Source organism: Corapipo altera, unplaced genomic scaffold (genome assembly GCF_003945725.1).
Source record: "Corapipo altera isolate COAL_440 unplaced genomic scaffold, ASM394572v1 22, whole genome shotgun sequence".
Classification (NCBI taxonomy): Eukaryota; Metazoa; Chordata; class Aves; order Passeriformes; family Pipridae; genus Corapipo; species Corapipo altera.
The window spans coordinates 14,843,659-14,982,068 of NW_020884886.1; the positions used below are offsets into that span (position 1 = coordinate 14,843,659).

At 42.0% G+C, this 138,410-nt stretch overlaps 2 protein-coding genes across 10 annotated transcripts; one reads left to right on the forward strand and one right to left on the reverse strand.

The window, feature by feature from the left end:
* Positions 1 to 8,966: 8,966 nt before the first annotated feature.
* On the forward strand, positions 8,967 to 14,869 carry CHRNA9 (cholinergic receptor nicotinic alpha 9 subunit). The gene is made up of 5 exons (XM_027642993.1): positions 8,967 to 9,036; positions 10,715 to 10,860; positions 11,623 to 11,777; positions 12,433 to 12,965; positions 14,322 to 14,869. The coding sequence occupies exons 1-5, from the start codon at positions 8,967 to 8,969 to the stop codon at positions 14,867 to 14,869; spliced, it is 1,452 nt and encodes a 483-aa protein (XP_027498794.1).
* Positions 14,870 to 40,372: 25,503 nt separating this feature from the next.
* RBM47 (RNA binding motif protein 47) lies at positions 40,373 to 121,598 on the reverse strand. Of its 9 annotated transcripts, none has more exons than XR_003527580.1 (6): positions 64,931 to 65,058; positions 50,098 to 51,257; positions 48,380 to 48,586; positions 44,640 to 44,842; positions 43,558 to 44,257; positions 40,373 to 40,384 (listed from the first exon to the last, which is right to left on the reverse strand). XR_003527580.1 is itself a non-coding variant. In XM_027642907.1 (6 exons), the coding sequence occupies exons 2-6, from the start codon at positions 121,187 to 121,189 to the stop codon at positions 44,006 to 44,008; spliced, it is 1,851 nt and encodes a 616-aa protein (XP_027498708.1). In that variant the 5' UTR covers positions 121,190 to 121,303; positions 121,497 to 121,598; the 3' UTR covers positions 41,424 to 44,005. The 9 variants fall into 9 exon arrangements, 8 of the variants coding, with proteins under 8 accessions (XP_027498708.1, XP_027498709.1, XP_027498711.1 ...); XM_027642907.1 differs by lacking the exons at positions 40,373 to 40,384; positions 64,931 to 65,058 and adding exons at positions 121,161 to 121,303; positions 121,497 to 121,598 and having other exon boundaries at positions 41,424 to 44,257; XM_027642908.1 differs by lacking the exons at positions 40,373 to 40,384; positions 64,931 to 65,058 and adding an exon at positions 120,228 to 120,382 and having other exon boundaries at positions 41,424 to 44,257.
* Between the last annotated feature and the right edge of the window lie 16,812 nt (positions 121,599 to 138,410).

The following is a 138,410-nucleotide window of genomic DNA, read 5'->3' on the forward strand; positions in this document are numbered from 1 at the left end:
CTGTTGTGCGTGAACTGCAGTTTTATCTTGTATAGTAGAGTTAATAAATATTGCCTTTTTAAAAACAGTTTCTGCCTACTGGTACTATTGTTCTTCTTTGCTCAGAAGTGGTAATCTTGGCTTTGATAGCAGTGAATGACGAACGGACTCTTAAGTTTTGAAGGAAAACTCCCGAGACTTTAAGGTAATAATTGTAAAGAGAAAGTAGTTAAATGGTTTGTGTATTGGCTGTATGTGGCATGAGTTTGGTAGTGGTGGGAGGGGGACTGCAGGGGTGGCCTCTGTAGAAAGAGATAAGGGGCTGCCTAGTTCGTATTTTTGTTTCCTAGTACCCATATCTTTTTAACAGTGAATGTGCCTGACCATTTTATTCCCTGCTAGGACTCTTCCATGTAATTAATTTCAGTAATAAATTGTGCTTCCAAAATGGGGATACAAGAAAGTTTTTTGCAAGTATTTGTGGAAATAGTTGTCCTAGTAGACAGGAATGGCTGTGTTAATACTAGCAGCTTTAATATATGTCCTATTTTGGAAGCTTTTATATAAGTCTGTCTTCTGGGAAACATGGTATTTGGCAGTAAAGCCTAGGAAATAGCTGGAGAAATGAGGAAAAATCAACTACAGTTACCAACTTCACTAAATTCTGACCCTGGCATGGGGAGGAAGAGATTTTTATTTTAAGGGATTCTCATCAAGGAGGTAATTAGCTTTATAAAAACCCTTGGTTTGATAGGCTGGCATATTTTCAGATAGCAGGATTATAAATGCAATGCATGATCTATAATTACTTGTTGGAGTTATAAGTCTTCTTTTACATAGCAACTAAAACCGAAACAGTTGGTAAGTAAATGAGACCTGGTTTCTCATGAACATTGGGATTTTCACATCTCAATCAACTCAGAATCCTAAAATCATTATCTTTACAACAAAATAATATTTGCAAGGTTTTTCCATTTAGCTGTTCTCAAGATCCTGAAAAGAAGCAGAAGGGGATATAAGAGGAGTATTACTTTAAGACATAAAAGGGGGAACTATTTCTATTCACAGTTCTTTCCTAAAATGTTAATTAATGGTTTCACACATTTTTGTCATGTTAAGGGTGAAAGGCTAAGCATACTGACTCCAGAAAGACCTAAAGTACTCTTGTACTACTGATGACTTTGATATGGGAATTCACTGCATTGTGTGCAGATGCTGGTGAATCATTATTCATGTGGAAGCTGGAACTCTCAAAATTTCTAGAATTTATAAGTGTTGAATTTAAGTAATTAAACTCTTCAAGAATAAAGGGGAAGTAATAGAAGCATAGAATCACAAAACTTTGTTTTGGAAGCAACCTTAAAGATTATCTAGTTCCAAACCCCTGCCGTGGGGGACCCCTTTCACTAGACCAGGTTGCTCAGAGCTCCATCCAGCCTGGCTTTGAACACCTCCAGGGATGGGGGAATCCACAGCTTCTCTGGGATTCACTGGCTTCCAGTGCCTCACTAGTCTCACAGTAAGGATTTTTTCCCTGATATCCAGTCTAAACCTATTATCTTTTAGTTTGAATCCATTCCCCCCCTGTCCTGTCACTACATGCTCTTGTAAAAAGTCCCTCTCCAGCTACCTTTTAGGCTCTCTTCTGTTTCTTGTTTGCAACCAACACCTGGATGAAATGTACCTAGAAAAAGAAAACCTTATAGATTGAGGGCTTCCACTGATTTCCTACTTTAAACATCCCCAAAGTGCCTTTTGTACACTTAGAAGTCTTTGTCACATTGACAAAGACTTTACTTGCTTTCAGATATGTATATCCAGCAGTTGTGATGATACTTGCACATTGAAGAGACTTGAGCATTCCTCTCCATAGCAAGGACACTGACAATCTGCAGGAGCTGTAATAGCAGCATGCTGGGCACAACGTGCTTTGCTTACTCTGTTCTTGCTTTCTGTTGAATTTGTTTCATTTCACATTCTTAAGTCATACCTCTTCAGGAGATTTGTAATTACTAATGTTGAAGACTTGGAACATGTATAGAATTGAAAGTATATTTATTTTAAGATATCTGAAGGAAAACAATGTTTTTCAGTCAGGATAGGTGAAGAAGGCTCTCTTACATGTTGTGATGCAGGCTTGGCTAGAAGCATTAGCATAGCACTGAATGCAACAATTGCTCATTGAATCATCTCTTCCAATGAGATGTCATAATGTGTTTCCATCTTGTTCTCTGAATTTGGCTGTGTATTCACTGAAATGTGTTGCTTAACCACACTAACTACTTATATTGCCTTGAAGTACTGGCAGAAGAAAAACAATTACAGAACAACGTGTACCACATATCCCATGGTTTTTTCCTTATGTATAGCTCCCCACCAAGAACAGAGTCCAGATCTGATTGTACCTCAGTCATTACTATTGGATTAGGACCAGCTGTCTCAAATGGCAATGTAATATGCTCCTTTTTTTACAACTCTGGAGTAAAGCCAATATGGAATTTCTTGCTAAAATTGTTCCATGTTCTAGGAATGTTCTTACACTAGCTCTTTTATATTAGTTTGAGGAACTGGCTCTTGCACTTTTATACACATTTCCCAAAAGCTATAACCACAGGATGATTGTAGGATAGTCTGACTTCTCATAGCTCTATTATAGCTATAAATCGTACTAATCCCTCTTGCATTTTGTCCATCATCTTGGTTCTGCTCCAGAATAAAATGACCTTCCTTAAGCTACAGGCAGCTGAGCAATTGGCAAAGATACTTCACAGCACCTTGCCAATTATTGGCAGGCAAGCAGCAAATGTCTTCCAAAGCACACAAACCAATCAGATATGATATGTTGTATTTTAATATTAAAGCACAATTTTTTTTTTTTGTTTTAACAGCTTTTATACCTGATATCACCTTTCCCAGCACTTGAAAAATAACAGCTATTTAAGCCTGTAAGATTTAGGTCAGTGTTGTAGGCTAACATTTCTAGATGGCAAATCCTATGTCATTATGGGCAAAATAGGTTTTTTCAGCCCACTAACACTTTAACTTCTTTTTTTTTTCCTTGGAAGTACTAAGTCTTCATTTCAATATATTTGTTATGGGTTGAAAAGAAGAAAACAATATAATGGCATTGGACAATTGCTTAGAATTTTGCAGATGAAAATGAACACTGTGAATACTGCCTTTCTTAAATGAGCCACTGCGCTCAGAGATGCTTAAGACAAGGGATGCTGTCTTCAGCTGAGATGGTGATACTTTATTCCCAAGATATAAATGATTCTGTTGTGTCAGAATGAGTGTAGTTGCAGAGTTTGAATAAAAGTTCAGGTTTTTTACTACCATATTTTGCTCAAGAAGAAATAATTTTGCTTAGACCATAGCATAATGTAGGTGTGGTCATGCTAGGACATTTTAAAGAATGACAATACCCATATACCATAAGATATTTAAGCAGTTTAACCCATGATTTGTCAAAAGTTCTTTTCCCTCAGAGATGAGTAGTTGCTGCTTCTTTATTCCACAGGGAGGTTTGTTTGGGTGTAAATGTATTGCGATAATTTAGAGTTGTGTTCTCCACCATGTAGCTGGTCTGATATTTTCAAAGTAGGCAGCTCTGCAATATTTGTAAACTTAGAAACTAGTTCATTTGGCTTAGAAAAAAACTTACTCTTGCAGTGGTTTGCCAAGGTGGGTATTTTGGACTCTCATGAAAGCAATATTTGTGTTTTCTTCCTCTAAATTCTGTGAACATGGAAAAATCATCTGGGCAGAATGATGTATGTGATTAGATGGAACAGAAACAATTAGATAATGCCAATTTTTGCAGTATAAATGCTTGTTTACTGTCTTTTTCAGAAAGATTTGTAAAATTATATATAACACTTGTGAAGTACCACATATGAATTCTGTTTTAGCAGCCATCTTGCAATGGGAGTTCTGTGAATTCCTTGCAAACACAAAGTTTAGGTTGATACATAATGGTCTGCTTTTTTCTTTTTTTATTTTTCTTGTCTTCATTATCTTTTGACATCCTGCCTTTTCAGCCAGTTGCACTGTATTAGTGCACAGCATTAGTTTCAATTCTTTGTAGGGAGCTCTTAAACTCTGAAGAACTCACCTAAGAACACAGATGTTTAGATGTACCATATTTTGTGTTGCAAGGTGGATGTGAGCTTACCAGGAAAGCATATGTTTTCAGGGGATGATCCTCTATGCAGATACTCTTGTGAACATGACATGTTTTGGTAGTGTTTTAAAGGGATGTTCCCACTCTCTTCTAAATTTTGGAGAGAGTGAAACTGGTTCTGAGTTAGTATCTAAACTGTTGCCTTTCAGTCTTACTTCTTCAGATAGTGGTTTAATCTCTGTTTTTTGTGATATAGATACAAGCTGAAGAAATTGCTTTCTGGGGAACCTGGAGCTGTCTTCAGCCTGCAGTGGTAGCTGGGAGGCTTCCCTTTACTTGCAAAATCTGAGGTAGTGTGCTGTCTTCCATGACTCAAGAGTAATCATTGAGAGGAAGATACTCGAGTCTGTCAGCACTCTTGTAACCAGGTAGAAATATTTCTCTGATTCAGTTTGTTTTGGAGCATCAGGCAGTCTATCAGAGCAAACTTGTGATCTGGAACAGTGCCTAGGCCCAGAGGTTGTCTTCGTGTAGAGCATAGATCTGCCATCAAAAGCATGTTACAAAGTTGAAAAAGATCTGTATATAAAATAGCTTTCTGATAGCTAAAATTACAAACTAGTTTTGTTCTTAATCCTGCCAGATACAGATAGACAAAATATTAGTCAGCTTGTAAGCAAGCTGATGAAAAAGGATTAACATGCTGCATTTTAGACCATATTAAATAATACCAGACTTCTAGGTGCAAAAGGTTTCTCTTCAGGTGCTGTGAGGTGGTCAGCAGAGCTGTCTGTGTAAGGTCACCCAAATAAAACTTATATTCAGAAAAAATCCACATGTAAATGTAGCATGTAAATGAGGATTTCTCATCCCTGGAAAATGTGGTTAATATTCTACATTATGTCATGACCTAGAATTATGAATGCTTCCTAAAATATATCCTATCTTCCATGTGTACAGGAGGGTGGAAGAAAATAAGAATGAGTATGTTGATTTCTGATGGAAGGGGATTTTTAGAGAGAAGGAAGGAGCAGTCAGTAGGTGGGTGAGAAAAAATGAGGTGGAGAGAAACACATTGCATCTAAATGAGGTGCTGTATTCTCCAGAGCAGGCACAGTGAGGCTGTTCTACTGGTAAGAAGAGCTGTTATTACCCGTGCTGTTAAAACCAGTTAGACTAAGGAGGGAAGTCTGACTCTGAACAGCTAGTGTGCTGCTTGACCCTATCACCCTATCACCCCATCACCCCTTTCTGTAGCAAATGCTGTGAAGAACGTGAATGCAACAGCTTCTGTGGAGAAAAATTGGCAGGAAGGCAAGAAAAAGCAGACTGTGAGACACTTCTTACAAACTGTGCTTAGAAACCAATCTGTTCTTCTTTATTGTTCTCTGATGAAGGAATGGATTATAAATGGTGTAGACGGCCTTGAGGTCTGCAATAGTACAGTATCTGTAGCTTTTCCAGCTGGAGGTTTAAAAACTCTTAATACACGTAATGCAAAAAAGGGAAAGAACCATTAAAAAAAAAATCTGAAAATGTAACGTCAAAACCACAGGCTCAGGAGCAAATTATTATTTTATGTAGGAGAAGAAAGATTGAAAAAACAAAATTTTAAATACAGTTTTTACATTTCTCTACTGCTTTGTTTATTGTTTGGCAAAGACAAAGATCTAAAGTTGGAAGTTTTAATATGAAAGAGATTTCTCCCTTGTCATCTCCACTTCAGTCTGTCCTTAGTATGCATGCAAAGTCAAACTTCCCTTACACTAAATTTAGATTTTTTGATGATGTCTTGATAATAGCATGTGTGTGTGTCTAGAACCATAAAAAGTTACATGTATTATGTGAGGGGTGTAATTGCTCAGTGCACCAATGAGTGGTACACTCTTGTCCCACTGAGTGTATGCATGGACACAATGCTCTGCTATGTTAATAGCCCATACTCATTTCCACAAAGTCAAATGCTTGAACAAGATATCTGGAAGGAGGCTTGGATATTGTGCCGTGGGCCTTAATCACTCTCTGCATCAGCAGAAGCAGCCTTTGGTCTAAGCATGGTTTTATATCATCGTGCCATTGTTGACAATGATATATATTAGCTCACTCTGAAACCCTTTTGTGACTGGTCTCATGTATGGCAGGCAGATGCAAGAAGGAAGTCAGGGAAGACCCCGGATTCACCCACAAAACGGTTTTGTTTCTTCTGCTTATCTTTCTGTATAAAAGAACATCTTGTCTCACCTTGTCTTACATCAAATGTAAGGCAAATAGTCTGCGAAATTAATCAAAGTAGACTAAAATGCGGTATGATTTTTTTTTTTTGTGATAGGCAAAAATTGCCTTGGCTCTCTGGGACTATCAGTAGACTGGGTGACAGGGCCATCTGCTGGCAGAGGGACTCTAACAACATCCCTGTGAATTCTGCTGGGAACGACTCAAGTTCTGGAAGGGATTAATGGCCTGATTCTAACTTCCAAACACCCGTGACTCTTCTTAGATTAGTTTCTTCATAATTTATATTAATTCTTAACTTGGTAGCAGAACTTCTTACTATAGAGAACTGTTTAACTATAAATTTAAATGGGATGTTTGATCTGGGAGTAGTATTGCCATAGATTACATCACAATTTAAAACTATGTTGCAAGGAAGCATGGGTTTGTAGATGAACCTCTCAGATCAATAAGAAACTATTAATTTTAATGCTTGCTTTTCACACCAAATGTCTACGTTAGGGACATTTTGATTCAAAATACAAATCAGGTTTCCTGTGAACAAATATAAGGAAGCCAAATGGTCTGGCATACTAAGATTGTTAAATTCATTGCGTCTTTAATAATAAAAAGCCTTTAAAATATATTTTAGTTTTACTTTTACAAGCACTGTGCAGCATCTCGAACATAACAAGCATGTTCTTGTGTATAAGTGCTCATGTTCACCTGTCTGTACGTCCAATGTGATGGAAATAAAGATTATAACTGAGAGATTATGATCTATCCCTTTGCAAGTTTATAATTAATAACATGAAATTATATATGCATATAAGAATAAATTGAGTAAACTACATGTAAACATGCTTCTTGATTTTGTCTTTCGAGAGCCTGAAGATTTTGTTACAATAAATGAGTAGGGTTCTTTAATATACATGATCTTATGCAAATTAAAGTACATGAGTCTGCACAGCTTGGCAAGTGTGTATTGCTGGTGCAACAGATCACAAGGTTGTCTCAAGCCTGTGGTAAAGCAAGGTTAGTCCTGGTTCCAGTAGTGTTTATATCAGCTCACTTAAAGCAGTACCATGATCACCCCTGTAATTACAGTAAGAGATGTGAAGCAGTAGCTACTTGCTGACAGAATGGCAATGTACTACAGGTACATACTACAGTGGACTATGGGTGTCCCCTGAGGATGCACTGATCTGACTGTATGCAAAAATCTTTTCTCTTTGTCTCTGATTTTTGTTGTCTCTAACAGCATATACCTTCATCCCACAGAGAGAGCAGTTTATTACTGCTCAGGGACTGTGGGACCTTTTTGACTTCTAAACTGTTTTCCACTTTTTTTTCATCTGACAATCCAGCAAATAAAGTGATGTGGATGGATTTCATTACAGGTACTTTGACCAAAAATATTTATTGTTCACCTAGTAAACCTGACCATAAATGTCACCGGCTTATAGATTCCACAAAAGCACAAACAAGCCAGTGACTGCCTGGAGTGCTACTATATAGAAGCTATGCATATGGAGGGATCACCTTTCTTCTAGCCAAAAAACTATGCCAAAAGACTATGCAAGAATAAAGAAATAGTATTCTGTGGATCAAGACTATTCTGAACCAATTGTTTTTTTCTGATAGTTCATTCTATATTTTCGCTTTCTTAGTGACTGTTTTCTGTTACCTGTTCTAAAAGGATGGCAAAATGGACAGGAAGGATGGATTGGAGTGTGAAAAGGAGGTTTGTGGTACTAGGAAACTAACTTGGCATCATGAATAATATAGACAGAGCTAATGAATTTCTGACCATCAGGGTAGATGGCAAGACAGGTGTGGTATTGTTTCATATTCATATTTCTCTCATATAACTCTTTTGGCCAAATGTAAGAGCTGTCCAGTAACTATGTAAAATTTTTTTTAATGACTCGTCAAGTTCACCTGGTAAAAATTGTACTGTATAGGGAAATAACATTTTACCTGCAGAGTCCAGTTTTGCTCTGATAAACTGTGCTGAGTACTGGTCTCAAAGTTGTCTACACCCATTGAAGCTCTTCTTTCCACAGTGATACTGGGCTACTGCAAATATTGCCTGTGTTGTCCGACTTTGGTGTAGCTGCATCTCTTCCATGTGGCATCACTTCTATAGGTGAAAACATTTTGTCAGCATAGGAGTTAGTAGGCTGTCGTTGGTTTTTTTTGGGGTTTTTTTCCATGTGATATTGGATGTGTGATGTACAGTGTAACTATACCAATTAAAGTACTGAGAACACTTTTTTGTGAGGGTTCACAAGTTCCAAAGAAATGGTTCTTAGCAGGTTATTACAGAACATAAGAGCATTAAAACATGCCCCACCAAAGAACTGTCAAAGGATTTTATTTGTTTTCTGACTCAGTATTAGCTTGAGAGCAGTCAGCGCTCAGGTTACCAAGAGAGGGGAGGGTTCATCAGAGCCCCAGGCGGTGGCAGAGACACAGTCGATGCTCTTGGACTCTGACAACTCCTGAGGGAGGACTGAGTTGCTTCTAGCAACGCATCAGTGCATCAGCATCTTTATGCAGCTGTGCAATTTGATTCACTTTTTTGGTTAGTTTTGGATGGCGAGAAACACTTTTGCGCCTTTGGGTGAACAGTTTTATTTAAGGTCCAGAAATGAAGAGAAAGAGCTTGTCCTCCTTTTACGTCTCTCTGGGGTTGCTGTTCACAGCAGTGATACTCAAAGGTGAGAATACTGCTAAATGTTGCATTGAGGTTTATTTTATTCAGATGGGATCTTGTGACCTGCTGTGCTTTACATCGTTAATCTCCCGGAGTATTTAGTCTGTTGTGTTTTACTTTATCTCACCAATGCATAGGCAAAATGATCATGCAGACCAGAATTGCAATGCTCCTTGTGAAGCTTTGCTTTGCTGGAATATCTTTTTATTCAGGAATATCTGCTTTCGACTCTAAATAGTGCAGGAAGTCAGTGTGAATCACCAGAGAGAGATGTAATCCAAGCAACCCTTGTTCCCTACATTGCTCACCTGGCATTTGCTTAAGTCTTGTGAATGTATGAGAGATTGAAATGTGAAAGGGCTAATGATACAAACAATAGGCCATTTGCAAAAACAGCAGGTGCTTTGATGAGGCCATGTTTACACCCTCCAACCGAAGGGGAGGAAGAAAGGTTTCGGATGGCTGGTGATCGGCATACTAACAGCCCCGCTGCAAAGGAGTTGAGAGCTCGCCACCGGAGGGTGACCATGACAAAACAACCTTTGTTTAGGAACAAACTGGGTTTTGAACCAGATAAAGGAGGAGACTGATAAGAAATAGACCTTGGAGGTGGGATAATGGTTTTTATCATATATGGTGATATCTTTCTTCTATATCTACTCTTATCCTTTCTCTTTCTTTCTTTTCCTTATATGTTTCCTTAAGTGATATCTCGATACTTTTATATTGTTTCATTTCTGTAGATAATAACCAAAACGGGTACATACCTCCTTTCCATTGCAACCAAATTTTCTAAAATAAACCTACCATGTGTACACACACACACACACACACACACACACACACAGGTCATTCAGTGTCATTTCACTCTAATCTGCCCCGAACCTCAGTTACCCCACCTTCAGTGGTGGTTTGTAACAGAGTGGTACTGTTCTTTGCTTGCAGAAATATGTGAATCTATATAAAGGTGATACAGAGGCTACCTGGAGAAACTGTGATCTACAAAACAGTATGGAACAGCCAAACAGTGTCATTTAAAACCTCAAGTTTCAGTGAATTATCCTTAGTGACTAAGTCTGGATAACAAGAAGCATCTCCAGATGCATGGTTTTGAAAAGATGTGCAAGGATGTGTTCATACATCAAGCAATTGACAATCTGTGAAGAAAAGCAGCTCAGACTTTTTACAGGTGATAGTTTAAAAATAAAAAGACTAAATTCTGAAAGTAGCATGAGTCTTACCAGTGCTGCTTTTGGGGGGACACCGAAAGTCAATAACCTGGGAGCAAGTTTGACTGCAGACTTTGCTGACTAAGTCAGCAATCTCTGCCTATGAAAGATATTGGTAAAATAAGAGTAATGATATTTATCTTCCAGAATTGTATGATTTGGTGTATACAGGTGTTTTTCAGTGGATGTGAAAAGCTTAAGTTAGCTTTTAATTTACTCCAGGTGGATGCTGTCCTTATTTGAATAGGTTCATCAGGTGTACTCTTGTATTAGAACTAATGATATTTGACAGTATATGAATGATAAATGTATCATCTTATATATATAATATAATATATAATAATGATACTATATAGTTATATCAAATACTACTTGAAGCAGTAGAAAGAGGATGTTTTCTTATACTGCTTAGTATACTTAGTCTGATTTACTGAACAAATCTATGTTATCTAGCTGTGGAATCAGCCAAAGGAAAATATGCTCACATGCTGTTTAACGAACTCTTTGAAGACTACTCCAATGCTCTAAGACCAGTGGAAGACACAGATAAAGTACTGAATGTCACCCTCCAGATCACATTGTCCCAAATTAAAGACATGGTGAGTAAAAGTATAGTTCCGTTTTTCTAAAAATATGCAGAAATGTATTAGGTGTAAGCCTTTTGTTAGGAGCAGGAAAAGTACCCTTCATTTTGTTATGACAAATTCAGTAATGCTTCCTCAGGAGGGTCCTGTTCTCCAGTTCTTTGTAGATTCTTATCCACTTGCAACATTGAATTTTTAAGACTTCTTTTGTAGTTAGGTGTTGGTATCAAACCCTCCAGGCAACTTCTGCTGAGTTTTAAATATAGCAAATGCTTTTTCTAAGATGCAATTATTTTCTACATAAAATACCTAAAATCAGCCTTCAGTAATTTTTTATAAATATGATTCTGCTAGATATACTTTTAAGGCAAAACAAAATGTGTCTGGAAGGAGAAGGGAAGATTATTTTTGTGACTTCTGAATTACAACTTCAAGGCCTCACCAAGGTTTCAAAGAATTTCTTAGCCTGAATCTGTTAGCTGTTTGGTATTTTAAAGCTCACAAAAGGAAATTCTTAAGATACTGGGAGCCTTAGACACTGTGATTAAAGCTAGGGAGGGCGCAGGGGGAAGAAGGTTTGGCCAAGAGAAAGTCCAAAAAAGTGATCTCCCTATACAATGTATAGGCATATATACCTGTCTGAGAATTACTCTTGTGGCCTTGTTAGTATTCTGGTCTGTTTTGAGCAGTACATCAAAGCTATACCACAAGTGCTGTCTGCATCTAAGACATGATTTTGTCACCTTCAGCTAGAAATATTTCTACGTTTTTATGCAGGATGAAAGGAACCAAATTTTGTCAGCTTACTTATGGATTCGACAAAGCTGGTATGATGCATACCTCAAATGGGACAAAGATAAATATGATGGGCTGGATTCTATCAGGATTCCAAGCAGTTTGGTTTGGAGACCAGATATTGTCCTATATAACAAGTGAGTGTGGCTGGAAAATATTAGCTTGCATATTTGAGGGAGGGAGAGGGTTGAAGGAGAAATTGACCCACAGAGTCTGAACTTTACCTTACCTTAGCAAGGGCTATATTTGTTGTCTTAACATTCGTTGTTGATCGTATAAATATTTTGCAATAAAGCTATAGCCAAGATTTGGAAATTGATTATGCTACACAACAAAGCTGTTCTGAATTTCTCTGCACTGGGAATTGAATACCCTGGCAGTCTGTAGTGCTTTCTGCTGAGGCTCCTTGAGAGCTCTGGAAGATTGTCCACAAAAAGATGGTACATGAAGGCTGCACTTCTTATCTGCCCTTCGAAGCCAGTAGTGACCAACACGTTGTTTTAATCTTTTAATGGACACTTATCCTACTGATTCCTGTTTAAGATCAAGTTTGAGGAAGCTATAGACAACAAATACAACATAGTTTAGCACCACTGGTGTTTGACATTAATGGGCAGTGGTACCTGTAAATATTACTTAATAGTAAGTTCCTACTAAAATTCAGCATTAATATGATTTCAGAGCATGCTTTTAATGGTGTGAAAGGAGGGTCTTCCCCTTGCCCCCTCTTCCCTGGTCCACACTCTTAAGTTGTTGCCTGTCAGTCCTGGCTGTCATTTTTCTATCTTTTAGGGCTGATGATGACTTTTCAGAACCAGTGAATACTAATGTTGTGCTGAGATATGATGGAAAAATCACTTGGGATGCACCTGCTATCACGAAGAGCTCATGTGTAGTGGATGTGTCTTATTTTCCTTTTGACAGCCAGCAGTGCAACCTTACCTTTGGTTCCTGGACCTATAATGGTAATCAGGTAGACATCATCAATTCTCTCGATAGTGGTGACCTCTCTGACTTTGTAGAAGATGTGGAATGGGAGATTCACGGTATGCCAGCAGTTAAGAATGTCATCACTTATGGCTGCTGCTCTGAGCCTTATCCAGATGTGACCTTCACACTGATTTTGAAAAGGAAGTCATCTTTCTACATATTTAATCTGTTGCTTCCTTGCATTTTGATCTCTTTCCTGGCTCCACTGGGATTCTATCTCCCTGCAGACTCTGGCGAAAAAGTGTCTCTGGGTGTTACCGTTCTTCTTGCTCTGACTGTGTTCCAGCTGATGGTTGCAGAGATCATGCCTCCATCTGAAAACGTACCTTTGATAGGTGAGCTTTACATGCTTTATCTTTAAGCATGACTTGTTAATAGCAGGGCTGTATGTCATGGAATCTATATGTAATTTGTGGCTTTTAGGAAGATGAATTTGCTACATTTTTAAAACATAGTGAAATACTTAAAATGTGTGTGGAAGTTGTACAGGTATGCTGCAGTTTTTTAAAGTTATTTTGTGTTTATTTTAAATTATGTATTAGCTACTTTATATTTATATAGTTAGATATTTAGAAATAAGGTATCATGCCTTGAAATAAAGCTAATAATGGAAAGCTATTTTAGAACCAACACATGAAAGCAAGAGCTATAAGCACAAGGTCAGACTGTTTCAAGATATGTTTCTGTCAGATGCAGATGGTTGGATGGCCTGGCTGACACACTCACAGTTGACTTAATATCTGACAATTTCTTCACTGAATTATAATTCCTGGAAATCCATTATGCTGAAATTTAATCTATGTCTGAAAGTTCAGAAGAACTCGTGTAACAAAAGGGACCTAGCTTCAGTCTGTTTTCTCTGTTCCCTCACTCTCTCTCGCTATTCTTTCCAATTCCTTTGAAAACTGGGATCACATCACATTTATCTGTGGTGTGTCCTGTGTCCTTGCTGCCAGCCCTTGCTTTTCCTGCAGAGGCTGCACAGAGGCAGAGCAGGGCTGGGAGCTGCCTCTTGGCACAGGCACAAGGCAGGGTAGGTTGGTTGGCTGGTCAGCTCTGTACTTCAGTTGTGAAAATCAAGGGCAGAGGAGCACAGCTTGTATTCGCTTCAGCTTGCCACCCTTCAGCTCTGTGCTGTGATATCTTAGCTGTCAGCACACTAGCTGTGGATACGAGAACAGTCTGGATATTCACTGGCCTGTGTGAGTGTGAAGGCATTGATCTGCTGGTGTGGGGTGCATCAATAGCTCCAACAAAGCATTATCATTGCTTTTGTTAATACATTGAGAAATGGGATTCCTTGTGTGCCAGGTGAAGCTGTTTACACTGGGATTTTGCAGACACTAGGAAAAGAGCAAGGCTCCTGACAAACATTTTTGAGCTGCTTTCTGAATGGGTGTGTTTCAAGAAGTCAGAGGTTTGGGCTTGTAGATATTTGCAATGCTGATACAATAGTCACTTACTCATCTGATAACAGGCATACCAGCAACGAAGACAAGATTTTATTTTAATGGCTTTAATCTTTGGTTTTAAGTGGCAAATTAAGTGTGATCTCAGTACAGAGAATTGGCATGATTAAAAATTTGTTTCACTTGCATTTATGCTTAACACTATTTTGTCACATTGTTTTTTCTCACTGATTTTTTTTTAGTAGGATAGCATCTCTAATGTGATTTTATTTTGTATTCCAGGAAAGTATTACATAGCAACAATGACGATGATCACAGCTTCCACTGCATTGACGATCATTATAATGAATCTCCATCATTGTGGCTCAGAAGCAAAGCCTGTTCCACAATGGGCCAGGGTGGTTATTTTGGACTACATGTCAAAAATCTTTTTTGTTTATGATGTGGGTGAAAATTGTACAAGCCCAAAAAGAGAGAAAGAAGAAGAACGTAGGTTTGAGGGGGATGATGGGTGTCAGAGGAGGCAGAAAGAGGTAAGGAGTTCTCTTTCCAATAGGAATGATGACTGTAATCTTGAGGAGAAGCTCAATGGAAATTTGCATGGAGTTCATGGTGAAAATGTTAGGGAGACTGTTAATTGCTGTTCCTGTTACAAAATGCTGATTAAAAATATCGAGTATATTGCTAATTGTATTCGAGACCATAAAGCAAACAGGGCCAAAGGAATTGAGTGGAAAAAAGTAGCAAAGGTGATGGACAGGTTTTTCATGTGGATTTTCTTTGTCATGGTGTTTTTTATGAGTGTGCTTATCATTGGGAAAGCAGCTTAACTGAAAACGAACACATTCCTTTTGTAAATCTGAATAACTGGGTTAGTTTGTTTTGTTGGACTTCTGGGAGAGGGGTGCTTTTGAGATCTTTGTTTTGCATTCTGTAACAATAAACAAATTGATTCTGTAGGCTGTGATAGTGTGCTGAGGACTTTGTTGGTGATTGTCTTTGATGTCTAGTATGGCAGCCGACTCCTGAGAGATGTTTTTTGGTTCTGGGCTTACCTAACCAAAAGAGTGTGTAACCGGCACCATGTTCTCTGAAGCTGCCTTCCTCCTGAAGCCTTCTCAAGGAAGGTAGCCTCAGAGAACATGGTGCCGGTTACACATCTCTCAGGAGTCGGCTTCATGATCAAAAACTCTATTCTTCCTAAACTCAAAAATCTACTGACAGGTCACTCTGACTGCATTATCTCCCTACGCCTTCCACTAAACAACAAGCAACATGTTGTTGTCTTTAGCATATATGCCCCAACCCTCCAAGCTGACCCTGCCGAAAAAGATAAATTTTACACTGACCTGCGTCACCTTACCCAAAAGGTGCCTGCAGATGATAAGATCATTCTCCTTGGTGATTTCAATGCCAGAGTAGGTAAGAATTTTGAAGCCTGGAAAGGAGTATTAGGCAAGCATGGTGTTGGAAACTGCAATGATAATGGTTGACTTCTGCTAGACTTCTGTGCGGAGCAACAGCTCACCATCACTAACACTATCTTTCAGCAGAAAAATAGTCTGAAGACAACCTGGATGCACCCCAGATCTAAGCATTGGCACCTCACTCATTATGTCTTGGTGCGACGGAGAGATGCCCGCGATGTACACCCTACCCGCGTGATGCCCAGTGCAGAATGCCAAACAAACCATCGACTTGTGCACTGTAAACTCAACTTCAATCTCAAATTCAAACCTAAAAGGGGCAGTATCCCAAGGAGAAGACTCCAAGTTAACAATCTCCAATCAGCCACAGTAAGAGACAGATTCCAGGCAAGCCTTCAAACTAGGCTTGAAAACCATTCCACAGATTCTGCAGATTCCTCTCCTGAAACAATTTGGCACCATATTAAAAACAGCATCCTGCAATCCTCTGAAGAATCCTTAGGGTTCTCCCTCAAGAAGAACAAGGACTGGTTTGATGAAAACAATCAAGAAATCCAGGATTTGTTGAGGAAGAAGAGAACTGCCCACCAAGCACACCTTGCACTGCCATCCTGTCACGCAAGAAAAACAACCTTTCATCTTGCATGCAGCAAGCTCCAACAGAAACTCTGTGACATCCAGAACAAGTGGTGGATCAATCTAGCTGAAAAAACTCAATTATGTGCAGATACGGGTGATCACAAAGGATTCTATGAGGCCCTGAAAACAGCATATGGGCCTACATACAAGGTCCAAAGCCCTCTACTTAGTGCTGATGGTCAAATGCTTCTAACAGATAAAGCATCCATTCTGAATCGATGGTCTGAACACCTTCAGACTCTTTTCAGTACCAACTGTATAGTCCAAGACTCAGCAATTCAGTCCATCACACAACAACCGGTGAAATACGAATTGGATACTGCCCTCACTTTAGGAGAAACCCTCAAGGCCGTACAGCAGGTGAAAATCGGCAAGGTAGCTGGGGTTGATGGAATTCCACCCGAAGTCTGGAAACATGGGGGCCTCGCACTCCATGCCAAATTTCACGAGTTTGTGGTGCGCTGTTGGGAACTAGGCAAACTCCCATCAGACCTTTGTGATGCAGTCATCACCACCTTATATAAGAAGAAAGGAGATAAATCAGACTGTTCAAATTACCGTGGTATTACTCTGCTCTCCATTGCTGGCAAAATCCTGGTAAGAATATTCTTGAACAGACTAATACCCACTATAGCAGAAGGAATTCTACCTGAAAGCCAATGTGGTTTCAGAGCCAACAGGAGTACCACAGACATGGTATTTGTCCTCAGACAACTGCAAGAGAAGTGTAGGGAACAGAACAAAGGTCTCTATGTAACCTTTGTTGACCTCACCAAGGCTTTCGATACTGTGAGCAGAAAAAGTCTATGGTAGATTTTGGAACGTTTAGGATGTCCCCCCAGGTTCCTTAAAATGATCATCTCACTCCATGAGGATCAGCGCGGCCAAGTTAGATATGGTAATGCACTTTCTGAGCCCTTTCTAATAACTAATGGTGTGAAACAAGGCTGTGTTCTCGCACCAATCCTATTCACAATCTTTTTCAGCATGATGCTCCAAAGGGCCATGAAAGACCTCAATGATCAGGACGGTATCTACATCCGATATCGTACTGATGGAAGCCCATTCAACCTAAGGCGACTGAAGGCCCACAGTAAGACCTTAAACCATCTTGTCCAGGAGCTACTCTATGCTGATGACGCTGCCCTTGTTGCCCACACAGAAGCAGCTCTGCAGCATTTAACATCCTGCTTTGCAGATGCTGCTGAGCTCTTTGGGCTGGAAGTCAGCTTAAAGAAGACAGAAGTTCTCTACCAACCTGCACCTCAGGAAGTCTTCCATCATCCCCATATTACCACTGGCGAATCAGAGCTCAAATCAGTTCAGCAATTTAATTACCTAGGTAGCCTCATCTCCTCGGATGGTAAGATTGACGGGGAGATAGACAACAGGTTAGCAAAGGCATATAGTGCTTTCGGAAAACTTCATAAAGAGTTTGGTGAAATAAACACCTGAAGAAAAGTACAAAGATCAGTGTTTACAGAGCCATAGTGCTGTCTACTCTCTTATACGGATTTGAATCATGGGTCATCTACTGCCACCACCTGCGTCTCCTAGAACGCTTCCATCAACGCTGTCTCTGCACAATCCTAAACATCCACTGCTCAGATTATGTGACCAATACTTCTGTTCTAGAACAAGCAGCAGTCACAAGCATTGAGGCCATGTTACTGAGAACACAGCTGCACGGGGTAGGGCATGCCCCCAGGATGAAGGACCACCTCCTTCCTAAGATCCTGCTTTATGGTGAACTTGCCACCGGCTACCGCAAGAGAGGAGCCCCAAAGAGAAGATACAAGGACTCCCTGAAACATCTCAGCCTTGACCATATCGATCATCATAACTGGTCTCCTCTGGCCTCCAATCGGGAGGTCTGGAGACACACCTTCTATAATGCTGCGGATGCTTTTGAGAAAGCACACAGGATCACCCTTGAGGAGAAAAGACAACACAGAAAGAATTGTACCTTGCAGAATATACCACCTAAGGAGTCTTTCTGCTGTACCTTTTGCAACCGGACACACCTATCTCGTATTGGCCTTTTTAGCCACCAACACGCTTGTGACAAACATGGGTAAAACCCTTCCCAAATCTTTGTTCGTGAAGCCCAGCCATGATGATGCTAGTATGGGAGTGCAGCCCTGATGAGGCTGCAGGGTAAGCACTCTGTGTTCCACCTTGATAAGTGGTGGCCATGACTTCAAGATGAATGGGCTGGAGCATTGCATCAGTGGAGCAGATAGCCTAGCAAGGAGCACTGTATTCACAAACCTGTATCTCTGCACCTTATAATTTGATCAACCCTTTCTCTCTCCCAGGAGAAAAAAAAAAAGTGTTTTTGTAACACAGTGGTATTTTCTGGAAATCATCCCTTCACGGTATTGCCCTTTTGCCCTTTTTTTTTTTAGCTTGTCTTCACTGATCACTGTTCCTATCATTTTATAGGCTCGGTATGTCTATTTGCAGTGCCTTTCCTTGTAATACAATTGAGCTTACTAAATATGATGGCTACCTCGATCTTCTTCTTTATCATTTCCTGATGCTGAATATTACTGTGTTGTCACCATGGCTCCAGTATGCCAGATCACCAGGGCTTCTTCCTCACCGATCAAAGGACCTCTCTTCAATTCTTTTTCTCGAGCCTAAAAATAGGAAGAATTTCTTCTGTCCCTCCTACATGTCTCATTGCCCTGGGCATTTGTGCAAGATGGGCCTTGAAACGCTATTTACCACTGCTAAAATAGGAGGCTGTGACTTTTGTCTCTGCTCATTTTATTTACCTTCACCAGTGTTCACCCCATGTGTCCTTTGTCCACTGTTACATGCTCTTTAATACTTAAATTTTAAACTGTTTACGGGAATGCCAAGGTTGCTCTGTGCATTACTTAGCAGAAAATCATGATCTTACAGGCTTATTAAAGTAGTGCCATTATCAACATTCCTTGCTCAGCACCTTAGTACTTACATGTATGTGAATGTGTTTGTTGCTGACAACACCAAAACCCACTCTTCTGTGTGTCAATTTTTCTTAACCCTCTCACATTGACAGAGCTCTGAAGGATTTCTCTTGTAGTAAAGTGAGAAACCAGTACCCTGGGCATGCCCATGGCAAATAAATTACTTTTACAAAGCACCCTGAACTTTGAAACCATGATATTCTAGATGCAGTGGGAGAGGCAGAATGACACTGTAATGGATACCAGTCAAAAGTTCATGTGATAAAACTAATTTTCATAATTATTGCAGTTAATAGGAGCACACCTGTGAATAAGTAACTTAAGAGCAAGGAGCCAAGTGGCAAAGTGGGGCAGTTGTTATGCCCAAATTTACTGGAAGAAAGGGAATCTTTATTTTTATTATGATGATATAAATGATGCATTGAATTGCTAATGGCAGGTTTTCTTTTGTGTGGAATAATTAATGCTGTAAACTTATCTGGATTCTCATGCATAATGCAACACTTTAAGTCCAGGTTTTAATGTAAAGCTAAACTGGGTGTCTAACCAAGAATAAACTCAGTATATGGAAAAAGTCTCAAGTGTGTTCTCTGCATATTATCAGTTCCCAGTCAACCAGGGTAACTTTGAATAGCTCCTTTAGAAGACAAGCTGTTCATTTTCACTCATGGTGCAGAAAAATGATTGCACCCATTTGCTATGCAATTCAGGGTTTGGCACTTACACTACCTGCTTGAGCAACCTGATTTGCACTTTGTTGTGAAAAAAAATATTGTTTATAAAGCTGAGAGAGCAAAGTATGTAAAGATAAGGGTAAAATATCCAGAACATGAGTCTTCATCATGGAAAACTCATGACCAAGGGTTTGTTCAAGGCTTATGGGTGGCATAAAGAGTTGTTGTTCACAGTCTCTTACAATATAGGAACTGGGTACATGAAATGGGTACAGTGTGGAGTAGTCTGTACAATATATAAGAAGGCTGAGGAACTCTACAACAGGACTGGTGAATGCTGAAAGACTACATGGATTTAAAGATGGGAGAAACATGGAAAAAATCCATTGGCATACTTCTAAATACAGTCACCAAGTGTTAAAAGGTGAAGCAATATTTTAGGGATTCATAACTACATGTTCTTCAGTGCTCTTCATCCCACTGGTGACACCCATTGGAGACAGCTTCCACGTTTAGGCAGACCTTTGGTCTGACTCAGAATATCTTTCCTAGGAATTCAGATTGTATCTGTGCCATTCCGTTCAAAACAAACTGCTGCAGTTGTGGGCTGTCCATGTGTAAGGGAAAGTTTGCAACCACAGGTGGATCGTGGGCCTCTATCATACTGGTACTTTTCATATGTTGCATGCTTGGATGTTGAAATAATACTTTGCACTTCCTTAGTATTTTTATGTGAAAATCTGATGGTACAAAAGAAGTATCTTACAAGAATGGGATTTGAAAAATTCTGCTGCTATTTGAACCTATTAACTATTAAATTTGCTTGTTAATTATTTTGTTATCCTTTTCTTTGGATCAGAAGACATTCTCAAGTGTTTCTTTCTTCTTTTATTTACATTTAGTGATTGTTTTTGCTCTTGTAAGAAAAACTTTTCTCTTGTAGTTCATAAGAGGATTGGATAAAGATTGTGAGCAGCAGATGAGGGGTGCCAGTGGAAGCTGGTCCCTGAACTTTTGTGCTAGGACCCTCAGAGTCACATCTTTGGACTTGATAATTTTCCAGGGTAAAAAACATAATGTGATGCCACATGGCCATGACTCTGTTGACAAGGCCCAAGCTACTGCTGCCATAAAAGGGCTACCTGGTTTAAAGCTAGCTCAGGATTTTCTAACTAAACTCTAGGGACAGTAGCTTAGGTGTCTCTCCAAGGTCTTAATGTTTGCAGAATCACAGAATCATTTAGGCTGGAAAGACCCCTGAGATCATCAAGTCCAGCCTTTAACTGATCACCAACCTTGTCAACTAGATCATAGCACTGTCATGTCCCATCATTTCTTGAACACCTCCAGGGATGGTGATTGCACCACTTCCCTTGGCAGTTCATTCCAATGACTTACAACCCTTTCCACAATGAAATTCCTCCTGATGTCCAGCCTAAACCTCTCCTGACACATCTTAAGGCTACATCCTCTAGCCCTGTCATTTGTGTATCTTTTATGCAGTTTGTATATCTCTGCATTTAGCTATTTCAGCAAGAAGAAACTTGGTCTAAATCAACCATGTATGTTAGTAGTCAGAACTGTACGTGACGACTCCAGTGCTGAGTGGAGACAGGACTGTTTAATGTAATTCTATCTGTTTTGCTCTCTTACTTTTTTCTTTGTGCACCTCGTGCTTAGATCCAGTAACCTTTCAGGAAGATTAAATGCAGAAATGATGAATGACTATGATTATAGTAATGGAAAAATAACTATTTATACACTTGTCTGAGTAACTCTGCAGGCTTAACATGAAGGCAGCAGGGTGACTTTTATTTACTAAAGAAGACAATGATGCCATAAAAATACGGCTGCAGAGACCTTTGAGGAATGAGCTGACAGATTCTTTTGTTGTACCATCTTTTTGCAGAGAGATCACCTCTCCTCTCTCGTGTTGAATCATTGCAGTATTAAAATGAGGAGAAAACTAAGCTATCTCCTATGATGCCTTCACTGCTTTCTTCACAAGCAGAATTACAGAGTTGAAGTGTGATGGGATGTTGGGGTATTGCATTTCCAGTGCTGCAGAAAGTTAGGGAGAATCCCTTTCCTAACCTAGAAAATCTGTTTCTGTTTGTGGACATTGCAGCCTAAGGATTCAAACTAAACCCAAGAGGATCATCCTGAACGTAAATGATATCATGAGATAGAGACGTGATTTTCAACATGCTTCAGGAATACAGACATCACACTGTAAGCATCTCTGTGTTTTGTCCACTGGTTAACAAAGCTTGGTTCTCTGACCTTGCCAGAATTACGGCAAGTGTCTCAGACATGTTTCTCAAGAAATGCAGAAGTGTAGCAAGAACTCCTGACTCTGCATCAGTTCCAATTTGAGAAGCAGAAGACCTTCAATGTGATTGTTTAGGAGATGGGAAAAGGAGACTAGGGGGTGAAAGGGAACTCCTTTCATTCTGTTTATAAAACTGGGAAGAATCCATCTTTTCTTACAAACTGCTATTACTCATTGAAAAAAAGAATATATTGACTCTTGCTTTCGTTCTTAAAATCTTTTCATCAGTGACAGGATATAGGACCAAAGGCGACCTCAGGAGTTTGTGTGCAACCACCTCCTTTATATTTGCAGGCAGAGTGAGTGACCTAGAGGTCAATTAAAGGAGGAGAGCAAGCTGAACATTTCTTTTCTCTATGTTCTCTGAAGTCTACTAAAAAGGAGAAATCTTTCTTCTTTGTTAGAGACAAGTCCAGCCGTGTGGAAGGGACAAGAGGTAGCAGAGGAGTTTATATCTAGTTTGTACTGTGCAAATTGAGCTTCATTTTCTCCAGACACCTTTTAAGAACTCCAATCTGCAAGACAGCAGTGAACAATATTGTTTTTACATTGCTTGCAGTAAGGAATAACTGAGATAGCAAGTACCTAGCTCAGGTTTGCCCTAATGTCTGTCTTTCTAAATACTTTTGATGATTTGCATTTGATTCTTAGTCTGTAGGCCACAGACCACTTAAGATCTGCAAGGCCACCAGGAATACACTATACCACAAGGGTAAGCGTTTCAGTGGTGCAACCTGCCTCCTGGTTACCTGGAATGCAGGGACTGACCTTGCAGCAAGCTAGTGGTGAACTAAGTCATGCCTAAGTCACACGGGGCCCTGAGTTACTTTGGCTGGACATGACAGCGCGGTATATTCTGTCAGGTGTAGTTCTAGCCATTGTGTTTGAGAAGGCAATTCAGGGATATCATTGCAACTGGATGAAATAGGAATATAACTGTTGAGGGAGGGATATCAGCTGAGGCGAAGCATGGCAGGGTAGAGAATATGGTCTGTGCAAAAACTGCACCTGGGACTGTAATGCCGTGGTCTCTTCTTGGGTAGTCCTGGTTCAGAGCATAAGTCCATCTAGTGAACAACTAGAAAATGCAAACTGAGATTAAAAAAGGGCAACTTCAATTTCAAATAGGGTTTTTAGCTCCACTTTCAAATATTTGGTTTTTATTCTAGCTTCTGAAAACATCTATTTAAAAAGTGATTCAGTACTACTTTATAAGTAACTCATCTAGAATTATGGATTTTTCTGGGGAGCAGGTATTGCTGTTTGTTTCCTCTGCCGTTACCATGTTTTGTGCCTTGACATTCATACAGCTACTCGCAATAAACTTTTGACTCTGTTTTGAAAGAACTTGGAACAGATTTTTATGTGTCATTATTTTTATTCATATCACTCTTCATTGAATAAGATTTTATCTATGGTGTTGGGAGTTGCTCGGGAGACAGCACACCACGAAGTCTTTCCTGCATTACACTTTGGTTTGAAGAATGCACTGGTTTTGATTAATCTAAATGCAATGGCAGAGCTGGCAAAGGAAGAACAGAACAAAAAATCACACGCTTTTTAAAAAATTGCTTAAACCTAACCCAGATTATTGTGTTTCAGTGAATAAAATGATTAAACTGGGATTCACTGGGTATTTGCTTGCTATGTGTCACCACTACCAGACAACTTTGATTAACAGTGGTCTTAAATACTGTATAATCACATCATTTTCTGGTTTTGTTTGCTTTTGAGTTATCCATTATAGGATAATGGATATCTTAGGAATATGTTAGCAGGAGATTTTTGAGACAGTATAGTGTGAGCAGCTAAAAAATGATACTGTGATTAACATACACATCTGTATGGTTCTGTTGTTATTGTGCCATAGGTAACTAATAGATCTGGCTCTTTTATTCATTCTGTTCTAGCTGAAAATACAGAATGAATAAACTACCAAGATATTCACTGTATTTCAGTGACAAGAGTGCCTTTTGCTAGTGTTTCACTGTAGCAAAAATGGACTCTAACAATAAAGTTAAATAGATGGTAAAGTAATCTGGAGTAGCCTCCAGAAGTTAGAAAAGACCTTCAGAGATAAAGCAGTTGGCTATAGTGTGGAGTCCATGTTCAGTGGGGATGGAAGTGATCATGTGACTTCCATAGGGCCACAGTTGGTTAGAGGATGACAGCAGACACATCTGTGTTGCTAAGTAATGCTACATAACGCTACATAATGTCTGTAAAATGAAGAAGAGGAAAGAGAGGGGAAAATCTAACTAAACAGGAGCTGAAAAATGTAAAATTACTGAGACTACTGTTCACTAGAGCACGTTCTAGCAGTGGAATAGCTACTTTCATTGTACATGTCATTCACTGGCCAGTCTATGTTCAGGGATGGACTGCCAGCAATTTTAACACAGTTCCTACCCTGGGGCTGTATTGCAGCAGCGAGTCTGTTCTGGGGTAGGAGTTTACTGTGTCAGTCAAGGACAAGGGTGCCAGCTTACCCTGAGTCATGCTGATGTGTCGAAGCCTTCACCAGCTTGATGGATAGGTGGGCCCCTGAGGATCTGCTGCCATCATCTACTGGTAAAGTAGTTTCACTTCATCTCAGTTCCCAAAGGTAAGTATCTGGTGGCCCTCAGTATAAAGATTGTCACTTATATGGTTTGGAAGGTTGGCTTCCTCTGTGCTACTTCATAGCCCTAATTTCCTTCTGAAAGCATGATTATTCAAATAATTTTTGATCCAGTTCACCCACTTTTTCACAGAAAGTTGGTAGCTTCCTCTACAGGAGACCTGACATCGTTCATAGCTGTTTTAAGCGTATTGTCCTGTCCTGCAGGTTGTGCCTATTTTTTGTTTAGCATTTTAATTTTCTAGTTGACTGCCAGCAAGATATATGAGGTGAATGAAACTCGTGTTGCTTTTATCTGGTATTTTTAACATAGCTGAAAACATAATGGTGGTCATGAGACAATCCCTTTCTTCATAGTTAAAGGATGAGAGTTTATGAAAAACTGTATGAAAAAGACTTGACACTAACATCCCAAACCCAAGGGTAAACTGGCTTCTCACCCTCTTGCACTGAAACAGTAGTGCAGTGCAAATGAGCTCAGGGGTATGTTACTCAGGGTTATGGGCAAAACTTAGTCATCTTCAGGTACACCTCCTCAGTTCTGCTTTTGAATGCTATGTTCGCTACCCTGCAGAGATTGTTTGAACTGTAACAGATAGCATTTCTCAACACCGTGGTTTAAAGTGGTTTGGGCTGGACAAGTGTCTATTTGGCACAGCACCCTCGAGCTGTATGAATTCTCAGCAGTGCTTCCAGCCAGCAAATTTTGAGTCTGTAGAAGCATTACACTGGAACCCTTGGTTCCCAAGGCATCAGCAGAAAACCAGTCTAGAGGTTCTGCCCCCGGGGGAGGGATGGAGAGGTGAAGGGTGATGTTAAGAATGAGTCCAGGGCCCAAGTGTCTCTGCTGTGAAAGCACCTTGCAAAAATTCCTCCTGTGGAGTTAGTTTCTCACCTAAACCCTGAGACCTCTAGGGGTCATACAAGTGCTGTTCTAGTTGCTGGGGGTGATTCAAGGCCATGCTTGTAGACAATTTTTAAAGATAAAAACCCAAAAGAACCCCTGCTCTTAACTCTAAATGTGCTGTTTTCTCCAAGATGCAAGAAGTGATTTAGTCTTGGTGCCCTGTTAGCTGAATTCTTCCTGATAATCTTGTATTAAGGACTAAAAAAAATGAAGAATTCTATCCTATGGGCTAGTGCAAAGACTGCTGTTCTGAAAGGCTGCTTCATTACTTCCTCAGAAGCCATGGTTTAATTTATACTGTGATCCAGGGGCTAGCAGTTTTAGGAACAGATCTGATTTGAGGTAGTCTGTTAGCCCTTGAAGTACTGCAAATTAAGGCTTCATGAGCTGTGGAGGTTGGCCCCTACACCTGGGCAGGATAGCCTAGTCTATTGCTGGAACCAAGAGAAAATGCCTGCTGGAGGCATTGGGTGCTATGGCAGGAGGAACTCGAGCCCTTGACCAGGTTGTGGAGTTAATTTTCCCCCTAGCAGCCCTCACAGTGCTGTCGTTTGTATTGGTAGCTAGAAAGGTGTCAGTAACACACACCGGTGCTTTGGCTGCTGCTGAGCAGCACTTCACTGCATCAAGGCTGTCTCTCCAACATTCCCCCTCACCAGTAGGCTGGGAATGGGCAAGATCTTGTGAAGGAACAAAGCTAGGACAGCTGATGCACTGACTAAAGGAATATTCCATAACATATGACATCTGTTCAGCTATAAAAGCTAGGAGGAAGGAGGAAGGGGAGGGTGTAGAGGGGGAATTTTTCTTCTGTAGCAACTGCCATGCATACTGAAGCCCTGCTTCTCAGGAAGTAGCTGGACACTACCTCCTGGTGGGAAGTAGAGAAGAAATCTTTTGTCTTCTTTTGCTTCTGCTCATAGCCTTTGCTTTTGCTTTATTAAACTGCCTTTATCTTGATCCATAAGGGTTTTTTTTTTTCCGTCTTATTTTCTCCCTCCATGTCCTGCTGAGGAGGGGAGTGATAGAGTGACGTAGTAAACCTGTCTGGTGTCCAGACAGGGTCAACGCACCATACCAACTTAAACTTTCACTATTGCATCAGATTACAATCCTCTGGAGGATTCCTGGAGTGTAGAGACTATGCAACTGCTCCTATGAGGAAACAGATGTAATAAGACTGTGTTGGAGGTAATTTGGTGTAGTTCAAGAGACCCACAGCACTTAAGCTGCAGCCTGGTCCTTGTCTATGCTCTAACCTTCCCCCATGACACTGTTTCCATTGTATCTCTTCCTGCTCTTTGCAGGTGGTCCTCCTGAGCCCAGCCAGGCAGGTGACTCCTTCACCTTCCCTCTCTACCCCAGGGGCACTCACACATGCATATTATGGCAGAGGGGAGGAGGCAATGCTACTGAGCAGGCAGAAGGGCAGCAGATATACTAACAGATTGTCATCAGTCTGGGTGTATTTTCTTGAATGGTCGTATGGCCAGCTTGGGAAGCAGGACTTCATCTTTGTGCAGCAGCAAAACGTCAGCCACTCTTCATTTCCGCTGTGCTGCAGCTGGGACTGTTACATTGCTGTTTTATAACTTGTATTTTCTTTAAAAAATCAACAAACAGAAAAAATAGCTGGAACAGGTAGGTAAATGTTAATCAGATCTGTATGAGTATTGGTTCAAATCTAATAAATACATGAAGACCTGCCTATAGCGAAGGACCATAGCACAATTGCTGATTTCAGAAATTCCTGTCCATAAAGGACATCTGAAAAGTTACAAGCAGTGAACTCGAAAGAAGGAATGGAGATGGATGCAGTGGGACCTAAAATTGACGGTTTTGCACATAGGTGATAGGGCTTTTTCACATACTGTAGAGAGCCAATGCAATTGTGTGGCATTACAACTAGTTTTGATGAGATGCTTTAGGATGTTAAAAATGAGGCACCGAAATATGATTATATCTCTGGGCCATGGTCTTGCTGCTGCTGGTCTTGCTTTGATTGAGGTCTACTCTTCCGGCCTGCCCAGCAGCAAGCACCCTATGGGGGTTTTTTGCAGGGTATGTGAATAACTTGCTCTAGATGGGGCTGAATACAAGACAAAACAGAGTGATACTGGGTTTTTTTCATTGCCTGCTATGTTTAGTGGGTATGCTAAGCTAGGACAGCATGTATCATTAGTGATTTCCCTATTCCTTTGACTTAACAACTGTAGCTTTTTTTTTTTTTCTTTCAAAATTAAGCATCTCTTTACAAGTTTAGAGATGGTACTTTTAAAATTAGAGCGTTGTGCTAGAATAGCTGCTTTGGTTAAGCTCTGGGTCCTTCTGAGGCTGCTAGCACCCATGAATGCTTCATGCCCTGGGAGCAAGACCACTGCTTTGGAGGTGTCCCAAAAGTATGCTGGGCTTACATACAGCTCTGCAGTTCTCATGTGTTGACCTTTCAGGTGCACCAGGTGTTATTGGTGAATAAACAAACACAAGCAATTTGTATTATAGATATAAAGATTTCTCTTAAAATGGATTAAATCTGCAGGGAAAGGAAATAGAGGGTTCATTTAATCCAGAAAGAGCTGCAGTGGGGAGGGTGTGCGGCTTTGTTAGAATTTTATTACTTTTTACCTGGTACATGAGCTTCCCCTCTTTTTACCACTCCTATGGATTATGCTGTCTCACTGTAAGTAGAATCTCTCCAAAGAGCAGTTTATCTATACCAAGTAACTCACCTAATTGCATGCTATTTAGAGAGAAGGGTTTTACTCTGGTACCGAGCTGGAAGTTCCAAGGTTTATTGCAAAACTAGGAGAAAAGTATCTTATCAAGGATCTAGACAATCACTTATAGTTTGCTTTTTTTCCTCTTAAATACTGTCCAACAACTCTGAATCCTGCATTAAATAAATGGGTTTACTTTTATGACCCTGGAATATATAACAACTGATGTTTTGCAAACCTGTTCTCCTGAGAAGATCAATGCTAATTCCTTTTGCTGCTGTTAGTGGGTGTAGCACAGCCCAGCTTATACCTTGGCTTTTTTGTTTCAACCTTGCTAAATTGAATGGCAGAAGTTTATTACATGCTTTCTATCTGGGTTAATTTTTTTGGCCTCTGAATCTACTAATTGCCGTTTGTAAACTTTCCTGGTGGTAAAGGTCATAAAGATAACTTGGCCCCTATAGCTTAACCTCTTCATACAGGTTATGAATGGCGGTGTTGAAGTCTGCTGATTAAATTAATTACTCTTCTGAGATTTCATCATAAAGAAATACTCTATTGCTTTTGTAGTTCACTTTCATCCATTTTTTCATCGCATCTCAGAGTTGGGTTAGGAACATCTAATTTTACTAGGGCACAATCCCATGGCACAAACAGCTTTGTCAAACATAAACCTGATCCTGAACTGGGTGTTGCATAGGTGCCATCCCCTGCTTCATGAAACTGGAAGGCGTACTGTTGCTAGCTACATCTCCAGGCTGATGACATTGGAGCAAAGCCCGAGAATAAATCGACAGTGTTTTGGTGCTAAAGTCACACAACCCAGCACTCAACATTCACTCTAGCCCCTGAAGACAGCTTAGTCATGGAAGTGTGTGTTTGTGAGGGTCAGATACATTTTCCAAAGCTACATCTAAGTGCAAATAGGGGATCCAGTGCCCTAAATTAATCCATTCCTCTTTGAGGGAACCAGGAGCACGTTAGTACCAGGGTGTCTTCATAGAAACCTGAGCTCTTCCTTCCATCTGGCACTCCTGGTTAGCCTTTGCTCCCTTGCACTGAAATGCATGGGGCCACCTCTGCTGCTATTCCTGACAGTCACACTGGCAGAGTCCAGCAGGGCAGGTAGAGCTGAGTTATTCTCAAATCATGCAGAATAGCCCTTTATGTGAGCTGTTGGGAACAGGTGGTGGTAAGGGAGGACGTGCAGAGGCGAACGCCCCTGTCCCTTCTGCATGCTGTCCCCTTCTGCTTATCTTTGCCAAGGCGGTCCTTACTGTGTTTTATTGCTGGGTACAGAGTAGAAGAGGTGGCATCACAGTTTTTCTGGAGGTGTTGCAGTATAGCTGGTCATGGTGACGTGCTGACACTTACTGAAGTTTAGAAAGTTCTCCAGCACAGCTGTAGAATAGAAGGCCACTATCTGCAGAGGTAATCAGCCCAGGGATGTCTCAGCTATCTCCTCTTTATGGTCTGGGGTCCCTATGGACCAGCATTGCAGCCTTGCCTTTCCTGCCAAGAGAATTTCCAAGGCAGTTGTGGCAAGGCCACTGTGGTACCTGTAAAATGTACCTTATGCATTTAAAACTAGTCACTAAGGTATACTTATGGCTATATGAATCACAAGGCAAGAGGTATCATTGCATTCATAGACTTACAGAATGGTTTGGGTTGGAAAGGACCTTAAAGATCATCTAGTTCCAATCCCCTGCCATGGGCAGAGACGAGTTTCACTAAACCAGGTTGCTCAAATCCCTATCCAACCTGGCCTTGAACACTACTAGGGATGGGTCATGGATAATTTCTCTGGGCAACCTGTTTCAGTGCCTCACCACTTGCATAGTAAAAAATTCCTTTCTATTATCTAATCTAAATCTCCCCTCTCTCAGTTCAAAGCCATTCCCTTTGTCCTACTACTATATGGCCTTTCGAAAAGTCCCTGTCCAGCTTTCTTGTAGGCCTCCTTTAGGTACTGGCAGGCTGCTATAAGGTATTCCTGGAAGCCTTCTCTTCTCCAGGTTGAATAACCCCAACTCTCTCAGTCTGTCTTCATAGGAGAGTTTCTCCAGTCTCATCACCTTTGTGGCCCTCCTCTGGACTTCTTCCAGCAGGTCTAAGTCGTTCTTATGTTGGGGGACCCAGAGCTGGATGGAAGAATCACGAAATGCTTATGAGAGTTCATGCAGAATAAGTAATGTGAATATTTTGACCTTCAAAGCATTTTGTAGGTACTTCTGTACTTGTGTACTTGCTTTAGTGACTCAGCTAGAGGTTCATCCATATTCCAGTGCTGTACCCCAGCTTAGGCAGTGGGGATGGGACCAGGGTGCTGCAGCTGCAGCCCAGGGCCTGACCACCCCCTGTTGCTCTTCTCCCTGGAAGTCCAAGCCTGTGGGGATTTTGCAGAGCACATGGAGGAGGAATGTACACTGTGACATCTGTGTCCTGCTGTTCTGGGGAAAAACTGATTTCAGCTGTTTCCAGTGCCTTTGCTGGATTACATTTTAGCACAGAACATGAATGCAATGATTAAATGTACTTTTGAAGCAGCTTTTCAGGCAGCATGGGGTGAAAGTTAAGGCAGTTTTAGGAAAAGGGTCTCCAAACAAGATCTAAAGGCAACATTCACAATCATTCTTAAAATGCTTTTGCCTTCCTTCTCTTTCCAGAACAACCAGTCCTTGTGTTTTCTCCTTTTTTTTACTTAGTCACTACATATCATTTTTCCAAAACCCAACTTCACAGCTCATCTGCTCCATCACTTCCCAACCTGTAAATCATTTGCAGCATGTCCTTGTACTTGATTTCGGACACATGAGATTCCCAACTTAAGCCAGGTTTTGTTGCCTCTTGTGCGCAGGACATACTGGATACGTGAGTGGTACTATGCCCAGTATGTCCATTACATCTGCTCCATCTCTGCCAGCTGTCAGGCTATATTCCTAACCAGTACAATGTTCAGGCATGATCTGAATAGCCTGAACATCTATGGCAACACCTGGCACTGAAGTTGCTATCTACTTGCCAATACAAATCACTTTCTGCAATATTGGTTATGTTGTAATCGTTAATTGTTCCTGTGGACAGAGAACTATTTCTCAATATGCTAATCTTGAACTGCCTTGTGCAAAGTAGCTCTTTGATCCACAACTCCTTCCTTAAAATCAATGACAGCAAATACAAACATTTTCAAAAGTGCTCAAGATGAGATTTTCAAGGACACATTGCTCTAAACTGAGTTTAGTGTCTCAAAAAACAAGACAGAATGAGGGCTAAATCTTCAGAATTGCAGAGGAGCTGCTGTTGGACAGGTCAGCTTGTCAGAATAACTACTACAGTCTCCAAAGGTGAGTGTTCCTTCCCACAATGAGACATTATTCTCCTTCTATATTTCAGGCCCAGCAATGTATAACTTAAATAGAAGCAACTGTATGACAGAAAGAAAGGGGAATGTATAAAGTACCTATGCAAAATAAAAAAGAAGAATGGCTGATTGAACTGCCTTCAGTTTCATTTGAGAGAGAGAGTACTTGTCTGTTGACAGTTACTAAATAAACAGAAAACCTGTTCACCTGCAGAAATCCCCTGAGATGGAAGAGTCTGGAGGCCAAAGGAGTGCTGGGGCACCATAGATAAACTTGCCCTGTTCTTTCTCTTCCCTGGCTACTGACTTCTTCCCTTGCTGGACACTAAATCTTGGGTTAATCCTGCATCAGAATCAGCACAGATGCCTGTAAATTCTAACACTGCATCTGCTAAAGAGAGCGAAAGATCTTCCCAGAGAATTAATGTATATCCTTTTAGGTTGCAAATGGTATAGAAACAAATTCATCACTCTGCTTCTTCTACACCATTCATCTTGGGCTACACTGAAATACCATATTCTCTCTTAGCATTCCTTGTAGTAGCAAGCAAGTTGGGTGAATTCAAACTGCTTTGCAGTGTGGACTAAGCAAGTGTAGAAACAAGAGTTTAAGGTAGTGACAGTTGTCTCTGTTCTAGCAAAAAAATGCCTGTACTATGTTGGACCAGAACAGTCATTGCATGAGGCTCCTTATAGTGGGAACGTCCAACCAAAAATCAAAATTTCACACGAGTAGTTGCTTTGGCAACAGCCTGCTAGCAAGCTGTCATCCAGCAAGCTGCCAGGGTAAGTCTTCCTACCAAGTGGGGAGGTGTTGGCAGCTCAAACCCACAAGAGCAGAAGTAATGGGCCAGGTCTGCAGTACAAGGCTGACACTACGGCTGCCCAATGCAGCACTGTGTGTGCAGGAATGTGTGTGTATCTGTCCTGTTTGGGATGCAGCTCAAGTGGATGCCTCTGAACAGCTTTTTGGCAGAAATCTTACAATGGTTTGCCCAGCTTTATCATTTGCTAGTTCCTGTATCAGTTCATCCTTGATACAGAGCCTTTTATGTCAATTCAATAAAGCTATTTCTAGCTTTCATCAGTTTGAGCCTTTTGTACCAGCTGCTAGTTGTCCAAAAGTTGCTTTCTTACTAGAAAATTGCAATTACTATATTTACCCTTCAATTTGAGATATTAGTTCATTTGGACCTGGCTTTTATTTTTGACCAATAGATCCTATAACAGTCATCAAAAGCTTTTGTTCCATCTGATCAAAGTGGAAAAATAAAATGCAGAGAATCACCTCCATTTTCCTTAGCATCCCTCTGCTTTTTGAGAAGAGCCCTATTCCTCTTCTGTTTTCTCTTCTCCGCCCTCTCAAGCCTCATCTACTATTAAATCATATCATTTGGGTTGCCATTATCTTCTTGGTATAAGCAAAGCCCTAATTACACTGCATTTCTGTATTAAAAGTACTGGGCAGCAGTGCCTTATCCAGCCCTGCCATTTCTGGAATAAAACAGCTGCTTGAATAAAGCTGCCCTTTGTTTTCCTTGTTGACCTCTTGCAGGTTTTTCCACTCTGTCTTCACTTTTTTCTTCCCCCTTCTGGTTTCATTAAAAGAGAAGCTTTCATCTTTTGTTTAGGGAGGTGTGTGTTCCCATGTGCACATGGCCATGCTGGTCCTTTTGTGCTGCTTTCATGTAAAACCCAACAAAAGTGGAAAACTTGCAGGGAACAAGACGTGAGATCTCTAAGCCCCGTCCAACCCCGCGACATTGTCCTGTCCATTACACCAGGGTTGTAATGTCAGACTGCAAGCAAAAACATTCTGGAAGTGCACATAGATACAACTTTGTCAGATAATGACCATACTTCCATCCCTTCTACTCATTTTGGGGCTTATCAATTAAGCAATTAATAAATAGCCAGGTAACAAGTAATTAAAAAAAAAAGAAAAAAGAAAAATTACTGTTCTAGTAAGACTGGAATCAACAATGGGAAAATACAGGGGGACTCTAGGAAAGCCTGTCAAGCTTAATTTATAAAAACGCTTTTAAGTTTATAATTGAACTATCAGAAGGCTGTTCTGAAATATCTTTCTGGCAGGCACGTTCTCTTTTTTTCCCCAACATAATGTGTTGTGCCAGGATGTTTTAGTAGCCTCTTCGTAAAGACTTGTCATGAAATATCATTGAGTTATGATTATTTAAGACTATTATACGGGATCGCTTATCTTATACAGTTTCACAGTGTTCCTAAGTTTTGTTAAAGTCAAATTCTGAAATGCTTCTTGGTAGGAATTTTCCGTGTTTGTGGTAAGATGAGAAGAAAATACTTCTGCACAGGTGCAGTCTGATACACCATTCAAACAAGACCCACAGAGGCGTGATGTCACAGGAAGCCTGTTTATCCTTTATTTTTCATTAATACTTTTGTCTGTTCCCTATTTAAAGGCAACACAGCCTCAGGGGATCACAACAGTCAGGTCAGCTCTCCCTGCAGCTTTCCCCATTTCCAGACATGAAAATCCATTGCTCAAGTGAACTGGAGGTAAACCTCTTAAAGATGAGGAGGTGATTGCAGTGTCTGGGAGCACTGCCATCAGTAGGATCCTGAGATCATGGCAGGAGAAAGCTGGGGAGAGCAGCAGCTGGGGCAAGGCTGATGTGTGGAAGGGCTGGCAGTGCTTGATCCTTCTCTCACTGATGGCACTTGCTGCTGGCCTGCAGCTCCTCCTAAGGATTGAGGAGATGTGTAACGCCATTGTGCAAGCAGCAGGAAAGACTAGGCAGAACAGATGAGAGAAGGATGGTGGAACAAACCCCAGGTAAACACAGCTGGCACGGAACGTGGGGCTGTTCTGAGCCCAAGAATTATCTTTTGAAAAACCCTACTCACAAGAATAAATGGGAGCAGGAGAGCTGCCAGTTAATAAAAAATGGCTCACAGAAGGAAATATTGGGGCTGAGTATCAGAAGCAACCTGATGGGAGGAGTCACAGTGCAATGTAGCATTGCCCAATTTCATATACAAGATGTTCTCTGTGCCAAAGGTGGGGCTTTCACATTGCTCTGCTGTGCCACGCTCACCTGCCCAGGGCAACACTAGGTGTGCTTCTGCCACTGTGCCCTCACCATCTCCCTGTGAACGGAGGCAAGATGAGAGGGGAGCAGAAGCCAGGCTGATCCTGCGGAGTTCCCTTGGGCTGTACAGCCTCTGCCTGTGCCAGTGCAATGGTTCCTGTGGTGACGTGGCAGACCGCATCAGGAAGCTGAGCCTGGTTAAACACAAGCCCTTGCTCCTCCCTTTCGGCCCGTCCTGGCCAGTGGGGGCTGGTGGAGCCAGACCGGGCTGGCAGCAGCGGTTCTCCCAGTAGGTGCAGGTTGCAGGTGCCTGTGGTGTGTGGCTCACCTGCCATTGCTCTGGGCTCATCAAAGCTGAGCCAGCTCCAGTTTGGAAACTTGGATGTCATACTCTCATAGCACCTGAGATGAAAAGCCCTGCTTACCCTGTACAGCTGGTGTGTTCCAAGGAATAGCAGCAGTGCCTTTACAAAGGTACTTTTCAACTTTAGCTGTTATCTTGCTTAGACCAATGTTTCTATGGATCGAGCAGACTGTAGCAAAAAGCTGTTTAAATAATCAGACTAATACTGCTCTAAAGAAGATATTGGTATGTGTTAGCATGTGGGAGTGAAGCCAAACAGAAAAAAAAAACCAGAAGAAAAAAGCCATAGTTCTCAGAAATCAGCAAGTAGGCCACCCTCAGTGCTGGAGAAGACAATCTCCAGTGCCTGGCAGTCTGACAACTGCTATCGCACCCGTCAGTCATTTGCGGGCAGTTCTCTGAGCAACCAGGAAAATCAGCGTGTCCCCTCCGGACACGCTGCAGAGTTTCTCGAATGTGTTCTGTCTCCATTAACATTTTGCCAGCCTGGGTCCTCATCTCAGCTGACAATGCTAATTACCCATTGCCTTGCCAAGGATGCCCCGTAGTCACGACCCAGCCTACAGTGTCTCAGGGGCAGGGACTGCTCTTGTGCATGATGGTCCCTGGAGGTGCTCCATAAGGAGGGACTTGCTGAGTACCCTGGCCTCTGCCCACATGCTCCTCTCCGGGATCATGTTCCCGATCCAGGGTGGAGGCAGACGTGTGCCTCTGGTTGGTCTGAACCGGCTTTCCCTATCACAGTGCAGCGAGTGTCCTGCTCACCAGGCACCCAGCTGTCATTTCAACAGCCAGTAAGATTCTGGAGATGAAGCAAAAGTTTTAAAGCTTGCTGCTTTCCGGAATGATACGGCGTTAAATAACTTTCTGTGAGGGTAATTGCTGCTGCTTTAGCTCAAAAAGCAATTGGCTTTTGGAAGGTTGTTATTCATACTCTGGTTACAAAAGCAAATAGTGGGCAATTCTCACCTGCAATGAGCTGACATGTCCCTAAGTGCCACAGGCGGGGAGAAACAATGAAGCTCACTAAGTTTTCAGGCTAAGGAAGGGTATTTGGTCACAAACAGCTGCCCTGTCCCAGCCTTCCCTATGTTAAACCACTCCGTTGCATTTTTTTTTTCTTACGGGCAAATCATTTACTGTAATTTAATGATCGCAACCACATGAAATTCACTTCCTTGTGGTAAAAAAAAAAAGGAAGAAAAAAAGAAAAAAGAAAAGTAGGATTAAATGTCTCAGTTTATCTTTCCACACAGATCACATGGCCAGAGCTGGTTGTAAAATGTTGAAAAACTAGTTTGAGGTGTAACCAGTGCCAAGTGCTGTACATTTCCGTATTCTCCCTCCCTTCCTATCGCTCACAAAGATGTCACAGAAAGACAAGGAAGTTTGTTTACTCAGGGAGTGGATTTTTTTTTATTTAAATTTAAAATACCATTTATTACTCTTAAATTTAATCCTTTTAGACCTTGGTGGTGTTCTGCTCCCAACTCCAAAAGGAGTAGACTGAGAAAAACTTATATGAAAGCCAAAATGTGTAACAGTCACTTAATCAGTGTCTCGAAACCTCACACATGCTGCAGGGGGGGGTGTCCAGGTCTCAGTCACCCTGGTGAAATTAAGAAATGCTAGGTGAGCTCAGCAGGAGATCCTCGAGCAGCACATAGGCTTTTTTGAAAATAGGAACAGAGCTCCCCGTGTTTTTGTGGTATCTGTTCACCCTTGGAGCCAGGCAGTGGGCTCAGGAAAAAGCAAGGTGGATGAACCTGGTAAAAACCTGCCTGCCAGAGATGCTGAGGAGTTGATGGTTTGAATAAGCATGTGTGAATTTGGGTCCTGAGTAAAGGTGATGGGCATAAAGGAGTTTGGGACTTGAGAGAATACAGTGCCAAACAGGAGCTGATTTTTCTTCCCAACTACAAATTAGAGCAGATTTCCATGATTTCTTTTTCCATGAGCAGTAGCTCATGTTGGCTGTGCTGGAAGCAGCTCCTGGGGTTTCACTGTTCCAGTGCTCTGCCAAGCTCTCAGCAGCTGTACAGTTGCTACTCGGGTGCCAGCATTTCGGCTGCTGACCAGGATTGTGACCCTCTGTGTCCTGCATGAAGATTGGTGAGCCAAGGGATCTGTCTGCCTGGAGTGAAGCCAAGCTTTAAGGGAATATTTAGCTTATCCATGTGGCCAGAAAGCCCTCTTGCATGGGACAGCAGCCTAAAAGTCAAAGACTCGAGAGACTCAAGATGTCCTGTGTACAGCCAGTGCATACATAATAAGTTTAATAAGTAACCCCTTGCTATTACATGCCCTATTGAGTGCCTCTAAGACACCCTGCTCCATATCCTACAGATTTGTTACAGGACTGAGAATTGCTTGTGGTAGTTATTGCTTCAAAGTTTTGGAACAAAGGACCTGCTCTAAGGGTAGGCTGTTTTGCCTCTGACCAATTTAAATGCATATTTCTCTCTGCTGCTTAGCTTGAGGTCACTCCTGTGGCTTGTGTAGGCTGTTTGCAGGGATTTATTTCAGCTTCATGAAGATATTCTGGCTTACCTGTGGCTTCCTGCTTCCCACCAGTGCATGGATTGCTGGCAGCAGCTGAGCTAAGGCTGAATTTCCGTGACATTGCAAAAACACACAAGGATGGGCTCAAAGTGCAACCTATCTAGAAAAAATTACACGAGTGTGTTTGGAAAGAGGAAAAAAAAAACCCGAACAAAAGCATATCTCACTTCAAAGTAAAAGTACAATGGTGTCAGCCAGAACATGAAAAGTGACCCAGCTTCCTTCAGTGTGGCAACCACCTGCATGCAGAACAGGAACAATCAGGATGGGCACCAGACCACAACCCAAGTTTGTGATTTTGTCTCTTCAATACCCTGGGGAAAGACAGCTGTGGGGAGTCCTGGGCAGACGGAGGTGAAGCCCTGGGGCCCAGCATGGGGCAGAACATAAACTGGTGCAGCCTATATAGATGAAGACGTCTGTCACTATGCTGGGAAGACACAACCATTTGGTACACATGGGACAAATGTGAGCACATCTGAACATTTTTCCCCTATGAAGTTTTCTAATACAGACACAGTCCTTGACTGCTCACCTCCCACATGTGTGATCTGCAGTTTTGTCTGAGTGAAAAATGTGAGACAGAGCTTCTGTCTTCTTTGATTAGGAAACAAGTGAACTCCAGTCCTGGTCTTCTGCCTGGAGAAAAAAAAAAATCTGATCTAATTCATCAGCTTGTCAGGAAATACTTCATGCGGAAATACTTCTACAGTACCAAATTTCTAAAACTTTCCATAGTCTCTTTCCTCTTTGGCAACTTGAACAATCACAATTGTATGGCACAGCCTGCCTTTGTGCCAAGAGGGAAGGACTTGGTGCCACAAAACTGCCTTTTTTTATTCCCTACCTTGCTGTTTCTCCCTGCAACACCCTTCCAACCGTTTTGGTGACAGGCAGGACTTGGCCCTAAAACTCAGTCAAGTATGATTCAGCATTTAATTGACACACTGTAGCATAAACCCTGACTTTTGCTAGCTTTTAGATGCACCGCAGAGGTATTTTCTCTTGTTATGAGGTAGGTCTGAAGTTTATTTATTTTACAGGTCAGTATGATGGTCCAGTTTTGTGGCTGATTGGCACACAGTAGGTATTCAGGACCCTTCCAGACCGGACATGTTAGGGGTGTAACACCAGCCACAGAGAAGGAGATGAGGTTCAGCATATACCTTTTTGGATGTATCAAAAATGCATTTTGCATATACTTTGAGTTCTAATGTTTATATCAATGAGATGTTCCTATTTCAGAGTGGTGCTAATGCACTTGAATTTCTGGTTAATCTGTTCATATAGCAGTTGCATCACAGTTGGTGTTAATGGGTGGTGTTTCCTGAATCAAGTCAAAGATGGTTTTTAGCAGTTTAGGACAATACCAGCCAGGGAAGTGCACGCCTGCTCTTCAAGATTGCCAAGAAAGACATTCAAAAAGGGAATGGGATCACCTTGGCAGCATTTTGAGTTGTCACAGGGCCTAAGGCCTCAGCAGAACTCTTGACATTCCCAAGGCAGCAAGGTCATCTTGAAAGAACAATTGCATTTCTCTGGTCTTGTGTTCGTTAATATCCTGAGAATGTCTTGTATATTTCAACCTTACAATGAGTTAATCATTAATGAAAATTTTACAAAACTGAAGTCAGAAATCAGCAGTCTAGGAAAATAAAGAAATTAACTTGTGAAGTGTATGTTTAAAAAAACCCGTGTAGATTAATTTTAATCTGGGGTAGCTTGGGTAAAGGGAAAAGGAAAGAGCCAGAAACACATTTCAGTGTGGCACAGTTCTTCATCTCACTTGGAAAACACTGCCTCATGTTTGAACACCTGTAAAGGACCATGGTTTGCTGGGGATTTCTTTCTCATCCAAATGAATAATAGAATCATTCAGGTTGGAAAAGATGTCCAAGATCATTGAATCCCACTGCTAACCTAGCACTGCTGCATTCACTGATAAACCATGTCCCAGCTGGCACATCCACATGCTTTTTTAACACTTCCAGGGAATGGTGATTCCACCACTTCCCTGGGCAGCCTGTGCCAATGCTTAACCACACTTTCAGTGAAGGAATTTTTCCTAATAACCAATTTAAATCTGCCCTGGCACAACTTGAGGCCATTTCTTTTTGTCCTATTGCTTGTTACCTGGGAGAAGAGACCGACCCCCACATCGCTACAACTTCCTTTCAGGTAATTGTAAAGAGCAATAAGGTCTCCCATGAGCTTCCTTTTCTCCAGGCTAAACAACCCAGCTCCCTCAGCTGCTCTTCATAAGATTTGTGCTCCAGACCCTTCACCAGCTCTGTTGCCCTTTTCTGGACTTGGTCCAGTGCCTCATTGCCTTTCCTGTAGTGAAGGGCCCAAAACTGAGCACAGGATTTGAGGTGTGGCCTCACCAGTGCTAAGTATAGGGGGAGGATGATCACTGCCCTGGTCCTGCTGGCCACACTGTTTCTGATACAGGCATTGGCCTTTTTGACCACCTGGGTACACTAGTGGCTCATGTTCAGCTGCTGTTGACCAGCGCCCCCAGGTCCTTTTCTGCTGGTCTGCATTCCGGCCACTCTGCCCCCAGACTGTAGCACTGCCTGGGGTTGTTGTGACCCAAGTTCAGGACTCAGTATTTCACCATGTTGAACCTCGTAATGTTGACCTTGGGCCATTGATCCAACCTGTCCATATCTCTCTGCAGAGTCTTCCTACTCTTCAGCAGATCCACACTCCTCCCTAACTTGGTGTCATCTGCAAACTGACTAAGGGTGAACTCAATCCCCTCATTCAGGTCATCAGCAAAGATATTAAACAGGACTCGACCCAACACGTAGCGTTGGGGAACACCACTTGTGACCAGCTGCCAGCAGGATGTAACTCTGTTCACCACCATTCTCTGTGCTTGACCATCCAGCCAGCTTTTTACACAGTGAAGAGTACGCCCCTTCATGTCATGGGAAGCTAGTTTCTCCAGAAGAATGTTGTGGAAGACAGTGTCAAAGGCTTTACTAAAATCAAGGCAGACAACATTCACAGCCTTTCCCTCATACACTAAGTGTATGTACACTAAGGTCACCCCTGTTAGTTTCCTGGTTTCTCCTTCTGCCCTGTCTTGTACATGGATGTCAGATTTGATACCTTCCTGGCAAGTGGGACCTCTCTGGTTAGCAGGGCTTCTGGAAAATGACATAAAGTCATTTCTCTGCTGCCTCACACTGCTCTTCTCTCCAGAATTGGTATTTGCAGCAAATTTTCTTGAGGTGGACTTACACCAAGGATACAGCTAAGGATTCTGGAGAGCTGCAAATACTGCCAAGAGGCACAGTTTAGCTTTCTGTGCATTTGAAGCAAGAAGCATGTTGAGATGAAAATGATGTGCCAGTCCACAGTGCTCCTGCCCTGCAGTGAGGACATGCAACAGAGCTACAGGTGTTTGTGCACTGGGTGGATGGAAAGCACAGAGGGATGCCAGCTTCAGCTCCATCCACATCCAGGCATTGACTCTAAACTGGATGCAAAAAGAGATTTAGGCTGTTCAGAAGCTGCTGGAAGAATGGGGAGATACCCAGTATGCATGCTGGGGAGGTCACTGTCCTCTGCAGGTGGTGGGGTGGCGGAGCCAATGGGACAGTTCATCTCTCCTCCCTGCAGGAGATCATGGGGATTCCGACTGCAGTGTCCTGCTCACCTCCTGCCCCAAACGCCCTTTTCCCAGCTCAGAGAAGAGCACAGCCTTGGCAGAATGGGATGTTGCAATGAAATAACAGTCTCTGTTTTTAAAGAATGCTTTATTCACTACATCCTAGAAATGTACCGTAAATGGAGCAAGAACTAAATAAACTCAGAGGCTTCTGACAATACAGAGAACAGAGATACAATAAAATATCTAAAATATCAGCTCTTTTGAGAATAAGGCACACTGGCTTTGTTTTATATATATTTTTTTTTTCCTTAGAATAGTTTGTTCTTAACCTAGAGATGTTCACATTTCAAGTTATGAGACTTACCTCAGTAGTAGTGTACATGAAATGGTTTAGAAGAAAGTGTAAAAGACAGGCATGGGCGGGAGGCTCAGCATGATCTGGCTGCCTGCATTCCCCAGGTCCTGCCTCCATCCCTGGGTACTCCCTGCTCCTGCCCTGACTAAGGCAGCACCCAGTGGTGGCCTGGGGCACATCAGGGTTTGCCCTTATTGGCTCCTTTCTCTTCCTGCCACCTCTGTGAGCGGCAGGACTCTTGTCGTGCTGGCAGAGAGGATTACTGGGAAGGAAGCCATCACCCTTCCTCCCTCCTCTGTGAGTCAGCCATGACATGGGGCTGTAAGGAGGCCAGCAGGGGCCCAAAGTACTAGACTGCCTTTTCTTGCCCCAGGGATGTTTGTACATGGCCTAAGGACCCATGGCTGAGCCGTGGAAAGCCTTACCTGGAGGACGGGAGGATACAGCGCTGGAGTCCCCCTGGGGGCTTTTCCCTCCTGCTCTCCAGGCTTTGCCCATATCTCCTCCTCTTCCTCTACACAGGGGCAGGGCCTGGAGGCTGAGGTCTGGATGTGCTTTCAGATGGGCAGGTACAGACAACAAAAAGTATCCCGGGAAGGGGCGTGGAGGGGCAGAGTCCGACCTAATGGTTAACCTCACAGTGCTTTTGGTAATGGGTCGACAGGGTCAAGGGGAGCTCAGCTTGTCTGAGCAAGAGCACCTAAAATACAACTGCTCAATTTTGGGGCAAGCAGAAGAAGTGTATTAAAAAGGTCACTTAACTGAGCTGGATGCAGTCTGAGAGCGATTCAGTTTTCAAAATATACTCAATACGAAACCCCTTTGGTAGGTACTTATACCACAAAAAGTAAAGGAACATTTTTTACTGACTCCCTGCTATGCACCTTGTGTCACCAGAGCTGTGTTTGCAGAGCTGATGCACTTCATACAAAGGGCAAGATATTTCTTTACCATTTTACTATGTTTTACATTCACTGCACTACTAAATAAAAGCCTTTAAACAGGCCACAAAACACTGCAATAATATATTTACTTCTTAATAAAACAAACTTTTTTATAATATCGCAATAAAAGGTTTTTGTTTTGTGGTAAACCACATACTATGTAAATTTGCAACATAAAATGACTTTAAAAATGTATATTAAAAGATATTTACAAGCTCTATGTCTTAAAATCATTGGGTCTAATCACTCCCGCCTCAATGTGCATGTACAACTCCAGTTGCGGAGAATGGAAATTAAAAGTGGAAGGGAGGCTGGGAGGGGGGCTAGCCCCTGTTTCACTAATTCGAGTATTACTACCACACCTAGTACCTTTGAAATTTCTCATGGAACATGATGGAGCAATAGGTAAGTAATGCTGCATATCGTCTCAGTGAGAGCATGGCTGCTCTTGACAGCATACATTCTTAGTCACTACAACATATACTTCAAAGAATAAAATAAAGAGCATTGAAAAAGAGCCTAGGCTTTATACTGGATGAAGATCTAAGTCAAGACACCTTGCATAAAATAGCAGCTACTCATTTCTGCACATGTTCCAACTACAAGTAGCTTCAATAAATAGAAAATCCAGTTGTTAAGGAAAACTTGGAGCCTTTCCTTTGCTTAAGACAAGCCTGCAAATCACACTGTGAAGAGGTATGTGTGAGAAGGCTTTTTTTTTCGTTTTCTCTTTCTCCCAAACAGTCAGTATTAGTTACTTGTGATTTCAAATAAGAAAAAGCAGACTGTATTAATGCCAGCACAAAACTGCAGAGGTCTTGCACATTTTTCAAATTGCACTTTCCAGTATAATTTTTAAATAAGATACATGTTGTTTTTTTCTTAAAAAACAAAACAAAACAAAACACTAAGGTATGTATTCCTTAAATATTGAATATATTCTTCAAAATATATTGTTAAAACTTTCCCTAGCTGCTCAGGTGTGCTTTTTAATATATAGCTGATATATTATTAAAGGCACTACAAAATAGACATCTCTGGAGTGCAGAAATTACTAAAAAATAACCTTCATACCACAAATATATTGAAAATATAACTGCTAAAAAAAAAAAGACCCTATGCAATCCCACTACAATGCGTATAAATGCATGTCAGCGGTGGGCTGGATGCATTGAGGTCCTTTGGAAATGTATGAATATAGGCCTGTTAAATTTTAAAAATAGCCTAAAAAAGTTAGTGAAACCTTCAAGCATAGAAAATATTTCGAACACATTTTTCTATGGCATTCTTCACTTTCTGCATCAGTTTACCAAGCCCAAATATTTACTCTTTCGCAGACGGTTCTTTCTTCATAAATAGTAAAGTGTTCCTTCAGTGTGTGTTTCTCTGCCATCCTCCTCTGCTGGCAGTCTCAATACGTCTGGTAGATGTCATGGATGGGCACCTGGATGGTGGCAGCTGGGAAAGCTGGGGGGATGTAGCCAGCATATCCTCCATAGGCGGCAGCAGCAGCGGCAGCAGCAGCGTTCTTCTGTAGCGTGGCTATTGTTGCTGTTGCCGCAGCAGGTGCCGCGAATGGCACATAACTTGTCCCATAAATCCCGGCTGTGGGGATCCGCTGCACATTGGGAGCCATGGTGTACACTGGTGTGATGGGGCGACCCTGAAAGGAAAGGGTAAAGACCTCAAAAGAAGTGCTTAATTTGTTGTTACATCTTGCTTCCACACTCTGAAATGCAAACCCCCTAGAAGGGAAGCAGACAATGGGGGGATAGGCAGTGCATACCCTCTTGATTGAGAGTTATGCCATCATGGGAGGCTGTTCCCTCCCTCACAGTTTGGGTTCCCCATAGTGGGGAAAGCAGTCGCCCAATGAGCAGATGTCTAAGACAGGTCAGATGAACTGCAGGGCTGTTGGGTACCGTAACATCCTCAACAGTATCTCCTGAACAGAAGCAGGGTAAGAGACTAGTCTTCCCCCCACACATAGCAGGATGTATGGGAAGTGGGATGTATGGGAAGCAGGACTTCCATGCTGAGCTCACCTGGAAGGGAGGAGGCGTTGAGACTGCTGGTATTACAGCTGCAGCTGCGGCTGCTGCGGCAGCTGCTGCACTGGCTGGGTCCTGCTGGACAGCTATAGGGTTGATGATGTGTTCAACAGTGTGGATTTTACCGTCTTCCATCATCTTGGCTGGTGGTGCAGCCTGAAACATGGAGTACTGGGCACCAATGGCAGGGATGGCCACTAGGAGAGACCAGACATATCAGATGCATTGGGAAAGAGTTTCCATGACCTCATCTCAAAGAGCTCTCCCTCCCAGATGTGCAAACTCTCCAGCAGTGATCGTGTGCTGCTCTTACAAGGGCAGCTAGCCTCATGTGCATGCAGGAGATCTGGGGCACCTCTGTCCTACCCATGGGTGGGAGCACCATGGCTGATGCATAGTAATGGACTTGCTGCTAATTGCTTGTCTGGAGTTTTTCCCCATGATCCTGGCATGGATGTTTTAGGGCCAGAGTCCTGCTGGGCACTGGAAGCTGTGACTTGGATTTACACAGCCCCTTCTGACAACCTCTTGTCCTCCCCTCGACCAAGACTGTGGCCTGAGCACAAGGATGGATAGGAGTGTGTAGTATCCCAGTGGGGTCCCCACTCCAGCTGTTGAGATCAATAGGAAGAGCAGCTTCAGGACAGAAAAATGTGGTTTGTACTCCAGAAGTTACAGGCAGCAACTGGTCTGGTTTACATACCCTCTTTTGGCCAACTCTGTGAAATATCAGGTGATTTACTATTATGCATTTCCCAGGACTAGCTTGGCTAAATATGTTTTATCCCATCTGTCTGCTACAAAATCAATCTATTTAATGAAAAAAAAAAAAAGAAATTGCTCTTTGGAAGTCTCCATCATGCCAAAATTGAACAACATGAAATAAATTGAGCCACAGTCTTTCAGACAAAGGGAAAACACTCTGGTCAGAATGATAGTGTTCAGAGATGGTGAGTTTGTATATGGTTCAAAACAGAGCTTCATGGCATTGTTTAGGGAAGAAAGGTGCTTTGCCAAGCATTTCCAATAATCACAATAATTGCACATGACCCAGCAACATATGCTTGTAGTTCAGAAAGCCAGCTATATCATGGGCTGCATCAAAAGCAGCATGGCCAGCAGTTCAAGGGAGGTGATTCTGCCCTTTTACTCAGCTCTGGTAACTGTCCATGTGGAGTACTGCGTCCAGCTCTGGGAATGTGAACCTGTTGGAGAACATTCCAGAGAATGTTCAGAGGGCTGGAGCACCTCTGCTGTGAAGTCAGATTGAGACAGTTGGGGTTGTTCAGCCTGGAGAAAAGAAGACTCCGGGAAGTCCTTATTGTAGTCTTTCAGTACTTAAAGGGGGCTTACATGAAAGACGTTTTAGTAAGGCCTGTAGTGATAGGACAAGGGGTGACAGCTCTAAACTGCAAGAGAGTAGATTTAGATTGGATGTAAGGAAGGCATACTCTATGATGAGTCTCTGGAACAGGTTGTCCAGAGAAGTTGTGGATGCCCAGTTATTGGAAGTGTTCAAGTTCAGGTTGGATGAGCCTTGGAGCAACCTGAACTAGTGAAATACATCCCTGCCCATGGCAGGGACATTGGGTTAGTGGTCCAAAGCTCTTCACTGGCACTTCACGCAGCATTCAGCTTGCAAGCCTTTTAACAAAGAAAACAAAGTAATCAATAAATAATAGGTGATGGACTAAGAGGTGATGTTGGCACCTATGGGAGGTGCAGCCAGTAAGTCAGAAATGAAGCCAAATATGCACATAGGTTTCTTTCAGTGCAATGAAACTTTGCAATGAGGAAGTGTGCAATTCTGTTTGCTGGAAGGACGTGCCCGAAAGCAGTACTCTTGTTTTGATCCTGGAGACTGCAACCAGATATCTTTCCAGCAGAGATGTTTCCTCCACGAGTGGAATACTATTATTTCCTCAAGCAGAGACCCCCACTCATGAGATTTTCCAGTTCTCCTTTTACACCGAGTCCACCTGCTCAGCTCAAACCAGTTTTATTTCTGGTTTAAATATCCTGGATAATTTCTCACCAGGCAAAGGCAAAGAGTTCACATGCTCCATTCTGCAGTAACCTCTGGCAGAAAAGCAGGAACAGTCAGCTAGGGTATTGGGGTGACCTCTCAGGAATTTTCTAACCATTTGCAAAGAAATGAGCTTTAAGATTGTTCTAGACAGTAGGTAGGAAACTTTGCAGAGTTGGTACATCTTTACTCCTCTGTTCTGGTAATGTGCTTTCAGAGTCATACCCTCTTCATAAGAGAGGTAAGTCTTGCATGTGGTACCTCTCACTGGATCAGCTGATCTGGTTGGAGAAAACAGAACTGGTACTTCTGTGTTCAAAGGCTGTGCTGGAACTATACGAGCAGGGAAGATCTGATAAAAAAAATCTGAATCTCAACATGCTTTAAGTGTAGAAACATTTAGACTTGAGGTTCAAGCTTTTGTTTGGCAGTCAAATGGAATACAGACACTGCTAATAGGCATTAATTTCAAAGATCACCTTTCAAGCATCCTTTAGTAATACCTGGAATTCCTGAAGTATCTCTGCAAACAGACAAAGCGGTAATATTTTCTGATTTTGAGTGGGTAGTTTTCTCATGAAATCTGATCTCTCTTTGGAAATAGCTCCAATCTTAACAGCCTTCCTTTGTCTCTAGACTTCTCACATTGACTCACCCAACTGTTATGAAGAAATCTTCACAGCCTTGGACTTGATGATCTCAGAGGTCTTTTCCAACCTGGTTGATTCTATGATTCTATGATTCATTAGATGCAAGCTGTAGTTTTCACTGACAGTATGGAGCATGTTTTGGGAAACTACTGTAGCTCTATTATTAAACACTGCTTAGACCCTGCAGTTACAGTTTACATGGAAAGGAATGAGGAGAAGACATGAGGACTTCTGCAAGGCGGTTTGTCCCCATCACCTGCAAGGACCTTCTTTCCAGGCTAATTTTCCAAATAAAAATCTTTCCAAACAGGATCCTGAGTACTTGCAGATCTCCAGTCTTCTTCACGTGGGAATGGCAAGGGCTGGATAGTCAGCTGAGAAAGTGGCAGAAGGGGCCAACTCCTGCCCCAGCCCTTGGGCTGGCTTGCCACAGCCCAGAAGAGATGAAGACTCTCCTGTATGTACTGTATTGCTGCAAGCTGGACCCTGAGGGGTCCTTGCATTGCTCCTTCTCCATGCTGTTGATGGTGATGGAGGAGCTTGCCTCAGTCAGGGACTTTCCTGCAATGGGAAAGCCCCAGGTCCTCTTCTCAGCCTCATAGCACTGGAGAAAAACAAATTTAAAGGGGAGAGTTCTGGCCTGGGTGGAAATTTAGGATAGGAATCTCCCAGGGTGAAATTAGCATTGAAGACATTGAAAGAGAGGAAGATTGCTCTTAGAAACCATGCTCTAGTGTACATGACTAGATGGAGAGGAAAGTCTGCTTCCTCCTGAGGAAGTGGAAATGGGGACGGGAGGGGTGGGCATTGCTTCAGCCCTTCTTTTCTTTGGCCTCAAGAGTTCCCAGATGATCCTGTCCCCTGTCCTGCCATGTGCCGCTTGTTTGAAGAAAGCCTGGCTAGAGCCAGGAGGTATCTAGCACAGGGGAGCACTGGGGCTGTCCTCACCGCTGCAGTCGTGGGTTGGCCCTGGAGGAGCCCTTGCATGCCTGACAGAGAGCTTGGAGTGGAGACTTGCCCGCCACCCCTACTTTCCTCCCCTCCTTGCACATACTAACCTGCACCAGGCTTAATGGCCACCGGATTGACGGCTGGTAACTCCAAGTTGGGAACCAGTTCATATCCTTTCTCTTGCTGTTTTCCTTTGCCTTCATGGTACCTGCTGTAGATTCCACGGCCGGCAGAGTATCCTCCCAGGTAGGAACCCCTAGGGCCAGGGGCTCTGTTGCCAGCTGCACCTCGCCCTCTGCCTCGTATGCTGCCTGCTTATGATAACAACATAGAAGAGGATGGTGAATAACAGAGAGCAACAGCCCCATGGGGAGCATGATTGACCCCAGGTTGAGATCCAGAGGCACGTGCTTAGAGATGTGGCTGTTGAAGTCAGTATGATCTGAGTCCTAGTGAACCTGCTTAGGAAAACAGCAGTGCCTTAGAAGCAGCCAGCAAGCCTATACTTGTTTTGCTTTTGATGTTTCTGAGCATTTATACTGGTGCTCATTTATACTGTGCAACTCTTGTGGCAAGTGTTAAGGGTTCAATGCACTCAGCAGAGAGGATCCTCAAAGTGATTTCTGTGCATTAGGAACAGCTTCTGCTTTCAGCTGTCTTCCAGAGGAGACCCAATCTTTCAACTGGCCACAACGGGACCCTGTGGAGATGGTACCTGGACCCTCTACCTGGCCTTTGACCAACTTTGTCCCACCACTGCATATATTTTTACTAGTGTTGTTTGTTTTCTCTCTATTTTATTAGAAATGTGAACATAGCCCATCTCCAAAAATACTGCTTTTATTTATCTTGTTAACTCTACAAGTGTTACGACAGTACTTTGAACACTGCAGTATTAATGCACTCAGTGATGTTCTAATTGAATATTTAGGCTATCAGTCAACTCCTTCATAGTCCATGGCACGTACAAATCTGGAAATTGAGGAGAAGCTGAAATTCTTGATAGACTAAGGTTAAAAATACTTGGTTTATATAAGTACTTAAGAATATATTCATGCTAAACTGCCTGTTATATGGAAATACACATCAAATTTCAGGAAACTCTAACTCCTGGAATTATAATTATAATTGTGTAATTATAATTGTAGCACCAGGGGTGCTGATAGGGTTCTTTATGAATAACAGATTTTTTGATTAATTTTTAATGACTGTAACTGATAACTAATGAAAATATACACAATAAAATAATTATTTTGCACTCACGTGACTCCTTTTGCTTGTAGTTCTTAAATTACTTTATAAAGGACACAGCACGGCTGTCATTTTAATGCAGTGGGTAAACGATATCTAGAGAGCTCCCAGCTAAGGCTTTCCCTGACATCTCTCCCTTTGGATGACCAGGTCATCATACCCACACTTCCAGAGCACTCTGTCATGATTGCTAAAACCTAAGATCCAGCTTCCTTCTTTGGAAGGAGACATCAGAAGCTGGAATCCTTAGACCTACTCAGAGTTAGTACAGCACTCATAGCACCCAGATCTCTCTCTTCCCCATCCCATACTTGGTCCATTATCTCATTCTTAACCATATTTTTGATGCCTCCCTTCTACTAGCCTGTACGTTACCAATTATTTATAGATAACTACAATTTGTATAGTCACAAATTACAGTGAGACCAAACAGAAATATGGCAAAACATACCTATAAAAGAGTATTTAAGAAAAAATTGCATAGCACCATCTGTCCTTTGGCTCAGGCAGACCTTGGGTTGCATCAGCCTGAGATCAAACCTGCCCATCATATCCCCTAATTGTGCTTACTAACCTTTCACAAAGTAATCTCTGTTGGGCCCAATCAAGGCATTGTATGGATATCCGTAATATGCTAGTGTGTATGGATCACAAGAGTAAACATAATTAGGTTGCTGAGTTACTTCGGACGTTGCTGCAGCCCCTCCTTTTGCTGCTTTCTGGTAGCGAGTGTATTGCTCCTTGTCTACCGGCTTGGCCAAGGTAACCTCCAGGCATGAGCCTTCCAGTTCAATACCGTTAAGGTTGTTCATGGCATGAATGGCATCTTCCCTGGTTGTGAAGTGCACAAAGGCGTAATCACGTATTTTTTTCACTCTCTCTACACAGCCAGGGTTAAACTGACCAAAGACCTTTTTAATGGTGTCCTCTGTGGTCTCAATCATTAAATTCCTTACATAGAGAATTTTAACAGTCTCCATGACATCTTCATCCACATCTATCTCTGGTTCTGCCCAGTCAACAGCAATCTGATGTCCCCATAGCTGGATCCTTCCCGGCATGAGTTTCCTCCTGGCCATTGCTGCTGCTCGATGGCTCTCATACTCCACAAAGGCAAAACCTCTGTTTTTCATCTTGTCTGCGGCGCTGGCGTACACAATGACATCCAGCACACCTTCTGTCACCTTGGCGATCTCTTCCAGGATCTCCTCTCTCTTCTTCATCTTGGGAATGCCTCCAATGAAGAGCCGGCAGTTATCCACGCTGCAGCACACACCCAGCAGCCTGCCAGGGCGGATTTCATAGTTATTCAGCTCCCTGACTGCACGCTTTGCCTCGTGCTTCTGTGTGTACATCACGAAGGCGTACCCACGGTTCTTCCCATCAAAGTCCATCATCAAGCGCATTTCGTAGATGCGGCCAACAGACTCAAACACAGGGACCAGCTCATCTTCATAGACATCACGGGGGATTTTGCCCACGAAGACTTCACAGCCGCGAGGAGGGTGCAGGCCGTCCCAGCCTGGAGGAGGGCCACCGTACTTGCGTTGCCCATTCTCCTGGATCATGCTATATCCAGTGCGGGCCATGAGAGCCAGCAGAGCTGCCTCATTGGGCGCACCAGCAACGCCTTCAGGGACTTTTGTGGTAGACACATTGGTGGAATCATTGCTCATCCTTGCAGTGGAGTCCTCAGCGGTCATGGTGTCAAACTCATTCACAGCCTGATAAAACCTGGGCAAAGAAAGAAGGACACTTGTTAAAATCTGTTAGCTACCACCAGAATTCCACCTCTCTGTTTTGTTTTCCTATAGTTCTACAAGTTTGTTTTTCAAACTGTGACTAAGGTTGCAGAAAAGAAGAGGAACTAGCCACAGCAGCCTGAGGAGTGATACTGCAGAAGGAGTGTATCCTGGACATAGGCACAGCCCCTCTTTGAGGAAGGTGGTTGAGGATCACCTGCCTGTACCTCCCTGGCATCAAGAGCTGCTGCCACAGGATGCCAAAGTCATTCCTCAGTTAATATGCCAGGTGGCATATTCCATGGTGAAAGATGGCAAATGCATGAGAAGCATGTTCCCATAGGATAACAGCTCCTCTAGACCTTCGCAGTAACTGTTGAGTACAGTTGAGTACATTTCACACATTACATTACATATTAGCCTCAGGGGAGGACAATTCTTGTTGTCTTGTGCAAAGGGTGATCTGATAAGCTTCTGACTTGCCTGCTGCTTGTGTTACAATGTCTGACATGTTTGTCTTCCATTATTACAATAGGACTTCACAAAAGCTGAAGAGAATCACTCCCTTAAGACAGGCAACAGAGACCTGCAAGCTAAGCCAGCAAGAGGAAGGCAAATCTCAGAAACCTGATTCTGAGCATTTTAACACAGGCAAAGAGCAAGAAATGCAGATATACAGGGGGAGATGATCTTGCTATTGACTTTAGCTGCAAGGCAGTGGGCTTCCTCTCTGAGCACAACTAAATAACACACTCTGGAACTCTGAGAGTTGTTAATTCATTGACGTTTAAAACTGGAAAAATCCACCAGACTATTTAATATGAGTGATTGTATATGACATGGACCATTACATTTTATTGTTATTTGCACACTGAGTCTTATAATATTTATCTGAGTAAATCATATCTTCCAAAGGGACCTTGGCTTTAAGGAATCAAAGAGTTGTAGATTCCTCTCCTCCTTATACGGCATGTTTGCTAATCTCGTCATCAGACAAGCAAGTATGCTGTATTTCTCATGGGAATTTGTCTGGCTTTGCTTCCAGATAGGATTACTTGTTAAGCCTTTCTCTGATAGACTAAAGAGTCTTCCAAGACTTCAGCTTTTGTCTTATAGTGATATTTAAGTTGTGCAATCAAGCCACAACTCTATGTTTTTAATAAAACTTGCAGACTGAACTCTTCACCATTAGTCTTTTTTCACCTAAAATTGCTTGTGGGTCTTTGGGCAATTCTCTAGGGTTTCAGCTTTTTTTACTTTTCCTATATACAGGGATGAAGAACATTGCTACTTCTTCTTCCCACATTTCGGTATTGCCAAGGCTTGTTTCTTCACACCTACTAACAAACCACATGGAGTTGTTTTTTTTTTCCCCTTCAATTTTAGCCTCAAATCCTTTATAGAAGCACCACTTGCTGGTGTTATGTCCCATGTAGCAGGCATGTCCTGTGTTTATTACTCTTAAATGCCACAGCCTTGCATTCAGCTCTATCCCTTTTGAGTAGATCCCACATACTGAGTGCTACATGATTGGCTCCTCCTAATTGTTTTTTACAACTCTATCAGCCTTTGCTTCATCCACTGATTTATTTGTCATATTTTACCTTCATGACAGATTTGTGGATGGAACGGTCAAAATACACTGATCCTTGTAGGAAACTGCAAACCACCATAATAAATGCTCCTAATCTGGGTTTGGTAGGTTTATTTTCCAAAAAAAAGGACAAAGCTTTGACCAGATTTATTTATTCTATGTAGTTCTGTTATTCAGTGGGACACAGGTTTCTCTCTGTCCCACAGGGACTCAGATATATATACCCTTCATTAGAATGATTTGGCCATTGCATTGGTTACCATGCAGGCAGGTCCTTCACTAGTACAGCAATCCCAAGTCCACAGAAATATGGCACAAGATTTAGGCACCTAGGTCTGATTTGTATGGTCAAAAAAATCCATTTAAATCCTAGTCAGCTCAGTACCTCAGATTTTTTTTCAGTAAAGCTCTTGAGCTGCCCAGAATTGTGCTGGTCTGTACCCAGAGATGCCTCTGCACCAGCCAGGGCAAGCACCACTGTGTTTAGTTTAGGTCCTAGATGCATTTGGGATTGGGAAACCAGACCTCTGAACCATGGTCTGTGGTAGGACCTTATTCTTCATGTGTTTTTGGACCATGAGTGTTACACACTGATGCTTCTCAGCCATTTTAATTTAAAAATATGGAGAGCAGAGGGAAAGATAAAGAAGATGGAGGGCAGTAATACTGATGCTGATACTCAGCAATACTTTAGAAAACATAATTCCTTTGAAGTAAGGTCTTTCATGGAATTGCCTCAGTTTTGATAGCTTCTTGCTTTAAAATGTTGTTGATTAACATGTTTCTCTCAGATTCAAATGTTCCCTTGTAACAGTCAGACATTTCAGTTTTATTCCTGGGAATTATTTGCCATAATTAAGAAAATTAAGGCAGAATAAAACAGTTTCATTTGCCATTTGACAATTTGTTACTAAAAAATGTAATTTCACATTTCCCAGAATGAAAGCAAAGCTTGTTATACAAACACTTTATGGGGAAATAATCATTACCTTTACACGGGCCACCTGTTGGCAAGTGAAGTACTTATCACCCCAACTTTGTCTAAGTTTAGAAATGAGTAATTGCCATCAGTTTTGGGTCAACTTACGAAATAAAAGTTTCTGTATTCTGTTGTCTGCAGGGCTTGGTTGCTGAGGCAGAAGCCTAGAAAGCTACAGGTGAGCAGTGGGATTGCGGAGTGAGGAGAGATCAAGCAAAGCCTCTCCTGACCACCAGAAACCAGCTGGTAATTCAGTGACCATGCAGGAACTGGCATGTTCTCCAGCACTTTGCATCGCACCAGCAGGATGATTTCTAGTACTGGAAGCTGTTCTCGAAGCTGCTCCTAAGTGCTGATGGCCACCTTTGCTGCAGACACTATCATACACTGTTTGTGATAGTGCATAACTAAAAATTCCTAGTGAACCTAAAATGCATTTATTCCTATCTAATTTACTAGGAATCAAGATTTATGACCAAATGTGGTTTGGATTTTTTTTCCTGTGCAGCTCCATAGAGCTGGGTTTTATGAGTAAGTACTGCCTAAGAAAGTCAGCCCATGTAGCCCCAATTGATTTAACTAAATACACACAACAACTTATTCATTGCCACATGTCACAATCAACACCTTCACAGAGTTCAGATTTCATATACCCTGAGATTAGCTCAGTTGGTTAAAACTTGGTGCTAATAATGCCAAGGTCAGTGGTATTAATGCTAATAATGCCAATGGGTACAGGTCATTGACTTAAGAGTTGGACTCGATGACCCTTGTGGGTCCCTTCCAACTCAGAATATTCTGTGATTCTACCTTGATGAGAAAAAGAACACAAGCTTGTCTGGTCTGAGAGTTCTCCTCTCCTGTTATTACTGCCTTATAAAATGGGCTACCAATACAACCTAACTTTTTCATGTTGAAAAGCAATCCCTCTCAAGAAAATGGTTTCCAAAAATACCATTTTCTGAAGTGTTCAACCCTACTTGTGCACTTTTTTTAGTCCACGGTAAACTGGTTGTGAAAACTTGCTATCATATTTTGTGGGTGTACACAAGACATGAGCTAATACTATGGGTCTAGTGGCCTCAGTAAAGCCAAACTGATTTCAGTACATCCACTATGTGCGATGAATGCTAATAGAGGCAAAAATTTAAGCTACATTAAAAGGTAGTGTCTTACTTGATTTTTAGTCTCTGAGAAAGAAGGTATACCTGATCTTGATGACATAGATTCATAAAAGAGAGACAGACAAAAATACTGCTAATGAGAAAGGTTGTGTTTTAGAGACAACTAACTAGACAATGACTCATTATCAGGACCTGAATTAAGACTGTCTTCTTTTCTTCTCAGAAACAGGTAAATCCTGCTTGATTGTTCAACACCGTGTTAGATGGATGTTAACAACTGCCAGCCTACCAGGAGCCAGGCTTACGAGCCCCTTGGTTCAGCATCTCTGCTCTGAGGACTCTTCCTTGCACAGGTGAACTATTATAGTGGTTTCACTGAAACCATTCAAATTTCATTTTCCCTTACTTACAAAACTCCTTCCCTGTTGCCAGTAGGACAGGTGTAAATAGTTCTTGCCCTAAACATTAATTACCTTCTTTTTAATCTATATTTTTCACATTACAGCTCAGAATATTAAATGGGAAACTTATCGTGTTGGCAGTGACTGACCTAAAGCATACCATGAGCAGGTTGATTAACTGAGGCAGATCTTTTATTAAACAGAAATACCACACCTTGATTAACAACAACAAAGGGCCCAATACTGATGTCCCTTTTGCCAGGGCAAAGGCAGCTTGGGGCCCCAGTGAGAAAGCAATGCCCTAACTCCATATATCAAATAATCCTTGGGCTAGTCCAGATCTGGGCAGCGCCCTGTGAAGTTAGGCAGCCACGTGCTCCTCTGTTGATCCCGGTGTGGTCAGATAGGCTTTTACAAACACAGGGACACAGCAGTGTCCTTGGGGCAGTAACTGTGTGTCCACTTCACTCACGTGCTCCTATAAAATGAGGCTCTTTATGTTTGGACTTAATTCATCCCTCCAGTTTTGTACTGCATAGTACATCATGTGTCCTTTTGTGGGTGACACAACCTTCAGCCTGGGGATGGGTGCCAGCACCATGGGAGGCAGCAGGAGAGACCAGGGAGACCTATGTTTCTGTGATAACTGTCAGGGGGAGGGGATGGGGGTTCCCATCCCCCACTTGCAGACCATGTACTGAACAAACTCTGGCTGAGCTGACAGGGTGTGTCTTCATGGACAGTGCACAGCCATCAGCCTCTTTCAAGAAACTGCCACAGTTTTGCATTTTAAACCACAGCTGCTGCAGAGGGAAGGTTGGTTGCCGAAATTTTAAATACACTTTGTTGGCAGAGGGAAATAACAGCTACTGGTTTAGATGTGACCTTCCAAGTTTTTTAGTTGAAATAATAAGGGAAAATGTTAATCCTGCTGCTGCCTATCGTCAGCAGCTCTGAAAGCATGGCTGTCATTAAAGTTCTTTATTTTCAAAATCTAACTCTATTCTCATGACAACTTTATATACATAAAATATATACAAAACCAACAACAGCTTACTAAGAACAACTGTGTAACTTTATCACAAACATCAGATATCCACAGAAATGCTCCTGCTGAAAACCCAGTTTGCTTGTTCAGAGATTATTGGCTGCACAGAATAACTCAGGGGCCTTGTCAATTCTAACTACAGTAGTGACTTGAGCATTGCATCAAGTGTAATGTGCCAGTCACCTTCCTATTTAAAGATAACTAAAATATCATTATACAACAGTTTTCTTTTTCTTGGCAAGACTGTCACTCTGTTCCTGCTTATTATTCGCATAAATGAGCTGAACAAAGCAGAAATCTTTGAGATTGTTGCCGAAGCTGAGCCATGGCATGCCCAACTGCAGAACCCAGGGCCAGCCCAGCGATCCTGCAGCTGCAGGCATGGCAGGAGCTGATGAGCAAGGTGCTCCTTCCTAAACTAAAGGTGAAATAGGATGTCTCACTTCTTTTACAAATGGGCCTAACATGGCCACTGGTCCTGCAAGCACTCATTGCCATCCCATGTGCTTTTCAGCAGAACACTTTGCCCTGTGTTTGCAATTAGTTTAGGAGACATCCTGCTGGAGGCAGCATCCTTGGCTCCTCTCCACGCACAGTGCAGAGGCCAAGCAGGCAACAGGTGCAGTTAAAAAAGGGTCTGATCTTTGGTGCAATATCCATGCAGAGACTTTGCCTGATTCCAAATTAATTTATATTTCAAGTGTAAAAGGCTAGTCCACAGAGTGGTTTTCAATAGGAATTGGACCACATCTCGTTTTCCCACCTGCTACTTCTAATGAAATACCAGTGTCTGAAGCTGAATCTTGCGGAAGGTCAGTGCAAGAGAGCGCAGCATTTCAGCACAGCTTTTTAGTCAAGGACATTTTCTGAAGGTCTTTCATACAGGAAAGGGAAGGTTACTTGGGATGGATAATGTCTTCACACTTTTACAAAAAGCAGTACCTGAGGCCAACAGCCCATGACAATGTCTGCAGTGTGTCAGACATATTGCTTTGCCTGCAGCTGAACTGGGTGAAGAAGTTGCCCCAGGCTAGACTAAACACTTTGAAAAGGTGGATTTTCTTAATCTGGATCATTTTGGCAAAACTCTGTGGAGTAAGTGGTGGACTGCATCAGCAGACCTGAAGGGGCAGGAACATTGGCTGGCAAGAGACTTGATGAGTAGCTTGCAATGAGCAGCTCGGAAGAGAGTAATCTCAAAGATCAAATCAGCACTAGTTGTTGACAATGACATGTCTGTCTGCTGTGCAAGTCATCCTGCTGCTAGCACCTCTAAAGCACTGCTTACTCTCAACATCATCCATGTGCCTGAATTAGGTCATCAAATTTGTCCCTCTCCAGCCAGGGTCACCTGGAAGGAATCTTTTGGCTCAGGTGCTGCATGGAACACAATGAGATGTGTATGCAGCAGCATTTGCTGCACTGAATCATTTCCCGTATATGTTCAGGAGAACATGTACAGCAGGAGCTGTACACTGCCCACTAGAAGTACTATACTTAAATATGTAGAGAGCAGAAGTGTAAAATACCTGAGGGATAGGATAAGACCAGCCCACTAAATCCTCAGACTAGCTGCTGAAATTAGGACAAGAGGAAACAGTCTTAAGTTGTGCCAGGGAAGGAAAAATTTCTTCATTGAAAGGGCTGTCAAGCACTGGAACAGACTGCCCAGGGAAGTGGTTGAGTCACAGTCTCTGTAGGTATTTAAAAGACATGTAGATGTGGCATTTAGGGACATGGTTTAGTGCTGGACTTGGCATTGTTAATGGTTGGACTCAATAATTTTAGAGGTCTTTTTCAACCTAAAAATTCTATGATTTTCTGAAATTCCCACTTCTGCTAATGGTGACACTTGGCATCTTAACCTAGGGCCTATCATCAAGGTTCTGACTACTGATTTAATTGCAAGAGCTCATATTTCATGCTTAAATTTCAATCTTATTTTAGTCAGTTAGTCGAGTTGCCCTTATAAGGGGCAAGTTAATGTTCTGGGCCTGAAATGCAGTTTTCAGGGTGGATCTACTGCAGAGAGGGTCTGTGCACAGTTTTCAGTTGCTTAAATTTGTCCTAAGTGGCTTAAGCATGTTAAAAATGGTTGGTTTAAAACTCACCAAAACCTATTGATTTTGTCTTTTTATAGTATTAGATTCAAAGAAAGAAACAGAAAATGAAGTGTGATATTTTCAACAGTACTCAGCAAATAGTACTCAGTAGATAGCGCTACTCCTCTGACATCAGTTACAGGACTCTAATGGCTGCTATAATATTATATTTAAGACAGTGACGAGCACTACTGAAAATCCTGCTTTAAAAGTCTTGAAGGGATGGGTTATGTTCTCCATGAACCAATCAAAAGCAATGTATTTGGCTTAAAAAACTAACAAAATTACTAGAAATCTCTACTTTTGCTTCTTGCTACTTTTAAGAGGAAAACGCCTGAAATTATTCTGTAAATTAACATCCTGGAATTTCCCAGGTTAAAGTTTGAATGTTAATCAGATAATTTAACAAGGAATTTATACATTCAATGATTGGCTACAACTTCAAACCAGGATTTTAAGGTTAAACTTCTTATTTTCATCACTGTCATTAAGAATAATAACGATCACAGATCTAGTTCTCTTAGCCATATTATACCAGTTCCCTTAGCCTAGTAATCTTACCTCACAGCAATTTTATGTGCAATTTAAAAAATGGAGCTAAAATTATCCCATACAAAATAAAGTCACCTTGTATTGTGCAAACTTCCTGCCTATTCTGTTATCACCCCTCTCTTCATCCTTCTATGGCATCTTTAATCTGGTGTGTGATTCACTTTGCATTATCTGTAAGCACTGTCAAAGCCCAGCAGTGAACATTCCCAGTGTGAAGGTCCCTCAATGACCCAACCTCCTGGCTTCAGAACTGCAAAAATAGTATTCAATGAGGTATCAGAGCCACAAGGATCATTGAGTCCAGCTCCTGACCCTGCACAGGACCATTTCCAAGAGTCACACCATGTGCCTGACAACACCGTCAGGCTTCACGCTGTGACAACTTCCCTGGGCAGCCTCTTCCAGCACCCAACCACTCTCTGAGTGAAGAGCCTTTTTCTAATATTCAGCCTAAACCTCCCCTGACACAACTTCAGGCCATTCCCTCAGGTCCTGTCACAGATCACCATGGAGATCAGTTGCCTGCCCTTCCTCTTCCCCTCACGAGGAAGTTGTAACTGCAATGAGGTCTCCCCTCAGTCTCCTCCAGACTGAGCAGACCAAGTGACCTCCACTGCTCCTCATACGGTTTCCCCTCAAGGCCCTTCACCATCATTGTTACCCTCCTTTGGACACTCTCAAGAGCTTAATATCTTTCTTTTTCTCTGGTGCCCAAAATATTTAAGGTGAGGCCACACCAGTGCAGAACAGGGAGGGACAGGCACCTCCCTCAACTGGCTGCAATGCTTTGCCTGATGCCTTCCAGGACACAGTTGGCCCTCCTGGCTGCCAGGGCACTGCTGACTCATATTCAACTTGCCATCAACCAGGACCCCCAGATCCCTTTCCACAGCACTGCTTTCCAGCACCTCATTCCCCAGTCTGTATGTACATCCAGGGTTGCCCCATCCCAGGTGCAGAATCTGGCACTTTCCATCATTGACCTTCCTCTGGCTGGTAATTGCCCAGCCTTCTAATTTGTTGAGGTCTCTCTGCAGGGCCTCCCTGCCTTCGAGGGAGTCAACAGCTCCTCCCAGTTTTGTGTCATCTGCAGACTTGCTCAGTATCCCTTCCAGTCCTGTGTCCAAGTCATTTACGAAGATGTTGAAGAGCACAGGGCCTAAGACAGAGCCCTGTGGAGCCCCACTAGTGACAGGTCACCAGTCTGATGTTACCCCATTCATTGTTACCCTCTGTGCTCGACCCATGAGCCAGTTGCTCACCCACCACATGATGTGTTTATCCAGCTGTGTGCTGGACAGTTTGTCCAGAAGGATCCTGTGAGAGACAGTATCAAAAGCTTTACTGAAATCAAAAAAGATTACATCAACTGGCTTCCCTTGATCAACTTGTCATAGAATGAAATCAGGTTGGATAAGCAAGACCTTCCTCTATGAAGCCATGCTGTCTTTGACCAATGACTGTGTTGTCTTTCAGGTGTTTTTCAATAATTTCCAGAACAATCTTCTGCATAACTTTGCCAGGCACTGAAGTGAGACTGACAGGCCTGTAGTTTCCAGGGTCGTCCTCCTTGCAAATCAGGGCAACATTCACCAGCTTCCAGTCATCTGGGACCTCTCCAGATTCCCAAGACCACTCAAAAGTCCTTGAGAGAGGTTGTGCCGTGACATCAGCAAGCTCTTTGAGGATTCTGGGTCAAATCCCATCAGATCCCATAGATCTGTAGGAATCCAGCTGGAGCAGCAGAATCCCACACAATTTCAGACTCAGCTGGGAGCTGATCATTCTCACAGTCATGGTCCTCCAGCTCAGGGCACTGAGACCCCCTTGGTCCATCATCCATGTTGAAGATAGAGGCAAAGAAAGCGTTAAATACCTCTGCCTTGTCTCTGCCCTGTTTGTGAGGTGACCATCCTTATCCTTTAACAGGCTGATGATATTTCTATACTACCTATTGCCATTAATGTATTTGAAAAAACTCTTTTTATAGTCCCCCACATTTCTGGTTAGCTTCAACTCCAGTTAAGCTTTGGCCACATGAATTTTCTCCCTACAGGTGCAAGCAGAATTTCTGTATTCTTCTCAAGACATCTCAAATAATAAAGTAAGAAAACTTTCCTGAGCCTAGTTGTGCTTATTACCATTGCTTTTTGATGATCACAAGTGAAAATTTGTTCATGAATATATGGTTTTCTCATTATGAGAGTGAAAAATTAACTATGTACCAAAGGACCACCAATACCTAGAGCATCCTACTGACGTGTCCCTGCTTCTACAATGTGAATTCTGTCAATGCTATGTGTGTTTCTTGAGTGTTTTTATGCTACTGCAGTGCCAAGCTAGCCACCTCAGCTTGTACCACTTCTGAAGGAAGTTTGGGTAAGCAAAACCCAGTCTCCTCCCTAATTTTATAATCCACTTTGCTGCAAGTCATTTAGAACTTTGTCCAACAAGTTGTGTAACCCCTATGTTGTACTGTTTGCCCCAGCTATATTTTTTACTGAGTCCATTTCAAAATAATTCTATAACTCTCAGCTATTTCAATAGGACTGATCACTGGCTGAGGCCGAAGTTATTACCCCGCAAAGTATTGAAGCCACATGTTGAGGAAAGCTTAGAAGATGAGAGATGGTTTAGCTCTTATCAGCTAAATCAGGAAACAGCACAACCCTTCCTTTCTTCCCAAATTCCCATATTTCAGTCTAGTCAACATAAGCTATTATTACCATGGTCAGACAGGAAAATGTGTGACATATAAAGTTCAATGTAGTCACTTGGTATGTAACAAGTCTTTCCTATTTTGGATGAGCCATACTTGATGGAAAACTTTTTGTGGTGTTTCTTTACCACAAAGCAATTAAACTCTGTTCTTAGCAGAGATGCTGATACCTGTAAGTATGTCCTGCTTGTATTAACATTTAAAAGCATTCTACTTAGAAAGGGAGAAGTGTTTCACTCAGGGTGGACTAGGAGTTCACAAGCTTTTGCCATAAGAAAGATAGTAAAAACAATGTTCTGCAACTGAAAAACAAAACCACGACTAGACTCATCTGTTAATTATTATACAAGAAAGATAAGACATTCACTTGTTTCACTTCTTGCCTCTTTGAAGAAAAATCTTACATATGAACACAGTGATTTAATTCTATCATTGAAAATGTCTGTGAAAGGCTTTGCTGAACTCTGGAGTAGGGGTATGTGTGCATGCGCTTCTTTGTTGTTATAACACAGAACACTCTATCTGTCTGTCTACATAAACATTACAGTAAGATGTTCCACCCCACAGTGCAACCAATAGTATCTAAAAAAGTTCACAAACTACAGTTGCCTTTTCAGCTTTTCTGGTCCAACCTTTTCAGCTAACTCTTCCGGAGATCCCAGAGCGAAACATAACACATCCCGCCTGTTCATATAAAGTCTACTCGCTTAATCAAATTTATTACAACAAAAATAGCTTTGGACTTTTCAGTTTGCCCTAATCTCATGCACTATTTTTATTACAACATTCTCAATTTTGTGTATACCACGTGACAACTGCAACAATGGGGGGCCCAACCTGCAAATCTGCTTTCAGCAGGAGGCCAGGATTCCAGGGAAAGCTGAAAGTGGTTCAGTATGTTCCCTCCCCCTCAGGTCACAGAAATGAAAATCAACATAAAGCGAACCACAGTTGGGATGTGAATGCTGGCTGCTAAAAGTACATTAAACTCAAAGCATTTGCCTTAGTCCATGGTTGGCGTTTTTGTTCTTTTTTTTTTTCCCTTTGTGCACTGACATTTGACCCTTTTTATAATATGCACCTTGCACCACTGAAGCCCAGTTAGTTATTAATTAAACTCAGGTACCAATGGCTGACTTGTACATATCACGCTTTTAACTGCCTGGTGTTGCCCGTGCATGGAGGAGAGGGGGATGGAAGTCAATCGTCTTTGCTGTGAAATTCTGTCATATCGGCAGAAAGGAGCTGCAAAGTGCAGCAATTTGTACCTGACCTCTGATCTAAGACGTTTGTACAGACCTTTGAACGTTGGATTGAAATTGAGAAACCAGGTTTACAAGTACAAGGAAGAGGTTTCCAGCACTCGTTACCTGTGCCCAGGGTTAATATTATAAATTAAAAAAAATGTTTAACCAAGGCAGGAACTTTCTCAGGGGGCACCATTCCTGCACTGGGTTAATTCAAGACAATATGAGTCTACTGAAATTACAGCTCAGTTGGAAATACCTATGGTTTGGAAATGAAATTTCTGTTCACTCTAGAAAAGGAGTGGGATTTGAGGCAGATATAATTTGAAATTCACCTTTTGTTGACCTTAACTGAGATTATTTTTTTTTAATTAAAAGCTGAAGAAAGAAGACAAGGATCTTTTGATTCAATATAATTTCTTCAGCAAAGAATGGAGCTGAAATGCAGAATTGAATAGAAATTATTAAAAAGAGTAGCAAAATCGTTACTTCTTTGTTAACTTTATTTATTTTTATATAAGGCATTATCTAATCTTGGTTATACAGTATATGAGAAACACATGGAAAAATAATCAAACCAACAATATTATAACAAGCTCTTAATAGACAGTCATGTGGCCTTGCCTTGACAAGCAAAAAGGACGTTTTGTAGTTCTGTTAGATTAACCGTCTTAATTTAATTAAAAACCTCTCTCACCTCTTTCATACAATGGCAAGGTCTTTGGTTCAACATCATCAGCTAACCCTAACATACACCACTGTGGACCATGCATTGGGTGTGAAGGCTTTCAGAATCAGTTGTGATAACATGATTGAAAAAGATGCCCTTTCTGCAACCCAGCCTCTGTCCATGGAGCACTGCAAGGGATGGCAGTAACAGTTTGCCATGACATCCCTCACATGCTCTGAGCACTGGCTGTCATCCTCAGCAAGCTTGGATGTGCAAACAGTGAGGGAGCCCTTTATACACACATTTTGAAGCATGGTTTCAATCCCACCTAGGTCAGGACAGGACACCACTATATACAGTTGCTGCATCTGGTCCACATGGAAACTAACATTTTTGTCATTGATTTTAATTGAGCTTTACTTACAACATCTACATTATTTTTTTTCCAAGTTTAAGTTCAAAATTCATTATTCTTATCAGCATTGACCCCAATAAAACAATAAATTAATAAATAAATAAGTGCGAACAGATTAGTGTCACGTGTCCAATGTCATGTACAAGTCTTACACATTTCACATGCTGCTTAAGCAGAATATGAATAGAATAATATCAGAAGTTGATATTCTTAAAATATTATCAAATCTCCAGTATGCAGGATGAGTTAAATAGATTAATTTGCAACAATAATACTTGCATACATACCCTGTTTGCTTAACTTTCCCAGACACCTTCAATCCATAACCCCCAAATTTTGTACCAGAAGTTGATAATCCACTTTTAAAGTTTGATTTTTTTATGTCAATCTCTTGAAAAAGCAGAACAAAATACCAGGCAGCACAAACAGACAATGGCAGAGACGGACTGATTGAAAACACAACAGCAAACAGTTGTAATTGGCTACCTTTCAGTCCATTAATTAAAGGTAGTAGAAAAAATATGTTTGAAATATGATTTTGTTTTCTTCTGTCTAAAATATCAGCAGTTTAGTTTTCACTGTTCAGACATTTGCTTTGTTGTTTGTTATGCAAATTCTTTTAGATATTCACATGTTGATCTCTTAGTTCAAGCTTACAAGCAGTTGCTTCCTTCTCAAATAACTCCTTAGGACCCTCTGAAGGAAGGCAAAACCCCAAACCAACACCTTAATGATGATATACTTTTGGTCTCAACTCCCTGATAAAATAAAAACCAGATAAAAAGCCCTACAGAGCAAACAAGATTTCCCTTACCTCTCTGGTCCTGCGATCGAAGTGCAACAGGTTAAGAGGACTTGCGCCTTTGCCCGAGCAACCTTTCTTCCTAATGGCAAAAGCCGTGTAACCTGGTTATACAGTTTATGCATCTCTTTATTGGCCAGTGAGCGTTAGCCATTTAAATTCCTTGGGAGTCATTTGTTAAGGGCTCTTAGGCTGAGGCTAAGTGGGTGGGACGGGAGGGAGAGGGGATGTTAGTGCTGCCAGACACAGAGAGCTCTCCAAAGTGGTTTGAAGATTAATAGAAAACCATCTGCAAGGAAGGGATCTTTGAAGGGAGGGTTGGGTCCAACCTTCAGGGAAGCACAGGAAAGAGAAACTGTAACATTTTTGCAGGTAGGAGGAATTTGAAGAAAAAGATTTCATTCAAAATTCAAAACTTGGAAAAAAGGGAGTGAAACATGTACAAACAACTCCTTCCTAGCACAAGGCGTTGTGCAAATAGTTTGGGTTACTCACAACAGATAAGATAAGAAAAGGGCATATTTTGCTTGATGGCATGAGGCTTTTTCAGTGAAAATTTTTTTTTCTTTATACATGTCTGGCAAAATTATTTTAGGCTATACTGAATCAATTTATCTTTGGTTGTAAGAAAAACAAGGGGTCTGCAGCTCCTGGACTCAGAGGTAGATTTACTGATCACGTCAGCAGTGGGACGGTAGGAATAACTCAGCCTGTGCTGTGTACCCGACATGCACTGTTTCAGCAGTAAACACGGAACTCCAACGTGTTTGCTTGAAAGAAAAAAAGCACCCAGTGCAGAAGTAAAAGCACAAGGGTGGTAAAACATGATTCATGGCAGCAGAAATGGTCTGTACATAACAACGGACCATTAGGCCCCGGGAGCACTTAGGCAAAGCAAACAACACACCTTCTCAAGCAGCCAAGAGGAGGAACCACTCTGAAACATTCTCTGGATGATGGATTTGCCTGGTTGGCAAATAGTGTGCACAGTCAGCCAGCAGGAGAAGAGGGAGCAGGGCATGCCTTGGAAGATGGCTAATTTCAGGGAAAGGACACTCTCTAAAGGAGGTGAAATGCAAACAACATATTGCAGAAGCAAAACAATTACAGCTTTCAGTCCTTTTCCAGTTGTTTTTACTGGTATTGCCATTCCTATCTCTGCACACCCCCCTCATGTAGTAAAGCTTAGTCCAAATCTCCATCCAAGCAGCACAAAGGCTCAGGACAACAACCTCAGGGCAACCCCATGTGCAAGAAGAAGTGTATTAACCTCTTCATGACAAACCATAAACTGGAGTAGATTCTGCAGAGGAAGCACTGGCAGTTTGTATCAGATGGTTCTTCATAATAATTTATTCTTGTCCTCTGAGTGCCTTGGTCTGGGCATGTAAAACATAAGAGACATCCTCATACTGCTAAGTCAGAGGTTCATCAATAGGGAAGAGGGGTAGGGGAGTCAGCGGGTGTACAGATAAGAGTTCTAAAACTAGAAGGCTCCAAGTTAGAGAGAGAAATGTGGAAGATGGGGAAGACTGGCAAAAGAAGTATCTTTGTGGCAGTTTCTGAGAGCGAACAGGAAGGTGAGCTGTTCTACTTACACTGCAAAGCAATAGGTGATTGCTGTTCTGGCTTTTTATAATTGTTTATCCACTGTACTGCGGCTGTGGTGTGTTAGGCACTGTACAAACACACCTGCAGCCTGGATCCAAGTCCCAAGCCTGCAGACCAGGTCTACTGAAGTCCTTCAGCTTTAGAATTCATCTCTGCAAATGTTAGCTACAAAAGCTGCAGAGAAGCAGGTACTCCCTAAGGGCAGGGAAGCTACAGCATGGAAATTTAAGAAGTTTGCCCAAGACTATCGAAGGAATCAGTCTGAAAATTGGGGATAAAATCTAGGAGATTCTGCCACAATCCAATCCATGTCTCAATCCCACTGATCTCTATAGGGAAGTAAGTATAAAAAATTTAGCAGGTATGAATTTGCAAAATTTCACCAGATTGATTTTTAAAATCAGTATCTTTCTCTTGCTTTGCATTTTTCTGTTTGAAAACAAACCAAACTTTTAACCATAAGCATTGTAAAGTGAGCTTGTCTGTGTTGCATGGGGTCTGTGCAGATAGCCCAGCTGAAACAGGAGAGAAAAAAAAGAAAAAAAAAGAGAAAAAAAAAAAGGAAAGCTATGAGATCCAATCGTCTGTGTACTTAAATATCCAGTGAAAACTATTCTGTGTAACTGGAATTAAAAAGCATTGATGCTAGTGAGATGATGGGCTCATTTTTAGAAGGCTCTTCAATATACCATGTCAATTAGGATCACACAAGGAGGCTGCTCAAACACTTGGCTTTTATTTTGTACTTTCACTTTTAGCTGCAGCTTGTTGTTAGTGTCCAAGTTATTTCCCCGTTATTGTTTAAAGCAATGAACCTCAGCAGATCAAGGTGCAGGTTATTCTGAGGTGTTAGCATCCCCAGTGGCAGAATTTAAAAATATATTAATTTGTCCTTTTATAAGGAACTTAAGAAAGTTGGGTAGAATTCTGCGTGTCTCTCAGTTTTCCCTGACATTAGACACCTTGTTTCTTTTGACTTCATGCACACTGTGTTCATAATTATTGCAGGACTCTTCATGCACTGCTTTATGATGTCAGCTAAGGCAGAGTGGAAAAGTGTCAAGGGCAGAGCCATTTAAGTAGCAAGAATGATGTATTCTGTATACAGCACATGCTCCTCTCCTCATACAGCATCCAATGCTTGGGTGTAAGAATATAACAGCTAATGTACAGGTTGGCTACAATGGTGAAAACTCACCCTGTGTAACAATAATATCGTAAATATTTAGTTTTTTCATCTTTTTGATTATTGACAGTGAAGCAGGGGCCAAATCCTAAGAGAAGTGAAAGGGAACAGTCCAGACCATGCCCATGTTTCCCATAAACCTTCCATTTCCTTTCATTTGTTCTTGTGGTGGGATTGAAGGTGAAAGGTTTTTCCTAAATAACTATTCTCCTGAATACAGTAATAGAAAAAGCCGGATATTTCAAGAAAAAAAGTGAGATTCACTGGAATATGCTAATGCCTGTCAATGGGAACCTTCTCCCTGATGCAGAAAAGACTTCCAAGGAGTCGGTGTGCTTCCCATCATCTGTCTCTTTTCTACGAGCAGACACATGAAGTGCCTTTCCTGATGTGGTGTGCTGGGGTCCTCCATGTGATGACATGCACTAGTAAAGCATTGGATCTGCTTTCTGAGATTTTTAGAAAGATCAAACCCAAATGCTTTGAGAGATCCAGAGGCTGACCATAGACTCATAATTTTATTGGGGTGATGTCATTATCTGGGTGAGAGTATTTTTTATGATCATGGTAGTAAATAGGTTTCAGGAGATATTTCATGATGGCAGCTTAGCATCATGTAACAGCGCAGACATGAGCAAGTGAAAGGAAAAGGGAGAGTAAGGAGCGAGCAGTGGATTGGCCTTTGTGTTTTTATTTGGTCTTCAAAAACTACTAAGACACTGCAGTGCAATGAGAAGGGAATGTGCCAAGTAAAATATTTCACTGAAAGGACACATGAATTTAAGAGTGACCGGCAAGGTGTCTAATCTCAATCTCAGAAAGTCTGTATGGTTTATCAGTATATTTACACATAAGCCCATTCTTAGGCACAACACCACCACAAAAACTAGGATCTCATCATGTAACAGACAGCATTTTCTCCCCTTTCTTTCATTTCCTTCTCTTTTTAACAAAACCACTTTGTATTTGGTGGAACAGGTTCCCACACATTTATAGAATAATTTTATTGCCTATTTGAAGTTTTAAAGAGACAACACCACTTTATTTAAATGAATAACATGTTATTTTACACCTGTTCTTACACAATGTGAGTTGATACAGAAGAATTTGTCATTTCCTGACTTTCCTAAGCTACTGGAGACCAAAATCTGAGGAGATCCTTTAGAGAACAGAGTCAGTAACAGGTACCACAACAACTCGGGTTTTTTCAGGTGGACAGTACACAACAAACATACATCTAATTGTATGTCTCAAATCAGCTTTACTATATTGTCTCTAGAGATTTTCAGAGGTATTTAGGCACCCAGGTAAACACCTGGAGACAACAGCTTTACAAGTTCTCTCACACCAAAGCCCTTTCTTGCATAACCTATGTCAATGTTCTGACCTATATCTTGCCACGTCACAGAAGATTCCCAGCAAATGCCCTTTCAAAGACAGACTCCTTGTCTGCTCTGCCAGCCAGCCAAATACCCCATCCCACTACGGACATGACAAAGTCCCAGCCCTGAAGGTGGAGTCTCAACAGGGGGAAATTTGTTCAAGGACACCTTGGGCTTTCTCTTTTTGTTTTTTAATCCTAGGCTTCTCTGGTTCATGGGCAGTGAAAGTTACCCTAATAACCTTTTCAGTCATTAGGCAAATTTTTTTTTATTTTTAGCAAGCACTTTATTGCCATTCTGCAAGGAAAGTCAGCACAGAGGATCACCCTAAAGAGTAGGCTCAGTTTCCCCATGTGCAATGTTCTGCTTTTATTTAAACCTGAAAGCAGGTTTTAGGTTCCAAAATCTAAGAAAACAGATACTGAATAAACCAATGGAGTGGAACAGATTTTAATCAGCACATAAGAAAAGAAGGAAATCAGCAAATCCCAAAGTTTTTTTATATAACCATAGCCATTTCATTTCTGTGGCATGTTTGCTCTCTGTTGTAATAAATACAGGGAGGGTTCTGGATAGATATATCTACAAGGGAGGTTAATATAATAATTGCCTTTCAGTCCTACGGTAAATAAAACACTCTACGAGAAAAAGGTTTTGCCCTCACTAGCCTGATGCGGCTGCTGAAGACCACTGTTTCACACCACAGTCTCACAAACATGTTAAACTGGTGTTGCCTACGTAGAGTCTCACTCCATTCTTCCTGCAGCCACTCTGCATCCTCTGCATGTACTGCCAGAAGTGTTCGTGTGGCTGCACCATGCACCCACACCACCTGAGCACCCGTGCTGGCAGAGGGGAAAAAGAGGGTGGGACCTGTCCTTCTGCCAGCATTTCTGGCTTAAAGCTTTTGTTAGGTCACAACATTGAGCAAATTCATGGGAAAACAGGGGAAAGGTTTCTTTTGAAACCTGCTGAATCTAGTTTCACAGCACAGCTCCTGCAAGGGAGAAGACGATGAGATTCCACAGTGGGGTAGATGAGAGCCTTTCTGTAACACCAAGGAGCTTACTGAACCATTCAGAGACACCAGAGGGTAGAATAGCAAACTGCTACTCTTTATAAGTTTGTATGTAGCTGGTGAATTTTAGTTCTGTAGGTATTGAAAGGGTGAAGGTCCTGGAGGACTCTTATATTATATTTTATTACATGTTCATAACTTCCATTTCTCAGAAAACTAATTTATTGTCAGGATCATAAAAAGCAGCTTTTGTTGATGTCAATGGAGTCTGAACTGCCATGCACAGCAAAGGCACCATTATCAGAGAAGTCTGTGTTAAGCAGACTAAGCTTTATAACAGTCTTATGCTTGTCAGAACACCTGTGATGGGACTTCACACAGAAAAAAGCTGCTGTGACTGAGTCACCCATTGGTGGTGGGAGCTGCCATGAGTCAGGACTGGGGTCACACCTCTTGGCTCATGGCCATGTGTTGGCACAGCGGACTTTGTCCCTGTGGCCCGGCACGGATTCGCCCAATGTTGTCACATGCTCTTGCCTTACCTAACCTCAGCCCAGCACTCTGGCTCCTCCTCTGCCAGTGTCTCCATCCTGTCTGCTCCTCTCCACTGCTGACCTTTGCTATGGGCAGGCAGGACTGGGGCTGCAAACCTGCCTTCAGCTGAGCTTTCTTCTCAGCAGCCAACCAGAAAACATCTGCTGACATGCTGCTCCCAAGCCACTGTGTCCCAGCCTGATTTGGGGTGACTTAAGTTATGTTACTAGTCTAAGATGTGCTTCTGTAGTGTGGGAAACAGGATGGATTTGCCTGTTATTCCACCAAACACAATATCTAAAACACAGGCAAGCCCTAGAGCTATGTCTATACCAAGCCACTTGCACGGTGCAGAAACAGAAGTGTAACATAAATGACTATTGACAGGAACTTTGCAAACCCTGTGGTAAAACCACTCACCCTAACCAAACATGCTTAAATGGTAAAAGGGCATTTTCACCTCTGTGGTTGCACCTGGGCTGGGGCCCACCACTGGTGTGGGGCTCTTGGGCATCATCTCCCTGAATGCCAGAGCTGCCCAGGTCACCCTGTGGAGTAAAGCCAGCCTAATTAAACTTGAAAGTGTTCAAGGGATGTGTTAATGGGTAGCTCTCAGTAATCACAGGAAGGTGATTTTTACAGGACTACACTTCTGCTATATAACACTTCTTTCTCAAAGAAAGATCTCAGAGCGCTGTTGACATAACTTACCTCGATATATATTTGACAAGATAAAACAGGCAAGGTGTCTGTGATTTCAAGGACCACACACAATAGCCGAAATATTTGGGAATGATAAAAATGGTCTGAATGGCTGTAAATATTAAATTCATTAGTTAAATGGGTCTTTCCCTTCCTCAGTAAAGAAAATGTCTTGAGGCATTGACATTACTTAAGCGGGAGATGTGTCTCATTCAGGATGCACCTAAGCCTCACACTTCCGATCTCTAAGGGAAGGTTTGTATTTTCAAGAGGACATTTCCAAACTGGCAACAATCAAATCCTTAGATTCACATTTAGAAGCTGCATGAAAAGGGCCTGAGAGAGGGAGATACTTGAACTTTGGCTAAAGGAGGGGTGGGAGACACAAAATGAGCTCTTCTGAGTAGTATGTGCACTCTCAGCTCTGCCTTATTCATCTCTCAGATTTCTTATTATCTGCAGGGTGGATGCATGTAGACCCTGGAACTGCCTGAGGTAGGCACTGTAGTGGGTAAGGCCACCATGTTTTGGTGGGGAAGGAGAAGACTTCATCTAAAAAGTTGTCTGCTGTGCTGCCTCTGGGTTCAGGGACATCCTAGCATGTTTTACTTTTAGCAGAGATGTCACCCATGGGAACTACTGTCCTCAAATGTTGGGCAGAAATAATGCTCACTATGCACCTGAGACATGAGCTGTCTGCAAGGAGACATCTGCAATTGAACAGGAAATTGCAGCTTGTCAGTGGGTTAAATGAGTGACAAATGACCATAATCCTGCAGAGATACTCTCTTTTGTTTGGAAAAAACCAACCAACCAACCAACCAACCAACACCAACAAAAAACCCCCCAAAAACCCAAACAAACCAAGCCAAAATTAAACAAAAACAAACAAGCAAACAATTAAAAATCTTCTCAAAACTTTAAAAGGTCAGTGACTTCGCCCTTCTTAAAAACAAGCAAGGTAAACTCTTAAAGGAAGTACATTTAATTGGTGGGAATCCATAGAGGTTACATTTTAAAGGTAAGAGTGTTACCAAATATACAGAGAAAGAGCTGCTATACAGTCTCCATGCAAGCTAAGATGGTTGAAATCTGACCTTTGTAGCGCTGTGTGCTTTCTTCAGAGCACCACTGGAGGTAAGCAGAGACTTACATTTAAAGACGTTTCCCTTCCTATTACATTGCTGGAGAGTATTCCAAAAGAAAAATGCAGACATTTTTTGCAGTTTATATCAGTCTTACCCCACTTGTTTCACCAGTACATGATCCAGCACAGAATCTCCGAATATGAAGATGTAATATATTGTTGTCTAGTACACAGATTAATGTGGCAACAACCAGGTTGTCACCTGTCCTTCAGCTGTCCAAATACTTAGACTTCCACATCACTAGTGAGGTCTGAATTTTCTATCTGTAGAAGGAACTATTTGCTCTGTTTGTGTTTAGAGGTGTATGTAAAGAGGTGGTTGAAATATTTTTGGTGTATAAGTTTATCTGAATGAAGCCAATACATTCGTGGTGCCACATCATCATGCTTGACATGCACAGTGTTACATCAGGGATTTAATTTGACTTCTCATATGTTTCATGTTACGAAACTGGTGTTATGTACAAGACAGCGCATTCCAGAATATGCAAGTAAAGCCATCAGGTGGTGAGGTTTGCCTCGTTTTAATTTCTGGTCTTTGAAAAATGAAGCAAAACCTTTTTCTGAAGATGTGCCACAAGAACAATGAAGAGTAGTAAGGTCATACTGAGGTCATATTGAGATTCCTTTTCTTTGGAAATTCTCACTTCTTTTGGGAACAATTATTGCTAAAAGTGAAATACAGGTGGATTAAAATTGCCTTTCACATAATTTCTTAGAGTATATCAATGGTGCCAGCAAAATAAAAGTAATTTCTTTATGCTGTCACTAAGCTACATCATTTCAGAGAGGAAAAAACGTAATATTTTGACTTTGTGCATTTACTTCTGAAAAGACCATTTAATAGACTTGAAATGGTTATTTTTGGTCTGTTATTAATTGCCTTAGAAGATTAAACATAACATTAAAAGAGCAACGGAGTACAGTGTGAGGGTTGCTGTACATGCCATGTGAACCTCTGCAGCACAGAAGAACACAACCTGAAGAACAGAACCCTCCAATGATTGCCATTCGTAACAGGGATGCTCAGTTGTGCTCAGAGCATAATCAGCTTCACAAAAGGAAAAGCTTTCCCATCTAAAGCATAAGATGGTCTCCTGCACTTAGTGACCAAGACAGATTTCTTTGAAACAGGATCTTCCATAACCACCTCCCCTAAGAACACTTACATTGCTTTTTAGGGATCTACTCCTTCCTAAAAGGCTGAAACAGGTGTCTCACTGACCAGGCTCCCTCTGATCCCTTCTAAATACCACAGGAAATATAACCATGACCATAATACTGTCACGAGGTACGTTACTAACCTACAGGTTGTTCCTCAGCCAGCTGGCAGAAGCAGGCTCGTGCCCTGCTAAGCCGTCGTACACCTGGTGCCACTGTCACCGTCGCGTCCCCAGCACCCAGCCGTCCACTGCTTTGAGATCTCAGCCAGGGACTTCGTAGGTCACAGAGAAGCAGCAGAACAGACCTCGTGCTTTCAGATGCTCTTTTACTGAAACTATCAAGGGAACCTAAATCATTACAACCCCTAATGATGACTGGAGCTGATTAAAGGGCACTTTACAAAAGGTTCCTCCCTGTGACCGTGTTTTGCCAAGAACAACCAGCTCCTCTCCTACCTCAGCTGGCCAAAGGTTAGCACGCCGAAGTGAGCAAAGTCCAGCAGTAGCTCATGGTTAAACAGCTAAAGGCACTCTGGCTTACAGCAGGTGCTACAGCAGTAAAACTGCTGTGACACTCAAAGCTCACAGATAGAAACTACTGTAAAATTTGGAAGGGGAGGGAGTGCATTTTGGCACAGATGACAAACAGCATTTGCTGCTGTAACTGAACAAACAGGCAATAAATAGACTCATTGTCTTTGCCCAAGTTAATTTCCCTGTTTGCACATCCTAACACTTATACGCTGTTCCTGGTTTTGCTGAATGTGCGGTGTTCCGATCCTGGTTTCCTAAAAATTGTCCCACACCATGCCCCCCTCTCTGGGCCTACAAACTTGTGCCATGTCTGCCAGTCTTCCATCTCCACATTCCCATTTGTGGACCTGTGGGCCAGCTGCAGCCAAGCCACCTGTGGGTGGAGAGAGGTCTCAGAGTTCATGCAGCCTTGGGGAAGCCAAGACAGAGAGAGATTACATTTGTATGCAGCTGAGGGAGAGGCAGCCAGAGCTGAGCTTTTCCTCCACCCTGAGAAGCAGTGGCCAGCAGAGCTCTACACCATGCAGGTGAGGGCACACACGGCCCCCAGCAGTCACACAGCCTGCAGAACAGGGTGCAAAGAGGAGCACGGGAGAAATGCAAAGGTTGGGAGGATGGGAGTTGCTGGGGACATGGGCTAGAGCTGGAATTGTTCTGCATTCCTGGGGCAATATTGTAGAAAAGGAGATTTAATAAGTTGTGTTATTCATAGATTGGCCAGCTATGATATTAAATCCTCTAGTCCTTGTCTGTGAAATTCACACTGAGATACGTAGGAACTAAGCATGCTCAAGAGCCTTTGAAGACTATATGGGTGCCTAGATACTGGCCTGAGGAGGTCTGATTTTAAATACTCACATCTTAAAACAACAACATAAGGAACAACTTCTGCCTTTCAGACACAAACTTTAATTACTATATTGCCCAAGTCACAGAAACCTTATCTAAAAAAGCAGAGTTACTTTCTAACCCTGAGTAAAAGTCAATTTTCTGAGACTATGCTGGACTTTCATTTCATTAAGCACATAACATTTTTTAACCTAGACCTAAAATGGTTGTTCTGGCTTTAAAAACACTAAATTTAGGCTTCCTTAAGTATACTACAGATACAAATGCAAGGTTACTGGAATGCCACAGAAGAAACAATGAAAACATCTAAAAGTGTGGCCTAGAGCAGAGAGAGAAAAAAATGGATTTTTACACTTCTGAGACAGGAGGACAGGTATGGAAAATCCTGGGTGCTGTTTTTACTATTCTCAGTTCATTCATAGAAGCATTGTCTCCAGAGAGAGCACCTTTCTTTCCTCACCACCGTCTCAAAATGAAGACAATGCACAGAAGGAATATCTTGAAGGAGAAACTGTTTTTCTCTTATCTTTTTCCATTTTTCAGTTGCTCTTTATAATAGTGCCTAATTTTAAGGCAATAGTAACACAAGAGACATACTCAGAAAGAGCTGACCTTCTAATGAAACAAGGAAGTGACACCTAGGACAGGTAGAAATCCAAAGAGTAGATAATGTCTTTTAATAAGGGAACAATCCCAGTAGTTGTCTGCCTGGCGGTTTGGAAACCCCTGACAGCTAATGTACTGCATGCTACTGTGCCTTTATTTCAGCAAAGGGAAAACCCACTTTATTTATTATCCCATTATAGGGCTTTGTTTCTGATGTCCTCACACTCAAAAGAAGCAAAAACACCAAAACAATGTACTGTTTAATATCAAACAATACTCTTGTTTCTCATCAGAACAGGAAAGCCAACACTTCCTCAATTGCTCAGCTAGAATGAATATAATTACACAGTTAGACTGGCCTTACCAAATAAAATAAGGAACAGTATGGAAGTAGGGAAAATTTATAATAGGAGCAAGGGGAACCCGTCAGTACCTATTAGGATTTTCTCTAAGTGCTTGTCAAGCTAGGAGCACAGTGTATTATAAAACCTGGTGTCAGTCTCAGCTCAGAAAGGGGAACCAGCAGTTGGAGAAGTGGCTTGGGGAAAAGGAACATGTTGCAGTTCACTGCAGAGTGGCACACAAGTTGCACCTGTTGTAGCTGGGGCACAGGTTGCTGCTGGGATCTCACAACTCAGGTGGGTTCTCTGCCTTGCTTTGGAACAGTTCTTTTTCTTGGTTTGGCCTATATACAACATATTGGACATGAAAGTTCTATTGAAGCTGTGAGTTCTTAAAAGAACACTTTTGGTTCTAATCATGTATGCTCTCCACCAGAACTGTGTGTTTTGTTTTTAAAAAAATCTCAACAAGCTGTAACATAAGCCCATAAACCCTACTTAGCTCTTGTTTATTTAGGAGGAACTACAGATACTCCTAGAGGAAGGAGATTCCTGGTGGAGGAAGTGCTGGACCACTGCCTGTGCTGCACCTCCATCTGACCTGTGAGAGAGCACGGGAAGGTACGTGTCCTGTCCATTCCCAGCCGATGAAACCCTCTGCCTGCTTTGATCCCTGGAGCAGCTCAGGGCAGTCCCATGCCCTCTGCACATCAGCACCATGTGATAGCTCAATTCTCCAGGTCATTCTCTGTCCTGGTCTACTGAGCATCCACACTGTATCAATGGTCACTTTTGGGTCTTCTTTTAGAGAGAATCAACCTATTCTTCCTGAACAAAGTCCAAATATGGCCCCAGGGACAGACAAAATGGATTAGCTAGTGCCAGGTGTGGTTGCCTGGGCTGATGCAAGAAAGTCTTCCAAGAGGATTGCTGCACTCACCGGTGACCCTGTGTGACACACCTTCAGTTTGATGACACCCTCTGCTACACTTCAGGAGCTGCCAGAAAACTAAAAGCATATGAGAAATTATAACTATGCCTTAGGACTAGGAGGGTCATGACAGGTGCTAGAGAAGACACAGGGCACATGTTATGTGGATGAGCCACCCTGCTCTGAAGGGGTTAGCAGAGCACCCACAGTTTCTGATGTAAAAAATAAATTTATATCAATTTAAATTAATAAAATTTCTGCTACCTACTTTTTGTTTTCCCTTAAGCAACACAGCATAGTTAGTAAACATAAGTAAAAATTCTTGGCTACAAAAGTTACTCTAAACCAAAACAATGTCCAGGAGGCAAAATTAATTTTAAAATCTGAGGCACAAGCTGCAAATGTTTGGTGTCATACCTCCAAATGATTTTCTGTGATCCTACTGAAATCTGCCGGGAAAAACCTACCCTGGGCTCAGATGAGGTGAAACTTGTTTTCCTTCTGGTTTCTCAGAAGTGGAGTAGTTATATGACATGTAGGCTTACAGCTAAAAGGTTATTTAATTTATAAATGTGAAGAAACTTGCATCTAGCATTGAAGTATTTTAAGGGAAGTGTAAACACTATTATACACATCTCCATGCCTGCCCCCCTCTCATGGACAGTTGCAGTGCAAGTGGTTAAAAAACCCTACACAAATGGAAATGGAATCTTCCCCTAGGAAGAGACAGGCAAGCAGAGAAGACAGAGGCACATCATGGCACAGCCTGCTGCTGAGAACCTTAAATCACCAAACAATAGGAATAAAATACTGTGCCATGGCACCCAGCTTGCACAGAAAGGATCCCACTGCCAATAGGGGAATGGAAAAGTCATATTTCACAAGCAGATTTCAGCAAAGGGGTCATGCTTTGGAGATGAGAGGCTGAGCAAAAGAAACAGGCTATTTCTAAAAGTCAAGCCAAATGCTTGGAGAAAAGCTTTTAAAAGGGAGCCGCCAGCACAGCTGTGTTTATGGGTCTATTCATCCAGTGAGTAGCTGGCTCATAGATTTTGAGTGCAAGTAATGATTTAACATCATGACCCAAGCAAGAAACTGGAACACTCCAGAAACTATTTTGGCAAGGGTGTACTTCATGAGTCAGAGTGTCCTGTTACCTGATGGCGTGTTTTTGCATGGTGGGAGCTATTTTAATTGCTGTATAATAATCTGAGAAGCTGTGAAAGGTTGAATGCTTCCCCCTTCAGTATCTGCCCAGTCAACACCCAACGTGTTTTTGCATTGGGTCCTCCTCAGCAAGGCAAAATTGCTGTCTCTCCATTGGACCTATGTGGTCATACACCTGGGTATGGAGCCACCATGCACATGCCCACCAGACAGCTGGGACTGTGAGCTGGTCTGCAGCTCTCCTGCCCTTTGCTCTGCATTTTCCTTGCTTTTAGGACTGGGGAAGGGATCTCGTCTTCCAGATATTTGTGTCTGTCTTTTTCATATGAGCAGTCAGAGGAATAAATGAGAAATAAAGCATGTTCGTGAATCAGAAATAAATCCTGTTTGAAAGCTGACTTGAACAGATGATCCAGATTGGTACATTTGTTCTAGTGATGGTTTTCTTAAAAAACCTCACCTCCTAGCCTCTTTACTTGATCCCACATTAATTAAAAAAAAAAACAAAACAAAAAAACTTGACCTTATCCATCTCTTACTGATAGAGCTGACAGAAGACTTATACACACTATAAATCAAGTATATGACTACAAACTAATCCAAAATATTTTTATAAGAAAACAGGACAATCTATTGGATATAAGAATACCATCAATGTAATATGCTAATTTGAGGTCTCAAGAAGCTGCCCTCACAGTTAAAATATTTCACATTTATAAAGTTGCTTAATTAAAAAAGTAGCATGTTTTTTGCTTTCCTAATCAGATGAAAGTTAGATCTAGAATGGTCAAAAGCCAGTTGCTGAGCTATGTGCAATGGGTTTTCTGTCAGGAATTGCTATCTTCTCTAATACCAAAACTCCACCTGCAGATATTGGAGTATTAACGCCCTTCCAGAGGCAAGGTGATCAAATGCATTAAAGAGGAGGAGCAGTGGGAGGTTGCACTCATTGATTTGCTTGAACATTTGTTTGTTAGATCCTCGTGGATGCCACCCTGACACAAACTCACACACCTTGCATGCTAACAGTCTGAAGGACACAAACTAGAGACATTTTCAGTTCTTGCTGTCTTGACACAGAAACTAATCTATAAGCTAGAATTTTAAAATTCGCTGACAGAATCATAACACTAACTTTGAGTAATTTACATAATTACAACTCTGGAAAAGATGAGTTTAAATAAAACAGCAAACTCCCTGGAATTAGATTGGACAAGCAGAAAAACAAAAGAGAAGACACAGATCCTATCTCCCATAGCTTGCATTTTAGCACAACTCTATTCCCAAAATACTGTCAAAATTTGACTTCTTCAAAACAATTCTTTTTCCTGCCTTTTTTTTTCTTAACATACCTCTTCAGTATATTCAAGAACAAAACCATCAAGCCTCAAAGTTCAGCACCATTATAACATTAAGTGCCAGTTAATAACTTGCCAAGTAGAGCAATCATGGACTCTGGACACAAAGTCTATTGAGATTGCTGGAAAGCCCTACATATCAAGTGCTAATGAAGATCTGCACCATGAAGTGCTGTTATGGGGTGCTAGCACAGAGTCCCTTTCCTTCTTCAAATAGGAGTTTAGAAGGATGCTCACCTCTGTAAGGAAAGAAATGGAAGAATTCATGAAAGCATGAGTTTACCAGGTTTGCTAATGTCCATCAGAAATTCTAAAATTCGACTAACAATGATTGTTATGTATGGTTTGGAGATAATTCCTTCTTAACTTGTTTTTAACCTAGTTATTTAGTTTTCCATAAACAAAGCTCTAATTAGATTCCCGATGCAGCAAAGAATCTGGGCAAGTGAAAACAGTTTAAATCTCATCTACATTAACACATTTACACTATGTCTAAAATGACACTTGTGCTGTCTGGGGTGAACCCCACCTGCCTCTGACAAAATGTAGCCAGAGGTCTCAGTAAACTCCCTACCACTGCAGTTAATGAAGAGAAGAATTTTCACTGTGTTTTCACGCTGCCCTAAAGACACTCCCAAGTAATTCAACAATTTCTTTATTGAAACTTCCTTGTTTAAATGCCAATGAAGAGCAGAGCTAAGCCTACAGTGTTGAATGAACATAAATTGAAATGCCTTAACCGGATTTAATTTCCACGTCTTTCCTCGCTTTTTCTGCAGGAGAGATGTGTCATCGTAAAGTTTAAAAGAAAGCTCTCTATGTATCCTGCTTCTATTTACAGATGACTGCTCACGTTTCTATTTGCCATTTTAAAAACCAACTAAAAGGAAACATATTCTTCATCGAAACATAACCTCTAAATCTGTGCAGAAAGCAGTCACTTTGAAAAATGCTCAGTTGCAGACATGTACATTATTCCAGTCATAGCATTTGTATGCAACATCAGCATTAACTCACCATTTATACAGAAATATTCTGCAGCAGAAAATAAATTACCACTTAGAGTGAAAAAACTTAGCATATAGAACAGCACCATGTTCAACAGCTGTGCTTGACTCTAGTTTTAATGTGGGCTATCTGTAATGATGGTGGTTGTATAGAATCACAGTGGTGGTTTTCATTCTGGCTGATTTGAAAGAAATTTTCTTCAGCCTCATTGTAGCAACTGTACAGCACAAAATGGACCAGGAGGGTCTTCATTGACCTTAGTCCAGGGTGAAACCCCACTGGGCCTTTGAGGAAGAGGACTGTAGCCTGCTGAGCCTGCCAAAATAAGTTTCCACTGGATGTACTGATCATTTTCCCTATCTCCAGATTGTGAAAAGGAGGAAACTGTTGCCTACTGTCAAGGAGACAGGCTTGTTTAGGCCCCTTTTATTGCTCCTCAGCACTCTTGTCCTGGATTTCCACCTAGATGACCCCTCTCTACTATAGAGTATGATAAGCCTCTGAAAAAGGCAGCTCCACTGAAGTCCAGGCATCTGGACAATCTTATGGCTCCCCCACTCCCTTCACCCACCACTCTACCAGTTTGTTTCTGTGACATTGCTCCCTTTCATGGAATGTGTTTACAAGGTTTTCCTGATACACCAGGTGCCCAGAGCTCCTTTTCTGCCTTTCAGCCTTCCCTCGACTAAGGGCATCATGTCCTCTCCACAGAGACCTCTGGGATCAGCGATACTCATTTGGATAGATGGGCTTGATCATCTCACACTCCTCCCTATGATACTGGTTTTGTAGTCACCGTGATATGATAATGTCTGTAATTACAACATTGCACAGTTTCAAACAACGTACCCCTGGCTAAGAGTTTCCCACCTGACTGCTGAGACAGAGCTAAGCTTTATGTTTCTATACAGATTGACAAGAAGTTCTAAGTAAAATCATTGAGCTAATACCTCCAGTAACCTCCGCTGTACCCAGTGTCCACCATCCATACTGATGGTACCCACTACGAAGCCAAACAAGCTGTCCATGCAGTAATCCAAGACATCCTTCCTACATTTTCATGCAGGTGTGGTGCCTAAATGGGCTTGTAGAGGTCCAAAGGTGCATCCTATAACTTTTTCAGTACTACAACCTGTTTTTCCCTGGAATCCATTCAGAGCCATCCTTGACATTATGCCTATTTAATGGCCCAAGATGGCATAGCCCTTTCAGACATAGCATTTACTCATAAGCATACCCTGATGAAGCCGCTTCAGTATGCAGTATGTAATGGCAGTGTAGGTCTCAAGGATAAAGTTAGTATATATAAACATGATAACAGGTAGAGAAGGATTTGCGGAATCAAGATTTTATCTATTAATCCCACCAATTAACACCAATAGACAAAGTAATACTGTTAAATTCAACCTGAAGATGCCTATCAATGAATTTTCTATTGTCAAGCCCTTAGTTTCAGCTTTATAAAGTTGTCTGCCCACAAAGACCTAACTACTGGTGTGAAGAGCTTCATGATAGAGTGACTGCCCTGAGTATTGCTTGGAGAAGCATTAACAAAAGTGCCATAAACCAGGTTAGAAAAAGCTGTTTCTGCGCATTACAGAATATTTACTTAGCAATGTTCCTTTTAAAGCATCTCCAATTTTTCAGGTGAAAGTATTCTGTTCAGTAAAGCTTAGCATGATGCCAGCTGACAGTTTGTCTAAGGGCTGCTGCAGGGACTGCTTCCTGTTGCAGTAACAGAGACTTCCCAGAGTGAAGAAGATCCAAGAAAGATGTGCATTTTTTCTGGAGACCATTAAAAACTACATTGCTGCTATAGTGCCACAGCATTTGTCTGATAATATCTTTGCAGGAGATAGAAAAGACTGGAATAATGAATAATGACTGTTTTCTGCAGTTCTTCAGAAGGGGCGAGAAGTCAGTAGAGGATCACTCTTCCCTCAACATCAAAAAGTTTTGGTTTGAACAAAGCCTTTTTGTTTTTAACCTAAATACTCATTAGATACAAGAGAGGTAATCTGTCGACCTCTCAGACTTGTTTCTTTCCAAATACAAAGGTAAATGGCACTGTGGCATTTTTTTTTGTTTTTTGTTCTTATAGCCTGGAAGATTCATGGAAGAAGAGCAGTAAATCCATGAGTCAGGATACTGTGGTATGAGAAGTAAGCCGTTGTTTAGTCAGCCATTAAAAAGAAACATTTCTGCTAAAATTATTTGTTATTATTTCTACTTTTACCTTCCAGAGTGTAAGTCAGTACTGATACTATAGAATTGTTGTTTAATATTGGAAGTAAAAGGAAACATTTTGACCCAGCACTGGGGAGGGGAAGGCAGAGCTGCCATTCATTTGGATAGATATGTTTAATCATCAACTATATGCTGCACTCTGATCTGTGCAACATCTGACTTCTGAGCAGATAGAAGTTCTGAAAGTTATTACAGGAAACAACAAATTGCATAAAGAAATATTCTCATTAAAAGTACACATTGCAAAAAAGGAAAAACTAAATCAAGACCTAAGTGTTCTTTTGTCATTGGCACCATTGAGAAATGCATTGAGAAATCTAGCACAAATTAATTTTTAAAATTAAAATAATTAAAGTAACTTCATTTTGCAGAAATTATATTTCATCTTCAGCTGCAATTCATGGGTTAACACTTTGTGTTATTTTAGCAAAAATGAAAAGCTGGGGCTTCGACGCATTGCTAGCACTCCTGCTCAGACGGAAATGTGCAAGGGTAACTTTGCTTGTCTCTGATCACTGTTCTTTAAGGTTTGCATTTTACCTCATAATTTCATTCACTGAAACAGCTAATTGACACAAAAATATACTTCTGCAACTGTCTCTGAAAAGGTAAATAGTTTCCCTTAGAAAACTGTTACTCCTATAAAAGACAAAAATCCCCCAGCAAAATTCACACTTCTGCCTTAAGGAAATAAACTACTTAAATTCCAGTGTTTTAAAATTGCTCCCAAAGTAACACAAAGGAGCTTTTCTAGTCATGTGGGTGGTGTACAAGTGCACATCTATATAGAAAAGATTTTCAGTATTCAGAGAGAAAAGCAGGGAGCTTGCCTTATAGAAGGAATGAGACTTCTGCCAGAGACTGCAGAGCTGCTTGCTCTTCTGTCTCAAGCCCCAAACACCTGCAATGTCCTTATCCAGGTGCCATATGGCTGCTGTGTCAGGGGGAAAAAATAATGACTGTGAAGTTGTCCCTTGAGGTGTGTTCTTAAACAGAGGTCCAGCACAACAAACCCCAAGTTACCCATCTGATCCAGGTGATTTGTTGTCAACGTCTTTGTAACAGGGAATCAAGGAAAGCAATTGCAACATCTCACCAGTGGTGTGATACGTGCTACACAAACAAGCACAGTAAACAAATGTAAGCCACTGGAATGAGCACTCAGGTGCAGGAGGTCACTGAGCGCATGGTCCAGATGCTCCTCCTGGCACCCTCCCAGTGACAGCCCTGTCACCCCCCCACAGAGAGCAGGGACCGAGGCTACTCCTGCTTCCAAAAGGGCCCTGCTCACCATGTGGGGCTCTGGCACATGTGGGCAAGCTGGGAAACCCTGACACTTTCTGGGAGGGAGACAGTGGTGTTTTGGCCTGCCCCATTCTGTAATCCTGGTTGCATGGGGATGTTCGTTTGGTGGGGTTTCTTTTTTTGTCATCTGTTTTGGCATCTCTATTGAGGGCATCACGCCCTTATAAAGTATCTGAAGAGATTATTCCCAATTTAATATATCCCTTTAACGTGATAATTCCTGGTTCAATTACAAATAGGAAATTTAAAAAAGTGTCACTGTGAAATCTTTGTGAGATCCAGGACATTTTGTTTCATATAGGTCTAGCATTAATACCTATGTCACAGGGACTGCCTTGAATGGTGGAGAGACTTCTTTTTAATTAACAACTCTCTGTAACTAGCCCAGGCTAAGTATTATTCTCAGTCTTTCCACCTTGCGTATCCAGAAAAAGATTTTGCAGACGAGGCTGTCCCCATGATCCCTTGCACAGCCCTGTTCCTTTCAGTCTATGTACACAGGTTTAACCAACTGAAACTTGGTAAAAAGCTGTGCTGAGAATGAAGCACAGGGGATGAAAACAATTTCCTTCATTTTAGCTTGCAATAATATATTATTATTTGCTGAAATAAATTAAATTGTTCATAATTTACAGATGGTTATGGCCCCCTTGACCTGAAACCTACCTATCTGGTGATGGGGGTTTTTTGACTCCTTGATTCAGAGACAGAAAGGGATTGGTTTTGCTCTGAAAGAAGTCTTCTGTAGAGCAAACAGGACTCAAAGACTGAACAGATTTTGTCAACAGTCCTATACCTTACATAATCTCTCTTATAGTCACCAGCTAGAACCCTATCTTTGTATGCAAACAGACAAGATAACATTGTCATCACTATCTTTTGTTTTACATATTTATTTTTTAAAATTCAGTCACTGTGAACTCTGAGATAAGATTCTGCTGCTTTTTTTAGTCATTGCAGAAGAAACTTCTACATCAATCCAATTTACTGTCAAATACTGGAACCACTGTTCCTGGGAGGAGAGGACAAGAATCACACATCACTATGACACACATGAAAATCACAGGATTTAATCATAGTCATGCTTTATGTCTACACATTCACCAATAGATTGAAACCAATAGATTGCAGCCTTCACCAAATTTTTTCTTGAATCATATTTCAATCCTTTAAAGCAGAAATTTGTAGGAATCCAATTTATTTGTTGTCTACACTTTTCCCCTGCACTTTGCTCTAGTTTTAGTACCACTAAGAGCTGGAGCCACACTTAGACTACTTTTAATAAAGTAAACGTGTTACCACACTTCACTACTACCTAACACCCCTGAGCAGTTACTGAGCATAAATATCATGTCATGTGCAAGCCCAGTTAGCCAACACATCAAGAAAATCTCTGTCCCATCAGGGAGGACTGAAGCAAGCAGCGAGCACAGCTAGGGACAGACACTAATAAACTGAAAGCAACAGATTTTTTTTTTTAATATACTTCTTGCATTTTGTTTTGCACACAAAACATACTGTGAATTGTGAATACTGACTACATGCCCCTCACTTCACACTGAGCCCTCTTCAGGATTATTTGTCAGTTACCTGGGGTGTCAAAGGTAGTTTTTGAGGAGTCACTAACCATTTGTACTTATATAAAGACACATCCAGATCAGCAAAGTACACATGGAGGATGGTTTATGCATGAACGAGTCAGTTTTCACTGAGTGGTAGAAACTTTCAGTCACTGAGCAAAATTAAAACCATTATTGAATGTATTAATCTTCACCTCTCTGAATAGCATATACATTCTTGGAACTTAAATCCTGGTATTTTTCTGTGTCTACTGTCTTAAAACATGGAAAAAAATCTTGAAAAATGAAAAAAAGTCTTGAAAAATTAGTCACTTTGCCTATTTTTGCAAAGCCCGTTCAAAAATCAGCAAGTATTTTTCAGCATGAGTCACCACCCACAATCCTGTTGCAATAATTGGTTTACACATTTTCATTAGAATCTGACTCCTATTCCTACTCTTCAGTTAGAAGAAAAGCAGAAGCCAGCTGGTTTGAGTTAGTTATGTACTAATTTTGTTTGTTTAAAGATATAACAAAATCCAAACATCTAGCTAATCAGGTGTGGGTAATCAACCCATGCTTTAGATGACACCATGCAGTCAGCTACTGCTCATGAAAGCAAACTGCAAAACAACAAGACTAACTCCCCTTCTGACTTCCAAGGAGAGAAACTTTGGCAAACCCTATAACTCAGCACTGTTGCCCTTCTGCCTTTCAAAGCTGGGAAAATGAAAGTGGAAAACAGTACCTGGGGAGAAGTTGGAGTGTTCCCGTGGGTGCTGGCTGCTGCTGGGCTCCTGCTGCCTGCCTGCCTCCCTGAGCAGCCCTGAGCTTCCACAGCCTCGTCTGCCTGTGCTGGTCAATGTTTTACCAGGCTGTGAACAACACATGTTCCACCCTCCCTGCAAACACCTGTGGGGGAAGGCAGTGCCGGGGCATGGGTGCAGAGCCAGTGCTGAAAAGATCACCCCTCTTCTGCTTGCCCTGTCCACCACAGAAAGAACAAAGCACACAAAAAAAGGGAAACCTACTAAGAAGGGGACCTAGGAAAGCATGCCAGGAAGGGGAAAAAAAAAGTACGTAATTGGTGCTATTAATAGATAATTTGTGGCAGGTAAATCACAATAGCCTTTCTCCGTATTGTTATAAGGTTACATGCAAGCCTAGACGTGCCTTGCTGAGAGCTGAGAGGGAATGCCTGATTTGTGGGAGTACATAAATTTACAAGTAAATCTTTGGCATAAGAGAGCAGTCATTCAAATGACAGCTGAAACTTCAAAATGACAACAAAAAGACTTGAAACAGCATGATGAAATAATGCAAAGGGAGCCTAAACAGAGACAGAAAAGAAGCAATCTGTGATGTTTTACCTTGCTCTACTCCTGTGTCTTGGCCTCTCAGGAGTGTCTCAGAGTTAAAGCTCTACCTGTGCTAACCAGAGCTTTCCTACTCCCAGCAAGTTAACAATTACAAGCAGAGGGCAGACGAAATGGGCTGGCAGCCAAGCGCAGAGCTGACAAGGTGCCTCTGCCGCTCCCCAAGGAGTAAAGGGTGGCTGCTGTCATGGCACAACCTCTCTCAAGGACTTTTGAGAGGTCTTGGGAATCTGGAGAGGTCCCAGATGACTGGAAGCTGGCGAATGTTGTCCTGATTTTATAGAAGGGCAAGAACGAGGACCCTGGAAACTACAAGCCTGTCAGTCTCACTTCAGTGCCTGGCAAAGTTATGCAGAAGATTGTTCTGGGAAGTATTGAAAAACACCTGAAAGACAACACAGTCATTGATCACAGTCCCCACAGCTTCATGAGAGGAAAGTCCTACTTATCCAACCTGATTTCCTTCTGAGACAAGGTAACCCACCAAGCTGATCAAGGGAAGCCAGTTGATGTAATCTTTTTGGATTTCAGTAAAGCTTTTGATACTGTTTCTCACAGGATCCTTCTGGACAAACTGTCAGCACACATTACGTGGTGGGTGAGCAATTGTCTCACAGGTCGAGCACAGAGGGTAACAATGAATGGGGTAACATCAGACTGGTGACCTGTCACTAGTGGTGACTAGTGGCTCCATCTTAGGCCCTGTGATCCTCAACATCTTCATAAATTACTTGAATGCAGGACTGGAAGGGACACTGAGCAAGTTTGCAGATGACACAAAACTGGGAGGAGCTGTTGACTCCCTTGAAGGCAGGGAGGCCCTGCAGGGAGATCTTGATAAATGAGAGCACTGGGCAATCAGCAACCATAGCAAGTTCAACAAGGGAAAGTGACAGATTCTGCACCTGGGATGGAGTAACCTGGAAGTACAGACAGACTGGGGAATGAGATGCTGGAAAGCAGTGCCATGGAGAGGGACCTGGGGATCCTGACTGATGGCAAGTTGAATATAAGTCAGCAGTGCCCTGGCAGCCAGGAGAGCCAACCATGTCCTGGGAGGCATCAGGCAAAGCATCGCCAGCCAGCTGAGGGAGGGGATTGTCCCACTCTGTTTTGTGCTGGGGTGGCCTCCCCTTGAATATTGTGTGCAGTTTTGGGCACCACAACATAGGAAAGATATTAAGGTATCAGAAAGAGTCAAAAGGAGGGCAATTTACATGAAGAGCCTTGAGGGGAAGCCGTATGAGGAGCAGCTGAGATCACTTGGTCTGTTCAGTCTGGAGGAGACTGAGAGGAGACCTCATTGCACTTCCTTGTAAGGGGAAGAGGAGGGGCAGGCACTGATCTCTTCTCTGTGGTAACCAGTGAAAACAAGGGAATGGTCTGAAGGGGTGGTTTAGGTTGGATATTAGAATAAGGCTCTTTACCCAGAGGGTGGTTGAGTGCTGCAAGAGGCTACCCATGTGTTGGTTGCAACACCAAGCCTGACAGATTTCAAGAAATGTTTGAACAATACTCTCAGGTACATGGTGTTACCTGGGGATGGTCCTATGCAGGACCAAGTGTTGGACATGATGATCCTTGTGGGTCCCTTCCAACTCTGCGTACTCTGTGATTCTGTGATTCTATGTTAGCCTCTTGGTGCCTTGCTGATCCCCCAGTGGAAATAAGAATACCCTTCTATTCCACAGAGCTGCTTTGAGTCTCAGCTATACGGCTATCACCTCAGAGACCCCAGGCAGAAAGAGGGGTTTTATCTGAAAGAGCTTATCTGGGCTCAAGATGCTGCCTAACCAGCTCAAGGGAGCAGGAACTTCTCATAGCAGTCTTGCTCCACCTGGTAAGGACAGCTGCTCCCAAAGAGGTGCACTAGGTGAGGAAGGAGGAGGTCCAGGCAAGATGTTTCTCTTTTCTGCTTGGATAAGGAATTCATTCAAGATCTCTCAGATCTTCCCAGAAAAACCTGGGTGGAAGAGACAATGTTTCTGTGTAAAGGTCTGCTTTTGCCAACTTGGTGTTTCCTGGTTGCAGTAGGATTTCAGCAAAAGACTGGAGGAGAACTGCCCACACATCTGCATCAGGTATAGTTTTTATCACTGCCGTATTGCATGGTATGATCCAGTCTTTGAAAACTGAGGCTGTAGTGGTGAGATTTGGAAGTGGAAGAGTGGCACACTGGTACTTGAGTTATGGAGCCAGCTCAAATCTAGTTTGCCTGGCAGCATAGACAAGGTCACTGCCTGTTATGGGAAGGTTGTACAAATACTCACTTTTCCAGGGTGCTAATACTTCTACAAATCATGTCAGCCTGGTACAGTCCTAAGAGAGTCAAATAGTGTGTAGTATTGACCCCCCAAGGCCAAAGGACTTCAAAGAAACTCAGTTATCAGTTGAAGCTGCCAGGTGTAGCTACCAGAGAAAAGTGATGGCTTTAGTACAGCACATCTGTAGTTGTATCGTGTCACCCTGGGCAAACAGAGCAGTGGAAAATTTGATGGGTCCTCCTACTAAATCTGCCCTTGTAGATAAGCTGATATAAAGCAACAGAAACCAAATTTTTTTTCACTGTTGCACAAGCAATGAAAAAAAATTCTTCCCCGTATAGCTACTACCTTGTGAAAACTCAGTCTGTCATTCACACATTTTCCTCTCTCAGAGATGAGGTTTTCACAGCTGAGGTCTCAGAGAGAGGTGGATGCTTCTCAGGTGGCCAAGTCTGCCCTTTCGTCACCTGGTCCAAAGAGTCTCACACCATGCTTTCACAGATCACTGAGGGTGGGTTTCTGATTCATGCATGGCTGGCAGGAAAGTCTGTGACCCACAGAAACTTGGCATTTCCGCCTCTTCTCAGCATAAAACCTTTTTCACAGAGCACAGGTTTCAAGGGCAACGTAACACTTGCATATTTACTTACTGCAAATGGAGGAGGTGTTGGGTGGTACAGCACACAGACTATAAAGTCAAACATTAATTTAATACAGACATCATATAACTGCAGACTGGTTTGGGAGTAAGTAAAAGATATGGATGTTAAAAGTGAAAAAGCACCTAAAATTCAGAAAGCACTTTCAATGAAACACCAATTTACCTTCAAATTGTTAGCAACCTTAACAAAACAGAGAGCAAAAAACCAAAACTGAAATGTGGGGGATCATGTAACACAGGGGAAATTTCTGTGAATCTTAAATGGGGTTTAATTTTGTTCCAGTTCTCTTTCATCAGATGCATTTGTATTTCATCCTGCAGGGCAACACTTGCTTTGGAAAACACTGCAGGCAGATCCAGAGAGTCTACTGTGGAGGCTTTGAAAACTTTCCATTCCCAGTAAAGAACCTCCATCTGAGCACATGGGGCTATCAGGAATATGTTCAGACCCATCCCTACGCAACGTGTTGAAACCACCTCCCCAGGAAATACCGGTACAGCACTGATCACCTCTGACACGAGGTACATCCCCTCCTTCTGGAGCAGAAGGACTAGCAACTACCTGCTGCTAAAAAAACAAATGGGAGGGGAAAAATAGTCGCTGTGAGCTGTGGGAGATCTTTATCATACAGGAAAACAGAAGAGATCCGAAGCATGAATTGAGAGGGCTCTTTCAACAGTGGCCTGAACATGGCACACATGAGGACACCTTTACAGCTGTGGGTTTGACTGGCTGTCTGGGCTCTTGGAAATCCTACCTGGCCATGCCAGCAGTGCAAGATCTACAGCCCTGCCATACCTATTCATCCCTTTGGTCCACAATTTAGTATCTTGTGCTGAGCTTTCACAGCAAAATGCCCTGTAGATATTCATCTACTGGAGAATGAGTCCTTAGCACTGGACAGACAAAGTACTCCTCCAGATTATAAAAGAGATAGTAAGGGAAGTATTTATTAAATGCCACTACTAGCTGATCACAGAGCTCTTTGGCTAGTGGTTTCACTGGATAGGAGTTTCAGTCATCACTATTCCCTTGGAGGGAACAGACCTTGCAAAATACACAAGATATGTAAGAAAACTTGCTCATGATTCAAAGGGAAAGAGTATTTACAAGCAGTTTCTGTAAAGTTGCTAACAAAGAATATGCAATGCTGATATAAAATCATATGTCAGGCTAGAAAACTCCCTAAAAAAAGACTTTATTCAAAGAACAAACCAACACATCCCACCTTTCTTGTTCACTCCCTTATTGGCAGCTTTTTTTCAAAATAGTATTATAAAACCTTATCATCCAAAGCTTTCAGGGAGAACAGCCTGTTTTTACTCTATCTGTGTTTTGTAAGACCAGACTACACGAATGATTTAGCAACCTCACAGTGCAGACAAGTATTTCAAAATATTCCCTTCTTCACAGCTGTTCAGCCACTTTTACATGTATTGCTGCATTGCATGATGCCACCCCCAGTTGCTCTTAGGAAAGGATCATGGAAACGCAATGGTTTAAAATCACATATGTGCATTCCCCATGGATTTGATTTTAATGCAACTGTCTCTCAGTTAAGCTGCTTCTGGGATTTCCCTGATGGGACAATTTTGTGTGAACAGGGAGAATCTCAGGCTTAGGCTTCAGCGGTGCTGATTTAGTAATGATCTTTACTGGGTAGTCAGGAGGGGTCTGTGTGGTTTGAGTGCTTTAGTAATGTCCCCATCACATCCCTGGTCCCTTGTGTCCAGTTGTGGAGACCAGTTGCAGAGGAGCAAATGGACAGGTTATCAGTGGTCTGGGGATAGATGCCTCATGGAGCACCCATGGCACATGGAGTGCCTGGCAGGCACACCTGCTCTGGCACCCATCAGGATGGCATTGGGTGCAGGTAGAGGTGTCTGTAAGTGCATTGGTGTGTAGGGAGCACAACAGAAAAGTACACTGGCAAAGCTGGAGAGCTTTTCAGCTGCAGTGGAAAATCATTACTATTGCAGGGGGAAAACCAGTGTGCATTAAACTACATTTTTAGAAAAGTCCAACTCTCACTTTAGGTACCAAAATAAGCCTGCACAGAAAATGGAGATCCATAGATTATCTGGGCCACAGGAAGAGTTATGAAGAGGAGAGCAATTTTATAAATAAGATCCTTTGCCAAGGGGGCTGGCAAGACAGCTGGTACCTCTCAGTCTGTGCTCAAGCACTGCAAACACCAGCCCAGGCCATTGCGCTTCCCAAATTCCCAGTGTCCCACAGCATCCAGGCAGGGTCCATGGGGTGCCACTTACCATACAAATGTGCTGCCAGTTGTGAAGGACAGGTAGATTATACAGTGCAATAAAGTATTGCACATCCTTATAGGTTTCTGTGACTATTGCCTACAGAATGTGAAACTTTTAAAAATTAAACAACTCTAATATCAGCCCAGTGTCTTTACTAATTTTTCCCTTTAAACGGGTACTACTAGGAAGAGAAATTTTTTCCACCTGCATTTCAGTTAAAACATTTTTAATTACTTGGTTAAATACACTTATTATGCATATGAATTAAATAATTAGAAGCCACAACTTGAAACATAACAATTTTTTTCTCTGTAGTTCCTTTAAAATAGGAATACAAGTGTTTATGTTATACTGGGGAGTATTTTAATCAACATCTATAGACTGTCTGCCTATATCTATCTATCAATTTATTATTATCTATTATCTATCTTTATGTCAAGATACATTAGGTTTTAAAATGCTTTGTGAGAGCTGACTGGGCATGTGAAGCTCTAAAAAGGAAGAACTTCTAATAAAAGTGAATAAATGCATTGCTAACAATACCTTAATTTTACTTTCTTGGGCATTTACATTGGAACTGAAAGCCTGTAGCCTGTAGCCATTCTAGCATCAAGAAGTCTTCTTAGTGCTGTCCTTAGCGCTTTATGTCAAATATGAGCAAATATTTGCCATCAATATCAATGCCTAACATTTGATAACATAAAACACCTTCACTAGACTCCACAAATGCAGCTAGTTGCTTTGAATGAACCCAGGAGACAAGTAACATTTCTATTTTAAAACAACGCCTAAGAAGATAGTACATACAGATATTTTATAGCTGAATGGAAAAGCTGGGTCTGAATCAGCCTTTCCAGAACATACTGCCAAGTAGATGAATGAAATATTTTTTGTTCCTATTTGCTCTGCTCAAAATCTCAGAGGAGATTTTGATACAGATCTCTGTGAGACCAGTTCCTGAGGACTGTACTTACATATTTGGAAGCTATTATTTACTGCTTAATTATCTCCATGCAGCCCAAAATATCCCTAAACTTCAGTACACAGATGCCTTTAACAGCACATCCACCTCATCACCAAATTCAAGGCATAAGAAAAAACATTTGTAGAGGAGTGGGATGAAGGTCTGAAGGTCTGATCAACACAGTGGACCTCTTGCTTTGTGGTTTTCCTATCATCTGCCCATGAGAGGTGTCTGGCTGCCTCTCAGTCCTCTCTTTTGGGGGAACCCAACAGAGGGTTCCTGAAACAGAAACAGCTTGAAGGGAAAATAGTGCCTAGAAACAGCAGCATGGCTAAGACACAGGTGGAGGTAGATGGGTTACCACAGAAACATGAGTTAGACTGAGGATGCCTAGAATAGAGTCAGTGACTTGATAATTGTCTGAAAAGAAGTTAATAGAGAATCACAGAGATTAACGGACATGGTTCAGGAAGAACAGGAGTTGCAAACTGCTTACAGGACAAGTGATAGCTGCAAAGGAAGGCAGGGTAGAAATGGAAGGTGTCTTGCATGTAGAAGAGATAAGAAGAAATCCACAATTTCTGGAGGGAAATTAAAAAATAGGATGAGGCAATCCAGCCGCTGGGTTGAGGTAAATTGTTTTAGAGGGACAACTGATGAGACATAGTAATGCTTGTGAGAAGGGAGAAAATGAGGGTTGAATTGGAAAGAGGAACTAGTAAATACAGGATGTGTAGATGACAGCTCTGAAAAAATGCATGTGAGTCAGGTAAAAGAGTACTGGAAGAACATAACCAAAAGGACATTTAGTTTCTAGGTGAAGGAAAATTGCCTGCTCTCAAGCCAGGCATCTGGCACCATTGTACTGGGTGCTGCAAGCCATACTGGCTCAAAGGTGGAAGAGATGGAGTCCATCTAGAGAGCAACAAAAGGAAAAGAGCCAGAGGGGACAGTACAGTGGAGTCCAACCACAGAAAAAGGAGGTTAGGGACAAAATTACTTGTGTGGTGCAGTTGGTCCTGGGACAGCTGGAGGGATGCAAACCATTCAAGAGGAACTAATGGGAAAACCAAAGTGATGAGAGCTCAAATCAGAAAATAAAGTACCTATGGGGGCCTGATCAGCTGGTGGTCATTTTTGTGGCCAGGATAACTCATGAAGTGAAGCAAAACACTGAGGCTGCGAAGGTAGAAAGCTACCAGGGACATGGGACACCCAATGACAGCCACTCTGCTGAGAAATGAGAGATCCTCAGAACAGTTGGAGAGAGTGTGAACTGCAAAATATGGGGAGGAAAACAATAGGAAGCAGCATGTCTGCAGGTGGTTATCCAGAGGGAAGAAAGACAGGCAATGCTGGGTGTACGCTAAAGGGGCTTGAGGACACAGCAGTCCTTTGTTGACAAACAGCGGTGCAGTGTCAGAGACAGATGCTGCTGCTGCTGCTGCTGCTGCTACTGCTGAGGACTGGCTGCTGCTGAGGCAGCAGGGAGAGCTGGGGAGGACTGGACCAGCTGCTGCCAGGGTGAAAGGAGGAGCAGGAACTGGAGGGGTAACGGTCGAGGAAATAAAATTAAACCATGAATCTTTTTATTGTTTATGATAAAAATAGCCCCAAGCAGATTTTCATACTTATTAAAAATCTTCACATAAAAGGAGCCTAGGAGACCTAGCAATACCCTCTCTACAATAGCTACATCACATGTTCAAATAAAATATGTTGCTAAACTTGTTTTTTTCCTACGTAAGGACTAAAACCAGATATCATTTACTCCTATGCACACACAACCAGTAACAGTTTATGCTTGTAGAGTTCCTGTCTATTGTATTAAAACTAGAGAACTGAGTAACACAATGTTCTGTACCAGAAAACTGCAGCATTTAGCCAGTCTATCAGTTTCCCAGAGCAGTTTTATGGTATTTCTATTTTTTAAATCTTCCGTTAACACTGGAAGTGGATCTGTTTTTCCATGTGAAGGAATGATTTAAGAGATAATCTGTAATGCATACTCTGGCAAGCACATTGATGCATTTTCTGAGCTCAGTGGCAAATTGATCTTCAATCTGGCTGTCCTGAGGCTCGCAGCATGGCTAGTGGGAAAATCTTGATTCAAACTCCGAAGTTACAAAATCCACCTTGCTCCTGTTTAGATTTTAGAATTCAAAAACCTTTCACCAGATTATGCAAAATTCACATTGTAACATTTCAGTTTAGGCAGACACTGTATTTTGAGAGCTGACATACAGAACCCTTCTACTCACTACTAAGAAATCAGGAGCTGTTTGATACATGTATTTCAGTGAAAAAACTGCTATCTACTTATAAACACAGGTATGGATATTTGCAGTTGACTGGATCTCAGTCTGGATTAGCTGTAGGTTACAATTCAGCTTTGAGGCTTGGACTTGATTTATGTTAAAACTGGAATTACACAGTGTGCTCTCACTAATCTTTGCACAAGATGGAGGGACTCTCAGGACCTGCTTGTTCTTGCAAGACTTCTGCTTAGAACAAAACTTCCCAGAGGACAACAGTCTGCATTTGAGTTGAGCTTCATCTGTAATTGAGCCAGATCTTAAAATCATAGAATCAGAGTAGTTTGGTTTGGAAGGGATCTTTAATGGACACCAAGTCCAGTCCCCTTCAATGAGCAGGTACATCTCCAACTAGATTAGGTTGCTCAGACCTGTGTCCAACCTGAACTTGAACACTTCCAGGAATGAGGCATATACCTCTCTGGGCAACTTGTTCCAGCATTTTACCACCTTCATCATAAAAAATTTCTTCCTTATATCTAGTCCGAATCAACCCCTTTTTTAGTTTTAAACCATTACCCCTTGTCCTATTGCAACAGGCCCTCCCAAAAATCTGTCTCTATCTCTCTTTTAAGCCCCCTTTAGGTATAGGAAGGTGTTATAAGATCTCCCTGGACCCTTCTCTTCTGATGGTTGAACAACCCCAACTCTCAGCATTTCCTCACAGGAGAGGTATTCCAGTGCTGTGGTCATCTTCACGGCCCTCCACTGGACTCACTCTAGCAGGTTGATGTCCTTCCTGTGCTGAGACCTCCAGAGCTGGATGCAGTACTCCAGGTAGAGTCTCATGAGAGCAGAGTAGAGGGGGAGAATCACTTCCCTCGACCTGTTGGCCACATTTCTTCTGAGGCAGCCCAGGATATGGTTGGCTTTCTGGTCTTTGACAGGACATTGCCAGGTCATGTCCTTTCACCCACCAGCACCCCTAAGTCCTTCTCTACAGGACCGCTCTCAATCCCTTCATCTCCCAGCCTGTATCAATACTGGGACTTTCCCTGACCCAGGTGCAGCACCTTGCATATGGCCTTGTTGGGCCTCATGAGGTCCCCATAGACCCACTTCTTGAGCCTGATTCCTCCCAGTGGCATCCTGTCCCTCAGGCATGTGAACTGCACAACTCAGCTTCATGCCATCTGCAGATTTGCTGAGGGTGTACTCCTTGGCTTTGTAGTTTCAAAATGGTCCCCTAACCAGCGAGGAAGGAGAACTGGGATATAATTAACGCCAGAAATTAAAAAAATAATACTTAGTTTCACTATGGTTACTGTGACCATTTTGAGTGATACAATGCATTTACCTGATCTCACACATAGTCATCTACTTGTTAAAAATGTAGGGATGGGAAACTGGGAGTCTTATCCGCTTCTAAAGAATTTCTTCTTACTAAAGTACAGCACTGTCTCCAAGAGTACCAGCAGCAAGCACCATTCATTCTAGGAAAAGTCAGAATGCTCTCATCTATTTAATAATTAAAAACAGATCTAGATCATGAAAAATATTTCCATACCCTCACTCATTGCTCAGGCTGGCAGCAGGGGCATGAGACTGCACAAAAGCAAAGAATTCCAAAGGACAACAGGTCCAACACAATAGAGAGCAACATCTCTGCTGTGTCTGGTTTGGGGCCAGCCAAGGCTGCATCTGAAAGTTTCCTATTTACCACTTATATTTGCTTCATTAAAAGCAATAAATTATCTCCTGCAAGACACTGGGTCTGTTTGAGCCAAGGTAAGAATTGCTGTTGCAGTGTCTTTTGCAGAGGTACAGCACATAGCTGGCATGAGCCTGCCCTCCCAGCGGGCACTGCCTCTGACCAGCCTCACTCCTCTCTTCAAGCTCATGTCTAGGCTGGGGCACTGGTTCAAGAGCTGGACTTGAGAGCCTGCCACCAGGCAGATCTCTTGTGACTGTCTCCCACCCCAGTGTTTGCTTCCGGCATGGCCGGGAGAAGGTTGGGAGAGCAGGCAGTAGCTGGGGAGTGCCTGCCAGGCCAGCTGGGCTGAGCTGTAACCTCAACACATTCAGGGAAAGGTAAGGTGTTTCTTCACGATAGGCCTCTCTCAGGAGTGAAGGCAGTGGCATGTTGGAACACCATCACTTCTAGATAAAAACAAGTGAGGGCAACTCAGCCAATCTAAATAAATAAACAAACAGAAGCACAGACAGAGGAAAAATTGCACCTTTTGGATTTGCTACTATTCTTCATGTGCACATCTGACACTTATATGCTATTACAATGGATGCTACTGCTCAGTTATTGATTGAATCCCAGTTACTGAGCCCATTTCTAGTTCTTGATTGATGCTACTTCATTGGTAGGTTGAACAGAATTTCATTTGCTTACAGTTAAGTAAATCATCAGTTTACAGTACTAAGCTTACTAAAAACATGCACCAGGCAGAACGTTGGTGAATATAAACCTATGGGATCACACTGTGTATGAGCCTAAAATTCCAGACTGTGAATCAGTCTGTGGACTGTGTGGTAGAGCCTGTAGCGATCTTTTGCAAAAAATGGCACATGGTCTAAGACTTGCTGAAACTTCATTTTCATCAGCATACTAGTCAATGTTTTGAGCGTTAGCATCTTGCTGATTGCACTCTTCATTAAGGAAAAGAAAATAAAATGATAGCTCACAGTTCCTTTGGTGTGCAGATCTGCTACCTGTGATGCTGTATTTCTGAAGGAGGGAAGCAAAGGAGAGATGAATATAAAACCCCAGAGCTGTACTGAGGAATTGCCACTGTTTACACAGAGCTCACTCCATCCCTTCACTACTCATGATGGTGTTGGTTGTCAAGAGCTCTGAAAGCTTCTGGACTTCTGCAGCCACCAGAGCTGCTGGTGGGTATTCTAAGGGAATTTATTTCTAGTGAGCAAACAGTCTAACATGTCTCATGCCCTGGGTTAGCATCCCTTGAGTGCTGTATGGGATAAGCCAACACAGGGAATCCATGTCTGTTTAGTCTTAGAGGCTCTGTTCCTTCTATATGATAACTGGAAATGGAGGCAAGAGGATTGTATTGCCTTAATTCTGCTAAAATTCCTCCCTTGCCACCTGTAGGCCCAAATGAAGTAGTATATGCAAGCAAGGAAAGAAGATAAATGGTCCAGAGAGGACGAGAGGAATTCTCACAGTCTCATCAAAAGCACATATCCCTGGGATATAGAAATTAAATTTTCTACTGATTTCATTCCAATTGAGTGAAGAAGGAGACAGTGGGACTATGGCAGTCACTCAAAAAGAGGATTCAACCCTTTAATAATATTGGTGACATTGTTTTAGAAACCTGCGTCTCTGAGATCTTTTTTGCCTCATGAATAAGATGCCAAAGGAATGTTCAAGTTAAATGCCTGCATTTCTAACATAAAAAAAATTATATTGTGCTCAGTCATGCAAATTAACATATCAGTGAAAATCCACTGAGTTCTCTGGGATATCAGATTATGATTTGAGAAAACTTCTTTTAGCCTAATGAGTCTGGATGCTTTGTTAAAGCAAATTAACCATAATTCTACTAGAGTCAAGGCAGCTGTACTATTTCAGATGCCTTCTTATACTGTGCTTATCATCTGAGGGCTTCACAGCAGAGCTTCAAGCAATGGGAGTAATATCAGGAATAAGTTGCTTTATCCCCTCTGAGACAAAACCCAAAAATGCTTTAGCAGTTAATGTAACTTAAGCAATGCAGATACCACTTATAAAACTTCTTATAAAAGCCTGTATTCCAGAGAGTACAGGTTTGTACAGATCTCAAAAAAAGTCCACATGAAAATATGCCTTAACTGCCTATAGCCACAGCAAGGAAACTCACAGCTTATGATGACATGTATCTGTGCTCACATTTGACACAATGCTCATGATTTTGTGTATGTATGTGTGCACAAAAACCGCAGTATCACTTTTTAAAAAGTGTTTGTAAATAGAAATTATTTATTATATTTTTTAAATCTTAGAATGCTTATTTCAATATTTTTTCTAAATTACTGAGCAATAGGAATATCAGAGTGATTTTTTTTTTATTTCATATTGCTTGTACTGTGCCATACTGGCACTCAGATGATAAACCAGCAAACAACAGTGCGCCAGAAACAGCTTGTCAGAGTTTCCCCTTCTCACAGCTTCAGACTTTAAGGCAATGGAATTGCACTGATGCTTTAACAAAGTATTTATCATTGCTGCAGTATAAAAGAGAGGGATAAATAATGCTTGTTTTTTCTGGTGGTCTGAAGATAAGCAAGTTAATTTAAACTACTGAGTACAATGTTCCGTGCTCTATGTTCTCAAGCACAAGGGCAATACAAGTTTTGCTGTATTGCTGTGATGTGTGTTTTACTAATTTAGGGGACGAAGGAAGAACTTGGGGTCATTTGCTAACCCACAAACTTTTCAAAAATTATTTTAGTTTCATATAAGAAAGCACAGAGCTCAGTTCTGAGCCTATGCACAAAAAGGACAAAATGGGGCAGAGGACAGAGAGCAGAAGGTGCTCTTGGCTAGATCAGTCTTGTCAGGCTAGTTTAACAGGGTTAAAAAACCTTCCTAGTGTAAATAACTGGGAGCACTACTGCACATGTGGGCCGCATGGCTCTACAAAGCATAGCCTGCATCTTACTGGACCCCCAGGCAAAATATACCACCATGCAATGCTGCTCTTGCCACTGAACCCTACTCCTACTATCTTCCTACACATCTAGTACCTATAGCCATGGTGTAGGCTGAGGGAATAACCTGTTTCGCCACAGGTACTGTGGTACCACTGCTCCCTGCAGTGCTGTCCCCTCCAGCTCAGCCATAGATGGGAAGAAAAAACACCTTGAATTCATCTACACATCAGAAAACTGGTACACAATTGACTCACCATCCAAATAAAAATATAGGAACAATGTTATTTCAGATTTTTGGAGCTCATGTAGCCAAGTAACCTGTCTGCAGCAGTGACCACAAACTGATCCCTGCAGAATAGCATGAACAGAAGCGATCTTGTCTGCAAGTCCTCTTCCAGCCTCCAACCATTTTCAGCTTAGGGGACTTCTTGAGCCTGATCTAGTTTGCCCAGTGGCGGACCTCTCTTCCAAGTACTTGCCCAATCTTCCCTTGAGTGTTTGAAAAAATTGTCACATGCTTTGGGAAAGAGTTTCACAGTTCCAGTATTGCTGCATGAAGAAATATCTCCTTTTATTCTGAAAATGGCTCCTAAAGCTTTGTCTAACACTTGCTACCTCCTGCATTGGAAGAGACCATGAACAGCTCAATCCTACTCACTCACTCCATACCACCCTGGATTTTACAGACCTGAATCAAAGAAAACACCCCACAGTGGTCTCTGCCTGAGCCTGACCTACTCAGCCAAAAGCTGAGTATCACATGTATGTTTTCACTGCTTGTTTCCAAGGGATTGAGGAATTTACTAAAATGTTCTTGTTGCCCAGGGTCCCTGCACACCTTGCATACTGGTTGGACATTGAGCATGCTGAGCACAGCAGCCACACAAAGCTTGGTGTGGACCAGTGACCCCAAATATTTAATCACCAGCGTGTAAGTGCTGAATTGCTCTCTTCTCACAGTTACTCTCTTCATAGTATTCTGCGAAGTACCAGGATTTTGCTTTATTCGGTCTACTAAACTTGGGCTATTAAAGCTAGAGATCCCCTCATTATTTAGAGGCACTCAGTAGCTTTCAATTATACTACCTGGCATCATGTTTCCTTTCCATCACATCATTCTGCCACATTTTCATTTGGCTTATGGCTTGCTTTCAGTTAGCTGTAAGTAAGACAGAAAGTGGACTTTTTAATAATGTGAACATCATCAACACTGCAAGCACTCAGATATTTATTGCTGTCTGCAAATTCTGCATGTGATGCTACTGAGACAAATAAGACAACTGACTGGACTCTGTAAGCTCTTCAGTTGCCCTCTGAAAGTCATTAGGAAATGAGCTCAGTCAGCAGACTTTTTTAAAAGCTGGCTTCCTAAGGAACAATTTCTAATATTTCATGTTTTTGCTATTTTAACTTCTCTCAGTAAGTGGTCTGCAATGGAAATCCTGCCTGATTGTGCAGGTCTTGTTCAGGTAACACGCCTTCAATTGATTTTACATCCGTTCATCAGAATGATTTGCTTTAAAAACTGATTTTATGTCTAGCTAGAACACAGACAAATATGTTTAAACCAGGTATCCTCTGTTTACATGTACACCATGTGGCTGCCCAGTTTTCCTCCCATACAGGGACATGAGGACATTTTACATTGTTTACAGCAGGGGTAGCTCATCATAACCACATGTAAAAACTGCTTGTCCAGCCATATTCCACACAGGTCTGTGGAACCTAAGGCATCCCCAAAGGTTGTTGTGCCCTGCTCACTATGTAAGCCTTCCAGGCATCTGCTCCCCTGCTGAGGCAGGGCCACCCGGCTCTGAGGGTAAGCACTGGCTTCCTAAAGAGGAGCAGCTGGAGCCAGGAACAATCATGTGGAGAATGTTGGGAGAAATGTATCAAATACCTCAGGTTAATTGGCAATCAATTAAAGCTGATGCCCAGGAAAGCTCTCATGATATTGCAAAGTCAAGCTGTAAAGGATAGATGTGGAGGGCTCAACTCTCAGCAACTTCAAAATTAAATGAAAGATGCTGATATTATTTCTCACTTATTTATGTCTGTGTTTTGAGATTCTCCAAAGTAAATGTTAACATGAGAATAGGCCAAAAATAACTCCATGGCAGTACACTCAATGGGGGTGACTTGGTCAGCATTATTCCTACTAACACAGATGTTTCAAAAACTCCACAGTGGCAGACACAGCAGAGGAAGATAATACTGCTGGAAAAGTGCAGTGAAGTGATATCACTGTGTCACCACTTACCGCCTTTCCCTCCAGTCTCAGCTAATCGTGATATTGCTCCTGTTTCCCCAGAGACCTGCTTGAGGAGCACTGCTAAATGCTCCACATAGCCCCACAAGATCCCTCTGAAAGAGACTGCTGGAGAAACAGCTTGGACCCAAGAAGCACTTACGGTTGCTCATGGGTGGGCTTTGCACAGCATGGCCCTGATTCTGCGGAAGAGCTAGTCCCAAGTTAATAATTACATGTTTAGCATATTACGCAAGCATTTTACTCTTGCTTTTTCACCGGTGTACATTCTTCCACTTTGTGATTGTCACTCTTTTTCTCATTGATTTCATGCACCAGAGGAGCACAGGTCCCGTTGGCATCAGCATTTTCCCCCCAGGACTACCTGTCCTGTAGAAGTGACTCTGTGCTTCCTGGGTTAGGACCCATATGCTGCTCAAGCCATATTTCTTCTGGATTCAAACTACTAAGATCAAAAGTTCGGCAGGTTCAATCCTCAGTCTGTTACTGTGTTTATTTGTTCCAGTAACCTGCCAGGTCTTCACCAATTTTACCAATCCCACAAGAAGATCCTTGCCTCTCTTCAAAGCTGGCTTGACTTTTGCAAGCACAAACTGAGGGGCTGCTTTGGAGGGAAAGCAGAGATGAGGGGCTAGTGAAGGATCACAAAACACTGTTTGGAGCCAGCAAATTACCATTAAAGAATGTTGCCCACTTATGTAGAAAAACTGGGTACCAGCCACTCATTGACCCTGCTATTCAGGTTCTGCAGCCTGCAGCAAAGGGCTCCTAGAATTAGCTCTACCAATCTGGTGGAGAGACACCTCTGATGTCTGAAATGGGTTTGCCTTGGGGTTGTTAAATACCAGCTCCATGTGATTGGGCTAATGAAAAGTTTTTAGCCAAACAAATCCCTGTTTGTGAGAGTATAAGAGCTAAGAGGATTAGATGTTAGTTAAACTAGACATAGCTGAAAAACAAAGTTATTGCTGTTAATTCTAAAAAATGCTGCCCTAGTGTGTGGGAGTGAAAGGAATGGATAACAAAATTAATCTGTGAAGAAAAAGATGACAGTTAAATCAGTTATATCCCATCAGAAACAGTGCTCCCTTGAATTCAATATTACCATGTAACAGGGGAATATATATTTATTCTATGAACAGATGGCAAAACCAGTATTAACTAAAATTGCCTTGATCTCCTGTATTCTTCTTGTAAAGGAAATGTAGGTATTTTCTGTTATTTTGTAGGTTTACTACCATAGCCCATTGACTGTACAGGTATATACCAATAGTGCTAGAATCTGGCTAAGCACAACACAACTCCACAGTTCGATCAGAAGGATTGTCTGCTACTAAATTGGGAAACTGGCCGAGTCTCATTGCTGTTGCACTGACCAGCTGAGAAGTCAGTGCCTCTCAATGACTTGCTACCCTGTTCTTCCAGGGGTGTCTCAGCTAAAAAGAACCAGCTTCTTTTGCATTTCCATGGGAATCAAAAGTCAACAGTTTTCTTCTTCCGATAAGGAATTGCTTGCAATAGCACCCCCAGTAAGGACAGATTAGGGAAAATTGAAGTTAGAGTAACAGTATATAACAAATGTTTCCTCCCTACAAAAAACCCCCACCAAAACCATGCTATTAGAGCTTTCAGCCTCCTCCTCCCACTTTGAAAACAGACTCATGTCTTATGCCTGCTTAGAAATTCTTGACTTTACTCCCAGTGAAACTGTTTGGTTCAGCAGCAGCCAGCAGCCCTCTCCATCAGCATCTGCTGCTACCTGTCATTCTGCCTTGTTTCACTGCTCTTTCTGGGCAGACATCCCATGAATCTCAGGTTCTTATCTTGATGACTCTGTTCTCCCCTACCAGCCTCATTCTAGAACACCTGCTAGCACTAATTATACTTTTATTTGAATATAAATACCTTGCTTGGGGACATAATAAGTATACACCTGATTTTGGAGCCTCTGAAAGAAGGCTGTTGTGCTGATCAGTGCCAATAAGGAAGAAGATGTAAGAACTACCTCCACGGAAGTAAATGAAGTCAAATAACGTCGGTGAGCTTTCCTGGATGCTGGCAACTAATTGCACCTTGTAAGGTCCAGAGCAGTCCCCGGCACACTTTGGACCTGTGTCATTTAAATACCAGTTGCCCAAACCAGAAGGCAGATATCACTCTCCCAGGCAGAGGCTGGGGGTTAGGGTGAGCTCTGGATTGTTCCTAGCACACAGTTTGGTTGCAGTCATTTGGTTTTGGCAGGCGAGACAGCATCCTCCTCTGGAGGCAACAAGCCTCTGTGCCAGAGAGCGATTCTAGGCGCGTTTGATTTACTAGAATCAAACTAATGGGGAACAGAGATAGAAAACCAAACCCCTCCTATAACAACCAGAACAAAGAAATCTTTTACATCTGGAAATATTGAGGTAGATCAAATAATTAGCACTGCAACACGTTTGTACTGCCTGCAGCTAGAAGAACTGCTCTCTGTGGAAGCAGGAATGTGGTTGAGCCTGCAAAAACATGATAAGGGATCTATACCTAATATTTTTGGATGATCTGTGACCATCACAAGTAAGTTTCCATGGAGCTGAAGGAACATTCAGGATTGAACTCCCAGGGAAAATTTGCCTACTCTAACCAGCAGAGGATGGCTTGGCAATTGAGGGCCAGTGCCACATCTTTACTCCTTCTGGTAAAGTGAAAGTATCAAAAATAGAGGTGTAGAAACAGCCTTTTTTGTTTATATCACAAGCTGACTGTGGAAACAACAATAACAAATATTCTTTTTACTTGCTTTTCTCAACCAAATAACAAAGTCAATTTCAGTTTAATTTTTTTCTGTAGCACTTTAAAAGTTTCTTCAATTTCCACATAAAGTGCTCCAAATTGAAAAGTGGAAATATTTTCCTTGGAATTTTTATTTTTACACAATCAGACTGTTTTGCAAACTTGACCAGAACTTAAAAATGGTTCTATTTTTATGAAATCTTCACTTTTTGGTAAGTATGCTGTTTACACATATCTTTACCCCAGTTGGAATCCTGATGAGTTTGCATATCATAAGGAAAAATGTACAGGTATGGATTTCTATGCTGATATTTCATCACATGGGTGGGCTGATGCTGGCTGTAGCTATGAAATACAAATGTAGTATATACAGATCTTGCTGATCTAGTAGAAGTATTAAATAGCACATCTCCTGGCCCTTTTACAGAATGATGATTCAAGCAATCCGTAGGTTCCTAGGCTGCTGCACAAGATCACAGCATGATCACACGTGTACGATGGCATAAACAGATGAATAATAGCAACTGCATTTTCAGTCCCACCCACATTTCACCTTATTTTTTAAATCACATAACACCTACACACAATGCTTGGCCAAGACTGACAAACACAGAGCACAAGAAAATCAATCTGTCGTTGTCTGTATGTGTGTATTTCGGGAGGAAATAATAGCTGGGGTTTCTTTATCCTTTTTTTTTTTTCCTTTTACTTTTAAATAAATAAATCTGAGAAAACAACAGACAGGTGATAAAAGTCATTAGTTGCTATAGGACTTCAAATGCTAAGTCCTAGCACAAATGCAGGTAGGATTGGACCAGAGTGGGAGACCGCTGATCTATTAAAAAATATTGCTGCTTGGTTTCCCAGTTGGGTTGCCATAAGCTCCAGCACACACCATGACCTTGCCTCTGTTGAGAACTGGAAGAGTATTACCCTTGACTTGAATGGAAGCAGGATCAAGCCCATCCCAGACAATTTCATGCGCTACGTGTTGGTTGTGCATGCCAACATTATGCAATGGGGTGAAAAATGAAAACCTGTCAGGCACAGAACTGGTGCACGCAAGGACATACTGTTATTTGTTTTGCAGCTTTGCCACTCTAACAGGGATTAACAACATGCCATAGATAGCTGCCATAATAAAACCAACCAAAACGCTTCATTTTCTAACTTTCAGAACAGGATCTAAACTTTTGAGGGAAATGGTTTGCTTGGCCTCAAGTTTTTATTAAAAAAAATCCTGAGATAGTATTTACTTTTTCTGGACTTCTCTCCCCACTTTTCCTCTCCTTTGTCACCCAGCTAACAGAGCAGGAGATTGAATGCACCTCCCAATTCCTTTATTAATTATTTTTTCAACCAAGTTGGTAGGTATTGTAAGTCGCCAACCTTCGCTTTCTGGAAATTCTTTGCTGTATTACTGCATAGCAGAGTGGTGTGACAAGGATAAAGAGATTAGAAGTAATTTCATATAACTCCTTCTGTCAAAATCTGTAGAGGGCTTTTACTGGTAACTCTGAGTGTTGCTGAAATTCTTCATTAAAAACTTTCAATACATGGGCAGGAAATCCGTAAGCAGGGTAACCAAAAAAGAGGGAAAGAAGGAATTTTGAATTAAAGTCTGAACAGAGAGAATACAAAGGAAAAAAAACCAAAACATTGCTCCAGTGCAACAGTAATAATGCATGTTATCTCCAAGCAAGTCGATGCCAATTCAGCTTTGCAAGCCAGAAAACTACATGCTGATTTTCACCAGTTTCAAGTAATTGACCATAACCACTGCAGACACAGGCTCTCCCTGCCACCATTAGACAACCAAGGTAGCTGTAAGCTTCTGATGAATGGTCACTACTACAAGCTGCCATAGTCCACGAAAAATTCAGACTTGTGTTTTCCCTGTTTGTTGTACCAGCATACTGCACATACAGTCTAGACAGGCAAAATCTGGCCAACAGATCAGGATCTTTTCCTAGTAAGGTGGTCAGGTATAGCCCCTAGTTTTGTCAGTGTGGGAAAGCAAGAGTGAAGCACAGGGAGAAGAAGGAACTACATACGATCTGGCCAATGCAGCTGGGCCAGCCTGCAGACCTGAGCAAAGCTTTGAAGATAATAAGAGGGTGACTTGCATTTTCTATGATTGTCCTGTTAAATGAACAGGGGAGTGGACAGACATGAAATGACAATGACAATCCTTCACTTTTTGAAAAGCTACTATCATGTGTTACAAAGCAATCATCAGGCATTGCAAGTCCTCCTCAGAGCCCGTGACCTTGCACAAGAACAGAGAGTGCCGGTGAGCACAGGCACAGGTGCGTGAAAGGGAACACACCGCTACCACGATGGGTTAGGAGAAGAGTTTAAATGCTTTGTCCCCTATTAGAGGTGCAAACTCTTCTTCTGCTTTTTTTAGGAGGTCCTTCTGTCATTCACCCATTCTCCTCCTGTCCCCACAGATCCCTGACTATGCAGTGGCAGAGGGCTGGCATTTCCCCATCCCAGCCACTTGCTCTGGCGCACCCTTACACAGCTCTACAGCCCAGGAGCGACTGAAACATTGCATGGCTTTCCTTGGGTACCCTCCAACCTGACAGGCAGTACCACTTCCCTCACTCCCATGTTTCACCAAGTGAAGGTGCCAGCCTGGGTTTGGATGTATCCTGCAGACCTGTGCATGGGAAAGCAAGTGGTACAATGTGCTGATTCCCCTGAGAAGTGCAAGAGGTTCCCTGGATCACTTCATATCTGGAAGATGGGTGCTGAAAACTGGATTTCACACTGCTCTGGACCCTCATGGGAGACAGTGGCCTCCTTTGCTCTCCATGCAGTACAGGGAGTGGCCTTGCTCCTGCAGAGAACCTGGACTCGGGCACCAACAGTGGCTGCTGTCCCCACATTGCGCCAGAGGCAACAGGGTGACACAGCGTCTGATGCACTTCGAGAAAAGGGAACTCATAGCTAAGGAACATAAAGAGGCTCTTGATGGCAGCTTTCTGCCCTCACCCTGCACATGGATCCTGTGTATCACTGGCCAAGTCATTTGAACCAAGCTTTGTGCAGATGGTGACCAACTGCATGTTCCTCGTTTTCATATGGGAACATTTTCTGGTCTGCAATTTGCTTGCAGATGCAACGAGCACATAGAATGCAAACGAACTGGCTGGGAAATGCACTTTGAAAATGTGTATCTTAAGCAAAACTAAGTTTTCTGGAAAGTAGAGTCATGAGGTAACTAGTGTGACTGACTCATATTGGTAACTGAAGTGCAAACAAAACAAGAAAAGGAGGCAATTTGTTTTGCCTCAAGGTAAACATTTAATTTTTAGATTCTCTACCCCATTTCTATTGTTAAATTTGGCGAAATTTTTTTAAATGAAATTTCATTCTAAAGCAAAAAAAATGTGGTTGCATTATTTTGAAAACATGGAAATAACACGTTAACTTATTTGCATAATTGTATTTTTGATCACCCAAAATAACCTCTTAGGTTGACATAAGCCCATAGCTAGAGATTGTTTACCCTAAAGCATATTGTTCTGTGAAAATAATCTTTATCTAAGCAAGTTCACCTGTGTCTGACCCTAGCATCCTAAACTGTATGGTCAAAACTATGGTAAACTTCTTAATTTATATCCCGTGTGCCTATTTTTTTAGTAAATAAATATCAAATGATTGTTGTACAGATTATCTTATTACTGTTTGTAAGTGTTTAAATGTTATAGCAACGAACACCACTAAAAAGTCCAAGAGTAATAAATCTCTCTTTAGAGCAAAGCAATACAAGAGCATGAACAGCAGCAGAAAAAAAAAATTAAATATTTAAAATCCACTGACCATCCTCCTTTTTATGCATGGTGTATGACAAGGATCAGTACTGAATGTCTCAAAATCAAACTATAATAATACATACCAGAAGGCAAATTAGGATTGTGCAGACTATAAATCTGGCACTATCTGAATTCCACACTTCATATTTTTTATGAGTAGGATATAACTGCACAGTTTCCTAAGCTTCTCTGTATCTTTTTTTTTGAAGCAAACTGAAAACCAACCCCAAATTCCATCATGGGGCATCCTGCTGATGCGTGTGCCACCAGGGGGGCAGCACATGAGATTTACTGCATGGACTTCTGTTTCACAAAGTAAGAGTAAATGACCGAGGCAAAGCAGCAGCAAGAGGGAAGAGGCAGGGGGACTCCTTCTAGTTTCCTAAGGGAAAGCTGGAGTGGAGAAAAGCCTTGTATTCACATCCCCAAGCACTTTTGTTTGGGTTTCGTCCAGAGTCCTTGGATGACCTGTCCCTTTCTAGTCCTACTCTTGTCTAATACCAGTGCCCCAAACTCACACCATTTCCTTCCTCCGCTCATTGTCTCTAGCCCTGAGACCCTCTGCCTGACTGGCTCTGTTTGCAGCCCCCCCCCATCAGACTTTGCTCCCAAATGTGCTGTCTTCCTGCCCAGACACCAGTTCTCAGTCACTATGGTTTAAGTTATCCCCTCAAATCCCTCTTTCCATCAGCCTTCTGACTCTTCATCAGCTTTTCCAGGCAGACAGTTTTCTTTCCTCTCCTACCTCCATGTCTCTCTTCTCTCACTTCTCCTCCCTTCCTGCCTAAAGCCCCAGTACCTGTTTTTTGCTTGCTTTACCTTTAGATGCCCTATATACTGTTCTTGAACTCAGGGCACAGAGCCCAGCAATCTCACATCAGACCTGCAAATCAAGTCTTGGTCAGAGCATAGGCAGTGTGAACAGTGTTTTCTGGGACTTGGATGTTAAAAGTTGAAGTTTCTACTAAACACATGGAAACTGATTTTCAAAGGTTTATATCCTGCTTAGACTTGGGTACCCCTGCACAGGAGCGACTTGAGGTCAAGTCACTGCCCTAGGAAGAGGTTGCAAAGGTTTGAAAAAAGCAAATTCTCTAACTTTGATTTTCAGAAGCAGTCAAAACATTTTAGGCTAAGAGACTCCTGGGCCTCTATCCAGGAAAATGAAGAACAATTCACAGGGCCCAGGCAGATATTTTGCCATGCAATGTTTCAATGTAGGGAATTAAAGCTTTGCAAAATTATGAACAAATGGAAATACTCTCCTACTAGAAAACTCAGGACATCCTGACTAACCAGAGCTGCTCTGTCTTCCTTCTTTTACATTTGCTTGTACAATGGGAACACTTGGATGTAAAGTTTCATGCACTTGGAGCAGTTACAGTCTCAGATCTCTGTAGGTTATATTGTGTGCAGTTTTTTTCCACAGTGGGCTACAACAGTTATATCTATTTATTAACACTAAAGCTACAGGTCCTTTAGTCATGCATTTCAAACTGCTTTTCCAAAACCAGTGATTTGAAGCAGAAAACTGGGACTTATCACCACCTTCCCCCTGGGGACTCATGGTTCTCCTCCACCCATGGAGTTTCACAGCAAGTGCTGCTCACTGCTCTGGCAGTGGGACCTTGCTCTCACTTCACAGGGACACAGCTGGATCATGAAACACAGTCGGCTGGGCAGTTCCTTGTCAGCTTGCACTATCGGTGGTTACAAAGACGCATAAAACACCAGCAGTGCTTTCCAGAGTCCCCCTCACCCCAGGGCTGTGGGGATGCTGAGGATAGTGTAGGAAGAGTGGGTGAGAAAAGGAGCCCAGGGGCTGCCAGCGTCTTGGGTTATGTGTCCAGCTGTGATTGGCACCTTCCCTCATCCTTTCCCAAGGCTCTTACAGCACAACTGCCCATGCAAAACTGCCCAAGCCTATCAAAATGGAGGCATAAGCCACACACAGAAAAATCCCTGAGATTTGCCAAAGCTCCCCACAGTTTGGCCATAGCAGATCCTGCCGCAAGATGTCACAACCCTATGGGATGTTCAGCTATAGTGCAGAGACCAGTAACCACAAAACAGATATCCACAGCAACCAGAAACAACCCACTTGACTGTGCCATTGTTAACTCGGGTATGTCATTTTCTGTGGAAAGGCAGGGATGTGAACCCAGGTTTCCTCAGTTTACACGGGTGCTTTTCCTGCAAAACCAGTCATTCGTATACTTTTCACTTCTTGCCTGGCTTGTTCTACACCTTGTTGCACATATGCATACAACAGTAAATGTGAATTCAGAAGAAACCTTCACTTAATGGTGATTGACATTTGCAAGAGCTTTAAGAAAGCAATGATTTTGGCATCAGTTACTTTCCAGGTAAGGATTAACAAACCGATGAGTTAACCACCACCTGATGTTTTTTGTTTAAACCAGGCCACGTTTCAAAATAGAGACAGCTTTGGGATTTTTTTGCAGAAAGATTGTGCTTTGATTTGGAAATAGGGAAGCACAGCAAGGATTGTAACATGAAACCAATAAGATTAGACGAAGAGAAGATGCGATAGAAGTGGTTTGGATCTATAGAAGGAGCAACAAAACGCTGTTCATCTCACATTGTCCATGTCACAGTGCTTGACTAAGAAGACACAAAAGCAGTGCCTGCTTGTCAGAGGTCAGGTACAAGCCCTTCCTGCATTTTGGTGGCTGGAACCCAGATACAAACAACGTGGAAATGCAGTGAATATGAAAGACTGGTTCCTTCCCCTTGCCTGTCATTCAAAGCTCCTGATGTTGGCAGGTAGGGGGTTCATCCCTTCTGCTTTTCCATGGTCTCAACATCTCTGCATCCAGCTGCCTAATGCTCTAAACCAGCTTATATAAGCCCTTGTGCTCCACAGACCACTCACTTTGCATTCTTGCAAACGGATCCCCGACCACGGACCCAAACTCACTGACTGACACAGAGAGAGCCAGTGGAGAGCATGAAAGTCCCAGAAACTGGCGCCAGTGCCAGAAGGTGAAGGTGAACATCAGAGGATGGGGAAGTGGTGAGCGAGCAGTAAGTGCTCCTGATGGCTGTATTGCACCATATGGATGGAGTCCAGCCACAGAGGAGTTTTGATTCTGTGGCTTTGGCCAAGTTTTGCTTTGAACACAGAACTCTGAAAGAAACTTGCACAACAGCAACTAGCAAGCTTATCTAATCCTCTTTGCACTGGCCTCAGCTCTGGAAAGGGCTTGTCCAACCTGTTTGTGGGTATTCCTAGGGCACAGGGGACAGATAGCCTCATATCCACCCTGTAGTGGCATGATTACAGCTCCCAAACTGTAGCAGGATCCTTTCTGGTTACTTTGGAGTACAAGAAAAAGAGAACATACAGGTTGCCTATGTATTAAAACCATGAAGGTGTGTCCGAAGTTACTATGAACTTACGTCTGGCTATCAAATCCCCTGTGCAGTGCCTGTTTTGGGTACCAGCAGCACTCACAGAGCTGTAGTCTTTAACTGATTTTCACTATTACCAGTATGAAGATTTTTTGCAGACCTAACCTTCTAGGCTTACAGATACATGGTATTTTTCATAAAATTAGGTTTATTACAGGTAAATAGACCGCACCATCAGCAGTTTTGCATTAATTTTCTTTGGACGCCCTGTGTTTTTTACACAACTTATTTATTTAGATAAAAACCTGTTGTGTCAGTTGGAAAACATAGAGGGAGAGATGCTTCATGATAGAATAAGGTACATCCCTATTACCTCTTCTATATATGCAGTATATTCTTTAACTACTTGTCTCTTGTGGCACTCCTCAAGAGTGTATTTCTAGTGTATCACAGGAGGAGAGGGAAAAAAATACATACTTCCTGTCTCTCAGTGGGGAAACTATGGCACAGTGGGGGAAAATGATCCCATCGAGATCATCCCCCTGAAAGAGAAGTAAATATGGTAACCGACAGACTGATTTGTATGGATACGTACAATGCATATACTCTTTATATATTTTTATAAATATACAAATAGAAATAATTTTTTTTAAAGATCAACTACCTACAAATGGAAATGCCAGGATCTGGCTCATATTTCAGTTTCCTTGGTAAAGGCCAGTGGGATGGACACCACAACAGTGGCAGCAACCTGTTCTCAGCAATCCCATAGCCCAGGGGCCAGCGGAATCACATGTAATGCCTTTCAAATTCCTAACATCTTTTAATGGTGCCTCTCTTACCACTAGCACACCACCACAAACTCACCTTTAGGAGATGAAAGGAATCAAAAGGATGCTGTTAAAACTCCAGATAATGCTCTAGATGGGAAAGGTGGAGGGGGGATGGACACAGGGGGAGGGTGAGGAGGTGGAGGGGGGAAGGTGGGAAAGCCCTGGAACTGCTCTATGAGAAAAACACTTTCCCTGGGCTTTTTTCATTCTGATACAAAAGCCAACAGACAAGGCCACCAGTGCCTCCAGTTTAGCAATACTTAAACGCACCTACTCAGCTTCTGGCAATACATTCCACATCCCTCAGAGTTGCATGTTTTATACAGAGCCCCGTATATCAACCAGACAGTGACCTGATAAACTTTCACCGAGACAGGTGGCCATGGGAATGGCCAGGAATTTGCACAGGAATTTCAACAGGAATTTTCCTACTTAGACTCATAAGGTCAGCAGACAGTAAAAACTGAAACTGTTTGTCAGTCTGTCTTACTGCTTACCAGAAATGTAAGCTTGCAGACTACCTGCAGAAAACCAGAGCTTTCCAAAGAAATAAAGACTGACCATGGTCTCTGCAACAAGGACCTGCAACCACCTGTGACAAAACACAGATCAGAGAAAAGACCTTCCAACATCACTGGGGGCTCCAGGGGCCACAGGTTGGTACATTACAAGGCAGAGAGGAGCAGAGCAGCACAGTCACAGGAGTGTTCAGGAACTGTTGCCTATCTTGGACCCTGTTCCCACTGATCATACACCACAGGAGGCAGGGCACTCTCCTGACATCCCAGACACCCCTTGACACCCCTATGGTGCTTAGGAAGATTTATTCTACACCCACATGTCTGACCTGTGACTCACACAGGTAAGTTGAGACTTGGAACTTCAGTATGTGTAAGAAGCACGTAGAAGCCTTTTTGTTTATTATTGCTCAATACAATTATCCTCTATGAAAAACACTTTTTTTCCCCCTTCCTTGCAGGACAACTGTGGCCTGTTAGGGCCATGCCCAGGTTGAAGCTTGCTTCTGGGCCCTGGGGTTGTGCAATGCCGCTGGGTATGTCTGCAGCCACCCTGGGCCTGGGTGCTCAGGGTGAGCAGACAACCTTGTCAGCAGCATCTCCTCTTCCCATTCACTTCGTAAACACTGACTAAGACACCACACACGGCAGCAACAACAAGCATGTTCAGATCTCCTCAACCCAGACTGGGGTGCCTCCAGCTTACTATCCACTGAACGTGTGCTCTCAGCAAGTCAGTGTCTTTTCTTCATGAGGCCAAGAAGCCAAGGGCAGAGTCCCTCTTCCAAAGCCACAGACTGTATGGTACTCCCAAAAGTTTGAATACATTGACCCATCAAGTCTACCTCTGCTTGCAGCTTTACCTGTGACTATGCTCCTGTGAGCTTCAGGCACTGTATTAGTGCTACCTTTAAAAAAATACTAATGACAGTGAAACACCTCCTGTGGGGACTAGCACTCACACTAGGATGTGGATAGCAGTTAATGAACTCTGGTGGAATTTCAGCATACACAGTCAACAGAAATTTTACTGCCAGAAGCATGCACATGACATGGACATGGCCTCAAGTCACGGTAATAATGTTAATATTTTATTGAGGTGAGCTGAACGTGCTCTTTTGTTGCAGAAACATTTATAGGACATGTCCCTGCGTGCATGTTCGTGTTTGACTCTGTCTTCTCTCCTTGTCTTTCATCCCTTTTTTCCTAGCTCTGGTTCTTACTCCCTTCCCAAGCTGGAGAGTTCCCTCGGCTGCACCCTGCTGCTCAGTCCTCATGACCTGTTTGTCACCCCAGCACACCCTTCAGCTTTAAAGACCTGTTAGCCAGTCTCTTCATACTTCCCTCCTTACAGGTTCTGAAATCTTGAGCATGGCTTTCAAACCCTAATGAAGTACCTCTCTCTCACGTTTTCAGTAACTGGGATCAGACTCAGTGAGTTGATGTTTTCCCTGCCCTATCCCTCCTCCTCCTCCTCCTCCTCCTCCTCCTCTTTTCAAGGATCCCTCACTTCTCATTTCCTTCCTTCTCTTCACAGCAGATGCCTCCCCTTCCTCCATCACCTTCCTCTTCTGGTTTTGATTCTCAGTTTTTCTTTTTTCACTGTTGTTGATTTATGCTGGTGACCCATATCACCCCTCTGTCATGTTGTATCCATCTCACCTATTCCATTCTCTGCTGCTCAGATCCTTTTCTTTTCCTAAAAAAATATCAAAACAACCCCCGCTTCCCTCTCCCCCCCCAAAAAACCCCAATAACACCTGAACAACAACAACAAAAAGCCTGTTTATTTAGACAAACCTGTTTATTTGCCATGCACTGTTCAGGTTCCAGGGTCTCTACTGCTGCATTTTCTCTGCACTAACCTTCAAGTGGTCCCATTCAACACCATCCATTAGTCTCCCCCATTATGTCCCACCATTCAGCCTTTCTGTGATTTCCACTCCATCAACCCTGATGCTTTTTCTTTTGCTTTTAACCCTTATCTTTCCACCAAGTTAAATTGCAAATTCTCCCTACATTTCTATTTCCTTAAATTTGCTTCCCCACAATATCCAGTCCAGCCAATGCCCCTAACCCAGTTTTTCTGACAGAAAGAGTGAAAGACTAGCCATTGCTTCCAGCTCAGCATGCATTAAACAGTCTCTAATACCCCCACTCTCAAGGGATACCCAAAGTCTCTTTTCTCTCCTTTCCACAGAGACCATTTCTGCTCTGTTTGCAGGCAGGGCACAGTGTTTATTTGGGCAGCCTTGCTTTCAAGGTACAGCTAAGATCTGTTGATTCTTTCCACTTGCATGTCAAAGACATTGACTATCTATCTGCCCTCATAGTTTAGACAGTTCTCTGGGGTCTCATCCTCACATTAGTTCATTAATGGCAACATTCTTTCTTCTGCTTTCATAACTGATCTGCTGTTGATCTACAATCTTGATCCACTGTTTCATCTTCAAAATACTATTTCAAGGGTCATTTTCATAGCTTTGAGTGTGGCATTCTTTTTTTGTGCTCCTGTTGACCATCTTTCCATTCTCAAACAAGTAAAATAAAAGGTGTCCTTATGCACAGCACTTACAGAGGCAGGCAGAGCTGAATAGCACAAATGGGTGCCTTTTGGAGCTTTTGAACATCCGCTTTATGCTTCCCAACAAGTGCCTTTCTGTTTTCCCTCATAATTCCTCCCTTGGACTACCTCCCTGGTCAGAACTGCAGAGGAACTTTGCTCACCTCTCCTAAATTCCTTCTAAAATCTTTCTCTTGCTGCCGAAATAGTACAACAACAGCCAGTCTGCTGGCATGCTGTGCTCACTCTGTACCCAGCTGACCCTCTCACCACTTCCTTGTGCTCCACCCACATCTAATCCATTTCTTGCCTCTCACCGGGTATTTCATGCATAAACCCCACATGGCAGTGACAGTCCTTCCGCTCTGCCTGCAGAGCAGGTACACGCACAGCAGAAACACCCAGGTCAGGAATCCCAGGTCTATGACACAGCAATCATTAATGGCATCTTGAATGTAACTGAGAACTCAACTTGTTGAAACTCAACCTACACCCTGACTTGTGATAGACCTTACTAAGTTTCTTTAATAAAAGATAAAAATGCAGAGGAAGTATTTCAGTTTATTTCAAAGGCAGAACTCAAGCACATCCATTAGGTACTCAAAAGGCCAAAACATGAATGCAAACCCTGAGCTACATCACTTGGCATTTTGCTTCTCCAGAGTAAACCTCCCAATGGCCCTCACATTGGCCAATATAATAGAAAGCATTTTGGTTGTCAGTGGTTGGCTAAGACATTCCCCTTTTGGAAACAGATGAAAGTTTCTGTTGTCTCATTATTGGTTGAGGATTCTTGTGCATTTGTAGTTTCTTTCTATCTCATGATAAATAAGCGTGTCTGTGCTGATTTTGTCTCAGCTTTATGACCTAGCCAGGTGAAAGATAACATCCAGACTCTTACTATGTAAAACACACTTTAAAAATATCAGAAATCTCTTTCTCCTTTTCAAATAAAATCTTGCTTGCGATCGTGGCAAATAGAAGCCTCAAACGGACAAAAAATGCCCTCAAATATCAGGTAGTCAGCTTAGCAGTTACTAAGAAGTTGCTTTGCTCTGTTGAGTTTACTGTGTCACCAAAACCCCACCAGCCATAGCTATACAAAGCCTGCATTGTCTCAGCAAGGCTACTGAGATGTTCCTGATCTTGGCAAGAGCTAGGTGTACCCAGAAGCATTTTACTGAAAAAAATTACAACAGCAGAAAGAAATATTATTTTAGGTCTCGTACTGAAAAGATAAAGGTCAGAGTCCTTCCTTCTGCTAAAGGAGTCTACAAAAATATTCCATTCACAGGATTCATTTTACAACCTTGAAAATTGCACTTAAAATTCCCCATATGAAACAAATTCTGAAGTGACTACAATTTAATAAAGGATTTGTGAGTTTAGGTCATCAGCAATTGGAGATTTCAACTTCTTGACAAAAAAGGTAACTACACACACCCATATACAGGCATGGAGATAGACTCTTCATAGTTAATCTGTCAGATCTGCTTCCTTGCTACAAAGCAAACCTGATCTTTTTGTTCATCCAAGTAATTGATTTTTTTTTCAACAGGAACAGGATGTGGCAATGTTTCTTCACAAAGAGCACATACTTGCCCCTATTAAATTTCTCAATAAAACAGAGCAATGTTGTTTTGGGAAGCTATGCACATATGATCAGGGCCAGCAGTTTGAATTAAAAAGCCAAGATTATGGGTTTTTTTCAACTGTAGGTGTTGTATAACATCTGCTGGAGTTTGTCACTCAAATAGTGCTGTGGGCTCCTATGGTAAACAAACAGGTACTCACATACCCACTCCAGAGTAACCCCTAGATCTTCTTCTCTAGCTGTAGGATATTAATAAGTTTTGACTATGGCATTGCCAACCCAATGAACCCAGGAATTCTGTATTCACTTATGACCATAAAAATCAACTTCGTTTGTTGTCAGAGCCACTAAAAGCCTATGATGGTAGAAGCAAGAATTGGCATCTATGTTGCTTGGATTAAATATTTTTATTCAGCTACCAAAAAAGCATAATTTCCAGCTTTTTACCCAAGTGATCTTAATTTTTACAGGGGGAGAGAGCTGACAGTGGGAAAAATATATCCTAACAAGCAAAAAAAAACCCCCTTCTGCCTTCTGTCAGATGGTGTCACAGCTTTCACGTAACAGCGTGTAACATTTCACAGAGCTCAAAGTGAAGGGGCTCTGCCATGTGAGGAAATCAAAATTCCAAAATGTGGGAAGCTGCAACAGCAGACCACAGTGCCAGGGGTAGCCCTGCTGAAGCCAGCCAGGCACAGGCCACACAAGGTCAAGGTTTCAGACCAAACTGCCATAGAAACCGTATTCCCTGAAAGCTCTACCATCTCCACTGCTTATATTAAATACTTTTATTCCAAGGTTTTCAACATTTTTTAATCTGTTGTATTGAAAGCAGCTCATTTCTTTACTTTCTAAAACTTCAAACAAAGATTTTGCATCCTCAGCTGTAGCAGGGATACTCAGAAATTATTAACAACCCTATTTACATGCCAGTCAACTCCAAATATTTCCCTAACCACTCTTAGTATGTGTCTCAGAAGAAGTCGGACCTCTAAAAGCAGGGGAGGGGGCTGGGTTCTCCCCAGGCGAGAAGGCGAGGTGGGAGCAGCTGCCCTCGGCTCCCAGCAGGATGCACAGCTCTGAAAAAAGCCAGGAGAGCAACCTCTCCCAGGACGGGAATATGCCGAGGAGTGGGGGGAGAGAGAATGAATGTGCAAAATGAGTGTTTGTCTCTTGGTTTATCTCCCAGACAGCAGTCTGTTAGCTTTAGCTTCGAGTCTGCCGGACACCAAGCGGCCCATTCCTGGCGTTATCTCCCTTTGCTCTCTAAAAGTACATGCTGCTTTCCCGTTTTCCAGCTATATACCAGGCTCCGCTTAACACCGCCTGTGACCTCTCGCCCCCTCTGGCCCGGCACCTGCGGCGCGGGGTCCGGGGCGCAGCCCCCGCTCCGTCCCGCGGCCTCCCGAGGCCGCCGCGCTTGCGAAACGCACCCAGTTCCCCCTCTCGCATCATGTGAACTCGGCCCGACTGGTAAAAAATAATTGCAGGCTTGTCCAAATTATCATTACCAAAGTCTAGGAGGCACATAAGAGCACCGATACTCAACTTACGTTAGCCTCAGGCGGCTCATTTCAGCCTGGTCTAATGCTCCTGCCCTTTGCCGGGTCAGCCCAGTTGAGCTGATAACATTTAGGAGGGATTTTGCGACCTGTTAGGTCCCAGCCCATCTTTAACTATTACAATAGTTTGGCTTTAGCTCAGAGTTTTCTTTTACATTCCTAAGAAGAAATGAGCTGTGTAACCTTACCTCTAAAATAAAAAAAAAAAAAAAAAAAAAATCTGCTATTTTTTTAATGTGAATAAGGAGACCTGGTATTTCTCATCTAATCACACATATCTCAGCATGAAAAAGATGCTTGACCTCCTGATAGAAACATGGATTTTAAATGGTCTTCAGAAACTTTTCACAGATAAGATTCCATTCTTATGCTAATGTCTATAACAGACTGGCAGAGAACAGCTTCAGAGCCCTCTTGTCACTTCCCTGTCACTTGTACCACCGATCTGCGTTCTGTGTAAATACAGTATTTTAAATGTTCAAAAAGAAGCAGCCATACAAACAAACTACTCCTTCCGAAATTGACTCCAAAGACATTAGGCACATCAAGCCGTGGTTCTTCTTTGACAGGGAGCAATATACATCTTTTAATTTAAAACTCTCAGATCTGCAAATCACTTCTCACTCTATCCTTATTTAATACCTGCTTCTGCCTCTCATCTCTCGGCTTTCTTCAGAATCACCAGAAATCTGTCACTTGGAAAGAGTCAACAAAACTTCACCAAGAACTTCTGCAGTCCTCTCCATTTGCCTTCCCCCCCTAAAAATACTTTTAAATGTGTTTTCTGAGTGAACTCCTGTTTGCTTACATTGTCAACCCAATCACAGAAGAGTAAAGAACAATCCAATCCTCAGGTAAGGAAGAGCAAGTGTGGAGCAAACCGAAAAGCGACAGCACCTACCTGGAGCCCACCTCAGCGCCCAGCACCATTCGCAGCAGCGGCAACGTTTTGGGGCAGCGACCTAACGCATTGTCCTTCCTACCGCGCTGCTCAGTGAGAGTTGAGCAACTCCTTGCACTGCTGCTTGGAGCAACAGCTCTCCAGCTCTCCTAACGTTAACCCCCTCTCTTGGCTCTTTTTTTTTTTTTTTTTTTTTTTTCCTTCAGAGTTTTTGAGCACTAAAACTTGCAATTAGTACCAGCTAAGCCAAAGCCCCTGCTCGCCCCTGCCCTAAGCCGCACATTCCAGGGCGCTGAGCGGGGTCGCTGAGCTCCCTGCCGGCACCGCACAGCTCTTCCACCCCAGACCCGACTTTCTGCCTACAAACTCGATAAGGCTGAAAGAGCTCAGGAACACGCACGGAAAATCGGACAGGGGAAAAATTGGTCTGTAATCCACAGCCTGGGTGGTTTTTATTATAGTCCTCCCCCCTTCCTCCTGTCTTTCTCTCCGCACTCACAGTAGCAAGGTTGTCTCTTGACTACTCCCTACCTTAAACTCACCAAACCAGATTTTTACTCCCAACACCTTCCCGTAAATCTGAACTGAAATTTTACCCTGCTTGCTGAGCTTCGGCTGGCTGAGGGCCAGTACAGCATTCCTGTTGTTTTAAGAGGGTAGATTAAAAAAAAAAAAAAAACAAAAAACAAAACACGAAAGGACTAAAAGAGAGGGAAACCTGGAGAGATGCAAAGGCTGGAAAGAAGCAAACTTTTAGAGCACCTTTACTCAAAATACTGTGGGAGGGAGTGATTCCCATTTTTCTTTAAAGAGCTAAACCAGTGATTTTTTTTTTTTTTTGGCTGTGTCAGTCCTGAGAAAACACCCTTCTGAGCAATCTGCATCCTTCAGGTAAATAGATATTTGAAAAGAAAATAAACCTCTGGTACTCACCTGAAGGACATCATCACCGGCATCAGCATAGGAGGGAGAGGAGCCTATACCTTTGCCTGATCCAGTTACCCCAAGGCAGTGGTAACTCTGGTTAAAGAAGTGCCACATTTTACACTTTTCTGACCTAAAGTTACATGTGGTTTCTAGAAAAGGAAAAAAGATAAACCAACTTACAAAAAAACCCACCAAAACAAAAAAAAAACAAACCAACCAAACAAAAACCAAACATCAACCAAGCCGTCTTTAACCTCCGGGTGATCCCTCTGACCGTTGTCTGGAAGGCTTAAAGAAACAATAAAGTAAGACTGTAAACTTTCTCACTCCCTTTTACATTACCTGTCTGTGCCTGGCTATGGGCTTTGATGTATTGAAACAAAGCACAAGACCTGTTTATAGTAAACGAAACCAACCAACAGAGAGATCTAATTCAGACTTGTGACTAAACAAACTGGAACAGGAAGCACACACCAGCACATTTTTTTTTTAAAGTAGTAATTCCTGCTTGCATTGTCATGCAACAGCAAAAAAAAAAAGATAGAAAAAAAAAGTTTTTTGCTTCTCCCTTCAGTTACTCTTGTTCAAACGCAGTTCTTTTTTTCCTTTTTTTTTTTCCTGCTGAAAAGCAAAAAAACCCAAACCCCCAAAAAACTGAAAAGACAAATCCAAAAAAAGCCAAGCAATGTTCCATCATATACATGCAAATACTTAACAGAACAACACTTACCACTAATAATGATCTCGAGATCTTACTCATCTATTTGTTTCCCTGCGTAGGACGTTTCTGCAACTGATTAATGATGTGTCCCCCACCCCAATTAACGTCTGTAATTGATGACTAGATGGAGGATCTTCATCTAGGATAGCTGGACACATCGAACCTCCAACAGTAGACTAGAAGTCCAGCAAGTTAAATCTTTAAAGAATAAATAATACTGGAGGTACAAACTAGTGAAAGAAATTGTTTTTCATAATACTTCCTAATTTTAAAAATAATTCTTTTTATTCTTAATTAATTCTTATTAATTCTTAATTAAAAATTCTTATTAATTTTTCTGAATTTTAAAAAGAAATATTCAGAGTTGAGTACCCTATGCTGCTTTGTTAGTGGGATATTACCTATGCTTTCCGAAAGCACTTTGTCCTTCTAAACATGTATTTCTCTAATTGTATTCCATTTCCAGTAGAGAAAAATGTCACAGATTTTACCTAAGCAAATCCACCTTTACTCCCTAAGAGATTTTTGCTTCATGCAAAAACCAATGAATCAAACTACTATTGGGATAATATAGCTCACGGTCAAATGTTGCAAAGTTCAAGTTAATAGTGTGTTCTCTCTATCATAATTCAAAAGTTAATAAAAGGATGTTATTGCAGTTTTAGCAAATGCATCATGAATAAAACAAAATCTTTCATAACATATCTGTATTAATGAACAAATAATCATGAAGAAAATTTTCATGAAATACTTGAATTAAAATGAGAATTCAGAATTAGCAGCAAACATTTTATGCAGTTAAATTCTGTAAAGAAAATAGTGCAGAATATCAAATAATGGGGTTTTAGTGATACAAAAATCTCTTAAGTATTCTATCATACTCTTCTTTAAAGTCATGATCCATTTGTCCAAAGTGTTGCTTCCCATATGTCCTCATCCATTAAGTTTGCCAATAAAGGTCTCAGGCAATCCATCTCATGTAGAGAGAACTTATGCTGCATTTGCTCCATTTAGAGGAGCAAAATTGGCATTTCTGGTAGCAGTAGTTCCTTGCCAACACGTACAGATCACTTCTAAATTAGTACCTCTGTAATACGTTGAATAGTACAGAAAATGGAAAGACATATGAACACGCTGTCCTGCATGTCCAGAACACAACTCTACTACCAAAAGTCCTAGGTGCATCAGTGTGGTAAAGCAAACTATTTTAAGGTTTGCTGCTGAAAGTGTAGCTCTGCCTGTTCTACTGACTCTTCACGTGTGCTTATGGGACTTGCCTGTGACTGCCATATCTCTGAATAATAAAAAATTCATCTTATTGTAACAGCTGTATTGGTCATCCTACCATGAGATACCCTTGTCAGTGCTGGTCAGACTGGATTTGCTATCCTCTCTGAAAGCCAGTTTCACACCTTTATGGTTGAGAATTCAAACAGGTTTTCTTGGAAGATACCAAAGATAAGAAAGAGTTTGACTTTTTTCTTAGTTCAGTTCAGCTGCACGTGAAGAGCATGACAGCACAAAGGGAGTCCAGTTAGAGCTAGTGCCAGGCAATAGCTCATCCAGCAATCAAAATACACTTTACTGCTCATTGTGTGTGACGAGACACTTTCTGTGGGCATTTTTTTGACATTAGAATAATTTTTCTCTGTCTTGTCCCAATTGTCCAGCTGACAAAGCGTTTTAAGCAGTTGTCACCTCTTTACACAGGAAGGAAAGAGTGACCCAGATGTAATTTGCTGCAGCACCCTCCGGCCAATGGGTTAAAATGAAAGAGCAGTCACAACCCTGCAGCATGGAGAAGAGATTTCCTGTTCCTCTGCCAAGACATGGTAGGGTTTCTGACCAAAAGCAAGAATTTAATGAGTCCATAGCAAAGCAAATTAAGCTAAGTGCAGCATGATTAGGCTGTGAACACTAATCTTTAAAGGCAATAGTATTTGATTAAGGAAGGCGTCCTCCAAAAGTGATGTTAAAATTGCAATAAAAGACATCTGGTTATGAATATTCAATGTCAGGGGGATTGGGGTGGTTGTTTTGGGGGGTGAGCATGCCTCCCAGTTTGTAATGCTTCCTTCTGAATATGGCTTAGTGTGGTATCAGTTTTGTAACACCTATTGTGCAGTTTATCACTACTGCCAAGAGCTGACTTTACTGCAGCAAGAAACTGCATGTTGAAAGTTTGGTGACTGCATTTCATTCAGGAGATTAAGAAAAAACATTTTTTTCTCTCTCTCTCTAATGGGAAAACTATAAAAAATGCAAGTGAGCGTGTGTTACTGAAGAATGAATGTCTATTTATCAGAAAACTAACTGAAGAAGTAGAATATTTGTTACTTTTAAAAAAAGTTAAAAAGCCTCTAGTTCAACTCAGTTTTCTAACACAGAATGTTTCCTAGTACAAGTTAAATATTTTAATATAATTCAGTGAGCAAAGAGTCTGTAATTAAGTCAGTCATCAGACAGTGTTTGATTTTTTCCTAGTTAAAGCTGAAGCTTGGAGAGTGAACATTTCTGATAGTAACCTGTAAAATCGTGCCCTTTCTATGTAAAAGATCTCAGTATGCTTAGTTGGTAACACAGCACCTTCTCCTCCAGATAGGTCTTGTGCGGAGCTGATCTCTCATATTTTCTCATCTCCTCTGTTTTCTTTCTGATACTTCTATGCACTCTATTTACAACCCCAGTCACTGTGGCTTTCCTCAGTCCCCAACATCTCCTCCCAGTCTGTACCTCTTGCTTTCCCACTTAGTGGTTTGACTGTCCTAGCCCTCCCAAGACCTGCTTCTTTTATCTACACACATTTCAGATTCAAGCCTTCATTTAAACTGGTAATGTCTCAGCTCTTCTCATTCTTGTCTCCATCTTAGCCTCTGCCTAGCCATGACTCCAGGAGCACCAGCCCAGGTCATAGTAATACTTCTTTTCTGCAAGTAACCTCATGCATTCTTCCAGGCTGTCCTCACACCAAATACAATCTCAAAACAAAAAGAAGCAGGTAAAGCCACTGGTGCCTTTTCCTTGAGTCCCTCATTAAGGCTGTCTGTTGTGACAGCAGTGAGAGATTCTCAGTGCTGTTTTTTGGGATGGGGATGACATGCCTTGGAGGTGTGCCCTCACCTGGCACTGGCAGAAGCTATGCAGCCTGCCTGGCTGTGCTGCAGCAGCCGTCTTCTCTTTGCCCTTCATCTCACAGCAAGAACTCTCCTCCACCTCCAAGTCCCAGCTCTCAGTCACTGTGTAGCCAGTTACGCCTGTGCGAGCTGGGTACAAAGAAGTCTTTTGATTTTAGGTTTGCATTTGCTGTGTGCAAGAGCCCCCAGTCACAGAGATGAAGCCACAGTGGCTCCAGGGTTGCTCCCCCTGCCCAGGGCCTTCAAGCTGCCAGGGTGTCTGCCCCCAGCAGCCCCAGGGTGGGGATGGCACAGCTACGCCCCTCTTTGATAGCAGCGGCTCTATTTCATCTTTGATGTAAGCCCTTTACTCAGGGCAGCGGGCATGTCTGGTATGTATGCCACGTGCTCCTGCTGCGTTTGGCTAGAAAATACTCTTTGGGGGTTCCTGGAGCCAGAGAGGTAGATTGAGGTGTTTTAGTTCAGGGCTGTCTGCATCATGCACCTTGGCTGTATGTAAACATGCCCTTACATAACCCTCCAACCAAACCCACAACTCACAGAGTGCTGCAACAAGCTGCTGCTCTTCTTCTCTCTTGATTTTATCAAAACTTTGGAGGGAAGAGAGCTCCACACTTTCACAGACCCACAGGCAGCACTGCCTCCAGCACAGAAATAATAATAGTAATGTAATTTCTGTTATTATTATGCTAAGCTCTCTCACACATACAAAGTGGTTTTTCAGTCCTCATAATAAAATGAGGACCTGGCAATGCTAGGGCAAAACCCTCTTGATGTAGTATTACTCTCCTCTCATAATTTCTCAGATCAGAAGAGCAGATAGTTTGCACAGGAGATCTTGGAGACGTGCTCTGCTTTGCGGATGGCTGAGAATTCACAGGTGAAAACTTGGGCTCTCATTTCATAGCAAACATATTTCTTTAGCTAAATACTGGAAGCCATTGCTGGTGAAATCAGAAGCTGGGTAAAGTCACAAGGCTATGTGGTCAGATTTAACCCTGCCTAGGAGTCACACAGTGCTGGTCTGGTATTTACTCTGCAGTCACTTCTCTTGGAAGGGAAGTGAAACAGGCAAAGTGCAGCAGAAGCAGTTCAGCAGGAAATTATCGTTATGTACCAAAGCAAGCCCTAAGAACAGAATAAAAATCAAGCCAAGTAGAATTCAGCTACTTATTAATCCTTGTAAAAGGGGGCAGGGGGAGGAGGGGGAAGAAAAGAAGTTGCCTATATGCATAGCTTCTCTCTCTTAGCACACAAAAGAAGCAAGGTCTGAGTGGCCACCGAGACAACATCAGATATCACTGTAGTACATGTAGGCACTTGAGTGCTTGGCTGGGTGTGAGCTTCTGCAGAGGTCAGGGGAACAACTAGGAAGGTTTTTGACTGTGGGAGAGAGGGGGTGCTCACACACATCCCATAATAGTCATGGGTGGTTAGCAGAAAAAAATGTACTCAAATGACTCAGGGACTCAAAAGTAATGGTGAGAGCTGAACTGCCTCCACCCTCCAATGGACAGAAGTACTCCAGCAGAACACGAGACACAGACTGTGGGACTATAATGCAGAAAAGAAACCCATCAAACAGGAAGGTCACCCAGATCTCCGGGTGATCTCTGTCCCACATAAGCCTTATGTTAATAAACACTGATATTCCTTTTGACATATAGCTAGGTAAAATTAAAAAGAGCGCTTCCCCCTCCCCAACAAAACCAGGAAAAACTATTGCAATTCAGACTATTTACAAAAATATTTAAGCATGTGATTTCTTGGACACAGAAGAAATCAAATAATAATGAAATAGTTTATTTGCAGCAACAGATGATTCTAAACTAGAAGTCTCCTCTGCAGGCTTTCAGTAGGACTGTTCACCAGCACTGCTGTACACTTCTCTGTTCTCTGTGTTAGCAAGCAGCTTCTGAGCCCTCAGTTGTCTCCAGTCTATCTACCCACCCATGAATAATCATGATATTATAGAATGATTTGGTTTGGAAAGGAACTTAAAGATCATACAATTCCAACCCCCTTTCCATGGGCAGGGACATCTTCCACCAGATCAGGTTGCTCCAGGATGTGTCATCCAGAACTTCTCTGGGCAACCTGTTCCAGTGCCTCAACTCTCTTATTGTGAAGAGTTTCTTCCTCAAATCTAGTCTAAATCTACCCTCCTTCAGTTTAAAACTCTTTTAAAAAACACTTTAAGTAACATTTTTACATAACACTTTTTTGTAAAAATGTTCATGTTTTTTTCATGTTCTTGACCTTCTAACCCTAGAAGGACATATGCTCAAAGTTCAGCAGGAAATTATGGTTACCTTTGCATTTGCCTTGGCTTAAGTAATTCCTTAAAATACATATAGAATAAGTAAAATATATATAGTATAAGTAATAGCTAATAACAAAAAAGGTAACTCTTGCTGATTTAGCTTTCCAGTCCAGGTGTACTCTATGCTGAGGAAGACCTGTTGAAAAAGTCTATTCAGATGATAACTTCTGTGGGGAAAAACATGGGATGTGATCCACATTTGGCAGTGCTTAGCATAACAAAATGCTGATCCAAGGCCAAGTCCTTCCAGATCTACAGTAAGATAAGCTACATTAGTGATCATAATAAACATTATCTCCTCTGTTGGTTTTCTCCTCATATGAAACATTTGGCAGGTTGATTAATTAGAAGAAAAACTAATGGCTTAGTCTGGTCTTAGTAAGAGAAGGTCAAATAAATCTGTATGTCCTAAAATAGTCTCTTCCCAAGAGAAGTAAGAAGTACAAGTTGCCACAGACCCGATGACTTACACTGCTTGGAAGTCAGCCACCTTCTGTGCTGTGTAATGAGACTCTGCCATCCCTGTCAGACTGCTCCTACAAAAGTAGAGAGTTTATATGAATTTCACAGGCGTTAATTGTGGGGGCTTTAATATTCTATTAGCTTAGTAATTAGTGGTTTGCTAATAATTACCTTGACAAAGCCAAAATATCTACTGGCATTATAGACAGAATTGTTTTAAGCAGGAGAGACAGAGACGAACACGATGTACAGAGTCAGCAGCACCTTCCCTCAGGCCAATGCTGACAGGACTGTGTTTTTAGCAGAACTTGCTACTGCAATGCCAAAGGTGCTTTTGTGGGTTTGCTTTGTTGTTTTTTTTTTTTTGGTTTGGTTTGGTTTGGTTTTGGGTTTTTGTTTGTTTGTTTGTTTTTGTTTTGTTTTTTGTTTTTGTTGTTGTTGTTGTTGTTTCTTTTCTCTTCTACTTCCATAATGTTTACTACATTTTTCTTTCTTTCTTTCTTTCTCTTTCTTTCTCTTTCTTTCTTTTTCTTTTTTCTCTCTCTCTTTTTCTTTCTTTCTTTCTTTCTTTCTTTCTTTCTTTCTTTCTTTCTTTTCTTTCTTTCTTTCTTTTTCCTTCTTTCCTTCTTTCTTTCTTTCCTCCTTCCTTCCTTCCTTCCTTTCTTCCTTCCTTCCTTCCTCCCTCCCTCCCTCCCACCCTCCCTTCCTTCTTTCCTTCCTTTTCCCAAAATTCGCCACTTAAAATTTCAGGTAGCAAAAATAATAGATTCTACCCAGCGTGCAGCAGCAAGTACAGAAAACTAGAAGTAGGCTTTAAGCCTACTGTGAAAAGGTTTCAGGCAGACACCATGCAAAACCCTATAAGGCTCTGACCTTGTCCCCTCCCATCTGCTACCACTTCATTAGTACAAGCTGAAGTTGAATCAACAGAGAAAAGTTATGTAAGCACTCCCAAAATGTTGTTCAGGTCAAGTCATCTAACTCAGCATAAATAGCCCCTGAGCTACCAGTGTGGTGCTACTGAAGGCACGGGGGAGGAAATGTGTAGCTATTGAGGAACAGCCACCACCTGGGAACAAACCCATTCATGCACACAAGCTACTCCAGTGGCACCAGCTTCATGCCATCACACCTCTGTTTACATCAGCACCAAGAAAAGTTTCACCAGGTGAAATATTTTTCCCCTTTCAAAGCAAGGATCTTTACTAAAACATTGAAATTTTCATTAAAGTTTGCTCTTGTTCTTAGTTTTCTTGTGGAAGATAGAAAGAAGAGCAATGATGACAATGGCTTTACAAAAATCTCAATATCTGAGATGTGGTGTTTCCATTCTTCTTTAATATAAACTTGTATCCACTGAAGTACATAAGAAAACAGTAGTTTTACTACACATAGTTGGGCTGAATACTAAGAAGGTTCATTGGGTTGAATTCTCTAAACTAACAAGGTAGGAGGACACCTACCACAATCCAGGCTCCATTTTCCAGACTCCGTTTCTATAAATTACAGCTATCACAAAAAGCATCATTCTGAACAGAGAACCTGTCATTAGCAGCTAGCATCCTAGTACAATTGTGGTAATAATTGGAAGAAAATAGTCAAATATTCCTGAAAATTTTACATGGCAGGAGAATTTTGCACACCTGTCAACGAGTTCTGCTTTCAGATGGAAGGATGCTTTTTTCCTACCTGTTGGCCGCAGCCCTGCAAACACCTGGCTACTTAAAAAACAAACCGGGCACCTTTTGTCCTCATGTTGTCACAGAGTCACAATACTAGAAGAGGCTTTGAGAGGTCATACTGTGTGTCCCCCTTCCTAAAGGGAGGATCAGTTATTCCCACACTATTTCTGACAGATACATTGCCATTAATAATCACTGTTTATTATGAGCCTGGGGACCATGTTGTGCCCATAGTGCTTGCAATGGGGACTCTACTGTCCTGATGCATGATACTGTAGGACAAAGATCCACCTCTCTGTTCCTTATGTGTGTTGTCTTAGAGAATATCCAAAAAATTCAGAGGAGAAGGGAAGTAAATAATAATTTACACTAGCAAAGAGACAGGATTCTGAACACAAAGGAAATTCTTGTGGTTTTTGTTCCTTTTAATAAGGATCATAGTTTGTAATAGTGATCATGGGAGCAATGCATGACATTTCCTAGCAAAATCACTCAAATTCCTGCAGGAATTTTTGCAGTAATGCAGCACTTTCAAGCATAATGGACTTAAATCCACAAATTTGCAACTTGTAAAGTATCAAAACTATAGCAGAGAGATTTGGAATCACAGAAAGAAAAGCCACTTGCTATCATTTCAGCTTCTGTTTCTGCAAAAACCTATAGTTACCATGTGCGTGTGATGGATCCAAGCAGAAGACTTTTCCATGCCTATTGGTGTGAGGCAGGAGCCAAACCATGAGGTGTTCACATTTTGAATAGTCCAAGGAGCTGACTATGCAAAGTAACAAATAATGAATAACCGTGCTAGACAGGATGGCAAATGGCTGAAGAAATGTCCTTTGTAGAGGCAGAAGGCCTAGAGGGCGAGAAGAGGAAAGGAAGGAAGGTCAAGTGACTTATTCAGCCTCTTCTGCCGTTTTGGATAAGAAAAATATTTTCTCTGCACCAAGTCAGCAAAAGCGTTTCCTGACGTCTTGAACTCTTCGCTGCTGTTTCTTTTCCCAGTGAAAGCAGCTTTCTAAAAGGCACCGAAAAATGTGGATGCTGGTCAAAGAAATGTTTTAACTGTCCATCTCTAAGCTTCATGATGACTCTGTTGCTAGAACACCCAGGCACTTTCCATCAGGGATGCTCCTGTGCCAAGGGTGAGCTTCACTTAAAAAGCACTATTGTGCAGGGAAGATAAAGAGTGCAGGGAATGGAGCAGCATGAACCAGCAGCAGGGCAGAACTTGGGAGGAGCTCTGATGTGCAGAAAGTCAGGTGTGAGTGCCTGATTTAAACCAAACCCTTAGACAACTTTTCTTCAAGCATTCAAGCCTGTAAGGTGCTTTTGGGTTTCCCTCCAAGGCGAGTCTGTAGCAGGGGACAGCTCAGTGTTGTACTCTCACTGCTGCTGAACTGCTGTGAACCCACTGGGTTTTAAACTCATTAGTGCTGTGAAACAGCAATGAAAATATTTCTCTGAGTAAATCAAATGGCAAGGGAACCTGGGGCTGGATTTGCCTCTGCTGTTTCTGAAATGTGAACGTTAAACTGGGACTTCACTCTGCACTCAGGTAGAGCCGATTTTACTTTTATGGGACTAATTGTTAATAATTTCAAATTTTTCCTATTTATGCCTTTTGTTATGCTTTTAGTGACAACAGGTGAAGTTCTGCAGTGCAGTTGCCTAAACTGAAAAAATCTGTTTGCACGATTTGTAGAACTCTAGGAAAACAAGATTGAGAAAAAACTGTAAATATTTTGTATTAATGTAAACTACTCTATTCACTAGTAAGATTCAGCCCCGTGTTTCACCCTTGCTCCTAAGTCTGAAATGAGCGAAGAGGACAGCACGGGGAGGGGAGCATTCAAGGGCTGGCTAGTCACGCTGCCAGAGGGGGACACAGGACGGTCGTGCAAGGGGCGGCTGCTGCACGGCCACCTTGTGCCGTCCTCCTCAGCATGTTCGGCAATGGCTAGTGTCAGTGAGAAAGGCGAGCTGTACCTTTCTGAACCTGTGGTGAAGCCACTGACCCTGCCCGCCCTGAGACAGAGTGGTGTTTCTCGTCCGGATTGCTAAGTGGTGAACGTCCTCCTTACCTCCTCCACACAACGATTTATATCCTCTTAGGACACTCCAAACAGACAAATTATTATTAGCACACGCAGTGCCCTGGATAACCTGAGTGAACTCATCACAGTAGACTTGTATTTTGTTTTTCAGGGTGCAGAGCTGTCCTTCCAATACTGGACAACAAATGCACGCTGTGTAAGTTTTCCCCCTGCCACTGAAGTATGGCATTGCTAACACACGTCTTGCCAGCCAAACTTTACCAGTCTGATTCTAAACTCTAAGTGAACCTGGGTCAACTGCACGTTCGTACTTTGTGTTATAAACAAACACCACGCAGCAGCACCCCATGACCTGGTGTTTTAGGGAGATGGCCATCAATGAAAAACTCTAACAAAAAGACAGCTTTCACCAAATCTCTCAATTGTGTGCTCATTCTGTGTTCTCAAACTAAGGGTTTTTACCTTACTTTTTTTTCCCCCTGCTGCTAATGAGCACTTGAGAATTTGATTTAGCTCCTTGGAATGACTGCCACTCACTGCTAGAATGTTAATCTGTCTAAACCCATTCAGGTCCTCTTACTTGGAAGTCAATCACCTGGAGCCTGCATTTCAAAGAGATGCTGGCTAAGGCAGTCGCAACAGCAGAGATGCTTTGGGACAATTCCCATAGCTGGGAGTAATCTCGGGAAACTCATAGCTACTAGACAGAAAATAAGTTTGTCTTGAATTCCGGGGATAAACAGAACTGGAGTCATCCCTGGCGGAGACCAGAAGCGCAAATGGCAGGGACACAGGAGGCTGCTGAGCTGCAGCTCACACATGGGATGCTGCACTGGTGTGTTGCATCACCTCTACTGGGGGACAACCTTTAGTTGATGGTGCAAATAACAACCAGAGAGTGCACAGGGAAACCAGGACAGAGGAGATATGCCAGGACACAGCTGGAGCTAAAGCTTTAAAGTGCCAGAGGAGGAGTTTGGCTTTCCAGAAGTAATTAGAGAGATGATTTAATTTGTCTTGTACTGGCCATTTTTTAACCCCTGTTTGGAGGGGGAGAAAATGCATAGAATCCCATACAAAATGTAGGAGACAGGGGCATAATTTGAGGCAGGTGATGATGTACTGGAGCTGTGTGTCTGTGATCATTCTACTGTGCTATTCTGAAAATGTTTCTCTTTTAGCTTCCTTAGCATGCTCAGAAAACTCTGGCTGTCAGAGCATGCTGTCCAGGCCAGAGGCACAGCCACAGCTGGGAGTAGTGACTAGGAGAGCCAGGATCTGGGGGTTGCACTGGGAGTGGAGGGCACCATGAAGTCTCCAACTACCATACCTGCTCCTGGGCATTGCCTTGCATGGGAAAAAGTGTGTTTCACCCATGGTACACCCCATCTCTGTCACTGTCTCTTCACTTCCTGTGCAGTTCTGTGATGGTAAACTTTGTATAAAGTGCACCCTTGCAGAGAGAAGATGTAACTATTTAATAGCAAAAAAAGGTTGCTTTGCTGCTGCTGTAGAGAAGCAGACTGGTCCTGTGATCCCATGTGCAAAAGCACATTTTGGGAATAAGCAAATATTCAGAGTGATTATTTGCTCTCTGAATAAATGGTTCTTTCTAAATAAGAAATGTATATTTTCTAAATAAGAAATGCAGAGGGAAGGTCACAGCATGTATTTTCTCAGTTTATGCAATCCTTTATGAAAAGACACAGTCTGAGATGGAACTGGGATTCCTTTAGGTACTCATACATTTATCTGCTGTCCTAGTTCTCAAACAGAAGAACACAGAAAATTAAAAGCCAAAACCATCATTATTATTATTGATTTATAAGCAAAATGGAAGATTACGTCCATAAAGCTTAGGAGACCTATGATATATGAGACCTAATATTACATGACCAGCCTTATACACTCACTACAGAGTATGATCAGAAGTATATTTTAGTTGTTGCACTGTAATAACCTAGTATATAAATTTTGAAGTAAACTGTCTTAAAATTACTTATTAGTTAACAAAAGTGGTCTGAGGGATTAAATACAGTAATACTAACGTGGTTTCAAGTTCTGCTCAAAAGGGAGTTTTGTTCTTTACTATGGAAGAGCTACATTTGTGAATTAGCTTCTAATTTTACATAGACTTCAAGGGGAAAAACTGAGAGAAGAGTAATACATTTTGCTTCTGAAAAATTCAGAAGAAAATTATGGATTCAAAACTCCGCAGTTACCAACAACGCACACACTGCTAAGGCCCTCAGGGGAAGGCCTGGTACACAGTAGCACAAACAACTTGCTAAGCCTAAGACCATCAAAGAAAAGATCTAAAAAATGGCCATTTTTGTCTCTTTGTCTGCCAGGATTATTCCAAGAACAAGATGTTTCCAGGAATGAATCTTTGCTGGAAAACAGAAAGAGCATGAAGTGCAGCCAGGTTTCTAAGCTATGGCTTATATGGATGGCTTTGTTTTGTGAAGCCAGAAAAATTTGTCCCTGCTGATGTTGCAACTATACAGCACCATGAGTCTTTGTGTGTGAAAAAATTAATGTCTTCTCCGTTTATTTACAAAAATGCTTAGTTAAGCAATGGAGAGATTGTAGGTACCTATATAAACACAGAAGCTTTCTAAACTCCTTTCAACCGGAAAAATTATTTTTAAAAAAATGAATAAGTCTTTAGCTCACAGGTTTTAAGCTTTTTTTTTAAAGTTGTAACGATTGTAATGATATGTAACGATAAAATTTGATTTTATTTATCTGAAGTTAAAAGCAAAGCTGGTTTTTGACACACAAGAGTACTCAGAGCTTTTGGCAGTAATGGGAAGATGATAAAAGCAAAGCTATTTAATGCCTGGATGAAATAACAAGACCTGCCAAAGAAATTCCTTTTGGAAGTGGAGGATGGTGGAGGAAGAACAGTCTTCAGGCTTTTCTTCATCTGTCATTGTGGCTGAGTGACAGATGAGCACCTTGTGCCAGTGAACCTATGCCTGCATGACAACTGCTTTGCACCCCTCTGCACAGAGGCAGCCAGCCTGGCCAAGCTGTGGTTCTGCTGCTAGTACAGCCCCTGCAGAAGGATTAAAGAACCTTTTATATTGGAATTATCAAAACCACAGCCATTCTACAGCCTGCTTCATCCAAGTCATTTGCTTTCATGACAAAATGAGGACCAAGTACCTACATTTTCTTGCAAATGTTTGTAACGAAGACTGACTGAGGGAAAGCACACTGGTAAAGGGTATGGGGACTGCTATTACATATTTTGAATCACACCTGAATAACTTTGTTTTGCTTTTTTTTATATTCACAGAATTTTCTGATGCTTCTACTCTATCTGTTAAGTAAGCACAGGCACAGATGATGCTTAAAGCTCTTGCCAGCTTAGCTATATTATAAGAAGTGCAAAATTAATGACTCAGCCTGTGCAAGAAAAAGCCAGTGACTTGGCAATTAGACTGCCAAAATAATTTTTTGCTTACTGTTAGATCACATACTATCAATACACAATTTTTCTTAGGTGCTACTGTTATAAACTATGCCAATAAAGAAATACTACGACTGTTACCAACTACCTTGGTCAGAGGCTCTGACACTCAAAAAATGACACCTTCCTAATGAGAGCAAAGAGCTGTTTAAACTGTCACTCCGCAAGGATATTTGAGCTATCTAATTTTAAAGATCTTTAAAAAGTATGTCAACCACAGGCTTGATCTTTTAATATTTTGCACAAGTCCCATTCCCTGAAAAGTAGAGGTTTCTCATTAAATATGGTTGTCAGAGACTGGGTTTAAGCTGTAAGCTGATCTGGAATTTTTTTAATAAAGTGGCTATTATTTGCAGAAAACTGCTGAGTAAAGTTGTTCATTTATATAATCCCATCCTATATTTAAAAACACTGTAATAGCGTGGAGTTAGGCACATATTTAACTGTGAGGTCTTTCCAAAGACATGCACCAGTTGAACTCCTGTGTGCAGCACTGGTACAAGTTACACTCCACTTGCACATGTGGTTGCTACAAGAACTGAAACCCCAGCACAAATATGACTGCTAGCAATTTGCAGATATATTCTCCAACCCCAAGCAGTTTCAGATGTTCTGAAGAACATCAAGATCCAGCAGTACCATCTGAGATTAAGAGTCTCAAACACTTTGCATGGGAAATTTTCTTCCCAAGGTTCAGCGGTCTGAAAATGTCCAGATAAACTCCTTCCAGCTTAACTTGACATCTCTGGTGCAAACTCCTCAGCTGGGCTGGTTGTCTTCTGCTTACACAAAATCATGTCTGGGAGCTGACCTCACTTGTGTTACTTAAAGAGAAAGGTATTCTGGAAAAAACCTTCTGCTATGATTTTCTTCCATGTATCCCAGCCTGGGGGTTTGAAACTATGGGCCAAATCCCAGCCATTCCCAATGTCAGGAAAACCCAGAAAACAGCTGCCTGTGTGAAAATTCCTATGTTCTTCCCCACACTGCTCACCAAAACAGTTACTAGGAAACACAAAGCATGCTTGTATTGGAATGTAAAACTTCTGACAGAACTACTGAGTTTCAAAAAAGCAATACAGAACAGCAACTGGTAAAATCAAGAGAAAGAGGAAAGCATGCCTTTATGAAGAAAATAAAAGCCTGAGAAAATAAAAGCTCTTAGAAATGAGGCTCATTCACCCTGGTGAAGGGGGAACAGCAGGCACAACCCAGACATTTTCTCCCCTCTCTACCAGAGCAAGCAGAGCTCCCATCCCTCCAGCTTGATGGGGCAATTGAGCTTTTACCACACTCTGGTCTCTTGCCAACCCTGGGAGCCCAGCACCTTATCTCCAGGCAGGTTAGACCTCTTGGGAGACCACCAAGCTCCCAAGTTCTCCAAGTAACCACTGGCTGCACCAAGGACAGCAGATCATCTGATTGGCTCCTGGCACTAGCGAAACCTTCAAGCCCTTCCGAGAAGAGAAAGGCCTGAAGAAAAAAACCAACCCAACAAAAAAAATCAAACAAAAAAACCCATCAAACCAAAAACCAAACCCACAGAACCACAAACCAAAATGGATTCCGTGGCACAAAAAATGGAAAAAAAACCAGGAAAGGGTACAAAAGTTACAAGCTCAAAAATTTATCTGCAGAAGACTGGAGGGAGCAACCAAGCAGAGCATCCCTGAGAGCACCCACCACTCCTTGAAGCTGTCCAGAAAGGCAGTGGCCACGACAAGTGTGCTTTGCACAGGGAAGAGAGAGACCTAGGTGAGGACACAGGCCACCATGGTGCTCACACAGCTTTCTCCTCCTGGTGGCTTGTGTGACCAGTTTGGCCAGGGCCAGAAGGAGGCTAATGAGGAGCTCCTGGGATGATACTGTTATCTCCTTCTGTCTCTTACACCAGGACAAGGGAGCTCTTCTGTTATTAAGGGTCTATATATCTCTTCAAACCCTCTGTCAGGCCACACAGTAGCCCTCATCTCAGGTGAACCCCCATGGCATCATCCCATGAACTCCACAGTGTGGCTGTATGAAATGGTAGGACAGGCCTCTGGCCTCATGTTTTCCTGCTCTGAGCTGGAAAAAGCTATCTGGGAAGAACTGGAAGAGGCTGATACAGAGTTAAAAGCACTCTTTTCCTGCCCCTGACCCCATCTGATTTTAAGAGTGCATATCAGAACTGGAGTATTACCTTGATGGCAATGCAGAGCTGCTCAGAAGCAGCAACTGCCTTTGAATATGACCTCTTTAGAGGAATATGAACTCTGACAACGTAATGCCAAGACCAGGGAACACCCTTCAAATTTAAACCCTTTGTATTTAACAGAAAACTGTTCAAAAACCCTCCCTGCATGGTTATTTAAGGCAAGTCTATTAAGCTGGACTTAATAGTGCTATGCAGAAACAATATAACTCACAGGCTCCAAGTTACAGGGAAATAACCTTGTCTTCCTCATAATGAGTCATATCATAATAGTGACATAACTCATTTGGGTGACATGGCAATTGAAACCAAGAGTGCTGTGTTACTTTCCCGTAGCAGGTGTTCTGTTGTAAATGAAAACTGCGCTTACAGGGTTCGGCTTCTCTGCAAGACCTCTGTGGTTAGTTACTGCTGGTAAGTGCTAATCCCTGGGAGCAAGAGTGGAAAGAGACAGAACTCCAGCCTTTGTGCCTTCCCAAACAGAGCAGGAACAGCACAGGACACGTTGAGCCTCAAGCCCCAAATTTAAAGGACTGCGGTCAACTAGGGCTAGATCTCAGAGTAGTTCCTTTACAAAAGCCTTTAAAATGATCACTTTTTGGTCTTTTGTCTGCAGGCATTCCTCATAGCCAGTACAACCAGATAGCCATTCCCATAAAACATGAACAACAGAATTCAGAAATACGACTCGCATGAAAGGCTTCAGACAAACCAAACAGGTGAATAAAAGCTCAGTGAGACCCTCTTTGGCCTGACAGTTCTCTTCATAGATAGGTAGGTTTTTGTTTAGATTCTTGGCATCTTGCAAGGCAATAAAGGGGATCTAATATATAGGAAATCTAGAAGATTTTTATTTCTCTTTTTTTAAACATTTTCTAAAGCACTCCAAAGAACTGACTGGGTATAGATCACTTCAGCCCCATCAAAGAATGGAAATACAGCTATGCAAAAAAACCCCTTTCGTTGTAGAAAAACATTACTTTCCAGTGTTGCAAACACATCATTGTATTGAACAATAGTGTCAAATTCATCAGCAATAGCAAGCATTTGTAAAGTATTTGGGGAAACTTCAGTGGCATTAAAACATAAGACCTAGGGCACCTTTCCTAAATCCCTTCTGACATATGTAAAAATTACACTGTTACACCTTTTTTTTTTTAACCTTTTTTATTGTCTTTTTTTCTATCTTTTTTTCTTTTTCTTTT

What these genes read in the sequence shown, in the direction of transcription:
- CHRNA9 (XM_027642993.1), top strand. Translation starts at nt 8,967, where the DNA reads ATGAAGAGAAAGAGCTTGTCCTCCTTTTACGTCTCTCTGGGGTTGCTG. An exon ending in GATATTGTCCTATATAACAA is followed by an intron (nt 11,778 to 12,432) that starts GTGAGTGTGGCT and finishes TCTATCTTTTAG; the next exon opens with GGCTGATGATGACTTTTCAG. An exon ending in TGAAAACGTACCTTTGATAG is followed by an intron (nt 12,966 to 14,321) that starts GTGAGCTTTACA and finishes TTTGTATTCCAG; the next exon opens with GAAAGTATTACATAGCAACA.
- RBM47 (XM_027642905.1), bottom strand. Translation starts at nt 65,043, where the DNA reads ATGCATAAACTGTATAACCAGGTTACACGGCTTTTGCCATTAGGAAGA. An exon ending in TCGATCGCAGGACCAGAGAG is followed by an intron (nt 51,258 to 64,930) that starts GTAAGGGAAATC and finishes TTCTTTGCCCAG; the next exon opens with GTTTTATCAGGCTGTGAATG. An exon ending in CAACGCCTCCTCCCTTCCAG is followed by an intron (nt 44,258 to 44,639) that starts GTGAGCTCAGCA and finishes CTTTCCTTTCAG; the next exon opens with GGTCGCCCCATCACACCAGT.